General features: G+C 31.2%; 12 protein-coding genes and 2 long non-coding RNA genes across 27 annotated transcripts in view; 6 read left to right on the top strand and 8 right to left on the bottom strand.

The window, feature by feature from the left end:
* Nucleotides 1–2,500, bottom strand: part of LOC106774832 (protein BONZAI 3) — a 7,393-nt gene extending 4,893 nt beyond the window's left edge. Inside the window, exons 1-2 of the mRNA XM_014661861.2 lie at nucleotides 2,355–2,500; nucleotides 263–310 (exon numbers count right to left, since the gene is read on the bottom strand). Of these exons, the coding sequence (XP_014517347.1) occupies nucleotides 263–310; nucleotides 2,355–2,492 (186 nt within the window). The 5' untranslated portion in view covers nucleotides 2,493–2,500. The remainder of the gene's footprint in view (nucleotides 1–262; nucleotides 311–2,354) is intronic.
* An 11,825-nt stretch (nucleotides 2,501–14,325) lies between these two features.
* Nucleotides 14,326–25,984, bottom strand: LOC106775846. Of its 4 annotated transcripts, none has more exons than XM_014663065.2 (2): nucleotides 25,947–25,984; nucleotides 14,326–18,215 (listed from the first exon to the last, which is right to left on the bottom strand). In XM_014663065.2, the coding sequence occupies exon 2, from the start codon at nucleotides 18,074–18,076 to the stop codon at nucleotides 14,918–14,920; it is 3,159 nt and encodes a 1,052-aa protein (XP_014518551.1). In that variant the 5' UTR covers nucleotides 18,077–18,215; nucleotides 25,947–25,984; the 3' UTR covers nucleotides 14,326–14,917. The 4 variants fall into 4 exon arrangements, with proteins under 4 accessions (XP_014518551.1, XP_022642829.1, XP_014518553.1 ...); XM_022787108.1 differs by having other exon boundaries at nucleotides 14,326–18,149; nucleotides 25,947–25,982; XM_014663067.2 differs by lacking the exon at nucleotides 25,947–25,984 and adding an exon at nucleotides 23,580–23,886 and having other exon boundaries at nucleotides 14,326–18,149.
* A 9,164-nt stretch (nucleotides 25,985–35,148) lies between these two features.
* LOC106774461 (bifunctional 3-dehydroquinate dehydratase/shikimate dehydrogenase, chloroplastic) lies at nucleotides 35,149–42,059 on the bottom strand. 4 transcript variants are annotated; one of them, XM_014661460.2, is made up of 10 exons: nucleotides 41,785–42,058; nucleotides 40,917–41,022; nucleotides 40,436–40,660; nucleotides 39,782–40,122; nucleotides 39,519–39,582; nucleotides 38,661–38,769; nucleotides 37,927–38,076; nucleotides 37,196–37,344; nucleotides 36,083–36,245; nucleotides 35,149–35,394 (listed from the first exon to the last, which is right to left on the bottom strand). In XM_014661460.2, the coding sequence occupies exons 1-10, from the start codon at nucleotides 42,000–42,002 to the stop codon at nucleotides 35,351–35,353; spliced, it is 1,569 nt and encodes a 522-aa protein (XP_014516946.1). In that variant the 5' UTR covers nucleotides 42,003–42,058; the 3' UTR covers nucleotides 35,149–35,350. The 4 variants fall into 4 exon arrangements, 3 of the variants coding, with proteins under 3 accessions (XP_014516946.1, XP_014516945.1, XP_022642542.1); XM_014661459.2 differs by having other exon boundaries at nucleotides 39,782–40,131; XM_022786821.1 differs by lacking the exon at nucleotides 37,927–38,076 and having other exon boundaries at nucleotides 39,782–40,131; nucleotides 41,785–42,059.
* A 4,787-nt stretch (nucleotides 42,060–46,846) lies between these two features.
* Nucleotides 46,847–50,650, bottom strand: LOC106774523 (trafficking protein particle complex subunit 6B). Of its 2 annotated transcripts, XR_002669942.1 has the most exons (5): nucleotides 50,345–50,650; nucleotides 49,855–49,972; nucleotides 49,537–49,768; nucleotides 47,343–47,471; nucleotides 46,847–47,002 (listed from the first exon to the last, which is right to left on the bottom strand). XR_002669942.1 is itself a non-coding variant. In XM_014661545.2 (4 exons), the coding sequence occupies exons 1-4, from the start codon at nucleotides 50,494–50,496 to the stop codon at nucleotides 47,443–47,445; spliced, it is 531 nt and encodes a 176-aa protein (XP_014517031.1). In that variant the 5' UTR covers nucleotides 50,497–50,649; the 3' UTR covers nucleotides 47,104–47,442. The 2 variants fall into 2 exon arrangements, 1 of the variants encoding a protein (XP_014517031.1); XM_014661545.2 differs by lacking the exon at nucleotides 46,847–47,002 and having other exon boundaries at nucleotides 47,104–47,471; nucleotides 50,345–50,649.
* A 359-nt stretch (nucleotides 50,651–51,009) lies between these two features.
* On the top strand, nucleotides 51,010–53,340 carry LOC106775985 (acyl carrier protein, chloroplastic). Its single transcript, XM_014663259.2, has 4 exons — nucleotides 51,010–51,164; nucleotides 51,742–51,852; nucleotides 52,706–52,828; nucleotides 52,949–53,340. Exons 1-4 carry the CDS (start codon nucleotides 51,102–51,104, stop codon nucleotides 53,075–53,077), a joined length of 426 nt encoding a protein of 141 aa, XP_014518745.1. The 5' UTR covers nucleotides 51,010–51,101; the 3' UTR covers nucleotides 53,078–53,340.
* A 107-nt stretch (nucleotides 53,341–53,447) lies between these two features.
* On the bottom strand, nucleotides 53,448–56,257 carry LOC106775984 (transmembrane protein adipocyte-associated 1 homolog). Its single transcript, XM_014663258.2, has 6 exons — nucleotides 55,855–56,257; nucleotides 54,499–54,690; nucleotides 54,088–54,250; nucleotides 53,916–54,018; nucleotides 53,754–53,835; nucleotides 53,448–53,665 (listed from the first exon to the last, which is right to left on the bottom strand). Exons 1-6 carry the CDS (start codon nucleotides 56,128–56,130, stop codon nucleotides 53,588–53,590), a joined length of 894 nt encoding a protein of 297 aa, XP_014518744.1. The 5' UTR covers nucleotides 56,131–56,257; the 3' UTR covers nucleotides 53,448–53,587.
* A 1,442-nt stretch (nucleotides 56,258–57,699) lies between these two features.
* LOC106774833 (coiled-coil domain-containing protein SCD2) lies at nucleotides 57,700–69,423 on the top strand. Its single transcript, XM_022786917.1, has 21 exons — nucleotides 57,700–57,972; nucleotides 58,066–58,380; nucleotides 58,484–58,537; nucleotides 58,629–58,682; nucleotides 58,784–58,837; nucleotides 59,591–59,976; nucleotides 60,598–60,676; nucleotides 60,906–60,947; nucleotides 61,284–61,346; nucleotides 62,781–62,830; nucleotides 63,597–63,624; nucleotides 64,093–64,149; nucleotides 64,266–64,337; nucleotides 64,427–64,487; nucleotides 65,180–65,287; nucleotides 65,401–65,516; nucleotides 66,513–66,582; nucleotides 67,535–67,576; nucleotides 67,955–67,995; nucleotides 68,200–68,326; nucleotides 69,207–69,423. Exons 2-21 carry the CDS (start codon nucleotides 58,066–58,068, stop codon nucleotides 69,326–69,328), a joined length of 1,941 nt encoding a protein of 646 aa, XP_022642638.1. The 5' UTR covers nucleotides 57,700–57,972; the 3' UTR covers nucleotides 69,329–69,423.
* A 4,290-nt stretch (nucleotides 69,424–73,713) lies between these two features.
* Nucleotides 73,714–77,043, top strand: LOC106775777 (superoxide dismutase [Cu-Zn]). The gene is made up of 8 exons (XM_014662959.2): nucleotides 73,714–73,826; nucleotides 74,808–74,896; nucleotides 75,131–75,232; nucleotides 75,450–75,545; nucleotides 75,916–75,947; nucleotides 76,056–76,131; nucleotides 76,468–76,521; nucleotides 76,787–77,043. Exons 2-8 carry the CDS (start codon nucleotides 74,821–74,823, stop codon nucleotides 76,807–76,809), a joined length of 459 nt encoding a protein of 152 aa, XP_014518445.1. The 5' UTR covers nucleotides 73,714–73,826; nucleotides 74,808–74,820; the 3' UTR covers nucleotides 76,810–77,043.
* Nucleotides 77,044–77,506: 463 nt separating this feature from the next.
* On the bottom strand, nucleotides 77,507–82,461 carry LOC106775775 (sodium/hydrogen exchanger 2). Its single transcript, XM_014662958.2, has 15 exons — nucleotides 82,005–82,461; nucleotides 81,494–81,861; nucleotides 81,259–81,377; nucleotides 80,689–80,786; nucleotides 80,437–80,499; nucleotides 80,307–80,353; nucleotides 80,020–80,214; nucleotides 79,502–79,548; nucleotides 79,224–79,290; nucleotides 79,014–79,114; nucleotides 78,823–78,924; nucleotides 78,536–78,674; nucleotides 78,392–78,454; nucleotides 78,121–78,204; nucleotides 77,507–77,845 (listed from the first exon to the last, which is right to left on the bottom strand). The coding sequence occupies exons 2-15, from the start codon at nucleotides 81,665–81,667 to the stop codon at nucleotides 77,507–77,509; spliced, it is 1,638 nt and encodes a 545-aa protein (XP_014518444.1). The 5' UTR covers nucleotides 81,668–81,861; nucleotides 82,005–82,461.
* Nucleotides 82,462–84,476: 2,015 nt separating this feature from the next.
* LOC106775954 (translation initiation factor eIF-2B subunit epsilon) lies at nucleotides 84,477–94,752 on the top strand. 3 transcript variants are annotated; one of them, XM_014663212.2, is made up of 16 exons: nucleotides 84,477–84,682; nucleotides 84,749–84,904; nucleotides 84,993–85,223; nucleotides 85,941–86,255; nucleotides 86,638–86,745; nucleotides 87,210–87,399; nucleotides 87,632–87,894; nucleotides 88,660–88,771; nucleotides 89,711–89,790; nucleotides 90,784–91,035; nucleotides 91,113–91,189; nucleotides 92,029–92,120; nucleotides 92,612–92,694; nucleotides 93,430–93,501; nucleotides 93,960–94,085; nucleotides 94,178–94,752. In XM_014663212.2, exons 1-16 carry the CDS (start codon nucleotides 84,587–84,589, stop codon nucleotides 94,220–94,222), a joined length of 2,298 nt encoding a protein of 765 aa, XP_014518698.1. In that variant the 5' UTR covers nucleotides 84,477–84,586; the 3' UTR covers nucleotides 94,223–94,752. The 3 variants fall into 3 exon arrangements, with proteins under 3 accessions (XP_014518698.1, XP_014518699.1, XP_014518700.1); XM_014663213.2 differs by having other exon boundaries at nucleotides 84,524–84,659; nucleotides 84,737–84,904; XM_014663214.2 differs by having other exon boundaries at nucleotides 84,535–84,659.
* An 839-nt stretch (nucleotides 94,753–95,591) lies between these two features.
* On the top strand, nucleotides 95,592–96,449 carry LOC106775576. The gene is made up of 2 exons (XR_001376809.2): nucleotides 95,592–95,980; nucleotides 96,064–96,449. It is a non-coding gene; the product is annotated as an uncharacterized LOC106775576 (long non-coding RNA).
* A 1,750-nt stretch (nucleotides 96,450–98,199) lies between these two features.
* Nucleotides 98,200–101,372, top strand: LOC106774534 (plant-specific TFIIB-related protein PTF2-like). 3 transcript variants are annotated; one of them, XM_014661563.2, is made up of 3 exons: nucleotides 98,200–98,252; nucleotides 99,015–99,083; nucleotides 99,173–101,372. In XM_014661563.2, the coding sequence occupies exon 3, from the start codon at nucleotides 99,232–99,234 to the stop codon at nucleotides 100,825–100,827; it is 1,596 nt and encodes a 531-aa protein (XP_014517049.1). In that variant the 5' UTR covers nucleotides 98,200–98,252; nucleotides 99,015–99,083; nucleotides 99,173–99,231; the 3' UTR covers nucleotides 100,828–101,372. The 3 variants fall into 3 exon arrangements, with proteins under 3 accessions (XP_014517049.1, XP_022642582.1, XP_022642583.1); XM_022786862.1 differs by lacking the exon at nucleotides 98,200–98,252 and adding an exon at nucleotides 98,550–98,687; XM_022786861.1 differs by lacking the exon at nucleotides 98,200–98,252 and adding an exon at nucleotides 98,549–98,912 and having other exon boundaries at nucleotides 99,015–101,372.
* Nucleotides 101,373–106,927: 5,555 nt separating this feature from the next.
* Nucleotides 106,928–107,830, bottom strand: LOC106775613. The gene is made up of 2 exons (XR_001376812.2): nucleotides 107,612–107,830; nucleotides 106,928–107,213 (listed from the first exon to the last, which is right to left on the bottom strand). It is a non-coding gene; the product is annotated as an uncharacterized LOC106775613 (long non-coding RNA).
* Nucleotides 107,831–109,813: 1,983 nt separating this feature from the next.
* Nucleotides 109,814–121,475, bottom strand: LOC106775895 (protein HASTY 1). Of its 3 annotated transcripts, XM_014663133.2 has the most exons (22): nucleotides 121,122–121,472; nucleotides 120,355–120,456; nucleotides 120,118–120,261; nucleotides 119,934–120,014; nucleotides 119,762–119,831; nucleotides 118,720–118,790; nucleotides 118,472–118,635; nucleotides 118,320–118,391; nucleotides 118,000–118,237; nucleotides 116,149–116,211; nucleotides 115,745–116,029; nucleotides 115,020–115,133; nucleotides 114,754–114,880; nucleotides 114,501–114,670; nucleotides 114,308–114,409; nucleotides 112,732–112,835; nucleotides 112,336–112,630; nucleotides 111,987–112,231; nucleotides 111,282–111,779; nucleotides 110,896–111,190; nucleotides 110,574–110,757; nucleotides 109,814–110,303 (listed from the first exon to the last, which is right to left on the bottom strand). In XM_014663133.2, the coding sequence occupies exons 1-22, from the start codon at nucleotides 121,242–121,244 to the stop codon at nucleotides 110,224–110,226; spliced, it is 3,627 nt and encodes a 1,208-aa protein (XP_014518619.1). In that variant the 5' UTR covers nucleotides 121,245–121,472; the 3' UTR covers nucleotides 109,814–110,223. The 3 variants fall into 3 exon arrangements, 2 of the variants coding, with proteins under 2 accessions (XP_014518619.1, XP_022642780.1); XR_001376848.2 differs by lacking the exons at nucleotides 109,814–110,303; nucleotides 110,574–110,757 and having other exon boundaries at nucleotides 111,049–111,190; nucleotides 111,282–111,349; nucleotides 111,421–111,779; nucleotides 121,122–121,475; XM_022787059.1 differs by lacking the exons at nucleotides 120,355–120,456; nucleotides 121,122–121,472 and having other exon boundaries at nucleotides 120,104–120,238.
* Between the last annotated feature and the right edge of the window lie 1,673 nt (nucleotides 121,476–123,148).

Consider the following 123,148-nt stretch of genomic DNA (forward strand, 5'->3'; position numbering starts at 1 on the left):
ATAAGAAAGATTATATTATATTTTCAAGTTTATTTATAGACATGTCCATGAGTTTGTGGGGAAACTGTGACTCTAATAATAAAATTTTGCATTCTATATTCTAGTCTATAGAAAAATAGTACATGCATGCACTTTTTGAAAAATATTACTACAAACATCTAATAATAAAAACTATTTAAGACAAATAGAAAGGTATAGAACATCGAAGAAATTGAAGAAAATGACAACCATCTGGAATCTAGGTATCTAAAACAAAATATACCTTTGATGCAATGTCGCGATCAAGCAAGCTGGATGCTGAAAGAGATAACTGCAGCAAAAAATATTATATGAGCATAAGTATTTGTCAACCTTGTCCAGGTTTAAACAATATATAACAAAATAGTATATTGAAAATGAACAAAAAAAAAAAAGTGAACAGAATAAATTGAAAAACAAACAAGAGGTCATGAAATAAAATACCTAAACATTGTTAATGATATGTTTAGATTTATTTAAAATTATCTAAATGGATCTCTTGATTGCAAAAGAATTTTTTTAATTGTACACTAAATAATAGTAACGACACCAAACAGTGTAGGATAAAAACTCAATTTACACAGTCATAGAAAAAATAAATATGACTTTCATATTTGTAAAATGAATAATGTTTTATTTTGGTCACTATTTGCTTCATCTATCTAAAATTTAAAAAAAAAATGTTATATTTTTCCCTTATGAAATGAATTTTTTAATTCCTTGTAAAAAAAAAAATTAACCACTAATTTTTAGTTCTCAATTAATATTCATTTTTAAATAATTAAGTAATATTTTGTAAATATTAAAAGTGTGTAAAATATCACACATGTTGATATGTTAACATGTAGTATTATAGGTACGTTTGTTTATTTTATTTTTAAGTTCTTAATAAAATAATTATTTAATATGATCTTAACATGTTTTGGAAAACTTCAAAAGGTAAAAGGAGGGAAAAGATTATTTCTTTTTTATAAGTAATTTTATGATTGCTTATCGTAAAAAAAAATACAAGAGCCGTAGAAATAAAGTAATTTAAAAAAAGAAGAAAGACAAACGCATAATAACTTTTGTTTATATAAAAATTTCCTTAGCAATTTCTTTTTTATCACAAACAAATAGATCATGGTATCAATAGCCCTATTTGATATTTAGATAAGTCCAAAAATAAGTTGAATTATATAATATTAAAAAAATTAAGGATTGACTTGGGATCAACATATAATAGGATGAAATAAAAATGTAACATGATAAAAGTATTAATTCTAACTAATGTTTAGATTCTTTTATGATAAGGATAAAAATAAAATGATACAAATCATAACAATGATAACATTGGTAACATCATCATTAATATATTGATGGTGGAAACAATCATGGGTAGAATTACCTACAGTTATTATTTTAATTATAATATTATTAATAATGATAATTGTGATCATAATAAAAGTATTAAGTTGATAATATGGTAATTAATTAATTATAACAATGGAAGCTGTTGTGGTTCGTATGTATAAGTCACCAACAATAACAAACTTGGAAAAAGTAGTAATGACAATTGGGAGAGGAGGATGTGGATGTGGTATAGATGACTCATCCTTATTTTATTAGAAGTAAAAAATTATCTCAGAAGAAATTGTTTTTTATAACATTTTACTATTTTATATAGTGATTAAATAATCTTTTACCAAAAATAAAAATCACATAAAAACACATGATAGTATAAATTTTATTAAAATACACATTTCTTTACTCTAAAGTCAAGTAATTATATAAAAGAATAAAAATTATCAAATTTATATTGGAAATAAATCCAAAAACTAAAGAAAAAGAGAAGGTTTATAAAAGGTGTTTTAGTAATTTGAAACAAAAGTTTTATATATATATATATATATATATATATATATATATATCGTGTAGTTCTATTCTTTTTACTAAGTAAAGAGTCAATTTCTTGCGTTGAAACTCTTCTTCCTTCGTCCCCTATCGTTTATGTTAAGTCTTTTCCGTGCCGTTTCCCTCTCTTCCACGTTTGGTTTGACAATACAATAAAAAGACTGATCTCCTTAACAAGGTTTAAAGCACAACGATAACTAAATATAGTAAAAAAATGGAAGAAGAAGAGAAGTTCATCACAACATTTTCTTCCATTTTTTAAAAAGACAAATTAAACAAATCGAAGTATACCTAGTCAAGTCAACAAAATAAAAAAAGAAAACGATGGCGATAGTAACGAGGTAGGTTGAACAATGGATATCAATGTGACAAGAATTTATGAAAAAATTACGATAATGATTTTATGGAACTGAGAAAATTATGAAGAAAAAAAAAATGAGTACCTCAACTTGTGTGAACATTTGATGAAACCCTTGAGACCTGTAAAAGAAATCTACGGCGTCGTTTTCTGCATTGACGGCTTCACCTAACCCTCCCACAGCTTGTTTCCCTCCTTGCATATCAGAAAAACACCCTCCCATTCTCTTATCCTCCCTCTCTCCCTCTCTGAAATTTTCTAATTTCCAAAATGCCAACGAAACACTGTAAAAGGGATTAGGGTTTTGTTTCCTGATATTATAATTATTATTTATTATTATTTATTTATTCACAAAATAATAATAATAACAATAATAATAACGGTCTGCTAAAAAAATGACTATACGGTAAAACTAACAAACTTTCTGCATTGCCTTCATACCTTGGCTTTTATAGCTAAACATAGCGCGTCTCATATCTTTCTTTTCACGAAACTTTCATGTAATTCCTTCACGGAGTCAAACAAATCCCGCGGACAAAATAATATTCTTAAAAGATGAACAGAAATTCAAATCATTTTCGAAAATAGATATATCAGAAGAAAAGTTCAATCTTACTCATTTTCCACTGTGATTTCCTTGCAATAGGATTGTAGGATACAGGTTCCCTTATTTGTTTTTTTTTTAAATAATCTCATTTATATTATAATAAAGCTAAAGATAGTTAGACACAGAAATATATGTTATGCAAACAATATTTCTTTTACGTGTGTATCGCTGTGATTAGTTTATGTTGGTGTTTATGATTATTATGATTGATTATGAAGTAATTTTAGACTAATTACAAAATAATATGTTCAAATCTTGTCAAAAAAATATTGTCAAAGTATCATTATTCGCATACAAATTATTGTTTGGATTATAATTACATCTTTTTAACATTGCATTACTTTCAAAAATCTATACTTTAATTTTTTAACTTTACTATATATGTACATTTTTTATTATATCTTATATTCTCGTTGTTAATAGGTAACTTTATAACTCATTATTCACTACGCGTACTCGTTTTATTGTAAATTTATGTAGTTAAATAAAACTTTTTAGAACTGTGTTTTATTTTTTAAAGATTTAAAATGAATGAGGGAAATAGGAGAAGATTGACAATAATAATAAAAATATATCATGACATCATCATTTACATAACACTTATGAGATAATAAATTTTTAAATATGTTTTTCATATATTATTTGATTTTATTATATTTTATTTTAATGTGAAATCACACAATTGAATTTAAATGAAAATAAAACATTTCTTAAAATGATTTAATTAGAATATATAGAAATCTCAAAAAATTTCTTACAGTAATTTGATTTACTATTTATATGGTCATACTATTGATTTCATGATTATTTGAAAGTTTAAATCTAAGTTAAGGAATGTTAGTGAGTCTATATAGAGTTAATTTTATTCCATTTAATTTTTTATGAAGCAAGAATTTTGTGATTGATAGGCTATTTAATTCACTCATTTAAAAATATTTTGCTATTCTAATCTACTCTATATACTTATTATAATACAAGGGAATTGACTCGAGTCATTTTTTTTTATAACAATACAATAAATTATTTCATATTAAAATATCAATTTACTTAATTTAATAAAAAAATTAAAGATTTAAATTATTCAAATAATATTTTAAAATATAAAATTATTAACTTTTATAATTAAAAACAATTATATTAATAAACTTATAAAAGAAATTAATAAAGTGTTGTTCACTTTCAACTCAGTTTCAAATCTATTAAGTAAATTGAACTTAAATATTTTTTAAATCTTAAAAGTGTATAATTTAAAATTTTGATAATACGTTTTTTAATATCTTATTTTAGAAAGACTTAGAGTCTACTTCACATGTGCTGACTGTAAAAGAAAGAAATGAAAAATGGTAGTTGAATCATGAAAACATCACTATACTTTACAATTGTCTCTGCAAACACTTGACAACCCTTCCAACGGGCATGTCAGAAACATAATTGACTTCTGAAAATATTTAATTATAATTATTGGTGATTTAAATTTTATTTTTTAGAAATTGGATTTTTCTTTGTGATCATTGTTACCTTAATTTTTTAATAATTACATTATTTTCAATCCATTTTCCATCTTTAAAATCAATATATTCTTCCATATCCCGATAGTTTCAAGAATAATCACGTATCCTATTATCAATTATAATTAGTTAATAGTCTTGTTAATTATATCAATAAACTCATTATAAATAACAACTCAGATACATCTTTTCTAATTAATTTAATATATTAGCACTAACATATAAATAATTATTACAATTGGTTGTGAAAAAACTTGCTCACATATTTTAACAAAATCTTTAATTTTATAACGGATCTAAATCAGGAATATGTTGAAAGTCTCACATCCAATAGAGATTCATAATATATAAATGGGTGCAAACTTCACTTACAAGCCGGTTTTGTAGGATTCAATTAGGCTTAAAGTCTATTCCTAACATGATATGAGAACCATTGTTAAAGTTTGTCCTAACAATATTTGTTATTTGTTGAGCATATTGTTTCAACTACCAAACATGATATATATTTTTTAATTAATTCAATAGATTAAATTTACCTTAATAAAGAATTTAAAAATATCACATAACTAATTTATAAACACTTACATTTTAAAATGATTTTTTTAGGACAATACCATGATTACTAAACTTAAAGACGACAAATATACTTAAAATTGTAATAAAATATATTACAAAACAATAACAGTATAAAAAATACAACAAAACAGTGCATAAATAAAAATAATAATTGACCATATAAAAATCTCATCAATTAAATATTAAAGTCGTATTATATTATATACTATAACATAGGAAAATTAAGTAGAAACTAAGAAATACAAACTAATAACATGGTGGTATCCGTTCATATTTATACTACAATTTCCTTTTTATGTAAATAATAGCAAACAATTGTCTTCTACGCGTAGTTCAAACTAAGAAAGAGTAAACAAAGAATAATAAATAAGACAACGTTTTATCCAAAGACTAATTGGATAAAATAAATATAAATTTGGCTTGCTTCATCAAATGAATTTGTAAAGACGTGGAAGTTTTCAATTTCTTGTTTGATTATATATAATCATAGTTTTTACCAAGCACAGTCTAACAACACTATCTGTAATTTAATTATTTTTATATGTTTCTGACTTATATCAAAGACTATCAATTTGCTAAATAGGTGTAGGTGTTTAATTTCACTAATTAAACATGAATAATATGTTTCTATTAAAAAGTCCACTCTAAGTTTAATGGATAATGATATTTAGATAACATTTTTTTGACAACATTTGAACATTGATTACATGTCAATATGTGATTCGTCAAAAATCATCCTACAATCAATAATAATAATCATAAACATTATTGTGGAGTGATTTTTGACCAATCACAGATTGACACGTAATCAATGTTCAAATGTTGTCAAAAAAATATTGTCTAAATATTATTATCCAAGTTTAATTGATCCTTCTAAGATAAAATTAATTTCTTATACTGTAGTTTAACTTTACCTTTAATTAATATAAGATTTTCAATATATTTTTCATACTAAGGATTGAACATCTTCATTACAATGAAGGATTATTTATTTGTGGGAGATTAATGCATATTCGATCATGAATGATACATAAGCTCAATAACAAAATGTTATTGGAATGGATTCTGATATTATATAAGGGATAAACTTTAAACTTTATTTCATTTCACAAGTAAAATAAAATTTGTTATAGTGTAATTTGATATTATCTTAAATAATAAAAATAACTAAGGGATCCAAAATTATTATGTTAAATATCATCTAGTATCTAAATCAATTAATTAAAAAAATTAATCCGTCATTTAGATATTTGATTTTTCTGAATGAAAATGCATTATAAATATGAATTGTTCACTTATTATACTCGACTTTTACATAATATATATATATATATATATATATATATATATATAGATATAGATATAGATATATACTACAGGTTTTGTTAAAGAAAAACGTAAATACTTTTAAAATATTATAATAATCAATTTATTATACACGTAACCTTTTATTTTAATAGTACAAACATTTTATTATGAATATTCATAATATAAATAATCTCATATATATTATATATCAGTACAATATTATAAAGAAGTACTATAACAACAGTATTCGTATACAATTTTAAGTTATTTTACTATGATTTTATTACAAGATTATATCTAACATGATTTAATATCGTTCAACTACTCATATAATTGACTTTTCAACCACAAGAGTTGTCTCTATCACATGTATCTTTCTCAACTACAATCATCATACACACTCATATTAATTAACAGGTCTATCATCATCACAATTTCATACATCATTATACACATGCATATTCATTAATGGATCCATAAAAAATTCTATAAACAACCATATACCTTCTTTCATTCCAAGACCAAAACAATAAATAAGAAATGTTTTTCACAAAAAAGAAACAAACATAAAAGACTAATTTTCCTAACAAGAGAGCTCAAATCAAAGATTCCACTTGCCAAAGTAACAATTCACGTGTTTAGAATCTTGTTGCCAGAACTTCAATTCTATCCAATAGTTAATGAAGTAGGAATCCCATATTTTCCAAGATGACGTAGATAAAAAAAAATTAGGGTGGCACCCGATGCTACAACACCCCCCTAACCCACTGATTTAAGTGCTTTTGGTGGTCTAAAAGTGGCATCCAATGCCCTGAAGTTATTATCCATCTTCTTAGTACGTCCGATGGTGCTACAATGTTGTCCAATGGTGTATCAATACTCAAAACTCCATCTTTGAGCTTTAATTGAGTAAATTGACTCTTCTTGAGTTAATTCTCACTTAGTAAACTTTCGAACACTTAAAATTTAATGTTTTTAACTCGAGTCGGGCCAGATTACTCAATTAAAGAATCTCACATAGGCTTTACAACTCTCCACAAACCATAAAACTCATTATTTCAACATATCATAATACATACAAAAATACATATCTAAAACATATTAAATCAAAGTTCATATCGTAGTAAATCACGGTTCAACACACATATAACTAGAAAAATAATTTATAAAGAGATGTTATATTTTAAATTAATGAAACTCATTTATAATTCTTTTTATATAAATCCTTTTAATATTAAAATAACTTATTCTCATTAATTTTAAATCATTATCAGTTTTAAAATATCATTTTCTATAATTTAGTTAAATAAAAGACCATAAAAGATATATGTCATTAGTATATTACAGTTAAATTAAATTATTTATTTCAAAAAATGTTTTTTTTTTTGGTAAAATTTGTTAGGTGGATGTTAATTTTAAACTAAGTATTATGGTCCTAGTCTAATTGTTATTGTAGGTATGGATTGAGTGACGTTAAGGACTAGTTAGTTGTGGGTTGTTTCTTGGTGAACAACACTCCTTTCAACTATATAGGGATCATCTCCTAAAATATTGTAAATATAAATGTTAACAAAAACCCTATTTAATTCTTATAATTTAGAATACACTTTTAATTATCAACATTATCATATTAAAACGATTTTCCTTTTTGTAAATGTCACTTTTTTATTTAGTAAACCTTAGTCATAAAATTTATAGTTTTTAATAAAAATGTAATGATAAAAGGCATGTATATTTGTGAGTGTACTGTCTTTGTATTTACTAAGCTAATTGAACTAAATATTGGTTTAAAAATTAAAAATATATTTTCGAGTTTATTATTAAATATATTATTGACTATGAGTATTGAGAGAAAATATCAGGTATTTGTGGGTTGGTTCAATGTTAGCTATATGTCTACTGAATCAGTTGAAAAGAAATATATATATATATATATATATATATATATATATATATATATATATATATATAGATAGATAGATAGATAGATAGATAAAATCATCATATTGAATATGATAATTTTACTAAGAAATTGCCAAGTTGACTCCCTTATGTCTTAGAAATATTGAAGATAGTATTGAATAGTGTCTCTTGTTGGCAGAACAGAACATCAATATCCAAACTCATCCACGAATGATATATATAATAAAGTTATTAGTGAGTTTTACTTTTCAAAGTTAAATTGTAAGATTGAGTTAAATCATAACATGAATATTTGTAAGTAAATTTAGATGAACTTTTATACGTAATTTCTGGTTGAGAAATCTCGATTCTGAATAAAAAAAGAATTTGAACTAGAAACAATTTTGGATAATTTTTTTTGTATGAAATGAAACAAAAAAGTATACAAAAATTTAATGAAAACAACATTAATTTAGAATCAATTTTGCAAACGTGTATATGTAACATGATAAAGATACTTTTATTTTGATATGTTTGTGATTTATTTATATTGATATTTATGATTATTATTATTAATTCTAAAATAATTTTAAACTGATAAATATTAAAATATTATTAAAAATGTTGAGAAATATCATTATTTATATAATATTCAACTGGGACCACCTTAATGGATTAGGGAATACGTAGGTAGTCAACACGTTTGGAATAAAGTATGTCTGAAATTGACCACAGAAATGCAATAGTGACAGATACATTAAAGTACAATGCACAATGAACTATATTCCGCCATAGAAATTGGAACATAAAGCTCAAAACGATGAACTCATCATGCTGAGAGGGCGTAGCATATATATGCAATGTGACGCAATCAATTTTCTAATTTTCTTCAACGAGTATTCAAAATTCAGTCAAACTTGTATTCCTTTTTAATCTGTGTGGAAAAGACAAAAGATACAGATAACTATTGCTCAGAATGAGGATAGAAAGGGTGAGGAAATGGAGGTTTTAAATAGAAAGATTTAACAAATAAATTATAAAGATAAAGTAATTATAAATAATTTTTTTAAATTAAAAAATAAAATATTAAATTAATATAAAAAAATTTATATACATAAAAGTATAATTTATTTTCAAACAATGACCATATATCACCCAAAACCAACAGCTCAATCACTGCGTTCTGCTGATACAGGGTGCAGACCCTAAGGATAAACACATTGTTATCTTTTACTAGTCAAGATTATTAGTATAGTCGATGAGGATTATTCTTAATTTGAAAATTTTCGAACCTGATTATTAAGGTCTGATATAACACCAGTAGATAAAGAGTGTTTAACTTCACACGCGTTTAACGAAAGAAAATTCAAAGTAAAAAATAATCAATAACTCTTTTGTAAATAAAATATCATTATAAAAGTCGATTCCTCAGAGTTACACGTCAAATAAGGTATAGACGTCGGTCTCCCAGATCAGACGTCTATGTTAGTCCCTTCAAATCAGACGTTGACTACCTCAAATCCTCCTTTAGACGTCGGTCCCCCTGTATCAGAAGTCAAAAAGGACCAAAAATATCTCATTTTAAGTGTCAATATTAATTTTTTTTACAACATAGACATTGGCCTCCCAAATCAGACGTCAAATCATCCTTTAGACATCGCCTCCCAAATCAGACGTCAAATAATCCTTTAGACATCACCCCCAGATCAGACATCAAAAAGGTCCGAAAATAAACGATGCCTCCCATATCAGACGTCAAATCCTCTGCCAAAAGCTACAAAGTCAGAATTGAAATGTCACTTTTTCAGACATTAGATGTCGAACATAGAGGGGGTCGACGTCTAATACACATTAGAAGTCGGATCCCCTTTCCCAAACATCAATAAGCTACAAAAATATCCAAAAAGTAGTGCTAAAATGGATTTTTTTAGTAATTAGATGTCAGATGTGGAGGGGGGCCGACGTCCAATGCCCTTTTAAACCTCAAACACTTAGAATGCGAGTTTCACTTTCTTTCGCGTTTTTGTTTGGGTTTTTGCTTCGTTCGCGTTCGTCATTGCTGCTATAAGGTATCTTTGATTAATTTTCTTCCAATTAATTTATTTTGCATCGATTAACTTTAGTTTGCACCGATTAATTTTGGCTTATGATGTAGTTTTGCTCATGAGTTGATGAATCTTGGCAGCGACAATGAGTCTCCAATGTCCATTACTTGAAACTGATAGTATATACAATTTTATGATGTGCTATAATGATTTTCTATATTTCAGGTGTGAATGTTGTAGAAACAAATTAATTTAAAAACACAAAAAACAAAAGAGACTCGATTTAGGAGAGGTCTAAAGTCAAAATTAACGTCCGGGGAAGGGGATGTGACGTGACGTCTCTCAATAAGATATTAGATCTGGATTGGACGTTGAATGTTTAAAATAATAGATGTCAAAAGCCTTTTTACAGTAGTGTAACCTATGTTACCAATCAAGTTATATCAATATATATGTATTTAAAAGATTTTTATGAATTATGGAGTAAAATCACTTACTTAGAGGACTATTAGGGAATTCATCTAGTCTTCAAGATAACTTTGAATAATCTAAGTAAGAGACCTCAATCCTTGTCCAAAACACCTACATTGTCAAGTTATATCAATCTATATGAATTTCAAAAGTGATTTTATCAGTAATAAACTTTAAAATTTGTAAAATTGAAAATAGAAATTCTTACATGTAAAACTAAAATTTAACAAAAAAAAAAAGACATAAACTGAACGTCACAAACAATAATATTTGAGCCTTAAGGATTGTCATAATAAGAATTGAGAAATTTTTTATAAGATCAAATGATTCACAGAATAACTCTAATAAAAAATAGTTTTTTAGTCTCAAATGATAGCTAAAACATTATGTTTGTTCTATCATATGCAAATTATTTATGCCTTTTTACAAAAGAAAAAAAAAACATAACTAATTTTATAAATTTTTATTCACAATATAATGATTGAGCTTCTACTCTCGTTCAAAACAAGCAATACAAATGAGGGTGTTACTTTCTGCAATCCTATTTGTTCTTCTTGCACCGCTAAACTAGGAACTGTCCCTTTGACCCTTATAAATTTATAATAAAATAGGAAAAGTTAATCTCCACTTCACAGAGGAATGAATTTTGTATTTGTTTTCGTATTGTATGTGATGTCTCCGGTTGAGGTGTACGTTAGGATTGATAAATCCGAAATGTGTCGTCAAATGTATCATCAAATCTGAAAAAATGCTTGTTACAATACATTTCTGAACGAGCAAAAATACATTCTTAATTATTTTTATTTGACTCAATATATATTAAAGAGCATAATTAATAAAATTAGTTAAAGTTCTATTATGAAGTAATTACTAGATCATATCTGCATGTTATAATTAAACTCTGATCCATGGTTAAGAATGGATAAGATCATTTAGTGTTCAAAGTTAGGCTTATCATGGGACTAATAAAAGAACATTGAGTCTCCTAGAACTCATAATGAAACATTTGATTCATAGTGTCAATAATGGAACATTCTATCGTTGGAACTTATAATAGAATATTGGGTCCTTTAAGTTCTCCATTAGGGATAACAAAACATTTCCTTTATATTTCAATCGGGGATTTATGTTCCTATCACACATAATAGTTTCACATCGCTTAAAAATTAAGGTCAATTACAATTTAAATACTTCTTCCTCCTTTCATCCTTTGAGATGTCATGATGAAGTTTAGCTTTAACGTAGATAATACTTTGGATATATGATGATTGACCATAACAATGTCACTCAACAAATTTAGGATCAATCCTAATGATGTCACTCAACAAATTTAGGATGTATGGTAATTGACCCTAATGATATCATTCGACAGACTTGGAATTAAAACAGTAATACTCACCATGGCCTAAATTTTGGAATACTGATATGAATATTATTGGATTTTTTATTTTAGATTTTCTTTTATTTCAAAATCTGGTTCTAAAATTTTTCTTATTTTTTTTTTTGTGGATTTTCAGAAATTAGATTTTGAAATCTAATTTATATATCCAAGATTTTGAAATCCTTTATATATTTTCTTAGATTTTTAAATTCTTTGAATTTTTACAAATCAAATTTCAAAATTTGATTATGATTTCTCCAATTCCAAAATCTAATTTTAGATTTTTAAAAGCTCGATTTTGAAATCAAATTTTGAATCTTTAGTTCATCAGAATTCAAAATCCAAATAAATTTAAATTGTTTTTGTTAATCACATTTCGAAATCTTCTTATATTTTGAGTTTTTTTATTTACTTAGAAATCCAAGTTTTAGGAATGCAAATGGGTTTTAAAGTGGTAGAGGTGAAAGATGAGAGGCAATAGGGGTGTCATGGCATGCTGAAGAGTCTCAAATAGGATTTTAAACTCGAATCAATGTCAAAACCTAAAAACTGTTATAATTTATAGATATGAACAAATTTAAGGATGCAGAAAGAAACTAGTAAGATGCAGGAAGAAGCCCCCTTACAATTTATTAAATTGTCCACCCTTCTTAGCAAAATCTTTTGAACCAATTTATCTCTTTCCCTTATCATACGAATCTCTAGAACTTGCGTTGAGCATTGAACTGTTCATGATTTTGAAATATCTTTGCCTTCTCAATGATTCCCATGAGCTAATTTGAAAACCTAAAACAAAATAAAAGGTTAGATTAAACTAAAAATTTGTAATCTAAATTGAATTGGATAATCTTGAACCTGTTGAATTTATTACATAAAAGAACTCCAATTAAATAATTTTAAAATTATGTATTAGTCTGTTTTTTAATGTTAAAGTTATAATTATTAAAAAATAAATTATTTTATTAAAATATGTTATGATTTATATATTAAAATGTTATATTTAAAATTATAATTAATTTTTAATATAACTTAAATTTAAACCAATTATTTTATATTTAGATTCTATTTATTTATTTATTTTAAAGCAAGTCAAAATAATTAATTATCGGATAAAAAGAATAGTCTAATTAAATATGAATTAGATCGAGCTAACGTATTATCTAACCTGCTAGAACAAAACTAGACCAGCCGTTTAAGACTCTAATTTAGATAACTTAAAAATAGAAATATCATTTGTTAAATTATAATATACTTCCTCTTCAAAGAATAACTATATTTGTTTCAATGTAACTCAATTTTTTGTATTATCTCTTTAATTGAGTACCTTATTTTCAATTATTCTAATTCAATATGATTCTTCTTTCGGTCATCTAGTTTGCATAGCATGTTTTAAAATTTAATATTTTTCTTTCTACATTTGTACCATTTTAAAAGATTTAACATTTATCAGACAACCGTTGTTTTCCACTTCAAATCTGAGCCGTTCAAACGCCATTTTTTATTTTATTTTATTTCAATTGCATTATCTGTTTATTAATAGACAATAAACAGATTACATGAATAAATTAAACATTAAATTAGATGTATAAATTATATTCAATCAAAATAAGATATCAGATATATAAATTGGTGTCACTTGTATATTAATATTCTTATCCATTCGTCATCCAAGACCCCAATTTCCAAAATGAATCTTCTGCATGTTATTTGCTCCATATTATGTATAAAATGAAGAAAAAGGCACAACACCACACAAACTGCAAATGGTTATAGAATCTCTTCACTTTTGATTCTCGTTCATCCAAATTACCTAAATCATGATCTGAATTTAGAACTCGAAGATAACATAATTGAATCAACTTATAATTCAAGTATGAGTTTGGTAATAGAAAAGTTCAACAATGCTATTGATTTGTGATAATGAAACCCAGTTAGTTAAGAGAATCCAACAATTAACATCATATGTGATCAATAACAGTGGAATATTCAAGTACTATGATTATCAAGAGGGGAAAAAAAACCATAAATTTATTGTCTTCAGAAAAAAAAATATATTTTCAATTGAATATAATATCATGTTCACTTGTGTGATTAGTTCATAACCCCATTTCCACAAGAATAACCTCAGTTCTTCCTCCGGAAAAATCTGTTTACCAAAATACTCATATTCTTCTAGCTGGTAGTGTTCAATTAATTCATGTCAGATTCCCAGTAAGTGAAAAAAAACATATCAATCGCGTGTGTCAAAGAGAAGGTGATTAGTATAGATTATGATTTTTAAATATGAAAATTTGTCAGGTGAGTGCCAAAAGTCCCCTTGGTGCAATCCAAACTTTACAAGATATTGCAGATCTAACTAACCTGACATGTATTACCTTGGGCCGAATTACCCAAGAAGGTTGACAGTGTCGCTTATATTATACTGGTAAATAGCTGCTCAGAACCCCAATCGCCAAACATCTCGGGTAATAACATAGAAAAAGGTAGAATTATATACTGATACAGTCCACCAGGATCAAAGTGTATTGCCAGCATAGATCCTGCTTCATCCTGTAATGATGTTAAAATGAGGTGAACACAAGACATCATAACAAACGGGACAGTAGACACAGTTAAGGAATGTCGAGTTCCAACCCAAGATAACCCATCCTGCGCACACAGATGAAAACAAAATATAGCCAGAATGCGTTAACAGCTGCTTTAACTAATGTAACTCAAAAAACATGAAACGAGGATCCCTTCAACACAATTCGATACATGGCTGCTTCACAGTATAGCTGGTTAAACAATATATAACAAAACATAGATTCCCTACCACGAACAAAGTGTACAAGAGGGTATAGAAATACTTCAGTTTATTGGTACGAAAGAACCAGGAACTGAAGAAGGATCAAGCTCCCAACACCCTCTGAGATGCACATTGTCCCTGTGCTGAAAAGCAGGAATCTGATGTGAAAATCTGCCAACCTCTTCTCTTAATATTTCAATTACACCAGTTTTAGATCTCTGAATTCTAGGAGCTCTGAAAATTGTCTTGGAGTTGCTATGTGGCGTCAGAACAACAACCTGTATACTCTTCTCACTATCTGCTAATACTTCTACTATATCACATTTACCTTTGCCCTGCTTTGAAGAAGCCAGCTCATAGTTCTGGTCCCCGTACAGAGCCCAAACCTCACCTTTTCTAGGGTAAATTTCATATCTATTATTTACCGAGGGTTCAACTTTTAACTGATGAGAGAATGCAGAGAGAGAGAGAATCTGTAATTTGCCTTTTTTAACTTCGAAGGTGCCACAAGATATTGTTCTTTTAAGATCACCTGACGGTGAGCACGGTTCAAGCATGGAAACCTGCAATCTAAAATTAGGAGTGAATTCAATCTTCTTAATTTGAGCGTAAGTATTGGGCATATAATCCCCATCACAATATATTGCCCATATCTGACCACACTGAAAAGTCTTTTCAGATTTTTCCTTCTTAAAGTCGTAACATGATTCTCCAAACTGAGGAGTGTTGCTACTCTTCAGATTATTGCTGTTTTTTGAATGATTAACAGTCAACTTACATGTCCTTTCAGTTGCATCTCCTAGAACATTTTTCTTGCTTAGATCTTTATGCAACTTATTCAATGTCTCTCCATCATAACTATTTTTCTCGTGTTTCTGAGGTTTCTTGACCTTCCTCTCATTAGTATGGGTCGAAGCAGCGCTTCCTTCTGGGGGACTGTAGTCCCTGTGGTCAATGTTTATGTCATCCTTTCTGACCGTGAATTGAACAGTGCTTGCTTGGCCATTGTCCATATTTTTTTGGCTCGATCTTGGAGACCTTCTGAGAATTTGTGCTGTTCTGTCGGCATCAATAGTCTCTTGCAACTTTGATTTGTGAATACTATCATTAGAAGTTGCCTGTTCAACTTTAGAGTTTGCATATTCCTGGTGGGAACAATTGACTCCATCCGTTTTCGCAACACCAGTATCACCAACTTCAAAAAGACAAGTAGGCAGACCAGCAGGATCAAGTTCAAAAGATCCACTTGGAACACCTTTCCTTTCAGCACCTGTCATCTTGTAAGAAGGAATCCGATGAGAGAACCTGTACATCTCACGAGGTGATACACAAAATAAGCTAATACCATCTAATACAGTATGTTGAAAGAGACTAACAAACCCTGCCACTTTGCCAAGATAAGCAACTTCAATGCCTAAATTTTCATCAAAATCTGATAGAACTTCCACATATTCAAATTCGTACTCAAAATGCTTTTCTGGATTTGAACTCCATCCAAGATCCCAATGTCTGAAAATTGCCCAAATTTCTCCCTTCTTTGGGTATATCAGATAAGTAGTCCTACTTCCTTTTATGCAATGCATCTGATGAGAGAACATAAAACGATCTGTAGTACTCTGAGAATGACCAAGTCTGAACTTACCACAAGCAATAGGCAAACCGGCTTTATGCCAGTCAATCTCACCTTGGTCATCTGAGTCAGCTTCTAGCCAAGTAATCCGCAACGTGAAAGGGGAGTAGACTTTCTTCACAAGAGCATAGAATCGTGGCATACCATCAATATTGTCAAAAATAGCCCATAATTGATTAACAGCAAAACAATCCTCTGCCTTATCTCTCTCAAAATCACTGAAATCTGCATCAGGACAGACAATCTCTGAATTGGGAGATAAATTTGACTTCGATGGAGAACAATAGACAGCTTTAGACTTTCTATCATTGAGATCTGAGTTCAATACCTCCTTTCCTTGCACATTAGTCTGCTCAACTTTGGCTCTATTCCTTATAATTGTTTCTTCATGTAGTGCACCTGCTTTATTTCTTGTCTCCCCATTCTGATCACCATCACCCGTTGCTGACACTTCTTTTTCCTCTACTCTAGGGATGGTAGATGATTCATGATGTTGTGTACTTTTGGATGAGCTTCCAAAATCACCAGCTTTATCAGTTTCTGGGTACAGAACATGCTGTTTTTTCCTTGAAGTTTTCCTAGAAGGATCAACCGTATTTTCTTGATCCTTGGAGTCTTTCATGCCTTTACCATCTCCAGCTTTGTTATTATTATATGATCCTGACTGCCTTGCTCTTTTACAACCAACCTTCATTGAGGCTCGCGATTCCTTGGTTTTCGACGCTTTAACATCAGCCTTTGTCACTCCTGCAGCCACATGGCCATTTCTGCCATTTGCAACTTTAGAATTGGCACCAACTCCCGCAGTGGATTTTGACATGGGCACACCCTCTTCTTCTCTACCACGAGATTTTCCACCATTGCCTTTTGATGCTTCTTTAGACGATGCATGTTTTGCAGACCCTTCGTGATTATTGAAAGGTGACCAATATGTTTGTGCCACATTGGGGTTCCCCATATCATGAGCTGTAAAGGGTTTAGAACACTGTTGACAGCGTATGGTCTGATTTAAAATAGTTTTGTAGTATTGATATCTAGTATTACAATGACAACAACATGTCCAGAATGTCGAACTTTCAAACTGATGATATGGATTCCAAGCATGAGACTGTGAATTAAAAATGTTCTGATAATTCCTTGCATTTCCATTTGGGTGACAAGGGGCGACCTTAGCTGCTGTATTTCCCGCTGAAACTCCAAATTTTGAATCATACAGAGTACGCTTTGATTGATCGGTTAACACTCTGTTAGCTTCACCAACCAACTTGAAAGCAGCCTCTGCACCAGCAGATTTATTTTTATCAGGATGAAGTAGCAATGCAAGCTTTCTATACTGTTTCTTAATGGTTGCTTCATCAGCAGATTGTTGAGTCTGGAGAATTCCATACCAGTCCATGTCAGACCCAGAGGGTTTCTTCTGAGCAGCACAGTGGACCTCACAAACTGCAAGGATCTGAACAATGTTTTGAATATCAGGAAACAGCCTTTGGGCTTTTGTAGCAAATTTCAGCCCCCCTTCATAGTCACCAGCTTGCATCTTATTTTCAGCAATCTGCTTAGCCCTCACAGCTTCATCTTTGTTGCACTCCATCAGTTAGTTGAAATCAAAACCCAATTCACTGCAGTTCTCTGAATTTCGTGACAACACAGAGAGGAAAGAACACCTGCCGATTCAGAAATTCACCACCCAGTCAGTGTGCAACATTTTCACCTGACCAGCGCAAGCCAAACTGCAAATGAACCATTTAATAAGAACTTCATTCATAACTTGAATAAAGTAAATAAAGACACATTTAATATAATAATATGTTTAAGTAACTATCTATCTCAGTAACAGCTAAAAAATAGATATGATGTCTAAACCATTAAATCCAGGATGAATAAATTTTCATTGCACCTCAAATACTACCAATCAGGTAAAGTTCTGCACCATTAACACCCTGTATGGCACAGCTTACAATGCTAAGTTTACACCCTATTTTGCTACCTCAACCCCAAAGCTTTTGCATAATCGTTTGGTCATGTTGAAGACGATAGTTCCTAGTCTTAGAAAACTTCAAGCATTGGAATATGAATCACACCGCCTAAGAAAACATGTTAGGTCACCATTTTCAAAACTAAGTGAAAACAAATGTAACTCAGCTTTCTAAACCATTCATTCAAATATTAGGGGACCAAGGCTTGTCACATCTTTTGAATTTAGATATTTTGTAACCTTAATTCATGAATTCTCCCATTGTACTAGGGTTTATTTAATGAAAGACTTTTAAACTTTTGTCCATATTTATGTCCTTTAATTAAATTAAGAACCAATTTGGAAAAGTAATTAAATTCTCCTCTAGTAACAATGCTAAAGAATATTTTTCCGTTAAACTTACTTCCTTCTTATCCGCATAAGATATTTGACATAGTCTACTTGTCCTCTCACACACAGCTACAAAATGGCATTGTTGAGAGGAAAAATAAACATCTCATTGAAACTGCATACTCTCTAATGTTGAATAAAAATGTTCATCTACATAATTTGGGAGATGAGAACAAGTTTTTTAATAAATAGAATGCCTTCTTCCTCTCTTAAAAATCGAATTCCTCACTCTACCATTTTTCCAAATGATCCCTTATTTCATGTTTCTCCTAAGGTATTTGGTTGTACTAGTTTTGTTCATAATATATCTCCAAGTTCAGACAAACTCTCCACAAAGGCTATTAAATTTGTTTTTATAGGATATTCTTGTCTTCAAAAGGATACAAACGTTATTCTCAAACTATTAGATGATAATATATGTCAATTGGCCACCTTTACTTACATACTGACACAGAACAGAAAGAGTTCCTCCCACTCTTCGAGAAGTCTTTACAAAAAGAGCTCCCTCCCACTCTTCGAGAAGTCTCTCATGATTTAGAACCTCCTCCTCCAGCTTCCCCAACCATGGATCTTTTTTCATCAACTCTTTCACATAACTCTTCAAATTGGCCTATTGCTCTTAAGAAAGGTATTCAGTCTACTTGTAATTCATATCCTATTTATAATTTTTCGAGTTATCATTGTCTATCTCCAACTATTCTTTTATTTATTTTCTGTCTGCCACTATTGTTCCCAAAATTATTCGAGAAACTTGATCATTCTGGTAACAAGTCATGATTGACGAAATGTAGGCTCTTACAAGCCATGGCACATGGAAGCTTGTTCTTCTTCCATCAGGAAAGAAGATTGTCAGTTGTAGATAGGTCTATGTTGCTAAAGTTTGACCAAGTCAAGTGGTGAAGTTGATCTTCTTAAAGATCAATTGTGGCCAAGGGATATACACAAATATATGGACTTGACTCCTGTAATACTGTCTCTCTCATTGCTAAAATTTAAACCATTTGGTTTTTTCTTGCAATTTGCTACTCAACATTGGCCACTTCACTTACTTGACCTTAAAAATGTTTTTCTTCATAGTGATCTTGAAGAGGAAATTTACATAGAGCAACCTCATGGGTTTATCACTTAAGGGGGTAACCTATTCTAGTGTGCCGCTCTCTTTATGGTCAAAAGCATTCATCCCAAGCTCGGTGATAGTTTCCTAGATAGAGGAATCCAAGAACACCACTGCAAAACACCCAAACTCACTGAAAAGATCATGTATTATTGATTTTAGGCACAAAGAACAGCAAGAATGCCTCCAAGGGACAATGTTCCCTTCACACAGGATGCCAATGATCCTGTCAACAATTCTCTAAAACATCCAAAAACATCCCCTGCCTACAAAGAATGAATGGTATAGAAGCAAGATCTGCAGGTGTTATAACATCAGGAAATTCAGGATATGATATTGTAACTGCTCTAGTGGATGCAGCCCTGGACACCAAGGCCTCAACTGGGTCGCTCCCTAACTCCACTGTTTTAACCCCAGGCCTCGACAATTCTGCTCCCTCCTCATCTGGTTTACTACTCTGTGCAGATATATCCTCCTTCTTCTCTTCATCATTAGCCAAGTACTCTCCTTCTTTAGAGAATTTCTTGCCTTTCTTGCTGTTTTGTAGACTATCTTTCTCAGCATCCAATCCCGTTTTTCCCTTTTTCTTTCCTTTCATGAGATTTCTCACTTCCTTTTGAACCCCTTCCATGATTTATGCGTTTCTGCGGCGTGTCTTTCTTTTCTTGGATGATTTCTCTTATTTCTTGCACACTTTTTCTTTCTTTTCTGTCATGGCTCTTCCTTGTTGGCCCCTTTCTCCAAAGTATTTACTCTTTCTTCCATCACCTCCGAATACTTTTCATAAAACCTCTGAACATCTCCTTGAGTTCTTGATCACCCTCTTTTAATTCCTTTATCGCCCTTTCTACTGCCCTAATTCTTCCTTCCACTGTTTTCCCTTTTCTAGATCTGGCAGGTGGGACCAAATTGATAGGTACCTAGATAGAGGATCCAAGAACACCACAGCAAAACACCCAAACTCACTAAAAGAACAGCAATAATGCCTCCAAGGGACAATGTTCCCTTCACATAGGATGCCAATGATCCTATCAACAATTCTCTAAAACATCCAAAAACATCCCCTACCCAAACAAAATACTCAAATTATAGGGCCTTATGATGTAGTTTGAGTTGTCCTATTAATAGAAGATCTACAAGATATTGTCTATTCAATGGGCGAAATATTGTCTACTCAAAGAGCAAGAAACAAAAATGTTGTTTTTTGATCCATAATAAAAGCTAAATGTAGATATATGGTCCTAACTACTTATGAACTTGTGCAGATCAAACAACTCCTTCAAGCAAGGTTGTCAAACTCAAGAGTTTTTGTAAACTCATGAGAGTTCGATAAACTCGACTCGTAGACTCGACTCGTAGACTCGACTCGTAGACTTGTAAGAGTTTACTTTATATGAAAAAAAAATAAAAAATAATATTTTAATTTAAATAAATCCACAAATTTATATAATTTCAAATAAATAAAATCATAAAAATATTGTTCATATAAATATTATAAAACATAAATTAAAATGTTGAGTGTAATCCTTTAATAATGAATTTGATGGCTTTCAAAGCATAATAAAATAAGTTTTTTCTCTACAAAACATAAAAACCAAGCAGCAAAGGACTTTCTTTAGAACTTAAACACACTGCAACATTGTACTTAACATAGACACACAAACAACTAAACAATGCAGAGACCAACTTGAAAACAATGCATAGCTAAACTTAAAAACATAAGAATTTGAGACAATGACCACCACTAATAAGGGTGAAACAGCGGCATGCAAAGGAGGCACGCGACCACCACTGACAGTGAGATGGTGGGCGACGACAAGCAAGGCACTCGCGACGGCAAACGAGTGAGCTCGCGAAGGCTCGAGCTAGGGCACAAATGAAACCGCAAGGAACGAAAAAGATGAATTGAAAGAACAAAAGTAAACCCTCGATGAATCACAAGAGAGGAACGAAGAAGATAAGCTTCGCCACTAATCCTAAATCAGAAAACCTAATCAACCTAATCCGATGAGCCAAAAATGACTTCCTTTTACATTTTAAAATTTTCTTCTCAAACTCGCCAAATCATAAGCAAGCTCGCGATTTCAAGCGAGTCTATCAAGTCCACCAATGAATCTATCGATTTTACACCATTTCCAAGTTTGTTTCCGAGTTAACTCGAAAGCACTGAATGAAGTCGTAAACTCGACTGAGAGTTAACTCGAGAATTTGATAACTATACCTTTAAGTGATGAAATTTTGCAAAGCTAAGAAAATGAAATTGTGTTGTGATAATCAGGTAGCCTTTCATATTGCTTCCAACCCTTTGTTTCATAAAGTACCAAACACAATGATTGATTGTCATTTTATTCTCTCACCAAGTCTTTGAGAAGACCTCAAATTCGATGTTCAAAGCTTAGTGCACACAATTTGTATACTTCAACTTGAATGGGAGTTTTAAAATTATGACAATTATAGTATTGTACAACTTACATTAAGTTTTCTATGAGTACCTAGTTTTAGGTTAGGGAACATAGATCGAACCTTCCTCTTTGAGATGGACTTGTACTCATCCTTATATATATATATATATATATATATATATATATATAGACACACACACACTAGCTAAAAGTATACACTCATTGATTTTTTAAATCACTTCAAGTAGAATTAAGAGCATCACAGAGATGCTTGGAGTGTTTCTTTAAACAGAGAAACACTTTCTAGAAGAAACTTTACTCATGGAGATAGCGTTACCAAGCACCAAGGTTTCTTATTAAAGGCATGATTGCTTATGTGATAGTCCAAGTAATTAAGTTAACAAATCTTAATAGTTGGTTCCATTCAGTAATGATATCTTTGGACATACTTTTTTACATCAACTCCTAAGCAATGTATAGTCTTTTGAACATATGAAACAAGTTTATACAAACTTCTCTAAAAATACTTATAAGAGAAGAGAATAAAAAACAATAAATAAGTTACTTTCTAATCTAAAACTAGTTTTTATATCAATATCAAAAACAATAAAAATAAGACCAAGCATATAATAATTTATTGAAATTTGCAGACAAGTATCTCCTACCCCAACTTATAACTAACTTAAAATCAACTTTTTGGAATGAGAAATTCCACAAACTAGCTCACAAATAAGCGATTTTATCCAAAATCAGTTTACTTATTATTCTTCTTCCTACATAACCTTTATAAATTACCCACATTTAGCTTCTGAAGAACCTAAATGACAGATATTCCAACGTCACCTTATACTTAAACTATTTTGAGTTACCTTAGACAAACTTATTTTATTTTTTTCTCCTTATGTTCTTCTTGGCTGCTGTTCAGATGCCTATATAAATAAAACCTCAGAAAAAGAAAAGAAAAGGAAAAACGCGTTTCCCTAAGCTATAAAGAAAAACATATCCTTGCACAAAATATGAAAAAAAAAAAAAAAACAAAGTTTTACATAGACATGATAACGATAATGATGATAACAACACACTGATAATGTAAATTTTAGACAACACTGAAATTTGCAAAGCTGACAAAAAACATAACCTAAACCCTAACAGAGGAAATGAGTGAACAAAATAAAGAGTAAATAAAGGAGCATAAGAAATCGTTTTGTTTGACCTAAAACACTAAGGCACAGCCAGATCGGTGAGGAAACTCGCTTGCACAGCAACCGCTACGCCATTGAAACGAGTGGGAAAGAGATAAACAGTTAACCTCACTGTATATAGTACGCTAATCACACTCACTCACTCCCAGCCGTAGAGATAAAAGCGGGAAGTGAAAAAGTGAGAATAGAACAAAGGGAAAAATTCTGACCGTTTTTTATTATCAGAAGAAACGGGCCCTTGTAATCTCCTCTAATTTTATATTTCTCCTACTTCTCGGAAACTTCCAGAGAATTATAGGATATCGTCGATAATTTTAACAAGGAGATGATAAATAAATACCTCATTTATAAATATCAACATTATATTAAGTATAGAAACGGATAGGAAAATAAAAATAATGTAATTTAATTCTTATTATTTAATTATATAATTTATTTCAATTTTTACATTTTTACTTTTAATTAATTTTTCTATGTAATATTTTGGTCAATTTTATCGAAAATGTTTAAGTTTTAGAAATCTATTATCTAATTTATTCTTAACTGTTTATACTAAAAGTACTTAATTCAACTCAACAATCAATCTAACATTATATATAAAGAAACTCTTCATCGTATCTCCCATATAACTATGATCTATGAATAGTATTTACTCGTTCTCACATTTGTAATAAAAAAATTTATATTCACTTTATTATTTGTTTAAAATGTTTATATGTATTTTAAAACATGTGAGTATTAAAACAGATATTTTATAAACTTTTAATAAAATTAAAAATACATAAAATATAATATAAATTAAATTAAATGAATTAAAATTTATTTTAATTAAATTTAAAACAATATAATATAAATTAATTTTAAATATAACTTAATATATGGATACTCACATTTAATTTTAGGAAAATGATATTTTGACACTGCACACGTCTTTGTTTCAGTTTTTTTAATTTGAAATCGTCCAACCACGTTTTGACATGTGTGCAGTATCAAAATAATGTCAAAAATTGGTGTCAAAATATTATTTTTCTTAATTTTATATCTAACCCATTTACAAATAAATATTAAAATATTCATTGTTCGAATAATACATACTCACATATACTAATTATTCGTCATTATCATAAATTATTTGTTATAAATTTTATGTGAATATAAGACAAACACAAACATTTACATCTACTATTTAATTTTATTGATCCTATTTAATCCTAGGATAATCTATCAAATACAAAAATAAAGTAAAGAATTATAAATATAATTACTTTTTTCTTTATAAGTAATAAGAAAAATTAGTTTGACATAAATTGCAAACATTTTAGTTATTAATTACTATTGATTTAACAAAAGTTCTCTCCAATTTTTTTCTTTGCAATAAAAGTAAAATGACTGGTATTAAATGAGGATTGGTGATATTAAAATTAATCCTATTATAAGTTTAGTAATATAATTTTAATGTAAGATATTTTATTTATGTAATGTATATTTCAAAGATGCATGATAGTATATTGGTGTAACAAGTCAATGATGACAACTGTTTGAGTGGGTTGGATACACTATGTATCCCATTCACCTAAAAAATTTATTTCGCTTTTCATCTCGTTATTTGTGTGGCATGTGAAAAAGAATATACGGTATTTAATACCTGCAAATATTTTTATATTTTATTTTTTAATTTTAAATATAAAAAAATTATTTAAAATCAAACTTTTAAAATAAAAATATTTTAAAATATTATTCAAATCAAATTATTTACAAAAGTGTTAATATAATATTAATATAAATGAGTTGAGGCCCGTATAAATTTTCACAAATATATCTTTTAAAAATAGCTTAAATTTTATAACCTACATAATAAATAAAATATATAAAGTTCAATTTTAACTCATTCTTCAATAATTATTATTTGTTACTAATAATTTTATTTTGATCATTTAATTTTTAAAAATATATTAAAATAAAACTTAATAGTAATTATTATTAAAAGAATAACTGAGTGAGGAGCATATATCTACGAATATTCGCAAATGAGATATCACTACTCTATTCATTCCTTAGTAAATCTTCATTATCCACGAATATTTATTAAAGATAATTATTTAATATCAGTAACGAATTTTATCAGTAAATATTCATAAATACAAGATTCTTTTTTATCTTTTATGTAATAATAGAATTAATTAGTTGTTTGTAACGAATTGTTTTGTTGTCAATTAATTATGTTTTCTAATAAAAGCAATATCTAATGCATAATAATTGATAAAAAGTAAGTTTTAGCATCATCTAAATTTAAGCACAATGTAAAATAAAAACAAATAGCTTACAAGTAAAAAACAAAACTAAAATGATTATAAAAGAAAAGAAGTTGAAAAACTTACCTTGAATTTGACATGCCAGTCTTCGCTTGCAGTTAGATTCACTTAAATAATTCTAACATTGTTTAGAACAAAGTTTTATATAAAGGAATAGAAAATTTGAAAACTGATATATTCAATGTGGAACTTCAAGATATTCAAAACCACATCCTGACATTATATTGTGTGCAAAAGATGTTATCCAAACCAAATTCAAATGCTAAAAAAAACATATAAGCATAATTTTCCATTGACAACTACTCGGATACATTACGTGTGTACTTTATAAATCCAGTCTGCTATGCAAAAATGTATTTTTAGCATCAATAACGTAAATCTCCACTATTAGCAATGATGGAACGTGGAGTAGAGAGAAAACAGAACTTAAGGAGATAACATCAATCCTCTTCTTTAGTAAATCAAAGCTTTCAATCTTCCAAGCCTTTGTAAAAATGTCAGCTATTTGCTCTTCAGTCTTGTCGTATATTAAGACTGTACTTCCTTTGTTCACTAATTCTCTTAAGAAATGGTACTTAACTTTTATATGTTTTCTTCTGCTATCATTGGGTTCTTGGACAAATTTATGGTAGAAATATTGTATATTCTTAGCTGTAGTGGAAGTTTTTATAGGAACCATCAATTCCTTTAGTAATTCTTCCAGCCACACTCCTTGACAAGCTGCAAAACTCTCTGTAATGTACTCTGCTTCACAACTGAATAAAACAACTACTGGTTGCTTTTTAGAACACCAAGCAATAGGTGCATTATTCAACAAAAATATGTATCCATAAGTGCTCTTCCTTTCCATTGGATGACCACCATGATCCGAATCAGTGTAGCCAACCAATTCTAACTCGGATTTATGTCTTCCAATGGGAGATAGGATTCCATGATCAACTGTGCCTTGAACGTGGCTCTGATACCAATTTGATGGAACGTGGAGTAGCAGAGAGTAGGGTTGGGCATAAATAACTAAAATGTACCAAATTATATCAAATTACAGTTAAGTGTAGTTTTAATAAACTACAAAAAACTGAACTAATATCAGTTAACTAATAACTAAACTTTTTTCACATTATAAGTTTAAGACAATTGCTCCTTGAGACTGTTGCTCATCTGCGAGATCGGAGTGAGAGCATGACCTCATCCAAATGAGATCTGTCCAAATTCAACCAAAGAAATAATTGAAGAGACAAGTCAAGCTGGTTATGAATTGAAGCATGGAATGAAGTGAAAAAATAATACCTTTGAGACGCTCACTCCAAAAAGTGCTTCAACTTTGGTAGACACAAGAGCCTCGGTGATATTTTCACCAAGCCCAAATTGATCGCGTTTGGACTTCTCCCACACCCACACTGAATCGTCATCCCAACGACGGCAGAAGCAACACCAGAAGCAAAAGCAACACACACTTTCACACTCTCTAATCCCTGCACTCTCTCTGGTTCATGCCATGATTCTCTACCAAATACCTTAAAAAACTGCTTCTCAAAATAACCAACAAAACTGGACTCACTTTACTTTACTCTTCTTTACTTTACTTACCTGGAAGATGGGTTGTGCCCGAGTTGGGCCTCGTTGTTTCGGCGACTGGCATTTTTTGTTGCAAGAGTGAGAGAACAGTGAAGGGGAATTTGAAGATTAACAGTTAACTGGTTAACTGCACTGAAAGGTGTAAAGTTCAGTTTCTTTTAACTGAACTATAAAATAGTTTAATTAGTTTGTAGTTAAAATAAGTTTAATTGTTTTAAGTACATTATAGTATGGTTAACTGTAGTTTTAGTACAGTTTATTGAACTATGCCCACCCCTAGCAAAGAGAAAACAAAACTAGAATCTTGACTCCCTTCTTCCTTCTTTGCCTCAATCACTCTGATCGACTGCATTGTATCGTGATTCTGAAGCTTCTTAGGTCCTCACTCAACCGGGCACTGATACCAATTTGATGGAAAGTGGAGTAGCAGAGAGAAAACAGAACCAGAACCATAAAAAAATAGAGATAAAGACAGACTTTTAATATTGAACTAAATGTATAGAATTTCATATTAACTAAAACTGGAACAAGTAAAAAGGTTTTTATAATAGCAATGTACAAGTGTTAAGATAATTTATTTTAATGACAATTGTCTTGGCTTATTATACATTAATAAGTAAAGCATGACATGTGACATAAGAGCTTAAATAAGTTTTATGTAATCATTTTTAATGAGTTCTTGATAAATTATTTTTTTTAAAATTGATTTGCTAATAAATTATAAAAATTTAAAGTCTCTACAAAAATGTATTTATGTTATTTTTAATACTATATTATATTTATTTATAGAATGTAGGAGATTGTTATTATATGATCAAATTATAATATATAACTGAAATCCAAATTTTGTGTGATATGTTAGTTTTTTTAAGTTAAGTTACACTTAAAAATATATTTACAAGACAATACTAAAGTTTACCAAATATATGTTTTAGCGATGTTCGTTGAACTTATTATGGTACTTGTATTGAATCTCATTTATTTTCACATCCAAGATATTTAATCTTTAGTCTAAGGTGTGTATTGAAATTTAACATTGTTTAGAAATATGATCGTATTATGATATATAAGTAAGGGTGTAAATCTTATCTTTGACATTGAGCTAAACTAAAGAATTTCATTTTCGTAATATAGTATAAAAACTTATCCAGATTTCTACTCACAAAATTTGTTTGGCTTTTTATATCATATTGTTGTGTCTCTTTCTATTTTCACTGTGTATGTCCTTAATGTGAATAATTATATGGTGAAATTATAATATATTAGAGTAGGGTACACACCTTGTCAAGAGAGATGTTGTAGAATCCTATATCGGCAAATGATAAAATAACACACACACATTGTGAGATTGAGCTAGACTAATAGTTTCATTTTCATAATATAGTATTAAAACTTATCAATGCTTATACTCACAATATTTGTTTGACTTTTTATATCACAAAATCTTATCTCTCTCTATTTCCACCATGTATGTCCTTAATATGAGTGGTGTGTTACACACCCTACAGAGAATAATGATATAGTGAAATCATAATATATTAGAACATGGTACAAACCTCGTCAAGAGAAATGTTATAGAGTTCCATATCGACAGGTGATCATGTAAAATTAATACACACATATAAATATACATACATACATGTGCGTGTGTAAAATTAATACACACATATAAATATACATACATACATGTGTGTGTGCGTATGTGTATATGTATGTGTGTTTATACGCATACATATGTATATATGTATGTATGTATGCATATGTGTATGTATGTATGTGTGTATGTGTTAGCCTTAGTTTGCTTCTACAATTACCATACACATAAAGAAAGAAAAGTGAGGGAGGTAGTCGTTTGTTTCAAGGGATTTGCATTAATTTGTGAGTGCAGATTTAAGGATGAGTATAAAATACGCACCCTCCCATGGATGAGAAGAAAAGGTGAGAAAGTGATTGAAGTTACAAAATTATCCTTTCATATCTAGTATGCATTTTCAAATGTGATTGAAGTTACAAAATTATCCTTTCATATCTAGTATGCATTTTCAAATTTCACAATGTGATGGTATGCTCCTAATGCAAATATTAATCATAAAACTCCACAACATATTAGAACAGGTTACACACCTTGTCAAGAGAAATGTTGTAGAATCCCATATCGGTGGATGATAATATATATATATATATATATATATATATATATATAGAGAGAGAGAGAGAGATATATATGTATATATATATATATAGATACATATATATATATATATATATATATATATATATACATACATACATACATATATATATACATATATATATATATATATATATACATATATATATATATACATACACACACACACACATATATATATATATACACACACATTGTGAGATTGAGTTAGACTAATATTTTCATTTTCACAATATAATATTAAAACTTATCAATGCTTATACTCACAATATTTGTTTAACTTTTTATATCACAAAATTGTGTTTCTCTCTATTTCCACCGTGTATGTCCTTAATGTGAGTGGTGTGTTACACACCCTACATAGAATAATGATATAATGAAATTATAATATATTAGAACATGGTACAAACATCGTCAAGAGAAATGTTACAGAGTCCCACATCAGCAGGTGATAATGTAAAATTAATATACACATATAAATATACATACATACATACATACATACATACATACATACATATATATATATATATATATATATATATATATATTTGTGTGTGTATGTGTATGTATGTGTGTGTGCGTATTTGTATATGTATATGTATGTGTATGTGTATGTATGTATGTGCGTGTGCGTATGTGTTAGCCTTAGTTTTCTTTTACAATTATCCTATACATAAAGAAAGAAAAGTGAGGGAGGCAGTCGTTTGTTTCAAGGGAATTGCATTGATATGTGAGTGCAGATTTAAGGATGAGTATGAAATACGCACCCTTGCATGGATGAGAAGAAAAAGTGAGAAAGTGATTGAAGTTACAAAATTATCCTTTCATATATAGTATGCATTTTCAAATTTTGCAGTGTACTGACGTGCTCCTAATGCAAATATTAATCATAAAACTCCACAACATATGCTATATGGGAGTGAGAATGTATGCATTACCCAACCACTATAGGTTAATACACTTATAGTCACACTGTAGACGTTTTATTTTCTATTCTCATAGTTGAAATTCCTCTTTAATGTTGAAATCATTTAACACTCTACTACAATAGTTGACTTATTGGGATTACAAATCTAATTTTTATAACAAGTGCACTGGATTCAATTAAAGCATAACAAGGTTGCATCCACATAGATTTGGTTTGTATAAAACAATAACTTATGAACTATTTGAATTCACAACTGGCAAGAAAAAAAAATTGCTTAATGATTGATGTAATTGATGATGATAAGAATATTGGGATTGAAATATTCTTCTACTGCATTATTATTTAATCACTAAGTTATTTTCATTACTTTAGTGTTTTTGAAAGTGCTCTTTATAATAATCCAAAATCTAGTATTTTCATTTAAAACCAAAGGTTATCAAACTCAGTGTGATTCCTCAATCCCTGATTAAATGACCCCTTTCATTAAGAACATGATTATATATTAAGCTAAATTAGTTAAATATATTCCTAGCATCTAGCAATATTAAGATATTTAATGGGATACTTAAACCAATTTCCACTCTATTTAAGTTGATGAAGTAAGATGAGTGATCAAGTAGTAATCAAACAATGAAAATAAAACAAATCACCAACATATAAAGCAAACAAGTAACACATATTAAATAAACAACAATGTAGAGAATTAAAGAAGCTTACATTCAATCCCAATAATATAAAGTCTAGATGCTCATGATAATGAATTCAAGTTCAAGCATTTAGAATTGGTATCCTCTTCCCATGGTTCTTTTAACATTTATTACAAAGAGTGTATGAAAATCAACATAGAAATAACAGAGTAAGACTATGTTTTTATAGAAATTAAAAGGTAGTAATAGCTCCAATAATGGTGGTCAGCCTTTGATGTTTCCTTCCTATGTGCTTTTCTCCTAGCTTGAAACTCTAGTCTGGTTGTCAGTGTGGAAACTTTCTTTCCTAAGAGAGTTTCCTTTTAAGCTTACTTGTCAACTATGGTGCTTGAAGTTTCTTTACAGTGAAGGTTTCTTCTTTGAGGCTTAACGCAATAGGGGCTATATTTGAATCTTTGTTAAATCACCTTTTGGTGCTCAATATCTACAAAATCAAAAACACATTAGTTTTCCCATTTTCTTACTTCTTTACTCCTCGTTATGTAATTCTAGGTAAAAGGGGTATGATTATAATAAAAAAATATATCAATTTCATGCATGATAGTTGTCAAAAGTACATGTGAAATTAAGAAAGCTAGACGATTAATATACTACTAAAAAATATACATTTTACATTCATTATTTATAGTATGTTACATTGGTTAAGTAATTGATGTAAAGGTAAAAGATGAAAAAGGTAAAACACATTTTACATCGATTTTTATGTCTTTACGAATTATATCAATATTGCAACAGTTTCAAATTTCAACTCATGTAAAGGTAGAGTGACAAAGCCAAAATAAATAAATAATTTGAGTATTTATTAAGTTGGTTGTTTTCATTGACCAATGTAATATACCTCATAAAACTATCTTTAAATGTGTATATTACATGGGATGACCTTCTAACCGATATAATATGCATGTTTTTTTTATATGACTACATTTGATTCTTTCACAACCTCTTATTGTCAATAATAAAAAAAGAAAGCAATTGAAAAGAGTGGAAAATTATAGTATGAGAGTGGACATTCTGAAAGATGAGGGTCCATCGTTGTTAATGAGAAGGTTTATGGGATGCCAGAAAAATTAGCAAAATATGAAATTGTTACAATTCAAATTGACAAATTTGGAGGCTAGTTATATATGATGAAGGTGGAAATTTTGAAAAGTGAATTGAATATACCGAAACTTTTAAGGACAAAATGAAATGACAATAGTTTTAAAGACGTTTTCTCTATAACTTATTTTAAAGGGACTCGCCACTCTAACTCATTTATGCCATGATCATTCTTGATAGACACATAATCTTCTTTTTACTACAAATTATAATTGTAGAATTCCTTTTGCAAAAGTGTTTATCATCAACCAAACATCTTCATTCAATGTTTGAAGGCTAAATTCTATTGTCTTTCAATTGATAACCCAATGTAAATAGTAATTTTGTACACCTAAAAATTATTTAGCACATTATCTTTTATAAGATAAAATTGATTACACCAAGGTAGTAGATACATATTGACTTTCGGCATAGATCGACTTGGCTTAACTTTCAGCTAGGGTTAGCCCGAGTCTACTCAACTCGGCTCGACTTTTAACACTTACAAACTTGACTTGACTTTTGGTGTTGGCAGACTTGAGTTGACCTTGAGCCCAAACAGACTCGAATGAACCCATTGTCTTTTTCACTTAGGCTGACTCAACTTGACTCTTGTGTTGACTCAGCTTGATTCTTGGCCTATACCAACTCTACTCGACCCTTGGATCCAAGATGACTTTGTTTGACTAGGTCAAGTCAAGTTAGTCTGAATCCAAGTTGGCTTAAGTTATCTTTTGTCGAGATTGAGTTGAGGTGATCCAAATCTAAGTTGAGTCAAGTGAGCCGAACCTAGGTTGACATAAGTCAATCTAACTTCAGATTGAGCCGAGCTAGTTCGAACCCAAATTGAATTGAGTTAGTCCAAGATAAAAGTCGAGCTGAGTTGGGTTGAACTAAGTTCGTTATTACCTAAAGCAACCTAAATCAGCCTAAATCCATTTGTAATCAAGTCATTTTAGTCCATGTCTATAAATTTAATAGTTAATTTTATTATATTAATTTTTTTAGATTTAATTTAATTGACAAAGCAAATTAATTTATATTTAATCCAATTTAAATTGAATTGAAAAAAAATCCAAATATAGTATGTATTAAAAACATATATAAATTATAAACTTGATGTGTATTATATTTAGATTTGGATCTTTAAAATATATTATTTAATTATAATTATTAGTTAATATTACGGTTGAATAATTGAACCGAGCATCATTGCGTTCATTATTTATAAAATTTTACAAATATTATTTAATCTTCATATTTTTCTTCTTTCTTATTAGTTGACATGAAAAAACACTTTAAAATTCGTTTGGTAAAAATAAAATAAAATAATAAGATAAAAATTAGATAAACATTATTTTTATCTAATAATACGATCACATAATAATATATATCGATGACAATGATAATAATTATAATAATAATAATAGCGATGATAATAATAATAAGACTAATAATAATTATGAATTTACAATAATAGTATAAGATTAACAATAACTTTCACATGTCATTTGTTGAAAATTATATTATACACTACTTTCATAAAGTATAAAAAATGAGTTGTAAGAGAGTTTAATGAAAAAATACGAGTTTAACTTATATAAAGGATTAGTATCACTTCTAAAATAAAATAAAATAAAATAAGACAATGGATTAAAATATAACTTTCACACATTGTTTGTCGATAATGATGTTTTACATTACTTTTATAAAATATAAGAACAATTAGTCTTTAGAGAGGGAGTTTAATGAGGAAATATAACACAAATTGAGTTTAACCCACATATAAGATTGATATCGCTTTCAATCTAAAACCTTAAGATGATTGACTAAAATATAACCTTCACATGTCCTTTATTGAGGATGATGTTTTACATTACTTTCATAAAATATAAGAACAATTTGTCTTTAGATATGGAGTTTTGTGAGAAGATACAACATCGAATGGAGTCTGACTTCTATCTTATATGTTGCTCAATTTTTTCATTTTTAGAGAAAACATCACCAATCAAATCTGACTCTAGACAAATAAGTAATTGACATTACTCTTTATCTAAAACCTTAAAATAATAAATTAATGGGTATTCATGTTTATATACTGTTTCACTTTCTCATTTTTACTCAATGTGGGATTTAGACTTATACTTTAATTCTCAATACTACTTGTATAAGTTTCTCACCAAGATCCATGATTTCTGATATCACTAATTGGTTTATCAAGAAAAAAAATTCATCGTAATAAATAAACATAAATTTTTATAATAATTTAGAAACTAAAATATATTTAACTTTTAAACAAATATTTAAAAATAAAATATTTTTTTTTCTAGCAATTATGATCTCCAACATTCGAAAATAAAATTCATCAAGAGCTTCTCAAATAAGCACCAAATTTAATTTATATTATAATATTTATATTTTTGGTAATATAAAAAACACGATAATATTTCACAAAATAATTCATTTATTAAATTAAATATCCATATCAAATATAATATTTTCATAAAAAAAAAATCAAAACATTTGCTTGTGTGATTCCGTAAGTTGAATAATACTAACTGAGCATAAATAACATTATTCAAGACAACTCAATTCAAGTATTGATAAATTCTTGTTTGTGAATTAGCGTAATTGATTTCATTATACATAAAATTAATAAAAATAGTTAAATTCATTAATAACATAAATAATAATTAATCTCATACTTGAAGATGTTTTTGGGAAAATAAAGCAAGACTTGTGTGAAAGGGGTGTACTGTCCCATATGCTGAAGAAAATCTCAGGCCATCATAAATATTTTACTTCCTTTTTATTAAACTCAGAAAAACGACTAAAAATTAAAATACATTAATTTATCACACCTTTTGTATACTTTTCTTACAAAAAAAAATGTTTTTTTTTTCTTTTATGAAGAAAGAAACAATGCAGGGAATTCTTAGAGAAATGAGAAGCCTCCACCAAGTCGTAGCATTTTATTGAAGAAACATCTTCAAAACTTGGATAAAACAATTTCTCGCATAAATTCTATAGGAGCTGCACACAAAAAAATAAGATCACATAATGAACTTTACACCAGATTCATACATTAAACTCAACTAATACACCAAATTCAATTGCTGCAAGGTAATCAATAATGCTATTTTTTAAGTTAAATATATTTTCCATGTCTAAATTATTATAAAAAATTGTTTTTTAATCTTATACTATATAAAATTTACGCATAATATATTTTTGGGTTAAATATGTTTTGGTCCTTTAACTTGTGAAAATTTGAATTAGTCCATCCTCAAAACTTTGACCTAATTTAGTCCCCCAACTATAGAAATATATGAATTTAGTCCTTTTAACTAAATTTTGTTAGATTTATTTCATGATAGCATTTGGATTCTTGACACTATTCGACACATTTTTGTTTCAATTTAACTAAGAAACGCATTTGAAATATCAAATAAAGTTAATAATTTTGGTTAAAAAGACTAAATTTATACATTTCTAAAATTGGGAGACTACATTATGTCAAAGTTTTGAAAAAAAATTAATTCCAATTTTTACTTAAAGCTAAAGAATCAAAACCATATTTAACCCTATATTTTTAAACAAATAATATGTAAAAGTTATATAGTTTGGTGACGAGAAACTTTAACTTTTTTATAGTTAACAAATAAAAAAAAAAAAGTTTGATGATGCAGATAACTCCTTTAAAAGAAAAAGAATTTTGTACCTTCTAAGCCCGTGAAAAGATTAAACTGACCAATAGCCTGCCTTAGGAACATTTCTACCCCACCCACAGTTTTTGCTCCTGCAGCATCTGCTTCCTTCAATAATCTTGTTCTTCTTGGTGTATATACAGCATCAAACACTAACAAGTAATGTTCCAAAGTTGACTGCAAGAAGAGGGCAGCATCAACAATTTTTAATGACATTAAAATTGAAGTTTCACTTTTTATAAATTGGTTTAAACCTCTTTTTGGTCCCTAAGTTATAAGGGATGTTCAGTTTAGTCCTCGTTTTTAAAAATGTAAATATTTGGTCCCTAAGTTATAAAAAATGTATTAAATGAGTTCTTTTTTGACTCGAAATACTGTTTTTGGTTGTTTCTTAACAACTGTTATATCTTTAGATTACTCTGATTTGTTTCTTAATAATAAGAGCACTTTAGATTGCTCTTTGTAGTTTGACCATGAACATCAAAAAAGGACTCATTTGATACATTTTTTATAACTTACGAATCAAATGTTTACATTTTTAAAAGCGGAGACTAAATTGAACATCCGCTCATAACATAGGGACCAAAAAGAGGTTTAAACCTTATAAATTTGATGAAAACTTTTGTTAAAAGAGATTAATCACATGATGAGTTCTAACCATAGGTTTAATATTATATTAAGAAAGATTTTAAATTTAACTCAATCTCATAAAACTAACTTATAAAATGAGATTTGCATCTTTTTATATATATTTTAAATTGGTTTTGTTTCTTTTGTTGATATGGAACTTTAAAGAAAATTTGTTTTTTTTATGACATCACAAAAACCTATCAAAATAAGATTTACTATGATAGGTAAACGAGTAGTCGTGGTTGTAATTCTAACTTACTATGACAAATTTTTGAAAATTTATATAAATTCAACTTGCTATAACATATTCTTGAAAACATGTTCAACTTACTATAACATATTTTTGAAAACTGAGATAATAAGTTCAGTTTATTATAACACATTACTATGACACATTTTGGATCTCTTCAAATAACGCTTCAATTTTACTAGAAAATAACATTAAAAAATTGTATCTATGTTTTTGTGATAATTTAGTTGAATAAAGAGTGTAGAACCTCTGCCACCGGAATTCTGTCAGTATTTGGATGCATTCCTATAGGTGTTGCATTTGCAAGAATTGCCCCTTTCTCTGGCTCAAAGTTCACCAACTCTTTGTAAGGCTGAGCCTCACCAGATACAGCACAGGCAAGAGATTTTGCTCTGTCTTTTTAAACAAAAATAGAGAATAACAGAACATTTGTCAATGGAAAAATGATAATAACAACGTGCAATAGAAACGCAGACATAAGAGTGAACATACAAACTAACATAGTAAATGCCCTTAACAAAACATAAAGATGTTGGTAAAACTTATTAGAAGTGGATTTTAAGTCTAATTTAATTCTACAAAACTAACGTATATGGTAGGATTAAATCTTGTTAGAAGTCTCACATCGATTAAAGAATAACAAAACATTTGTCAATGCAAAAATGATAATAACAATGTACAATAGAAACACAGACACAAGAGTGAACATACAAACTAACAAACATAGTAAATGCCCTTAACAAAACATAAACTCCAGGGCAGAGGAGATGTTGGTAAAACTTATTAGAAGGTGGATTTTAAGTCTAACTTAATCCTACAAAATTAGTGTATATGATAAGATTTGCACCTCACTTATATATTATAAATTGGACTTATCTCTAGTCGACGTGGGACTTCTAACAAAACTTAAGCTCTAAGATGAGAAAGAATAAAAGGAAAATTAAATTTATTATGGAGAATATATCCTTATTTTTATACCAAAATCAATGTCAAATATTACTAGACGAGCTCCTCTGCTTTTAGCACCAAATGCAAGTGCTTTCCCTGCACCTCCCGCACCAACTACCACAAACAATCGACCAGCAAGGGCTGAACCTAAAGATGCTCCACCATCATTGCAACCATGTTCTGACAAATTTTGATTTAGGGAATCAGTAAAATAGTATTAGTAAAAATTACACAAATTGTAATTTGATATGGCCCATTGGAAGAAGGAATTTAGTTAGATAATAAATTGAAAAAGATTACAAAACTTAGATCAAGATATTTATGTTCTAGTTAAAAAAAATCCTCTAATCAAATGACATGTAAAAAAAACTGTAGGCACCCGACAATTCAAGCTTTTAAGAAAATTAGTCCTTGATGTTGTTTCACAACCTCATTTGTTAAATGATAAAGGGTTTTATTTTTCACCTTTAAGACATTCATGTAGTCTATGTTAGGTTTATAAAAGAAGAGATTCACTCGAGAGATATAATATTAATGAGAATGGAACCTTATCATATAAGATATTGACATCATCCTCTATCCAAAACCTTAAGATTTTGATTTTGGATAGAAAGTAGTGTCAATCTCTTGTATGATTAAAATTCAAATCTTATTGATGAACCTCCTCGATTGTAAACATAACCGCCTCCTTTTAATTTCTTACAATTATATCTTTTGGCAAGGTCAAGGAAACTAAACTAAGCATAACAGTGCGGAAGAATTACCAATGAGTGCATCCTCAATTGCAGTAATTGCAGCCTCACAATCTGTATTGTAACCAACAAGCTTCCCATCTCCTGGTCTTCTTATGATAGTATTAACAGCTCCTATAGACTGGTTGAACATGAAACAAAACAAATTGATTATGCCTTAATAAAAATTAATTATGGAAGAATAGCCGCATCATAGGTCCAGTTTAAAAAGCACCATTAATTTCAACTAATAGCTTACCTTAATTAATTTTCATTGAACTAACGTAGACAGACTAATCTTTCAGAAAAACATCAGTGTCATTTCAAATTATCAGTTTTCAACTCTAAAATAAAAATACATAAAAACGCTCAGCTAATGCATGGAAAGGCATACTTCAATTATATTTATATGCACCACCGAAACATATGGTCATGGAATCAAGTTACTGGAAATAATACATGATTCCATCTACCAAATTTTGTGTTGACATTATAAAACTATCTTAAGTTGTTTAATGAGCTTCTAAGACTACAATCATTGAAAGTCAAATATTTAAGGTTTTGTATTGAAGGTAATGTCGGATATCAAGTAAGACTAGGTATCTGACCGAGCAAATATCAAAACTAAGATAGGTGTTAACATGACTTTGATACCATATTAAAAAAGTTGACTGTAAGTCTAATTCAATTTTATAAAACAGTTTTGTGAGATGATGTTTGCATTCACTTATGTATTGTAGTTTTGTCTTATCTTTAATTGATATAAGATTTCCAACATTTATATCTTAACATAAGGAAGAACTACTATGGAAATACATGTTCAGCCGTGATGTTGGAAAAAGACATCTACTGTGGAACACTTTTATATGTTGAATGGAAGACTAAGCCAACCTGAGCAAGCGGATGGACTTCATCACAAAACCTTAGAACTTCTTCCTTATATGGAATCCCAACACTGCAATACAAAAGTCGATGAGAATTTTCCAAATAAGAAGTGAATACAAACCTTTAAATGGTTGAAGTGATAACAAAACTATCAAACAAATTCATTCATGCTAACTGCAACTTCAAACAGTATCAAGTCAGGATGAGGACCTCAAAGTGAAATATATGATTCCAAATTGTAAGTGGATGAATAGCAACATGTGACATACCTAAAACCTGAAAAATCAGGGCTTGAATAGGTGCTAAAGAACTCTTTAAGATCGTCAACAAACATGGGGACATAGATTCCATTGTAGTTTACATGTCTGAAGGAAGGATTATGCAATATAGGACCTTTGCTGTGGCTAACTGGTTTTGAGATGAGCCCAAAAACTTTAGTATCTTCATTGACACCCTCCAATTTATAGGCTTCCTTGAGACTATCAAGAGAAGGGATACCAGGGATTGGATTTCCTGCCAATGATCCATATACAAAGAACCCACCAAATTTTGGACATAGAAGCTGGCTTATAAGTCCTCTTTCTCCAACAGAGTAAGCAATCAATGGTACCTGCAGATTCTAACCAGAGCAGGCAAACATTATAAAGTAGAAACAAAGATGAGAAAATTAATTTTACTATAACACAAAAATATTGAAAAGATCTGAACAGAAGAGATAACAGCTTGTCAGATTTCCATCCTTTTACATTAGAAGCACCCTTCTTCACAAAAATCATTTTTATTCCACACTGAACAAACCAAGAGAACAAGATTTCTCCTGCTGGCCCTGTCTAGTGCCAAAGTTACTATTGCTTTAGTACAATTTATACTGGAAATACTATCATTCAAGAGATGTAAACTTAAAAAAAGAGAAAAATCCATGCCTGACAATGAGGAAACAAGCTAAATATTCTTGTAAGTTCTGTTATATCAGCTGCATGTGTAACAAGTTTGATGATATCTGATCCAGTTGCTTGCATGCGTGCAACAAGTTGAAGGAGTTCTTCTTGCGGAGGGGTGATGTCATCCACATAACAAGAAACGATTATTTTTCCATGACTGTTATGATTTCTCTTATGTTCCATCAAGGTAGGAAGACAAGAAGCTTCCTGAACAACCATACAGTGTAATGATAAGCACCTAAGTGGAATTTCACTCTCTAAGAGTGCATCATTCAGTTGCTATTTATGATAAGCAAATGCATGTGATAAGCTTATTTCAAAATAACATGATGCAATTGGTGATATATATCTTTTTACAGATGTATGAAAGTTCTTCAAACATATAAATACATAACTGCGATTATAGGGATGAAAATTAGAATTACATTAACGAGATATTGTAAGAAAAATTTATAAGCGGTACCTTCAGCTCAACCTCTATGAAATCAGCTCCCAATTCCAGAGCTAATTGCAATGCTTCCAGTAGCATGCTGTCATCGCCTTTGGATAAACTACCATCCCATTTTTTCCTAAGTAAATAGAACAAACACGTTGAATACAAAGGGAGTAAGATATAATAATAGGAGGATAAGTTTGTTGTGAAGTTAAAAAAGAGGCGATGAAAATAAATGATCTAGCGTGAGACTATTCCCACTTAATCAGTTGTCTCAAGTTTGAATTTTAAACATGAAACTGATACTGTTTCAACTTAATCAGTAATCTAAAATTTAAATTTTGGACTATCACTTTAAACACTGCAAAGGTGAGTTATGTCACCAGTGATAATCCTATCATGCTAAGACAAAAAATTATCAAAAGATGATCGGTTCCTTTAGGGAATTCAAACACTCTCTCTTCCAACTCTGTAGGAAGTACTACATTAGGAAGTACTACATTAGATAAGACCAATTTAGAATATATGAATGTAAATCTCATTGGATTTTATGAAATTAAGTTAAATTTAAAATAAATTCTTTAACACGGTATCAGGACGATGAGTTAGAATGTATCTTAACAACTTTATCCAAATATTTGTTGAATATATTCGGAAAACCGAACAAAAACAACGGCTATAGCTTATGTGAGTTCTAAGAGATGCACCAAGAAGATACAATACTGATAAAACATCACTCAAATACTCAAACTCATATAAAGGATCGATATCATCTCAAAATCAAAATCTTAATAAATTTATAGATTTTCTTCTTTATTTCTACTAAATATGTGAATTAGACTCCTCCTTATTATATTCCCAACAAAACAAACATAACAAGAGAGTTGAGATGAATTACCTGTTAGCAATAAGCACGGGTAGTGGCTTATTTTGAAGGATGATTTTGAGGTGAAGGAGAGGGTGAAAGCTGGTGATGCAGTCCAGCCTAACCTCTACTGTATCAGCACCTTCTGCCTTTGCGTGATTCATGTTATTCACAATCTGCTCAACAGATACAGATTGCTGTTCATTTGTGATTGGAGCACAAATGTTGAACACCTGGTTAGCACTACCCATTGCTTTTGATTTCTCAAACAATTCAAAAACCACACGGCAGATTTATTGTTAAGAGAAGCAAACGTACAGAACAAGATCTCTTATAGTTATCAAAAGCTGACTGGGTTCCCACCTAATTCTTTTAAAACTCAATGCAATTCAACTTTATTACCTTTCGGTTTTATGAAGAGCAAAATGTCTTATTAACAATTTTTTTTACTGTAATTACATGATAATTTATGATTAATCTATTTTAAATATACGAGATAATAAAATAGTACACATAATTATTGTTAAAAAATTACTAACATGTCATAAGACACATTCTTACCTTTTTTTATTTTACATGCATTAATATGTTCTATAAGAATAAAAATATCATAAAAAAAATATATTTTAAAAAAGTTAATATTAAATAAATGTAAAAAAAGTTATGTATGTTAAATTATTATTTTTCTTCGATTTTATACAAATACACATTTTTTAAACCAGAACGTGATTAAATAATATTACTACTTAATCCAGACAAACAAGAGTGGGTTTTATTAGATTCAATATAATAAAATAAAGTAAGATAGTGGGTTATCAAATCTAATTCCAATAATAAAAAATTAGGCACTCAATTAAAAGTTTGACAAACTTTAAATTCTCGTGCAAAAGGTCAAATGTTCTCTTAGAACTTTTTGGGGTCTGTATCATAATCTTCAGATTTGGATCTTATTACATTATCTATTAGAGTAAGCTGATATATAGTATAAAAGAAGGTAAGATATAGTATTTTAAATAAGATTTTAAATCATGTCATTAATATATATATATATATATATATATATATAACTTTTATTTGTGTAAACAATCAAATAAGGTATTGACGATAGTAGGAATCTTACAAAACTCTTGTGCTGGAAGAAAATGATAAAAACAAAAAAAATATTTTTTAATATTTAATTTTTTTATATTTATTTGACAGTATTTTTCTTTTTTTATTTTTTCTTTTTAAAAAAATAAAAAAAATTATAATTTTATTATTATTTTATTTTTATACTTCATATTAAATAAATATAAAAATATGTTACGATATTATTATTGTAAAAAGGAATATCCTAAATGTTATGAGAAATAAAGAAAGCATTAAAAACCAGTTTATAAAATTATATATATATATATATATATATATATATATATATATATTAAGTTGGTTTATACATTATATTTCCATAGTTTGGAATATTAAATTTATTGTAATGTCAATTTACTATTATTTATTACAGATAAAAAAGTTAAATATTATGCACAAAATTCACGAATAGGAAGAAAAAAGTTATGTGAGTATTTTACTTAATGAATGAACTAATTCAATGCAAACCATTTAAATTGAGTTAAAACGTATTAGACTGAATTAGTATAAAATAGACGTGTAAGAGATTATGACATTAATTTGTTTTAAGATACTGTATTTAATTTTTTGTGGTTTAAACGAATAAATATAGGTCTGCGCACTATTGTTGCGCTTGACTGTTTGCTTTAATATCCATCATCACACAAGAGATTTGGACTTATATGTAAAAGAATGACTGATTGATTTTAGAGTTAGCTTTTTTCAAGAGTGTTCTTTTCTGCACCTCATCTCTTTTTTCATGTATCTCTAATTTTACCATTTTATCCTTCATTAAATAAATTCAAAACTTATTTATGGCGTTATTGAAGAAGAGTAAACACTCGCCATGGGTAGCTAGAGGAAGCAGTATGTAAAGAAGAACAATGAATATATCAGAGAAACTGTGGAAGAAACGAAGGAGAGAGTTTCTAAAAAGTTGGGGGTGACTGTGATGGTTCTTGTGGAGAGTGATATTGTTTCTGCAAAGAGGGCAGGTAGAATGGTTGTGGAACCATGGAGCAATACAATGAAGGTGAAAACAGTGGTGGCATCCCGGCAAGGTCCATATCTTCCCTCCATCAAAGATTTGGCACGGAAACACTGCACAACAATCTCCTTCACTTTTCTTCCCTCCATCACCATTGCTATTGCTACGAATTTTCAGAACAAGTGCAAAGGTTGTAACAGTGAACCTTCCTTCATTTTGTTGATATAGCCACTCAAACACCAGCGCCTGCAATCGAATTAGAAGTGCAAAATGGAAAAAAAAAAAAAAAAACGAGACTTAACCGCATTTCGAAGTGCGACAACTCTTAACCGCATTTCGAAGTGCAACACCCCTTAACCGCATTTCGAAATGCGGTTAAGGAGTGCCGTAATGCGTTTTCACTGTACTGCTTATCGACTTTATGTTATTTTTCATTATAACCATGGACGCCGACAGCAAAACCAAACAAGATAGCAGTTGTATTTTCAAAACTTGATCGTGGAGGGGTGGAGAGCAAGAAGGGTAAAGGTAGAATGAAGAAAGGGGGTGTAGGGTTTTTTAAACGTGAGATGCGGCAGAATCATTTATAGAGGTTAGGAGTATGCTGAGAATTAAACTAAAATTGAGAGGTGCGATCCTGGAGGTGCAGGGAGGAACACTCCTTTTTGAATGCATCACGTTTGCTCTGGTCATACTTGTCGATTCCCACGTTTTGAATTTATATCCAATGTTCCCAATATGGCTAACATTATTATTCTACAAGTGGGTATCGGGGTTGATTTTGCATTGAATTAACTCCGATTTAATTAACTATGAATTAGTTAGTTATTTAATGAATCAATCATCTCGTTTATTTATCAGTGAATTAAAAAATTTGATTTTAATCACTTTATTACATATCAGTGAATCAAAAGAGTTACTTTACTTATTCCTTTAATTATAAGTTTTTTTTTTCAATTAAAAAAATAATAAAAATTTTTTATTTAAAATTTAAATAAATAAATAAAATCTTAAAATATATTTATGATTAATCAAATATAAATTTTATTTAAACAAAAATATAACAAAATCTTCTGAACAAAATTTTTAGTAACTTTATAACGATCCAAATTTGTTTTTGTATAAAAATTGAGTTATTAAGTATAAATGTGTCGATTTTTCTTGTATAATTATTTCATACAAAAGTAATTTCATGTAAACATAAATATTTAAACACTTAAACATATTAACTAAGTACATTAATATAAATATGTACAATGTTATGTATGAGGACTTCTAATAATTTGGAAAGTCTATTGAATTTTGTGTTATCTTATTTTATTTTATTGTGTACTCTGTTTGAGTACATATTACTATAAACATTTTTGTTCCAATATTTTATAAAATGACTAATCCAACAAAAAGTATTTATTAAAAGAATTATGTGGATTTGTAAATCAGTCCGATCCATCAGAAGTTTAACCTAAGTGAGTCGAGTTCACTTTTAAACCAAGTTCAAAATTGATCTTCGAAATTTCAAAATTTTTTTCAACTCAATCCAAACCTGTGATGAACTAAGGTAGCTCACCACGTTTTAACAACACTAGTTAACTGTGTATTTAGAGGAGAGTTGCTAAATGTTAGCACAGATGTGAAGAAATGTTAATGACATTCTTTTATTACTAATCCAAATAAGGTATGATTTTTAATAATAAGGTTTGAAACAAATGTTATAAAAATACAATAAGTTGTTTAAAAAAAATTGATACTAAGACTTGTATAAAATATAATATAATAAGACATTATCTCAGTTTTTGTTTTTTCAAAAAGTCCCTGTAAAAAATGTAGATATTTTAGGTAAACAAACTCATTCCTCATTTAACTAGGTATCGTGTTTTGGTGTATAAATTCAACACAACTCATCTATTAATATATTATTAATTTCAATTTATTATATATATGTGGGTCTTATAAAAGATACAATGGAAAAAGACAACATATATACGATGCTTATTCTTCTTGCTTTAATATCTTTGCCTAAACGTTATTTACGTCTTCTTATCTCCACTTTTTTTTCTTCTTCTTTTAATCTAAGTTTTGATTTGATTTATTTAGATGAATTATTTAATAAATATACAAATACAATATAAATATGCTAAACTATATCAAAATGCAAAAGAAAAATAAAAGTAGTTTTTTAAATTTATATTAATTTTTAATTTCTTAGTATGTTATCCAAATCAAACCTAATTTACAATTAATCAAGTGGGTTTAATTTGCATTTGATTAAAAAATGACAGATATCCAACCTAATCTAATTCAAATTATTTTAATTGGTGTAGACAATAATAGGATAGGATAAAAGGTCACATGAAGTGTAACTCAATTCTATCCAGAGTTGTATCTTTAATATGTTTTGGGCATAAATAAATAAAATGAGCAAAAAACTTAACTTTTTTAATCACTCTTTAGATATTTATAACAAAAATATTAACTCTTTTTTTAAAACCCAATTCCACAAATATAGTTTTTTTAGGGAATTCTAGCCAGTTGTTTTAAGTACCAATACACGCGCTTAACATTCTTTGTGTGAAAATTATTATTATATGAAAACTATAAAGAAAATAAAAACTTTTATTAAAATTAAATTATATATATAAACGTAGACGGTATTTCAGTGTATCATTTTTGTCTACGTCAGTGTTGGGAATAAAACGTTGCTATGCTCTCTGTTTAGTATTAACATCCGATAACAATATTTCAAATTAAAATGAACTGAATAAAATATTATTAACTTTTTATTTGTTAAAATTTCCAACCAATTTGATCTATTTCAAAAAGATTCAATCTAATTCAGCTACTAATAACTATTTTAAGGATAATCGATCCAATAAAATGGTATATAAAATTATGAAATATGTATATTTAATTACGAAAAAGTAATTGAATTAATTGTAATCGATTAAGTATTAGGAGAGTCTAGTGAACTTCGGAAAATAATAGATGGAAAATTAATTATCCATAAAATTAAATGGATAAATTTATATTTTTATAATTGGTAGATTTACTCGTGATTGTAGATAAATCGGATGCATAATAGTATGCTTTACCATTTGTCCATCTTCATGTAAGCATTGTAAGAGTTAGATCCAAATTCTTGGAGGTGGGTATAGGATCCTATAGAATATGGCAAAAATTTACATTAAATTCGTCGTAATCAAACATTTATATCGTAATGAATTTAAGATAGACTCATAAAGAAGTCATGTTCAATTAAATTGGCAACAAAAAAAAAGTGATACAAATTTTAAAATTATGAGGTTAACAACCATTCCATACAAGAGTAACAACATTACAATGGTGAAATTCTCCATGTTTTTCCACACAGCACAGTAATTCGATACTATCATACTCTATAGAATTTGCATCTGAAAGAACCAAATCTATCTCAGTAGCCCTTCCTACACAACCACGTCGATAACATTTGATATTGTTCAATTCGGTAAAGAAACATTACCCAGTCGATCATTTCATGACAGAAGCGCTTGCAGACATCAAAGCAACGTCTGAACAGTGTTAATGCTTCCCCTCTCACCAGTAATACAACTATGAACTCATCATGCTTTTATACGGACCACAAACGAACCTGCTCAGTGATGTAGAAAAGGAGATTGATCAGAGCAACTCATGCAGAGAAGACAAATTTTATATAAAAATAATTGTATTTGAGTGTAGAGGTCAATAGGTGATAAAATTAGAGAGAAATAAGAATCAGAACGGGAATGCATCCATATCCTTATTGAAGATAATTGTTACATACAGGTTCTAAATAGACTGATAGTTGAGTGTAACTTCCCAGCGACTATTGCCCATGACTAAATGCATTTTATCTCGTGGTACAAGGATGTACTATTTTCTAAGTACCTTAAGTATCATTATTCCAACCCATTAATGTTAATCGGTTCACAACTTACATTTCAAACAAACAGAAATTATAACTGCATTGTTGACTCAAAATAAAGGAATTTACGCACTGCAATGCTGGTAGTTTTTTTGTTATGTTGAGTGCAATGTTGATAGTTTGACATAATTAAAGGGAGCAAAAGAAGCAGATAAGATAATGAAAGCATCATTTATCCCACATTAAGACTAAGATACGTACACCTGCAACAGTGATATTCAGGGCTTATGAACACACAGCTAGATAATGTTTACATTTTACAAGTACGGGGACAAACAATCATGTTTAAATTGTCCTAAATTAACAAACACTGGTTAAGAAAAATAAAGGTTAACATAATTTTTTCTATAATCAATGCAAAAATTAAACTTCTTAAACTGAGGCAATAATAGCACTATTTCCACTTTATCATCAGCACCATATAGTACTTTTATTCGGTAATATAAAGATCTGAAAAGTACGGATCATAATAATTTGAAAGTAAACAACAAGGTTATCATCAATCAGGCCCTTATTAAACTAAAACGTTAAACAAAGATTCAGGCTTGGTTGGCACACAGCAAAGCTGTAGTCTTGTGCTAAGAGAATAGCAATGTCTAATCAAAGAAGCAAGTTCATGAGCCTTTTAAGTCCCCACTTACGAGGGTAAGACCAAGTACATATAGGGCCCCTTGTTTGAGCTGTTTTGAAGGAAAAAGTTATTCTTTAATTAAAAGATGAATTTAAAAATTTGTAATAACTATGCAAGTTTTTCTACAGCTAATCAGTCAATGATGAAAGGTTTGTATATGACATTGATGTAAAAGCATACAAATTAGGATGTAATAATAAAAAATATACATACACACTTGCACAACTTCACCCAACATGATTTGATCAAGATACTTGAAAAATTAAGGATGCTCTCACACTCCTAAACTTGACTATAGACCATTAAATATCAACTAGACTGGAAACCACTTAAACTTCTCTTTCAAACTGATCAAATTCTTGTCACATTTATTTTGCAACAAATGCTAGATAATCACAGTTACCAATCCCAAATAGCCCATGTAGAATTTCCAACCTCAAAATTGCTATATGGGATGGCAGAATAATGACTACTAAATTAAACTTTTATTTATAAGTCTTTTAATCTATATCAATATGCTACAAATACAAATGTTTAGATATAAAAGTTTACATAACATTAAAAACATATTCATTAATAATAATAAAAAGATCCATAATCATCCAAAAACCCAGTCAACAAAACAACAAAGAAAGAGCAAAGATCTGTCTACACAGAGAACACAGTAGGGACCGGTCAGAAAACAAAGACAGGGTCGGAAAAGGTCTGACTTGGGTGGAAACTATGCAAATAGCAGTGAATGGAATTGATTTTGTCCAAACAGTGGGCAGGGAATCATATTTCCATATTCTGAACATGAAACAAGGATTCAATTTTCAAATCCTTTGCCCGAATGAAAGGGATCAAAATTGTGAGATTTCCCCCTAAGCACACATCAAACGATGCAACAAAATGGCATGGTGAAAAAATATAGAAGCCAGATGCCAGAACACAACACTGAATCGACATGGCATCGTGATTACACACTATTGAGAACTATGGATAACCTTTACCAAACTAAGAAAGATAAATAAGTTGTGCATCCAAAAAACATTCATAATGAAAATGAACTCTTCTCTATCCCTAAAAGTACTTCTCTGATCTGTGTTAGAGAAAAAAAAGAGAAAAAGAAATACACACATGCAGGAAGGTTTGATATATCCGCAGAAACTGCACAAGGAATTCCCAAGTTGGAAAGAGCTCCTCTAATGATCCCGCATGGGAAATAAAGATGCATGCTCATTGCATGTGCCGCCTTGTTTTCAGCTGTAGGTGAATTGTTATCCTCAACCGAACCAGCATTATCAGTGGATGGATCAACTGACATGCGTGCCAGCCAGCGAAATTTATTATCTTGCAATACAAATGTACCCTGCAACAGAACCAAATACATCCATCTCAGTCAAAAACTACATAGTAATAAATAAACATTCCCACAGGATTCAATTCCGAACTCACCCTATGGTTTGTCTTCAAGTTGTCTATCTGCTTCTTAAATAGCTCAGACCAAAAATCCTTGCAGATGAACTTGATTGCTTCCAGATGATCCGTGAACCGAGGCCGCTCCATAGTATACCTACCAACAAATCACATTTTCACAAATTCACTCAAAATTCATAGTAATTCCACCAGAAAACAACAACGAAGAATTATTACATTACATACGAAAACAATACAAAGTTAACCTACCCTAAATTATCACCACCATCCAGTGATGTCAAAGGTTTACCAAGCAGGTATGCAATAAGCCTAGATATTATCTAAGAAACTTAGTTTAATTTGAAATTAGGGATTATTCGTATAATTGCGTAAACTATCTAAAGTCAGTAGCACTATGGTGTTATTCAGCACAGATCTCCACGAACAATACAGAAATTGAAATACAAATGAAGGTACAAAGATCATACATAACAGGAATTTGATGATGTTATCAGGGACTGGAAACAACCTTTCAGAAAGCTGGTGACCGACCTGATATCCAATGGCCTCGATCCTGCGTGCAGCGAGTTCAGGCTTGTTGGCGTAGAATCGATTGCAGTAACACGCCACCATCTCCGTCAATAAGCTATCAACGCAACTCTCTGAAACTTCACGAACCATTTTCTCTCCTTCTCTCTCTCTCTCTCTCTAACACGCACTCGCTAACAATGGAAAACGAAGGAATCAGAATCACTATACACTCTGAATCTGATTAGTCCTACTCGTCGCTTTTGCTCCCTTGCCTCACCCCGATCCACACCAACACATCTGAATTGAAATTACTGCACTTGAATGGGCTTAACTGTGTTACCTACTTTGGGCCTGTGGTCCATGATTAAGTCGATTCCTTTGATAATCGGTACTGGGCTGATTCTTTCTGCACCTCCACAATTTCATCCTAGAACTCATACATTTCAAATAAGAAACTGAAAGAAAGAAGAAGGAATATTAAAATAAAATTAGATGGATAAACTTGTCAATTTAAAAGTTACAACGGTGCAGGTAGAAAACTACGGGGGTGGAAGAAGCAAAAGCGGAATGTAGAAACCCCCAGCCCAAGAAAAGAGGTGTGGGTTCCGAATTCAAAGAGAGGACTCTTTCCTACAGCCAACAATCACGGTATTGCTATATATATCTTCTCCATCACACTCTTCGTGTTCTCCGCCACCTTCTACCTTTTCTCTCCATTTTTCTGCTGCGGCTTTGTACCTTCACGACTCACCACAATGGCCACCAATACACTCGCGGGGACATCACTCTCCATGCGATCTCTCACTCCCCAAACGCAGGTATCGTTTTCCATTTCCTTTTCCTTTTCAATTATAGCTGCTGCTCCGCGCTTTGTTCCCTTCTTGATCTGTTCATTCCTCGTGGGAAAGTCCTCGATGCGATCGTTTACATGCTTATTTTTTTGCTTTATAAGGCACGATTTGCTACCAACACTCCTGAATCTTAATTTTTGTTTATTCCTTTTAATTTTTTCACTTACTGTCACTAATCGCCAGTTCCACTCATTTTTTTTTTCATTTAATTTATGTCTATTTTAACTGCGAAAGACTTTTAGATAAAAAAATGTATATGTGTTTTTTGGGTTTCTCAAGTTTCATGCCAAACAAATGTATAATTTTGTGTTATTTTTTTAAACGGTGCCAGCTTATTAGTGATAGGAGCTGGGCAAAAGTTGAAAATTTTTGGACAATATCATGCCATGCTTTCTGCACATATCAATGGCGGTCATTAAATTTTTTTTCACATGAAAAAGAACCCGGAAAAACTTTAATGTATTGCAATTAGGTTTTGTTGTTTTATTTTTTATTCATTAATTAATTCTTTAATGAACTTTGAACTGGTGAATTTTTTGAACAGGCCTTCACCTCACTTTCTGGCCGGAGATCTGCTCTGATTTCCAGCTTTGGGAGAAAGAACGTTTCTTTCAACTTGCAGCCGCGTCAAATTCGCCTTCAAATTTCTTGTGCTGTAAGTAGCTACTGCAGTGTGTTATTTTTCATATTTTCGTAATTGACTATTTCTTGCGTGGGTATCAAATCCCTGTATTTTAGACTTCTTAAGTCTATTGCGTGTAGGAGTTTTCTTCTTCACGAACTCTCTTTGCTCGAAGCAGGGTGCTTGAGAAATATGATTGAGAATAGATGTTATGTGAAAAGTGAAATAGTATGCTAGTTTATAACATGAGAACAAACATCCTTACTTTGGTTGATCCTTTGGCCTCAATTAACCCTTTTTGTTCCACACAGTGTATTGATATCCATAAATTTCATGTTTGGTAAGAGATGGTTTTAAATGAAGAAACACTGAAAACTACTATTGTGAGCTTTTATGTGGATACTGCTGCAAAGGCCATTAACCGTACTATTATAATCGTAAATTATACACACTGATCTGTTTCTTTGAATCTTGTGTTTCATTAAGTTTGTAAAGGGTTTTACATGCAGGACACTGTATGCCTGTTTATGTGTACCGGTCTTTAATTAGTCTCTATTTAACACCATTTGATCCTCACAAATCACAAGTTGAAAAATGTGATGCTATTAACAAAAGAATAATTTTTCTATCCCGTCTCCACCAATTTAAATTAATCCATTAATGCTTCGCTTTCTTGAGATTTACCAACGGGTGAAGAACATGTGATGAATGTAACAGACTTTGGCTTTCAAAGGGCTTGATGGCATATTTTGTCATATTTGATTGGAATTTAACTAAAACAAGCCATAAATGACCAGGACCTGCCTTCTCCCTTTGTCTGCTTGTATATGTAGATATGTTTATGTATTTATACTTTTTACGTGCTTATGAAATAACCTTTGAGCAGGCTAAAGCAGAGACAGTGGACAAGGTTTGCGAAATAGTAAAGAAGCAGTTGGCCGTGGCTGAGGGTGAAACTGTGACTGCAGCATCAACATTTCAAAAACTTGGAGCTGATTCCCTTGACACGGTAATGAGAAAAACGTCACGGCATAGTACAGTATATTACCAGATGGTACCTGTATCTAGCATCCTATATTACATATGCCATGAATAATTGTGGATTTCATTTAAATATCATACCTTGTAGGTTGAGATCGTGATGGCACTCGAGGAAGAATTCGGTATTTCCATTGAGGAAGAGAGGGCACAGTCCATCGCTACAGTTCAGCAAGCTGCAGATCTTATCGAAGATATCATTCAAAAGAAGAGTTCTTAGAATAAACATGTTCCAGAAGGTTTGAGTAAACATGAACTCAGTCTCCATACCGGTCAACATTTATGGTGTGGGGCAATTTTGAGTCTCGAGTGTTTTAGTTGTGAACTCTGTTGCTTGATAAGATAGTCTGGGAAAACAAGTTAGTCCAGTGGAATTAGTTTTATTAAGTCGTCTTTTTTGCATTAAGTGGTTTAATGTCAGTGATATGTTAGTTTTACCAGAGATAAGATTATTTATGTCAATGACATTTTATGTTAATTTTATTTAGTTCTCAATTCTTGCTGGGGTAATTAAGATGATAATTTGGCTGCTACAAAAATTAGGGGAAGAAATTTAACCTGAACAACACCAAGTGGATGAGAACTCCGTATACGTTAAAAGTCATGTTCATTAAATAACAGAACACTTTGAGGTTCTATTTGTACATGATATTGCAATCTGCTAGAATAGTTATTTCATTTACATAATCCTGATACTGATACAACCTTAATTTAGCTACTGCTGATAACATTATTCCCAATCTGTGTCGAAGAAACCCGCATCTTTCATCTCGGAATAATACACGTTTTCCAAATGAAAATTTTCTTCCTGAAATTTCGAAGCAAAAATCAAGATTACAAGGAAAGCTAGCTGTCTTTAAACAATAGCCAAATGCTTGAAAATAAACGGCACTAACCTGAAAGAAGTCTGTTTGGAATGTTGTGAACAAAAAAGGAAGGTAAAATGCATGATAAAAGACAACCGCGACACGATACAACCTGTGAAAAAAGTAAACAAGGCTTTAATTGCCAAAGAAGAACAGCTCAAAACGGTATTCTCAGTTAAATTAGGATCTGACCAGAAGCCAAATGCAACACCGTTTCCAGTGAGGCCACAAGCAATTGTTGCAATCGCATTAAAAATGAACATGACAGCAACATACTTGTAAAAGGCAATTTTCGCTGCATGAAAGGAAGGAAATTAGGCAGTCAAAAACAGTTAAAAAAACGTCATGTTCAGAGAATACTCACCAGGCAACGTTTCTCTCCACCCGGAATGGTACATAAACATTAGGAAGCCATAAGCAGCAGTGAGCAACAGGTTGTGGACAATCAACAAGTTCCATTTCACATGATTCCTATTTTCATTGCTGTCGACAAATAATGGGATCCCAAAAACAAGAACATATAAAGCCTAACAAGAAAACAAGATGCAATCATTCTTCCATTGCCACAATAAAGCACAGATTCCGATAAGAAAACTGAAATTGCATGCTTTTTCATTGGCTCAGCAGAAATCCATATTTCATTCCACAGTGGCATGAAAAATTAAGTTGATTTGACATGTGAGAGAGCACTAATGTGTTTTTTGTATCTCCATTAAGATAACATGATTTAAACAAGGACACAAACTCTGTATTTTGGTAAAAACCAAAGAAATACCTTCAGCAGTATATCCAAGCCAACAACAAGCGTTGAGATTCCAAAAGTCCGTCTCATTGCTTCTAAACCACCTGCATTATTTCCTTGAAGTAAAAAAGCCACCAAGCTCACTTCCAAAAACAGCATTCCGGAAGTGGTAAACAAGGATAGCAAGTTCCATGACAACTCTCTCCTAGATGTACACTCCCATGCCTGGAGTCACCAAAGATCAAATAAAACATATATTAACCCACCACTCTAGTCTCAAGTGAAGATACAGAAAATCCTAGTAAGCTAGAAATGAGCATCAGATAAGCAAATTCCAATGCATATGGGAATTCTGTCCTATCTGAATAAACTTTTTAGGTTTAATTTCTAATGTGTTTCTTATATTACGCTAAACACATGCACTTTTGATATCATTTTGGTTCTCGATGTCAAGCGTCTAATTTCATTACGTGAAATTGATAAGGTATCTCATAAATTTTCAGACAATATAAAATAACCACAAATATTGTATGTTTTTTTTTAATTTTACAGGAACAATATGTGACGGATTAATAACCGCTGTAATAGTTTTGACAGTTCCGAACCACCAATTTCCATATTTTAACTAAAGAAATTATGTTATAGGCATAAGAACCGAAAACAAGAAATGCCTAAATATACGTATTAACCCAATTCCATAAAATGTCATCATAGCCCCTTGAGAAATAAAAGGAAAATTACCAGTTTTCTCAAAATAATGGAAAGATTCATACTAACATAACTTAAAATTCAACCAACGAATCTAAAAGATTGATAAAGATTGAAAAGAAGATTTTTTATCTTTTTCAGAATTTATCGTAGAATATGACTACTTGTGTTGATCGTAGAAATAATATACTCACTACTACTTTCTATCTAATTTAATTAATAATTAAAATTCGGGAATGAAAAATACAGCAAAATTTGACTCTTTTTTTTAAAATGTAAAGGTCAGGGGAAAAGAAACAATAAATCATTTTTTTAAAGTGAATCTAAGGAAAAATAAATAAATCAAATTAAAATCAAGTAGCTTCTCCAAAAGATGATCTTTAATTTATATTAATTTATTTATTGTAACAATAAATCATGGCTTTCTATCCCTAGTCAAGACAGTAAGTAATTAGTATAGTCAAATCCCAATCCTTAGTTATGACACTCAAATAAAGAAACATTTCTGCCAACAACCATTGCTATATTTATGAACTAATCTTTAAGCTTAATTCACCACTCTGCTACACAAAAATCTGAAGCAAAAGAACACTTCCCATAAAATCATTTTATGGAAAAAGGCATAGAAATTGGTGATTTCCATCTGAGCAGACCAGTCTTTATACATGAATCAGAACAAACCTGGAAAAAGCACCAAGCAAGATTGAGAAGTGTGGCGAGCCAGAGCGAGGCGTTATACGAAAGGATGATGTATGAGCGAGAAAGAGAGAGTTTGAGGAAACTGTGTCTGGCTTGAAGTATCAGGTAAAGGACGAAGAGGAAGGAGGGAATGATGAGAATGGCATTGTGCCAGAACCCGTGACATTCGAATAGCCAATCGTAGAACCCGTGGGTTGAACCATTTGAAATGACGCCACGTGAATCAGAGACTTGCGTTATCACTGTCTGTGGAACCATAGTCTCTGAAAGGGGAATTGCACGGGAGAAGAAAACCCTAATTTCTTGATTTTGGCATATATGGAGCTCGGCTTCAATTTGTTGCGTGACTTACTGGTTCTAACAACATCTTTGACCACAACATGACTTACGTATCATTAATTTATTTATTATTACATAAATCTTCCATAGTTAAATTAAATGTATCTATCATCCAATTATTATGGAACGAATTTTATTATTTTAAAATGGTACATTATGCAATGAATATATCGTCTACAAAAATACAAATAATAACTTTATATTGTAAAATAATTTTATTTCATATTGCCACGTAATTCATTTGGTAAAATATATATAGTAAGTAAATGTTATCATACTTTTCTTAATAAGAAATTCAAGTTAAATTTGGTAAACAAATTTAGTTAATCTTTATAAATAAAAGAAAAATTAATAAACTTATATCATCTACAACTATTACTAAAGATTATTGCTTTTCTAAAACAGTTTGTCATTATTTTTATATTAATATACATATTTTATTATTATATTTTATAATATTTTTATTTAAATTTAATTAATATCACCAATAAAAGAATTATTCATAACTGTAAAATTGAATTATTTTATAATTACTTTTAATTTATAATTATCTTTCTCTTTCTCTTTCTCTCTCTACGTATATAATAACAATTTTAAAAAACATTTAAAAATGTGAGGTGGATGATTTCTTGATAAAAAAATAAATTTTTTAACTCTGTGTAAAATTATAATTATTTACTATATATATTGGTTTACGAAGTAGATTGATAAGTTTTATTTCACAAATTGATTCTAAATTTCAAGTTTAGTTAAGGTTTTATCTATGTCATTCAACCGAGTTGGGTGGCTGAATTACATTTCATAGAGTAATAATCTAGTTTTAAATTAATGTATTGTTAATTTTGTTATTGATATGACCGATCAATTCACCGATTTTTTCTCATCAGATCAAAAAATTATTAACAACTCAATCATTGCTAATCGAGTGACCATACTGTACAATTAATATATATATATATATATATATATATATATATATATATATATATTAATATATTAATAAGCTTTTTTTTGTTAATTATCTTTGTTTTCATAAAACTTAAATAATATATTATTCAAAATTCCATCTTATTCTCCCTTAATCCAATTAGTTATTGATCCAAAAACACGTTTTGCTCACAAAACTTCATTGTTGTCACCTCAATTATCTTCTTTTATAATAATAGTCTCTTGATACATTTTTATATTTATTTAATACAAAATATAAAAATAAAATAATCATTTATATGTGTCAAAAAATTATTTTTCTTCATTTTATCTATACATATAATTTTTTAGAAAAATAACTTTTTACATACTTAAATTATTTATATTTATTTTACACTATTTTTATTTATATTTTACTCTAATTTTTTCTTGAAAAACTATTTTAACTTTATACTGTCTTAAACATGAACGTTAAAAGTGTTTGATGAGATATTATAACTTTTTGCACTGTCAAAATTCTGTAAAAATAAATAGGAAAAGGAAAAGAGGGAAACCGTTACAAGATGTAAGCGTTAATGGCTGCAACCAGGTCACATGCAGCACCTCCAAAGTTTCCAACCTATAACGTGTCTCCCTTTGGGAACAGATCCTCAACTCACTCCACAATAGCAGGATACCACTCCAAGACCCTTCCACTACTCATTTCATTTTCCTCTTTCTCCCTTTTCTTCTTACACCAATGCCTCTCTAATGCAAAATCAATGAATTTGGATACCAAATTTTCCTGATTCTTCCTATTTTGAAATAAATTCCTGTTTCCAGACACAGATCAAAGCAAGTTTTACCATATCTTTATAATACATGTGTGAGAATGTGATAATTTTTTCTGGTATTTATTTATTTCTGTTTACTTTTCTTGGATTCTAGATGGATAGGCGAAGAGTGTACGAAAGGCAGAACAGCTCTTCCGGGACGCCGACGACGCCTTCCTCGCCGGGGAGCACGATAACGCCAGTGAACCGCCACGCGCGTACAGGTTCCACTGGCTCCGCCATGGCTGGTATCCGAAGAGCACAGAACAATGCCACCAAGGCCGCCGCACAGAGACTCGCACAGGTCATGTCGCAAACGGACGACAATGGGGAAGACGACGATGACGTTCCTCTCGACTACTCCTCAATCACCGGCGCCGGAGGCATTGGCCTCGGCGGTGGAAGACCGATGCCAAGTCGCTCTCCCATGGTAACTTAATTAACCACTTTCACCGCTTTGGTTGCATATATTTCCTCCTTTTCTAATAAAACGTGATTCGAATTTGATGTTGTTGTTGCCGCTGTTCTATTAGGCAGTTCGTAGCGTTCAGGACCCAGCAGCGTCTGCAAGGTCCCGGTCACCGATGGTAATTTCGCTTGATGATCTGATCGCAGTGGTTTATTTGAAATTTGTCCCCGGTGTTAGTTTACGTGTTAAAATTGTTCTGTTTCTTTTAGTCAGTTCGCTCTCTTCAAGATAAAAATCCATCTGCGAGATCACGTTCTCCTGCGGTAATTGGATTTTTCGTTGCAATGATGTATATATTCATATTGAAGGCTGCTTAATTGGAATCACACAAGTTGATGAACACTTTTGATTTTGTTTCTCTCAGCCAGTTCGCCCCACGCAAGATCCTACACTATCCGCTAGATCTCGATCCCCAGCGGTAATTAGCTTCTCTGCCTACCATTTTTATGGGAAATACTTTCGACACAGTCTCTACAATTTACTAATTCTTGTTAAAAATTATTTAATTATTTGTTTCACTCTATATGATGAAATTTACTTTAGATTTTACAATATTTTAAGAAATCTTAAGATTATAACAAAACAAAAAAAAGTGTATTAGAAGAGTGTAGATTATATTAGTATCACTCATTAGTTTAATTGGACGCAAGAGTGTGAAAGCTATTTCAATAGGTAAGGTTTTAAAGAGTGTTTAGGTAGTTATTTTTTAATCTACCAAGTTTGGTTGTTAGTCGGAGTTTGAATAAGAAGAAGGGGAAGGCTTTTTCAATGTAAGAACCAGATGACACAGATTTGTATATTTATATATTTTTTTAAATAGTTGTTATCCTTTTTCTACTATTCCTTTGTAATTAAAACATGCATTATTTTTTTTTCTAATACATTCTTAACTAATTAAAATGTTTTAGTAAAAACTTAATAGAAATGTAAAATGAATGAGATATAAAGTTTTTAATCTAATTTGATAGTACAAAGACATACTTATATTTAAAGCAATATTATATTTTTTGAGTAATTTATTGTTTTAAACTGATTTTACTATATAACGTGAATTAGTTAGTTGTTTTTTTTATTAGTTGAATGGAGGGACTACTTTGTTAGTTTAGAAATGAGTAGTAATTTGATAAAGTTGATGAAACTTTGATTTTTTTTTTTTTTTAATTTGCCTTAGTCAGTTCGCGCTGTTCAAGAGCAGCCACAATCTTTGAGAGCCACATCTAACGTTCGATCATCTCCCGTTTTAAATGCTCTTCCTGCTGAGCAGACACCCACAGTACTGAGTAACGCAGAACAACCACCTTCTGCTCGTTCGGCGTCGGGAAACCGATCCTTGGACTTTTCTCCCTCTTCTCGCGCTATGATATCGACACGGTCAACTCAACCCAGTAGCGCGAGCATTGATCAACCTCCCTCTGCTCGCTCAACCGCGGGTCGTCCCAGTGGACTTTCTAAGGTGGTTCCCATGGTGCCTCCCAGTGTACCTATCACCCTTAGACCAGCCTCTTCTGCTGGTGTTCCACCCTCAGAGCCTCTTACTGATGTTAGAAAAGACAGAAGGTATGCCGCTACTTCTGCTCTTTCTTTTACATTTCCTTAACAAGAAAATATCAGACACTGTGAAGTCATAGAAACTGTTGTTTTCCACTACTGAAGCTCCCACATACGACAGAAAGACAAGTGGAATGTGTGGTTTCTCATACTGGAGTTGTCCAGTAGTAAAGAGAATTGTGCTCGGAGTGATATACTTCCTGATAGTATTTCTTGCACTCTCTTTTCACAACTTGGATTTCATTTTCTAAAAATAAAAAAGGTTACTTTTGAAAACATAGAGTAAAGTAATAATCATTAATTAAAAATGATTGAAATTATAATTAATTTCAAATATATAGTTTGTTTTTCCACGATTTTAACCGCTGATTGGAAATTCTAATCAGCGAAAACTTTTCATTTATTAACTTGAGAGGTTTGGTCCAATTGGAATTCGGGTGAAAAGTCATTTCATGATTGTCCACCTAAACTAACAAAAGATTAAATCTGATAATGAATCACAGTTTTACAATCTTAGTTTTTAAAATGCACGTCGTAAACAAAGTCAGGGATGACATTCAGATCCAAAATTTGATCTCCCACGCTAATCATCCATATAATGCTATATGTTTTTTTTTTATGTCCGTGTAGATTGTCTCTTGATCTGGGTAGTATGAAGGTAAGAGAGGCCAATCAGCAGCAACGTCCTACTAATGAGCTTGAAGACGAGGTAGTACATGGATCCATGCGTGATCTAATTATTAGGGTCATATGCATGCTTTTGATGTCCTTTTTTTCATATCAGTGGCACTAATCAAGTTACACGTTCTGTATTTTGCTTATTCTTTCCTCCCTTTTAACTTTACGGCCTTGCATTTCTTAATCTTCAACGGGTTCGGCCATACATGGCTGCTGTCTCTTTTCAGGAATCTACTAATGCGATGTGAATTTTAATGCAGCTTGATATGTTACAAGAAGAAAACGACAATTTGGTTGAAAAGGTGATAAAACGCAATAGTTTGAGCATGTTTTCGGTAAACATTCAAGTTTTGAGATTCTAAATGGATGTTTGTAACATTGTAGAAGAAAGAATCGTGTGTATCTCTTTTTTCTTCATTCCATCTGTTGTTCGGTTTATATTTAGATAAGATACAATAGTTTCTTTTTAGATTCAGATATAATTTGTGCTAGATTATATATAATTCTAGCTTAACATTCTCATGCGAATGTTTATAATTTGGCTGAATGCAGATAACATGGACTTTTTTTCATTATTAAAGCTGATTTTGTTTCTAGACATTCATTAATTGAAAAAATTGTGTATATATCCTCTGCAGGTTCGACTTGCAGAAGAGAAGTTTGAGGAATCTGAATCAAGAGTCAGGCAACTAGAACAACAGGTAATACTTTTGAGGACTGGCTATAGTGTCCATCTCCGGCAATGTTTGTCTCTTTGTTAACAAGCAAACCATTAGGAATGTGCTACTACAATATTTTAGATGTGGCTATAAGTTTACATTAGTAACCTTTTTATCTAAAATGAAAAAAAAAAAGTTTTAATGCAGAATCATACACCTGATGTTCATATCAACCAGGCAAACGAGAGGCACATTTTTTTTTTACAACGGTTATTTGTGCAAGTAAATATGATTTAGAAGTGTGTCATCTCCGGTTAGAAAAATTATAGGGATCAATAAGTTGTTTTTGACATTCACGATTTCATATAACATATAACATGTTTTTGTACAATGGTATTTTAACAATTTTTTTAATAATTTTTTGATAATAAATTTTGTATTATTATTTTATTAATTTTCACAAGTTATGCATGTTAAAAATAAAATAAATTTAATTAATATTTTATTAATATGTTAAAAGTTGTACATGGTACAGACAATATTTAATTATTTTGTTTAAATCGAAGTCATGCATTATGAATATGATTAAGTTGTTTTATTTTTAAACTGAAATCGCATAAATATGACTTCAGTTATTTTATTTAAATATGTTGTATTTGTATATATAACTTCAAATTAAAAAAAAATAACTGAAATCATTCTCATTTTAAATAAAAAGTTGGAAATTGTCATTGTTATATATAAAAATTTTAACAGAAAATTATTCAAATTAAATACATTTTCAACATTTTTATGAAAGAAAACAACCATCATCCTTTTTCTTTTAAAAAAAAAAATTCATGTGTTATATTCTTTAAGGAATTACGACTAAATGGTAAAAATAAAAATCCTCTAATATGCTAATAAATAACTAAGAAAAATCAAATTTGTAATTCGTTGACAGATTTTATGGATAATTATCACTTCTTGGATGTAGAATTGTAATTTAAAAAATATTTTTTGACACATCTAAATTTTTTACATTCATTTGACATTATCTTTACTTACTTTTTACTCTCTTCTTTCTTAAAAAACTACAAAAAATTATATTTTTTAAATTATTTTATCCTTATATTTCGTGTCAAATGAGTGTAAAAGTTTGTCATGATATTATTAGTCTTGTAATTTTATCAGTCTTCCAAACGCACCTACTTCTGCCCGTTTGATCTTTAGATAGATATACTAGTAATATATTATTTTATTCTAATTTAATTGCATTATTAGTGGAATTTTCTATTGACATTTAATACAACTAGTTTTCTTGAGGTAGGCGTCCACAATTTTGAATTGCATGGTGGGATTCATGACCATTAGTAAAGAAAGACTCTTACATTCGCATCATCTCATGTTTCTATGTCTGTATCGCTGTATGGTTCTACTGGTCAGAGAGCATCAAAGACTACTAATTATAATAGTCTTGCACATCCTTTCGTATAGGTTGCTAATCTTGGCGAAGGTGTAACTATGGAGGCTCGCCTTTTGGCCAGGTAAGTGGTATGCTGGCGAAGGTGTACCTAATAAATTCTCTCCTTACAAATTATACACTTGGATACAATTTTAGATCATGAAAGCAGGTACCAAGAAATATGAGTTAGTATAGAAAAAGAGAATTGAGAAACAACTTATGGACCCTACTCAAATAATAACGGATCTCATTTTGGCATCTTCTCCAAATCAAACTAACATGAGAGCATTTTGATAACTTCAACACTGGTGGTTTGCCTTAAATTTAACTCCACTTACCATTTAGATATGATTTAAAATAAGAGCGTTGGTTTCCACTTATAATTTTCCTAAGTTTTTTTTTTCATTAATCATTTTATTTATTCATTAATGATTATTTTTCTACAATAAACTTAACATTCACAATTTATTGAATCCATTTTGAAAGATAGAAGCTTTTTCTTGAACAGTGTAAGTGGATAGAATGCATTAAACAAATTTATAATGAGTCAACTATGTTTTAAGAAGGAGATAATGCACAGAAACACATTCATTGGGATGATGATGTAACTTTTGTTAGTCTATGTATGCATATGTATTCTCTTTGGCTGACTAAAACGAAGAAATTCATATAAATTCAATGTGAGGTGTCCTTCAAGAAAATTACCTACCACAGCTGAAAAAATAGACTAGATTAACAAAAAGATACAGTCAAATCAAGATTTTATTTTTTTTCGTTAAGTTGTACAATATAATCTTAAGTGATCGGGTAAGTTCTCTTTCATCACTATTGTTCGTTTTGTTCTTCAGGAAAGAGGCAGCACTGCAGCAAAGAGAGGTTTATCCTACTTTCCTTCCCTGTCTAAAATTTTACTTTGAACCTTTAGAAATTATTCTTATAATTCTCACAATTCTTAGAACTTATTAAGAGAGAGTTTCTTATTTAAAGACAGCATTTTAATAGTAATAAATTGCTAAAAATTATTCCAATAACGAAGTTGCATAAAAGCAGATTCGTAAGTTTATGAACCTCTTTTTTTATCATTGGAGTAAAGCTTTTATAATTAACTTAAGAGAATAAAATACCACCAACCGTAATTCTTTTTACACATATTTTACTAGGCGATCCGAGCCAATTTCACTGACATGGAAAATCAATACACTGAACATCTTATTGTGTTTAATGTATGTATATATATGGAAACGTGTCGGGAACACGTGCATGCGGAAGTCATGTCATTGTGACCCAAATTTCTCATTAAAGTGAAATTAGGAAGTCGAATGATGAATATCTTCCCATTTTCAGGCCGCTCTGAAAAATGCTTCAAAGAAGCTTGAAGGTTTTCAAGCGTCGGATGCTGAGGTATCCAGCAATTTACCTTGTACGTTTCATATTACTGCTTTCAAATCTGCTATTTGAATGCGTGGGGAATATTTTGTTTATAGAATTCAATTTAAACTTCTCATATTTGGCCTAAGGACGAGGCGACGGTTGCTTTGGAAAAGCTACGGCTTATGACTCAACGAATGATACTCAACGCGGAAGAAATGGTAGGTTTAATGTTAATCGTAATGTGTTTCGTTTTAATTTTAATAGCCTTCTGCGTTGCTATGTAGTGGCTTTCCGTTTTGTTTCGCAGGAAGAGGTTGCTTTAAAGAGGTGTTGGCTAGCTCGGTATTGGGGTTTATGCGTTAAACATGGTATGGTCATCTCACCATTTGTATCATTTACTTTTGTTTAAAGTCAGAATGAACATTTTAAAATTGATGGTTTCTGTGTGTGGTGACTCAAATTTATTCTACATATATAGTTTCACGTTTTTTTTTACCAAAAATAAATAAATAGAAAGAATGAATTCAATTGGGTTGTTTGGTGTGTGTGTGTGTATATATATATATATATATATATATATATATATATATATATATATATATATATATATATATATATATAGACACATATAAAGGTGAAATTTCAAAATAATTAATATCTGTATTTTTTTTAAATTAAAATAATAAATTACATAAATTAAAAATTATTTTAAAAAATTATAGGTGTTGAGGAAGTACTATTCCAAAAACTTCTTAATAGTAAAAAAATCAATAACTAACAAGATTAAAAATTAATCTATTCTAAAATCTAAATATTATACAGTTCCATTTTGAAGCTAGCTTTAACAAAACAAAAATAAATGCAATATAAAAAGAATATAAAACAAAATTATTTTAGTTCAGCCAAAATTGGGCAATTAAATTTGTGGATTTTGTATACAAAATAACATGCAACTTCATCTTAACGAACTTACTTTCTACTTAGGATTAACTATGCTTTTTTATTCAAAGAAAAAATAGGGAGAATAAAAGTACATTGATGGCACTTAAATATATGCCAGGTATTCATGCGGATATTGCTGAAGCAAAATACAAATACTGGTCTATGTTCGCCCCGAATCCCGTTGAAGTTGTATTAGCAGCAGGAGAGAAAGCTAAAGCGGAAGCAGGTAACATTAATTACTTTCGAATTTCTCGTGTTCCCTTTTTAAGTTTTTCCACCGTATCTCTTGAAAATAAATTCGGGTTATTAAATTTCCGTGAGTTTTATTCTACATGGTAGACCTCGATGTAGAGGATACAGAAAATCGACGTGATATAAAGGAACTTTCAGGAGAGGGAAACATTGAGAACATGCTTTTTGTCGAGCAAGGATTGCGACAATTGGCTTCACTAAAGGTTTCTATTGTATCCTTATTGCTTCAAATGTAGTAGATAATGCAATACTGAAATGTTTTTTCGCCTGCATATACAATGTTTTGTATTATTCTGTGAGATGTTAACTCATTAGCAATAATCTACTAATTAAGGTCGTCAGAATAAGGAGTAATTGCTCTAGGTCCGAAATTAAATCTATTTGTTACTATTTTACAATTAAAAATCATACTATTAAAAAAGGTATCTTTAGTGAAATTTTCATTTTATTAACACAGATTTTTTTAATATACATGTGATCTTTTTACTAAATTTAAAATATATTAGTATAATAATAAATAAACAATGAACTGGTAAAAAATTAATCTGTGTCGTGTGAAAATTCTTCTTTCAGTCTAGAACACAGAATGGATCGAATGTATGATAATGTGTAAGCAAGCGCGTGTTTAGTTACTATCATTCCTATCTTCTCTGGAAGAGTGTGCTAACATAAGGTGCTAGAATCAGGTGTCAAAAAGACGTAAAACTAAAGTGTTGTTTGATTACTATTATCAAAGAAATAAAATAAAGTAAGAATGGATAATTTGGACATTGAAAATGTATGAAATTTTTAATTTAATAATAAAATTTAAATTACTAGTCTATACGTAAATTTTTTTTCTAGGTAAATTTTATTTTTACCATCCATCTTGTGCACGGTTTTCGGTAAGTTGGGTCTTTATTGAATAGAAACATATAGGCTTTTAATCGCTTCACCAAGGAATTTAAAATTTAGAAGTACCCTTCTATCCATATTTTTAACTTTTGTCGGAAAGTAATTTTAGAAATACTTTGTTTCTTTTATTGATACTAATTGTGTTATTTAGTGAAAAGACTACTAACAGCCATACTATTTGTAGAGCTAATTTTGCCAACAACATTGCACTTATGACATTTAATTCATTTGTTAACATCTTATTTTGACTGCTAAAAAAATTATTCTATCTATGACCTGATTTATTCTCCATGACTGTTTTGAAGGTAGAGGAAGCATTGGCGTTTGTATTGGCTCAACATAGGCGACCAAATGTGTTAAGATTTGGCTTTTCAGGTGCCCGATTCAATAGTATTCACTCTAATTTTATAATTTGTTTAGTACATTCTCATCATCTTATTTGATATCGTAAACATTAATTTGTCTCCATTATTCATTCAACGTTTATCTCGTTTTACATATGCACATGTCAAAAGCATTTCATAAAAATCGAAGAGAGACATAGGAATGTTATTGCGAAGTTGTTGTCGGAAGAAAAAAAAGACGTTAGCTTTTTCCGCAAATGCTGTTGTCATGTCATTTAGCTTCTGTTATAAATTTTGCTTATGAAATTATGAAAGATGAAGCTTACAGATAACATGCCTTTTTTTTTAATGAAGGATTCAAATTTAGTTTTTAAAGTGAAAATTTAATGGCAGAATATTGTTGTCTGAAATAACTTTAGTTTTTGTGACTATAAATTAGTTTTGGTCCTATAAAATTTTATTTTACAATTCCTACTGTTCATTCTTGAAATGACAATTCATTGAAAACCATCTTTGATATTAAATAAAATTATTTAATATAAATATAAATATCTTTTAATACAATAGGGATATCATAAATTTACAGTTGTGTCAAGGCTAATAACAATAAATATATATGAAGAGACTTAAAACTTATTTAATATATATATATTTGTGTGTACATTTTCTATTTCTCTTTTTATGCTTGTTCTAATTGGTGTAAGTTTTTCTTAGTTAGCAAAAAATTACATTACATTTAAATCCATGTACAAAATATATATAACAAAAGCCTTGCTGAAGGCGTACTCCCTCTCATAGTGTAGAGCATTGTTTGTTCATTGTCCTTAATACTCGTCATAGAAATTTTGTTTGCTAAATAGGAAATAAAAGATGGAAGAGAATCCGTATAATCATATTGTTAAGAGTTATTTAAATCCACATATTCATTTACTCAAAGATTGATATATGAAAGTTCTGACTCTTTCTTATTTTTTTTGGTGTAGATGACCTAAAACTACCAGTTGAAGGGCAGTGTGATGCATTTGGTAAGTTTTTTGGATTTCAGATTCCATTTTCCCCAAAATGACGTGTTAAAAAGCTGAAACTTAATGCTATAGTGGAGTTATAATGTTAGATGGCAGTAGTAACTGAACCCTGATTTGAAACTTTTGAAGTAGAATAACTTTAGGACTTTGATTTAGTTTACTGTATTTTTTTTCTTTTCAAATATGAGATATGGAGTATGTTAAGTGAGAATTATAGAGGTGAGATGCATACATAGTCTTCACCATTCAATCTGATGGTTACATGTTTTGTCTACCTTATACCTTATCATCCTCACCACAACTTGCTCGTCTGTAGCTTTATTATTTATTTTGTTTAATTGGATTGATGTTATTTATGTATAAATATTTTATTTTCAGATTTGAGTAAGGAGGAGGCTGAAGATGTATCTTTTAAACAGGTATTTAGCATTTTCTAAGTAAGTGAATAAAAAAAAAGGAGAGATTTCATATTTTTTTTAAGATTGTTGTAAATTAATAGAAGAATGATAAATTAATATAATATCCTTTTAAAAAATCATACTTTTATAGCATTTATTTTCCTAACTGTTCACTTCATTCTCATTTTGAGTATACATGGAGTCTTATCAATCATGTTTGTTTAGGCTTGGCTTGCTTACATTTGGAGGAGAGCAAAAAATCATGAAATAGAGCCTGACATAGCATACGAGCGTTTGCAGTTTTGGATCAATCATAACTCAAAGATTCCTAATTCACAAGATGCCGTTGACGGTATTGTCCACCCCTTTCCTACTTATCAGTTGTAATTTTTACCTGCAACAACCCTATTAAACTTTTCGTGAAAATTAAGTTTTTGCTATTATAGTTCTGCACAGTACTGTCACTTTTATGGTATATTTTAGCATGTAATAAAAAAAACAGTATTATTATACGAAGATATAACTGTTAGAAATCTTATATCACATGTTAGACATAAAATCATTTTATATATATTATGTTACCCTAATCTTATAAGTCGGTTACGATTAAAATCTACTTTCTAATATGATATCAGAGTCATTATTAAAATTTATTCTAACGATATTTGTTGTTTGTTGGACATATTGTTCTACCCCGTTGAATTAGACTTAAAGTTCACTTTTTAACAATAACCATAAGTTCATTTTTTATATATTTTGCTAACTTTGGTGATTGAAAGGAGTTCATTGAGAAGATATAACACTAATGAAGATCTAAATCTAATCACATATAAACACTAACGAAGATCACATAGGAATTGACTCTACTATTTATCCAAAACATTAAAATAATAAATTAATGAATTTTTTACCTTTATATAATATTCTTCTTTCTTATTTTCATATCATATGAATCTAAGACTTGCATCCCCGACAGATTGCAGCAGCTAAAAGATCCACTGTTATCATTCTATTTTTTGTTAGTATGTATTAAGTGAATTATAATCTGAGTAATGATACTTTCACAGGCAACAAACTTTTACGTTCATTTAATATTATCTTTTTTTTTTATATATATACAAAAAATTGTGTACCTTGTGTGAGAGTATCACTGCTGTGTTATAAACCTTCTCTTGCAAATATATGTCAATGTCCTACTTTATCGATCTTAGTACTTTATTCCTTTTTGGCAGTTGAACGTGGACTTGCCGAAATCAGAAGGTTGGATATTGAAACGCAACTATGGGATGAATCACGCAGAGAGCTGGAGCAAGATGCTGACAACTCCAACGTGCCCGGTCGGTCAGACTTTTAATATATTTAAATTAGGTTACAACATTTACTTTTTCACATTTTTAAATGGGTTTTGTAATTTAGTTAATCAAGAGTTGGAGTAAAATAGGCTTTAATTTTCACTGTATCATATTTTACAAAACAATGTTATCAATTATTATGATAATTTTAAAAAATTATAATAGATTCGATTTATATTAATTTTGAATCCTGAAATACTTTTCGGAAAGGCTATTCCAGAACACAATTTTAAATACATTCTAAAATTTTTAGAAAGGTATTTCCCAGTTTAACGACTTCCAAAAACAGCCTTAAAAGAAAAGTTTTTTTGAAATGATTATTCCGAAAGATAATTTTGAATTTGGAAATACATTTAAGAATAGTTACTCTAGAATATAAAAATAAATAAGTTATGGAATTTACCGTTTTGGAAGTCATTTTCGAATATGGAAATATCTCCCAAACATCCAATTTGAAATGTATTTTCTTACGCATTTCAGATTAAGTGTTTCTGAAATACCTTTCGGAGCACCAAATCCATAAAATATTAAAAATAAAGAGATGTGAGGATTTTTATTTTTATTTGGTTTAAACCATTTAGTTGTCCCTATTTTTGGGAAGTTTTCCCATTTTGATCCCGTCTTATTAGAATCACCAATTGAGTCCCTATAACTGTTAATTTCAATCAATTAAGCCCCTGCCGTTAAATTTAGTTAACGGGGTTAACTCTCTTTTGCACAGCTGGAAGGATGACCGGTTAATTTCTGTAAACGTGGCCTATTTAGAGTTGAAACGTGGCATGAATTAGAGTTGAAATTGATTGAAATTAGCACTTATGGGACTTAATTCATGCCACATTTCAACTCTAAATAGGCCACGTTTATAGAAATTAACAGGTCATCCTCCCAGCTGTACAAAAAAGTTAATCTCGTTAACTAAATTTAACGGCAGGGGCTTAATTGATTGAAATTAGCACTTATAGGGACTCAATTGGAGATTCGAATAAGACAAGGATCAAAATGGGAAAACCTCCCGAAAATAGGGACAACTAAATGGTTTAAACCTTTTTATTTTAATAAGATGTAATTTGGGACTTACAACTTTTGGCAGTGAAGAAAAAAAAGGAAGGTGTAAGCACCCTATGATTCAAACCAAATTTACCCACATTGATGCAACAATATTAATCTCCTTGCGATTTCCCTCAAAATCTCATTCACTGGAGATTTTAGCTTTATTTATGGGTCATGTCGATCTTCTTTTAAAACAATTTCGTTGACATTTTTGTCATACAATTCATTACATCAACACGTCCTTACTATATATCAATATAGTTTTCATCTTGATCCTTCATAATCCAAAAAACAAAAAAATTAGGGTACAAGTAGTCCTCTATGAAAACTTTATCTTGTTGATTTTCTTTCTTTATCCCCATGAATAACATCAATTGTTGAGTTTGGACATTATAGAAACACAAGAACAAAAAAAATGAAATTAAATACTGCAAAATATTTTATACACATAAAAATCACATATCTCATAGCATACTCTAAAAGAGTTTAACATGATTATATGACAACAATTATGAAAACAGAAAAAGAATACGATATAAAAAATAATCATGATGGCAATAGGGTGAAATGAAAACGAGTTTTATTATCTCACACACACATATAAAGGAAATATCAATCCTCCTATTCATAGACATATCTAACGGATATATGTTCGTATCGTTTTTAATACTATTTCAATATCAATTGATTATTTTTTACATAAAAAGAATTACGGCAAAAAAAAAACATAATATTATATTCAATATCAAAATTATGTATTATTATTTTTCTAAAATCAAGCATTTTTAAAAAGTTATAATCATAATTGTATATATCAAATTAAAGTATAAGATAATTGCCTTATGCCTTTATAAATATAAGGTATTAATGATTAATTATTGGGTTTGATTGTCTAAAAATATTTTGCGTTAAAAGTCCCATAAATATATGATCCACGTTTAGGTACAATCATCTTGATCTATCCTAATAAAAATATATACCTCTTTATCAAACATATATAACTTGAACGTGAGTGTCTTCTGTAGGTCAACCACCACTCGGAAAGGATTACTTGAAGAGTTGGACGATCGGAGCATAGCAAGGAAGGACGACCGACCCTAGACAAATGTAATCGAAATAGTCCTCTTTATAGCATCTCGCAATCTTTTAAAGATTTGCGATGATTTATAACGAAAAGTCTTGTACGCCCCTCTACTATTGCTGCTCATTTGAGGAGTTTGCCATGTGCCTCGCCATGCTTTTGCAGCGTAGTGCAGTCTCCCCAGCTGGCGAGATTCTCTGGTTGAAGACATGTGGTTCCGGTGAAGACGAAGACAGGGCATGAGGAAGAAGACGCTTGATGATGACGACACAAGCAGAGACGAAGGTTGAAGCAGATGTATTCGGATCTAGTAAAAAGCATATCCGGATAAGATTTTCCATGAATTTGCGAAGCAAGCGTATCCGGATACATGTTTAGCGTATCTGGATCCACGTTTTCCATTATTTTTCGAAGGAAGGGTATCCGGATACAGGTTTCGCGTATCCGGATCTATGAGACATTTTTCTTCGTATCCGATTCTTTGGATGACAGCTCTGTCTTCTTTTCGGTTATAGTCAACCCTTCGCCATACCTTCATTCCTTACTCCATCGCAACAAGTGGGTTAGCTGAAGTGTGTCAAGCTTCGTGCATGGGTGATGCGGTTATCATCTTCCTCGCGTCGCTGTCAAACGTGTACATCCCCCATGGAAGCTATGGTGACTTCGGGTTGAGGAGAATGACGCAGAGGTGGAAGTGTGTTCTTACGAGCAGCATAGAGACCTAGACCAAATGAACAGTCAAGGAAGGGAGGAGGGAGAAGAGGTACATGTCTACTATGGAGAAGAAGAAGAAGGGTAGAGGAGAGGTTGATGGAGATGAAGGCTTCATTTTAGAACATTATAATTTTTTTTATAATTAAAAATTAATTTTAATAATTATTAATAAATTTGCTCTTTACTTTTATATATACAAAAATGATATTTTGACACGCCAATTTATTTATTTTTGAAATTGAAATGACATGATGGGTCCCCCCTTTTTAAATATTTTTTAAAAGAAAAAGGGTAATTTTGAAAGAAAAAAATAAAGAAAACAGTGTCATTTGAATGTAATTGACATGTGTAATTGTATCAACACTCTTATATAACATTAAAAAATAACATATTTTTTACTTTAATAACTAATTAGGGATATTTTGGTAATTTTCAATTTCTACCAATTAAACTAATTTTTTAAATCTGTCACATCAATCAAATCTTACATTAATTAACAAACTTTACCCTCAAATCCATTCTCAATTATCCACAAATCCAGTCAAAAAACAATAAAAAATTATCCTCAAATTCACTCAAATTATTTTTTCCAAATTATTTCTCCTAAATCTTACAAAAAGAACACAGCTGTAGTGATGATAGAAAGCTATGAATTTTCTTGTTAGAACATTAATATCCAGACCAACTACATTAAATTTTATTCACAACAAATTTGTGGTCATCTACTGAAATTTTAAAGATAATTGGAATTAGATATGTCACAAAAATTTTATGATGTTAAGAGGAAGACATATAATTAAGAAAAAATTAAGATTGTTTTGATAAACAAATTAATTATAAAATATTTATTTTCACTCGTTTATGTAAATATTTAAAATATTTAAAAATATAAAAATTCATATTGATTAATATAAAAGTACACATTGATAAAACTGGGTGAAATATTAGAGTCTAACCTAAGATCTTAATCTTAATGATAGGAATTATAAGAAATTTATATTGAATTTACGATGCGAGTTTTTAAAAAATTAAAAAAAATCAATAATATTATTATTAAAGGAAATTTACACGAGAGTTTAAAAAATAATATAACACCACGTGACACATTTAACATAAAATAACTGATGAAAAATTTTATAAAGTCTTTAAGGCTCTTTAAAAATTATATAAAAATTAAAATAGTCCTAGTGAGCACAATTAAAATGAAATAGATGTACAAATTTTTTAATCAAAATTTTGCAATATATATCTTCTGGAAGCATCTAAAATGTAAAGTTGTTAATTATTAAATTCTAAGAATTAGATTTTGTAAAACATAATGATAGTTAAGAATAATGTTATATTACCATAAATTTTAAAAATAAAAATATTTAATTACAATAATTAAATATTTACAAATTTGTAAAAGTTAAAATATAAATAAAAAATAGAAAAATACGTAATAAAACAAAATCCTCCAAATTTTAGAGAGATAAGGTCAAGAGGTGGATGGTTAGGTGAGTGATATACTGCAACGTGTTACCTGTGTTAAGTCCCAACACGCCTCAATGGCTATAAATAAAACAAAAAGACCTTACTGTTTCTATCATCACTCTCCTTCTGCTACTTCTAGACTCTTCTTCTCTTCCCACACTTCTTCCTTGGGGTGCCCTGAGGTATGCATGCTATTTTCTCTCTCTTTTCTTCATCTCTTTATCAATTTGTGTCCGATTATTGTTCTTCAACATCTCTTCCATGTTCTCTCTCAATATTCTGGATTCCTGATTTTTGTTTCTGGTTATTGTTCTTCGACATTCCTTCAATTTCCTCTTTCAGAATACTCGATTGTTGTTTCTGATTACTTTTCCTCTCAAATCTCTATCTCTCTTTTTTGTATTTACTCTCACTCGTGCACAGATCGATTACGTTATGTTAAACGCTGTTGACCGCATATTTTTTACTTATTTTTTTATTTTTTTAATGTCCTTTGGTTAATTTGGACGAAGGAAGAGTTGAAAAGCGTATCTGTTAATCTCCTGGCTTCGGATTCGATTTTAGAAATGAAATTAGTTTTAGGAATTTTCTATGTTTTTTGTTTGAACTCGTGCTATTACTATGAGATAAGGAAGGATTTGTGTTCGTTGTAGATCTGTCCGTTTTGTTTAGCGTTGGCAGACAGATCTACTGAATAGGTAGCTTGTTTCTGTAATTGGACATTGAGGTTATGTTTTTTTTGTCGTGATACTCTATTTTCTTGTGGTCAACACAATATTTTCTTTCTATGTTTGGAACTAACATAAAAGGCTTCATCAAGTGAATTTAATTGTACTTGGATCGGAAGTTTTGAAGATTTTGAAATGTCTTTTACTGTTTAGTTTGTCGTGTTACACAGCTGACTTTGTTGTGTGGGCACATCAGTCGTGGATTTTTATCTTTTCGATTCTGACCATTTGAATATGATCTACTGGTCTATATTTACTGCTCTTATTTTACCATAATTACTACTAGTTGTAACTCTGGATGAGAGAGATGCCTTCTTATTTTATTTCACCACCATGATAACCAAGACACTGTATGTGCACACGTCACGCATGTTGATTCTATGAGCTTGTACATGTATTGTCTGTTTTATCTGAAATGTCTGCTTCGTTGTTCAGATCACATTGTGCAATGGTGAAGGCTGTGGCAGTTCTTGGCAGCAGTGAGGGTGTCACTGGAACTGTCTACTTCAGTCAGGACGGAAATGGTGAGTCTCAACAGTGAGCATAACCCTCATCGTTAATAAACTTCACAATATGCATTTATTAAGGAGGAAAATAATAAATTAAGATGAATCAAGCCTCTCTATTAGGAAAAATTTAAATTATGACTTTTATTACAAAAGTGCATATTTTGATGGTATATTATGACATGAAACTTTTTTCTTTTTCTGTACTAACCATTGAGCCAAATCAAGTAATATATATTGTCAATTGTGCAGGTCCAACAACTGTAACTGGCACTCTTGCTGGTCTTAAGCCTGGTCACCATGGCTTCCATGTCCATGCCTTGGGGGACACTACCAATGGTTGCCTTTCAACTGGTATAGTCTTTGGACAATAACCCGAATAAATTTTTAATTCTGTTGGACATTAATGAACTGGAACGACACTTGAATTGAAAGCAATGAACATTTATATGCGAGATTCTTCAAAGTTTGAAGCAATAAAATCTATTATAAAGCAGCTGGATTAGATTAAAATCCTGCCACTTAGTAACATATTAGAAGACTTAATTTTTATTTTCCCCCATTTTTACAGGACCACATTTCAATCCTAATAACAAGGAGCATGGTGCCCCCGAGGATGAGAATCGCCATGCTGGTGATCTAGGGAATGTAAATGTTGGTGATGATGGTATGATCGATATGATTTTTTCCTGTCTCATTTATTTGATTTGTGCTGAATCCTATCATTCCAAGATAGATAATAATGCTACTTTTCTGACTCGAATTCTTAAAGTTCTGATTATTTTTATAATACCGATGTTTAATAATAGTAATCTTTTACGCATTACACGGATGTAATTAATAGTTAACAAGCAATCTGGCGGTTTTATCAGAAACTTTTCCATTTTTTGAACAAATGGCTGGTAATCAAGATTACTTTCTTTCTGTTTTGGTGATAGTCTATCTCTGAAAGAACTTCTCATTTTTAATTTTTTATACATACCGCATGCTTGTTTGGTCCTTATTTTGAAATGGATTACTCTCGTTGTCTAACCCAGGTACCGTCACCTTCAGTATTACTGACAGTCAGGTATGTTATTCATCTCCTGATCAAATTCTCTGATTATTTCTTCTATGTTGAGAGTTGATTGACACCATGAGAAGCTTCAGTTTTTAATGAGTTATTGAATGTGCACAGATTCCTCTCACTGGACCAAACTCCATCATTGGGAGAGCTGTTGTTGTCCATGCTGATCCTGATGATCTTGGGAAAGGTATTCACTAATCTTTTTTACACTTTGCCATCTTTGGTATCTGAGGCATCGGTCATCAATCATGACTTGTCACATTCCGTCTTAATTCGGTTGGATTTGTATCCTGTCGTGATTTTGCCATATAAGTAGAAAAGTTATTGTAAGTGTCACCATCATTTGCGGTTGGTTCATCGATTTAAAGTGTCTTCCTCTCGTTCATTTTATTTGCTAACAAACGATGATCTTGGTCATTTCTCCTTCCTTGTATACCAAATCACAGCTATTCATTATTCTGTTAAAAAGCGTTCGTTGTTTTTCGGTTTACTGCATGTTATAGTTCCTCCTCCTTTTGTGTAGGTGGTCATGAGCTTAGCAAGTCTACTGGAAATGCTGGTGGCAGAGTAGCATGTGGTAAGCAGAGACTGTGATGTTAAAAATACCGTATTTCTGATATTCCTTATTACCCATGCAATATCAATGGTAGATGTGGTAAACAGGTTTACATACATCTTTATAGATACTATCATGTATCAACCAATAACATATAATTTGACAGCCTTTGCTAAAATGTCTGCTGTCTCAATCTTTGTTTTCACTGTCTCATGGCTCCTTTCAGTTTCTCCGTTTGCGTATGTTGACTGTACTGATATCCTCTTTTTGCCGTTTGTTGGTATAGGTATCATTGGTTTGCAAGGATAAACTTAGTCACATGAAAACGGGCGTGATCATATGACGAAGCTTTAGAATTGTGGAATAAAGAATCGCCCTTTTAAACCCGTTTGGTTAGGTTTGGTCTGTACTGCTGAATTCTGTGTTTCACTTGTATCGTATGAGAGTCATTTGTAGACACTTGATGCTTATTTCATGGTTTTTGCCTGAAGTGCGTGTTTAGTGGTTTATCCATATTTATCTGATCGGTTTGCCTTTGCAGCATGATATTAGGGTAATGAGAGGTTTTCACGATGAATTAGGATATAAAGAAATAAATAAGTCCGAAAAAGGGAATCAGGAAGCGGAAGTCATGAAATGAAATAGATAATATAATTCATTTTTCATTGTTATCTATTCCCCCATCATTCTTTCCTACCGAATTAAACATTTCTTTGAATAAATCGTTTTTGGCTGAATACAAAGACAATATGGTTGTACTTTTCAATAATCTTAACTTGAAAAAATAAAGAAAATGGGTTAATAAATGAATTCACAATTCTCACACTAGTAGCAATACTATCGCAGGGAATCACCCGTAGTATGGTCAAAATGAAATAGAACCCATGGCACAATGTTCTCACTACCCAAAAGAACTCGACTAAACGTAACGCGGTTTTTATACATGCGTTGCTTCATCCGCACAAAATTTTCGATCTACTATAGTACACGTTTCTGAGCAATCTTCTTAATGCCACTGTTGACTGCCGGTTGGTGAGGTAGTATCGACAGGAACAAATCCCCTACCGCCGAAAACTGGACGCATGATTGAATTATCAAACGTACGCCATAAGTGATGAACATTATGAGTTGAAGAGCTTAGTAAGGCACGAATAGTGTTTGGACGATGATCTTCATTGCCATCAAGTTCGTTTTCAGAATCATGAGAGCCTCCAAGAAAGGGCACAGTGATTGATTTTGGAGGATTATTAGATGATTCCATATTTCCCAAGCTGTTCTTGCGTTTAGGAGGTGGACTAACTGGCAGCAAAAACCTTATGAGTGGCTTGGTCATCAAACCAAACACCTGACAAGTTGTAACTAAATTGTGTCAGCCTCATCTCCAGAATTTTTCTTCCGAAACTGAGGTATCGTGTTTTACAGATCCCAAATCTCCCACAACTGATCAATATTTGATATAGTTTACGTTTAAGCATATTATTGAGGTGGATTTTTCATTTCCTATCATGTTAGCTATCTCAATCATGAAATGGTTGGTAATTATCACCGAAGCAGAAAGCAAAATCTCTTTATGTGAACATTAACATGATATTAAAAATTTACAAAATGTAGGCTTCTTACCACTGTGCTGACAAGCACGACAGTGATGGTACTGGTGATCATGATGGCATTGGTTCGCAGTTCAGTGTGACCTGACAAGGTGAACTGCATTTTACAGGAGTATCATTTTCTTAGATACTTTGAACATAAATAATATCCAAGGTAAATACAACAGCAATTTAAGACTTGATCCTATGTACAGTAACTGTTAATCTCTTTCTTCGCCTTTGTTAACTGACCATTAACACTATATCCAAAAACTGTATCTCCAAATGAGCAACATTGATCTCACCTGATTATAGGCAAGTGCCATTGAAACAGCACCTCTCATAAGACCAGCCCACCAAATGATCACCTAAAACCAGGAATAATGGAAACTCTTTCAACATCCCGATAAATCCTGAAAGATAATATTTTCACAGAAATCTAGCCATACCTGCTCCCTGAAGCTTATTTTTTCACTTTGAGACTTTTTAGTGAGGTTTGATAAGAAGGATAGGGGAAAAACAAATGCTGCTCTTCCGGCAAGTACGAGACCCAATAAAACTGAACTAACAGCAACAGATGTTTTCGGCCTGCAGAAGAAACCGAGTGAGGTACACGAGTAGTTTTCTATCGTAATTAAAAGGAACTTTTGAGGAAAGCATTTTTGAGTAGGAGATACATGATTTAACAATCTTCATAAATAAAAATGGTCAAGGTGTGACAGAATGCAAGACTTACCTATCGCTAACAAACCTCCACTTTTCAATGTCCAACGCATCCATACCAACATAAAGGAAGATAAAGGTTTCAAGAACAAAAGAGAGAGTTGCAAAAGCATGTCTGTAACAGCAAGGCAAAACAAGTTAAGTAGTGTTACAACCGCCGATAGATCCACATATATAGTTTGAAAAATCTGATTGAATATATACTTGGTAGTGATTCTCGAGCTCTCAGTCACATTATGCCAAGTATAATGTGACATAACAATCCCACAGAAGAATACAGTGAGAATGCCACTCAGATACCATAACTGCATTTTATTTAAATACATGAGAACCCCCACTGATTAATGGATAAATATAGAGCCCAGCAAAGGATAAACACTCCACGATGGAGTTTGTGCGTTCTTCAAAACTTACTTCAGCTAGAATATAGGAAAGGTATGCCATTAACATCATAAGAGCAACCTCGCGATCTGTAGAGTGCCTGTAATATTATTGAGTAAGCAATTTGTTGAGCACCTAAACAATTGTTACAATTTTTTATGGTATTCAACTAAGGTAATGAAAGCATTTTCCTTACCGAAAAAAAGAACATCATATTTACTGCCTATAGAGTATAAAACAATGGAACACTATCATAGTAACTGCTGAAAAACAATAATGGTGGTAAAAAAGGAATTCTCTCAACATCATACCTGCCAATATAAAGCGTTTTAATAATGTAAGCGCTGAGTAGACCAGCCTGCAAGGTGATATGGAGATATCAGACCCTATGATGCACACTTGATACAAATATTATAACAATATATAGGAAACGATAAGTACATAAAATTCTAAAATATTTAATTACCACTCTGCAAATTACCAAGAACAAAGTAAAAGTTGCAAACTGTTCTCATCATATTGCTTTCTATTTTCTTAAGATATAGTGTAATCTTCCGTCTCTCACGTGATCATACATAAAAAGGATAATTTATATTTTTTGGTCCATCAAGGGTCAATATGTTTATGTTTCTATAATTTTTCATGCTTTTATGTTTCATACATACATACATATACGTACATATAATATATATATATATATATATATATATATATATATATATATATATATTTATTAAGTATCAGTATGTACTAAGTGCTAACTGATGTTTTAAATCTTGTCATTTTGTGACTTTACACTAGAGAGAGTTAGAGGGAGAAAGACAGTTACCAAAACCCCAAGCATGGTGCTTGCGATAAACAGGTAGAAGAAATTGCCGAAAAAATGCAAACCAATTCTGTGGTCAATTATGTCGAGATCAAAACTTTTGATTGCATTGAAAAGCACAACAGATGTAGCATCGTTAACAACACCCTCGCCAAACACAAGACTATATAGTAAAGGTGTCTCATCCTGGTTTAGCACCTGCAACAACATAATTTGTAAGTTCAGTGCTCAGTATTCACACCTTGATCGTTGCTATAACATTGTGAAAAAAGGCACATTTAGTTCCAAACCTGCAATGTGCACACTGAATCTGTTGCAGCAAATATTGCCCCAATTGCTGAATTATTTTTAAATATGGAGTCAGTTACAAATAGATTGTCAAAGTTGCCAAATAGAAGAGATTGAATAATATTATTGTACCTAGATAATCTCCCATCTCCAGTGATTTTCCGACACCCATTCTCTTAAAAATTTGTATGACACCTGAAACAATGATTCGAAAATTCAAGTCAGGTAAGAATCTAAATACTTCAAATGAAAAAAGTTACTTAGCAAATTTAGATTGGCACTCAGTTACAAATTAACTGTAATCTGAGGTGCCAATTTTTTTGTTGTTATGATAAGTTTTGGAGAGAACAACGTAAGAGATCCATTTAAAGGGAAAAGGTATACCGAAAGTTATGATGCTACAATTTATTAATGTACCAACAGCTCCAAAAAGCATAATGGTCATGAAGTTAACAAAGAACCGTTTCTTTTTCACTTGAAACCTGTAAGAAATATGTAATAACATTACTCATGTATACATTGGTCTAAGTAATAGAACCACAACAAAATCAGGAAAACGCAAAAAAACACCCCACAAGGAATATCAGAAGAGTTGAGCAGAAAGGCATTATCCATTAGGACCTTGGACTAAAAGAGCAGTGTCATGAGCACACCAGCAAATATTCGCTAATAATTTTTACTAGAATTCACCAAATCGTGACATTAAATATGGAATTGGATACACATTATTTAATGATTTTATTAACTTTTAACTAATATCTGTAAGAATATTTTATGGCATTTTCTGCCAGAAGTGAAAAAATTCAGGCCTTTCTACTGCATTCGGATTATCTCATTGGATACATGGTGGTCAATTTTCATTCTAGTTCCAATCAAGTAGACGATGATAAATACAGAGTCACACTTTATCCTCATTACAATTAGAGAGCAAGAATTTGGTGCTAAAAGCTTTACCCTGCATTAAATATGATAGGAGGCAGAAGGTATATAAAGAAAAGATCTTCACTGAAAACTAGAAGATGCGAGCTTTTGCCGCGACTTTGCAACAGAATGACTACACCAGTGCAAACACCCTGCAAATAGCAATTAATTGACAGTGTTATTTATACTACCAAAATTTACATGCGTGTATATGTATAGCAATTTGTTCATAGTATATTAATTAATTTATGGAGTGATGATAACTTACTATAAAAAGGGCAGTGATAGATTCATTCACCCAGCGATTCTCCTCAAGAAGATGGCCAATGACAATGCAAGTACACAGCAGAGCCACAAAAATGTTCATGGACACGACGGAGGCATAATCTGAAGTGGATAGCATATGCAATTTTGAAAGTGCGTAACTTAATTCAGTACCCATTCTCTGAACCCTCAATTGCAAAACCCCTTTGCTTCCAAATTCAGATTGTCTTTGTTGAGATTAAGCAACTTGCAACGTCACTTTTCGAAACAAATCCGAATTTATAATATGCCTTGAAGATGTACACATTTTAACACCCTCCTTAATTATCTTTGGATCCAATGTATTGCAAGAACAAATTAAACTCTCTGCAACTAAATCAAAACATCAACATACATGCTCGTGAATCTATCAGCAGACAAAAATTGGAAAGCACGAAATAAAGAATTTTTTCTTACCATAAGCTCAACATTAATTCACGTAATAGAAAGAACAAGAAATTACGTAAAACTCTCACCGAAACGCTTGGCTGCAAGATGGTGATGAATTTAAGAGTGATTAACGTGGAAACTAAGAGAGGATGTTCTGTAATCAAAGGAACCAAAGTGGTGCTCGAGTTCCCAGCAAATGGAAATGTGAAGCTTTTAGTCCGAAGCTATATGCATGCAATGATGCAAACGAAACGAGGAAGGGAAACAAAGAGAATGATGAATAATGAGTGGAGAAAATGTTGCGGATATTTGTTCGATTGAAGCAGAAGAGAAAAAGTCGGAGAATGATGAGAATCGTTGAGAAAAGAAGAGACAAAGACAAAGAAGCGTGCAATGCGGGGATCACAGACACAAAAAGAGAACACCAATCATAATAAATTTGTGTTAGATTTATAAGTCTCACTCCAAACTTTGCGTTTCAAAAATATTCTATTAATATAAACTCTTTTCACAACTTTTTCACAACTTTTTCTCATCACATACATAACATAACAATTAAGATTAGTTAGTTTCAAATATTTTTTTAAAATAAATTCAAACAAACAAATAAAATGATAACACCTAATCTGTTGTGAAAAATGTTGTCAAAAAAGTTGTTAAAAAGTGTTGTTAAAAATATCATGATCCTAAAATAATATATTGACGATTTTTACGATATTAATGCTAAGAGGTTCGTTTCAAACATATTTTACCATTCTATATTCTGTGTTAAATAAAAGTAAAAGTATGTCATGTTACTATTGTTTTATTTTAAAATGAAAAATGATTTTTGGATATACCTAACTATTTTTTATATTTATTCGACATTATTTTTATTTACTTTTTACTTTTTTTTTCTTAAAAAATATAGGACTATTTTATTCTTATATTTTGTATCAAATAAATGTAAGAGTGTGTCATAATATTATTTATATTTTAAGATGAAGTCTATTAACTTTTTTGAGTATAGAAAATCAATATTAATTATACAGTAAGGAGTTATCTGTCAATAAATTATTTATTGATTATCATTGTTGTAAAAATGTTATGAATGGGATATATTGTCAAACCATTATTTTGCTAAATTTTTTTTTAATTCAGGGACATAAATGATTTCTTATGACAAATTCCACTATCGGGAATATTTTATATAGAAGCAATCTACAGATATTACATTTAAGTAAACTATATAACATTAGTCTAATGCCACTTCTCACGAAATTTGTGAGGAAGAAACACTACAAAATTTGTAGTAATGGATCACAAATTCAAGAAATATGATAATTAAAGAAATATGATAGTACACTTAATTTGCATAATTAGGAAAGAAAAATGCAAGTAAGGCTTTCATCGAAGTTAAAAAACTAGGTTAGCGGTGTGAAGAGCAAAATTAGAGCCCAAAACTACAAAGTACTTTTTTCGACTATAGAAGGTGCTTTTTTTTATGCATTCCACCTTTTTTTTTAAAAAAAAAATCTCTTTAACAATTTTTTTTAACAATGTTTTGATAACTTATACATCACAATTTTTAAATATTTTTTAAAATAAATTTAAACAGACCAATAAAATAGTGACACATATTCTGTTGTGAAAGTTATTAAAATATCATTATTTTTTTTCTTGTACTTTCAAAATTTTCTAAATACCTTGAGTGTTCGTTGACTTTAACTAGAGTAAAACCATGATTTCTCTCTCTCCTTGTATATAATGGCTTACACTTTCACTGTCATGGTAAAACTGAAGAAATTATACTATTAATTGGTTTTGATATTGATGAACAACTTGAGCATGTTGTTGAATAAGAACATGAGAATATTGTTGAATAAAGTTGGTATTCTATGAAAAAAAAGTTAAATAAATTTAAAATATGTTATGTAATTGCTTAGAATTTTACAATGAGCTCTGATTTAATGTATTCTAAACCAGATTTCAAATTTCGAAAAATTATAAAATCAAATTTCAAAATTTAAAAAACTATAAAATCATATTTCAAAATTAAGGAGAAAAAAAAAAACTAAATTTCAAAATTTGTGATATTTCTAAATTGAATTTCGAAACTGGCAGACTTTTAAAATGAATTTTTAGATTTGTTACTTTAAATCAAATTTCCATTTCTACAAACTGGATTTCAAAATCCCATATATGAACAAAAAGAAATAAAAAATAATTATAAAATATGGTCGATTCTCACCAAATGAACAATCGTGTAAATGAAGAAAAACGAAGTGAATACCTAACTCTAAACTTAAAAATAAAACAAATGAAATATGAAATATAAAATCTGTTGAAGAAGAAGAACGATCTTGAGGAAGAAGAACAAGAACACTAAAAAAAAAGAGAAAAACTACGTTTAAGTCTACTTGATGAGAATAACTTGGAAGTGTGGGGAGAAGTGAGTATAGCAGCGACAACATTAAATACAGGTAGATATGCAGCAATTATTATTGCTTAACTAATTATAAATATATATTATTTATATATATAGTAGGATTATAATGGACACAGTTAAATTTGGGGGTGCATGAAGAAGAAAAACGTAGGGTGTAGCCCCTATGAGAAAAAAGAATCTAGTTCTGGCCCGATCAAATTCATGGCGTGAGAAATCATTATTGACTGATAATTAATTTTAATGTCGCAGAAGAGAGGAAGAGAATCGAAGAGGACGAATTGGAACAATAAAGCCATACTCCATTGTAGCCACTGTAAAGTTCTGTTCAGTCTTCAGGTTTTCTCCTCTTCATTCCTACAATTCGTTATATCACTTTTTTCTGAATTGCAGTGCCAATTTTAGGCAAAGCAAAGTCGAAGTAAAATGGGCGCTCAGAAGAAAAGCGGCGCTAGGGTTTCCGAGGACCCCGACGAACTGGTGCGGATTCCGTTGCAGGCCATTCTCTTGGCTGATAGTTTCACCACCAAGTTCAGACCTATAACGCTCGAGCGCCCCAAAGTAATCTTCCTACGCTCTTTAATCTTCCACCGAAACCTGCATTTTCCGTTTTTTTATTGATTATCTTTCGGTTTTCGTGGTTTTGAAGGTGCTTCTTCCGCTCGTGAATGTTCCGATGATAAATTACACGCTGACTTGGCTCGAATCCGCCGGCGTCGAAGAGGTTTTCGTATTCTGTTGTTCTCACTCCAAGCAGGTCATTAACTACCTCGAGAAATCCGAGTGGCTATCTCAACCGAATTTTACGGTGACGACTATAGAATCGCAGAACTCTGTCAGCGCCGGAGATGCTCTCCGCGTAATTTACGAGCGCAATGTGGTACAGCTTCTTTTCGACTCTGGTTTTAATTTTTGCAGGCTCCTGTCTGGATGCAATAGAAAAAGTGTGTTGCAAGTCTTAAAAAAATTGATATTAGAATTGTTGTTAAGCAATGGTTGTTCTTAATCAGGATTGGTTTTCAGCTGTAGTAAATAGTACGTGCACTTGCAGCTTTTACGTTGTGATTTGATCATGAATTGACATGTACGATTAGTTCGTTAAAGTTTAGAATTGTTACCTTGAAATTCATATTTTCCATGATTTTTTTTTACTGACAATGTAACAATATGTTCCCATAGTGCATAAACTCGTTCATAATTTGCATCTTGTACTTTGTAAAACCCTTGACTACTCGTAGTCTACGGCAGATACGGTTATTGTAATTTTACAATTTTGTTCCTTTTTACCACAAACAAGGCATTGGAGTTTTAAAGCATAATAACTATCCATGATTATCCTCGTATTTTTTAATTTAAATTTATTTAAAGAAATATAGCTTAACTATGAAACTTTCTGTATGCCCTTTTTGTAGGGTTTTTATAAGGAAAATTTAAAGCCTTACATGTGAGCCACTGCCAGTCTATAGTAAAATTAATGATTTACTGCATTTTTAAAAAATATTTACTACTCTTTCCATATCGTGCCAATGATTGCTGTCTGAGTTGTGACTTTTGAGTATTGTATGGTAACACTTTTGAGTTATTTGTTATGTTGAAGATACAAGGAGACTTTGTCCTTATCAGTGGAGATACTGTGAGCAACATGTCACTTACTCAGGCACTTCTGGAACATAAAGAAAGGAGGAAGAAAGATAATAATGCAGTAATGACTATGGTCATTAAACGGTCAAAACCTAATCCAGCCATCCATCAATCTCGACTTGGTACCGATGAACTTTTTATGGCTATTGATCCTAATACCAAGCAGCTTGTGTATTACGAGGATAGGGCAGACCAATCAAGAGGGACACTACAGCTTGACAAGTCATTGCTTGTTGATAATCCTTCGCTCTCTCTGCATCATGATAAGCAGGTTGAACTGTTTAGATATTTCTTTTAGTATTCAACTTTACTTCTTGTGAAAAAAGGAATTCCATTGATGGCACTTATTCGTAAAAAAAGCACATTACTAATTCCTGGTCCAAATTGTTATTTTAAATTCATTCTGTGAAAAAGTTACTGTTTAGCAACAATTAATTGATTCCACTAATGTTTATCACTTGACTGGGTGCCCTGGAATAATCTATTCATTCTCAATTGAACATGTTACCTATCTAAGTTGTTTTTCAGTTGGTCAATGAACTATTTACTGTTGTTATTATATCTTTGCTAGTATATTGTGGGCCATATCTCTGGCCTGTGACTACCTTTTTAATTTTTTTCAGTTCAGTAAGTTAGCAATATCTTATCTGCAGGATTGTTACATTGACATTTGCTCGCCAGAAGTACTTAGTCTATTTACAGACAATTTTGACTACCAACATCTACGGCGTCATTTTGTCAAGGGATTGCTTCTTGATGATGTAATTTCTCTTCTATGTGTTAAATTTAGATACTTTTTGTTTTGGTACTACGGATCCTGGAATAAGTTTCTGAAGTTCTTTCTTAAGTCCTTCTTGGAAGGAAAAACTTATCCTTTCAATATTTTTGTTATTCACTTAACAAGCAGAACACAATCAAATTTATCTCCTGACCTTTGATATTCCTTCAGAGGTGTCATGTTGGTGAGTACATATTAAACACAGTGCTTTTTTGTATTGATCATGTGTTTGCATGTGTAGGAGCTTGAATAACATCCTACTTCCAGACTTTTCCAACAAATTTTTTGGACATGCATTGGACGCATGAACAATTAACTAGTCTGATAAACTTACGCATTTCTTGTCTTTGAATCTTTCTGTATCCAAGCTCATCATTATCTTCATCTATAATAATTTTTTTATTATTCTCTGTACTACATGTAAAATTGACCTTATTTTTCTTTCAGATAATGGGGTACAAAATTTTTGTTCATGAAATCCACTCAGACTATGCTGCAAGGATTGATAATTTCCGAAGTTATGATACTGTCAGCAAGGATATAATTCATCGATGGACTTATCCACTGGTGCCTGATGTAATGAATTTTGGCCATACTGTGACTAAACTTGAACGACAAGGAATGTACCGTGCTTTAGGTATGGCTGGAATTTTTTGTCAGTTAGGTGTGCTGGTTAGCTGTGCATAATATTACATGATAATATGATGTATATTTGGTTCAGTTTCAACTTTCAATCAATGATTATGTTTGACTGTGTGCTCAATATTGGTCATTCATTTGCTCTACTTTTTGTTGTGTCAAAACTATTTTTAACAAATTTTATCTACTTTAATACATTGTTCTGTTTTGACAATGTTCTCTCCTTTCAGAAATATCACAATCGCAGTCTGCTGTTATTGGCCCTTTCACTGTCATTGGATCTGGCACCAAAATTGGGAATAACAGTAAAATTTTGAATTCCGTTATTGGTGAAGGATGTAAAATTGGGTCAAATGTTATCATAGAGGGATGCTATATATGGGATAACATCATCATAGAAGATGGCTGTAAACTCCAGCATGCAATTGTATGTGATGGAGTGATTATAAAGTCAGGGGCTGTTCTGGAACCCGGTGTTATTTTGTCTTTTAAGGTTTGTATCCTTCTACTATCTATACCATGCTTGTAGCCATCATTTCTTACTTTCAAAAAGGTTTTTGTATTTTACCACAATAGTTATGTTGTCATTAAATCTGAGCATCATGTACCAAAACTTGGTTTATCAAGGAGCATTGTTTTTTTTGGTTATGTAAGGTCTTGGATTCAAATATTTTTGAATGAAGGAAATAGGCTATTTTACACAGGGAATTTATCTCCCTTAAGTGGGCCCACCAGACTCAGATTACTTGAGCCCAAAGTGGCTTCCAGAAATAGAGGGTTTCAAACCAAAAGAAAAGGCTTGAGAACAATTGAAGTGTTTAGTCTTTAAATTTTTTTCTTAGCCTGTGTAGTGCACAGATAAGTGTTTAGTTATATAATTCAAATTCGAATAAATAAATATCTTTATGTATATACATTATATTTTGGATTTACAATCAACAGTTTAAATTGTGTTATAAGATTTTTTGAACTATTTATGATTTCTTTTTAAAATGCCAGTTGAAATTCAACAGGTAAAGGAGAGTAAATTTGCTATAGGAGGGGGATTTTGGTTATTTTTCCTTGTTCTCTATAGATATGAATCTAACAATTCACTTTCATTTTTTTGATCGAGATTATGGTCTAATGAAAGTTCAGTTAGCTTCTTGTTTATTTATTTCAATTAGTCACTCTGAGATCGAAATATATTGATTTGTCTTTTGTCAATAATGTACTGTGCATACAGCTTTTGATGTAACAACCAATTTTATGCTTCCAGGTTGTAGTTGGGCCAGAGTTTGTTGTTCCTGCATATTCGAAAGTATCTCTTTTTCAGCAGCCAATTGAGGAGGACAGTGACGAGGAGCTTGAATATGCTGATAGTACTAGTGGTATTATTGAATTTTTGTGAAACTTTGAATATGCTGATTCTTTATTCTTCTTATATGAAATTAAATAATTAGAATTGCAAAATGTCATATTGATAGCAAGTTAAATATTGCCTGGAGTTAACAAAACCAAAGTGACAATTTTTAGGTTCTAAAACTAAAATTATTAGCACTGGTAACTTCGCATGCCTTATTTCAAGTTTGTTCCATTTAATGCTTCAAACAGGTATTTTGAGCCTGTTTAGCTGCTAAAGTTTAAGATACGAGTTGATTTATTGATTCTGTTAGTCTTTAAAAGAACATTCTTGTGGTGGAAATTTAATATAAATAATTAGTTTGATTGGAATGTGCTTCTTTGATGTCTGTCTACCTATGAATTTATTTCTTGTAGGGGTGTTTTGTGTGTTTGGATTCAACTGGGATTGATTGTGAGTTAAATCTTTGTTGTTTTTTTTGGTTTGATGAGTCCAATATATTCAGGGAGTACACTTGACTCCGTTGGTCACATGGACAAGTGACACTATTATATTATATTGAAAAATGGAGATATATGCTATATGCATTTTGTTCATATTATTATTTTCATCTATTGAATAATATGATTATGCCTTCTCAACAGTTTATTATTAAAAATACATTTTAATAAAGTTGAGGTCCCTAGTTGGTAAGAATGCGATTTATTTGTACCTTTTTACAAACAATGCCACACTTTGTGTTAGTTTGAGTCATAATAATTTGCTTACTAAAATTCTCATAACTTATTTGTCATAAAACTTTTTGGTCCTGAGAGAATATTGCAATCAACTATCGGATCGTCCACTCTATATGCTATTCTAATTGTAGCTTCTATATATGCCATTTTTTATTTTTCTGCAGTTCTGTGTATTGATTGATAGATAAAAGCATAAGCTAAATCTTTCATTACCTTTTTCATGTATGCAGTCATAGGCAGCCAAGTGGATAAATCAGATGTAGAGATTGCTTCCAAAGTATTGGAGACAAATTTTAGTCCGGCTTCTCAGGTTAGTCCCTGTATGGCTTTTGGATATGAATTTTTCACCATTATCTCAGTTGTTTGCATTAACTTGTTCTTGGTATGTCCTGAAGAATAAGCTTAGATTCATTTTAAAAGATTAACAAATTACTATTATTTAACCTGAGTTAAGACCTCACAAACTAGTTTTATAGAATTGAGTTATGTTGAAATCTAAATTATAGAACTTAAATATTTAATGGCACCGATTTAATCACCTCTAATTCCAAGTCACGAGTATTTCCCATCAACCAATATCCCTTAAGCAAAAAACTACTTCAATTAATTAGACATTCAAGGCAAAATAAATCCACTTAAACGGGGAATGAGTAACTGTCTCATTAACAAAGACTTTACAATAAAGTAAAGGTTTAAAAGAGATTTAACAATTTATATATGGACTATATATGGAGATCCATTTCAGATGTTGTGATTACACGGGGATAATTAGTACTACAAAGATACATGCTCCTACATTATTGTTCCTGGTACTTATCCCCGCCTTATTGTTTTGACCCTATAAGTAAAAATTGTAAGTTTCTCTCCCTGAAGGTGAATGAGCAAATTTAATGCATTTCGGTGCTTAGTTGAGCTAATTTAATGCGACTTGTCCCTGAAGACAACTAACCATGGGGACTAAATTCATTAATTTGCTTGTCTAGGGACTATAAATGTATATTCTTTATGCATAGGGTCAAAACAAGCTAGTAATTTGGGCTGGTGACCTTTCTGTCTCCGCCAATAGTCTTAGATTTAAAATAAGAAGTAAAATTATTTGATTTTCTCTTGTTCTATCTCTTGCTTACCACATTTAATATATCCTTTTACACTAGTTAGTTGCAATAACAAAATAAGTTACTAATATTGATAATAAAAAAAATGCAATATCATACAACTTTTTTAAGAGGGAGTACCAAAATGAGCCCCAAGATTTGGTTATGGAATTTATTGTTTCTCATTACTCCCTATTTTTTTTGATCAGCTAGGTGTGGGTGGGGCAGGTCATGTTTGGTCAACATGTGAAGGTGGCCTCGAAGAAGAGTGGAGGCACTCAGTGGCCCCTATTCCTAAAGATAAAATTCAGGAGGCTATCAAAACTATGGAAGATGATATGGAGTTTGCTCCGGATGACATTTTTCTCCCACCTTCTGGAGAGCTGAAACCTAATTCTAATGATTCAGATGATGATGATCATGAAGATTCTAGAGATGACTCTTATTACTTTGAGAAAGAGGTTCCAATTTTCACCTTTAAACCTGTGTCAGATGCATTGTGTGGATATCTGATTTTAAAACACTCCATCATTTGCAGGTTGAAGCAACCTTTCTTAGAGCTGTGCATGAAAACATACAAGAAAGCCATTTGATCTTAGAAATCAATTCTTTGAAGTAAGTAATACACTTAAATGTATTAGTAAAAGTTGAATCTAGACCCATACCATTTCATCCGATTCTCACAAAAAAAAATAAAAAAAATAAAGGAATGGGTTCTATTATCAAATTTGAAGTCCTTTTTTCTATGTATATTTTTGTAATCATGGTATTGGTAAAGATTATTCACTGTTGGGATCAATGACTAATACCAATGGATACACGCACAATGTGTTTATTCTCTTTCCAACATGCTTTATTCCATATCCACAGTGACCTCACCAGGATGCTAACAAAATTTCACAAGTCTTTGTCACATGTGAAAACTTGTATTTATTTCTCTTTCTTCATGGATGACATCGGTTGTTTTTGGGCAAACTTGTTAATCTCTTATTCAATAAGTTCATGCCATGAGAGATTATATCACATAAAATTCTGAAATATATATGTAGTCTAACCATGAATAGCAATAACTTAGCCATGAAGGTTAATAAGTTGTTTTTGTGCTATTATTGAGTGGGAATTTGGAAATGGAGAAGGCAGACAGTGATTGTAGGGTATAATTTCTTGAATTATTTGTAAAATGCTGGGGGAGGAATCAAATGCACCATTAATTGTTATATGTTTTCCACGGGAAATATTGGAATGTCTTCTCTAGACCATCCGACTTCCAACTGCTCTTGTTTAAATATATGAGAATTGTCACTCTTGTTTTCTCTAGAAGGCATAATATCTTCAGCAGTCGTGTATCAAACAATTTTTATTATGCAAGTTTGATATTTTATTATATGGTTACAGTTTAAAATGCATTCTCTGGGTCTTAAGTTGTAGTAACACTGGCTTTATTTATCTGGTAGGTTGTCATACAATAAAGAGACTTCTGATTGTGCTGGAGCATTATTTTATGCCATGATGAAGTATGCTTTAGACATCCCCCATAGTTCATCTGGTGAGCTTTTCCCTTTTTCAACTCTTACATTATATTTTTAATCTTTTCCATCTGTTTCTTTATATAGTTTTCCTTTCTTATTAAGTTAAATTATAATATCTTGTGGAATTTATTTTAGAATCTGAACATTCTCGGAAAACAAAGAGCATCTTGACCTTATCAGAGAATGCTATTAACAAAATATACAGAATGATTTGGATAAATTAATCAACTGGAGGATTTCTGGAAAATTTAGTCAAATGGAAGTATTGTTTTTAAAAGGGTTAGAGGAAAAATCAATTTACACTAGACTGTTTTCATAGAGTCCATTGGTTGTGATGTGATCCATGTAGCTGACTTCTACTGGAGTTTGTTGCATATCTGATTTTACCTTTTTGTCAATTTGTGCAGGAATTGATTGACATATGCTACTCTTTTATAATTCTGTATTTTTGTTTATTATTTGTTAATGGTTGTTTAATGATTTTATTATTGCTTGGGATATTTTTCAGATGGTTTGCTTCAAAATGTTCAAGGTGTATTTACAAAGTGGAAAAAGGCTCTTACATCCTATCTGAATGGCAACGATGAGCAGGTGAATCTTTCAATTCTCTCCCTTTGTTTACGAGATTCATGTTCACTAGTGTAGCAATTATATTAGAATATTTACTGATAATGTTGTCAAGATTTTTTCTTTATTTTTCACTGCAACATTCTGTAGAATTTATATTTTTATTTTCATGATTTCACCATTCAATTGCCATTTATAAGGCTTCAGGGTATGAATTCTTTTGCAAAATTGTAAAATTAAACATGCAATTCTCTGCTTTTTATTTCTGTATGTAGGCTGAAGTACTCTAGCGTTGCTGTCATATTCTCTTACTAATTAAATATGTACACTGGCATGCATGGTGCATGGCACTTTATGTTCTTCACGTAATTTTTAACTTGTTTTGGACTATACAAACTGTTAGTTTTTGTCTGCTGCTAAAGTTAGGATTTTTCTGGCGGTATCAAATAAAATCTCTTATGGATTTGCTGCTGAGAGATCTTTGAGCTTGGTTATTTCATCTTATACTTGCGTTTTGATGGTCTTTAAAACTATTACTCGTTGGGTAAAGAAGTAGAGAAGGCAAAATGATATTTGATTGTGTGAAACCTGTAGTGTAATCAACTTTGAGTTGTCATAAAGGGTCTTTATCATTATGAATTACTTTCCTGACTTGTCTAATGTTTTTGTGAATGATAGAATTTTACTGAATTTGTACACCGTGTGGTGCCTTACTGGCTAACTAGCCCTCTGTTAATCTGCTTTGAAATTTTACACCAGATTGAAGTAATACTTAAATTTGAAGAAATGTGTTTGGAGTCGGCTAAGGAGTTTGCTCCATTGTTCACAACGGTATGCTTATTTTCTTCTAGTTAGGTTTATTGACGTCTCATTCTGTTTGTGGGAACATCATGCATAGAAGTATAAATGTGGGCCATATATCTTTCATAATTATGAAATTGTTTTTTATATCTTTCATAAATTAGGCTTATTAATTGCGATGTTTTAATTTACATCTGATAGGAAAACTAAAATGGTGAACTCAAATTGAAATAATGTTATATTCTTTTGATCAAATAGAAATTTGTTTAATATCAGTCATAATAACTTTTGCATTGCTGTTCTGTGTAAAAAGTAAATCTATTAACAATGTTAGGAAACGAATTTTTAAGCAGAAGCAAGGTTTAAGAAAGTTCTCTGGCTCTCATTCTTGTGTAGTTTGAATTCAAAGTACTTCTGTGACATTGAGTTTTTGTCATTTTAACTGTGTAGCCTTCTTTTTGATGTTGTGACTTAATTGCTGCTTTCAGATTTTGCACCACTTGTATAATGACGATTTTGTAGAAGAAAATGCTATCTTGAGTTGGGAAGATGAGAAGAAGGAGGCTGATGAGGCAGATAAAGTTTTTGTTAAGCAAGCCCAAAAGTTCATTCAAGTAAGGAACCATTGTTTTGTTCTTTCACACTAACAGAACTAGGTTTTATGCTACCTGCGTTTGGGTAAGCCATTTAGCGTTTCATGTTGTAGTGGCTAAAAGAGGCACCGGAAGAAGACGAAGATGACGAGGAATGAGATAGGATTTTTGAGGGTTCTTTCATCTCAGCAGCTTAAAAGGGACTTCAGTGCATATTCATATAGGCTTTCAAATGGGTAATTATTGACGAGTTTCTGTGCATATTATGTGGAGGAATTAATCTTAAAGAAATATGAAAGCCTCAGAAGATCGTATCCCTCGAGTTTCACTTACCTGTTAATTTTTACTCACTCAAACAGGTTAAGTGATGAAACTTTCGAAAATGATATTTTGATTCCTTGATCATTGCTGTACTCATGCGGTTGAAAAATACGTAGGCGAACTGTAGTAATTATTACGACAAATGTAAAAAAAACTCCTCCAATTTTGGGTCATGTATGAATTTAATAATTATGTATGACTTCACTACATAAGAGAGGTTTAGAAAGAATTAGGTATCATTGTTTACTTCACGAAAATCTACACCTATTCCTTATTTCGCGTTGAGTAATTTTCGGTTTCAAATTGTAATTCTTTGATCAACATTTGGTATCATTATAAAATAATTTTGCACTGTTTAATTACATTATGAACTACTAGTGGAGCACATAGATATTGTCCACTTTTTGTAGACACATCAAAGTAAAAATACAGTCGACGAGGCACTCTTCATGAATAATGTATAACTTAAATTCATTTATACATACGCGTATATTTGATAGTTATGGACTATTTATCAAATTAATGGCTTCAATTGTTACAAAAATTCAAGCAGAAAAGTGCAAACAATCTTTGATAAAAAAAAAGGCTCAGAAAATTATTCTAGTTCTTTATTTTCAGAGTAAAGATTTTTTATAGAGCTAACTATTATATTTATACTTATATGTCAAATATGATTTTATTATATACATCAAATATTGATTCTCAAACAAAATTTGTATCTTTGTATATTGTGCAAATTATACACGATAATTTTGAAAATTTTTATAATAGTTTCACTTACAATAATTTTTTTTGGCTAAATTATTTATTTAGTTGCTATAGGTATATATTCCATCAATTTTATTTTTATATTGTTACAGAACTTAACAAATTCTTTCTATTTTCAAATTAGCGTCAATTGGGTACTATCTATTAATTGGCACAAACAATGTTATGCAATAGGGATTAAATTGATGTTAATTTCAATATCAACAAGTTGTAGAATCTTTTAACAAGAAAAAGATTGAATTGAATATATTATATAAAAATAGGGTTAAATTGAATAAATTATACAAATAAAGACTCCATAAATGATATAATTAAATTTTTATTAAAATATTTGAATTACCTTACGTGGTGAAAATAATATTTTGCGGGTGTAAGTGAATCTCCAAGTTAGTTGTATATTTTTTTAGGTTTAATCATTTAGATTGTCCCTATTTTTGTAGGTTTTTTTCAATTATGTCCCAATATTTTAAAAGGTCTCAATTTAGTCCCTATTTTTGCAACATTGATTCAATTAAGGACATGCCGTTAAGTTTGATGGATGACGTTAAAATTGGGTGTGCGTGGCATCCATGGTCTGCTGAGGTGGCACTGTGTTCTGAGATGAGTTGACTTTAATATATTTTTTAATAAAATTTGATTGCAAATAATTGAAGTGTGGTAATAAAACACAACGTTTTATTAATGAAAGTCTGCAAAATCAAAACGTGCAGTTTAACTTGTAGAAGTTTTCAGAACAAAGTGAGAAATTAGAAATTGGGGATTTTGGGAGAAATTAGAAACTAACCCTAAGTTCGAAGACGAGAATAGGTGTGCCTGAGGAGAGCGAGGTTGGTGTTAGTGGAGCTTGTGGAGGTTGTTTTTGTGCGATGATGTTGAGGACGATTTAAAACCCTAAATTGTTCTTTTGCAGTTTGGTGCAAAACGCGAATTTGTTGGAAAACGATGTGGAAGGACCATTCTTCTTGTTCGTCGAGCTGCAATGTATGGCGGAAGGAGAATCCTAATCTGTGTTCACCCATTTGCCACTATGGAGAGAGATGTGCCTTGAGAACTGCTAAAACTATCAAGAGAGATGGGCTATCAGTGGCTTATAAGTCCTGTGTAGTGTTTGATCATATGTAGACTGTATTTTGTTAGTCAAATTTGGAGTGCAGTGTATTGTTTGATCATATATAAACTATATTTTGTTATTGAATTTTGGACAACTGTATTTTGTAAGAATACTTTTAATGATTAATGAATTTGGAGTGTTGACTATAATTGTATTCTGGTTTGATCATGAGTGATAGAAATCTATTTCCAACACTGAAATTGGTTGGTTTAATACATGTATTTTACTGCATAAACTGCTATAACATGGGTGATATACGAAATTTGCTGTTTCTATGCTTTTGGAAAGCTTGAGCAAGTCGAAATTGGTGATTAAAAGTTGCTCATATTGTTCATTTGGTCAAAAACTAGCCAATATGCAAATTTACATTTTGAACCAACATCTTCTGCATTGAAAAAGGAACTGGACCAGTGATTCTGATTAATAATCTTTTTCTCAGTTGCTTAAGAGTTTAAACATGCTTAATATCATCAAAAAAAGTTGTTTGATCATTCACAGAAGCTGTTGAATCATTGGCACTTGTTTTGGGTTCCAAAACCACTATTTCAGTTCAATTTTTTTACAGTGCAGATTGTTATCACAACCACTGGTTTGGTTTTATGGTGCAGAATTTTTTTTGAAATGTAGCAAGAGCATTCATAACTTGCTCAATTCGAATTATCTGTGCAAGCAACCAGGTCACATGATTGGTCTTAAGTATATGATGATCACCCTCTGTAAGTCGTGAAACCAGCTTGTCCACAAAAACAAAATCAATGCACCCACTTTTAATAAGAAAATAGAATATATCAGAGAAGGCCAACCAATCCTGCCAGCAATTTATCTTAGTTGTCTGCCTTTTAGAGTTAGATAAGCAAATTTTGTTTCCAAGTCATTCCATAATTTAAAATAATTGTTTACGAGTAAAAGCTTTTCTTCCTTCACAACCCCTTGCACGATTAGATTGCAGTTAGTGTCTGTGTTGGAAGAAGTAATGACTAAGAGGCTATCATAAGCCAACTTTAGTTATGCCCTTGTCGTGCATGTCTGGTGCATTTTTATACTTGATCAAATTTTTACCCTCCAACTTCTAAAGAAAATTTACCCACTTTTAATAAGAAAATAGAATATATCAGAGAAGACCAACCAATCCTGCCAGCAATTTATGTCTGCAAGATATTTACTTAATCAGCTTTGGAATATGATAACAAAAGTCTCCCTAAAATCAATCATTTTCTTTTTGGATAAATGAATATTATATTCTTAAAATTTAGAAGAACAGAGAATATACATCAGAGAGTGGAGAAGATCAGTACATAAAAATACTACTCTTAGAATAAGAAAATACTAGCTGCATGTTAATTATTGCTAGTTGTATGTTAGTTATCCAACAAATTTGCGTTATGCACCAAACTACAAAAAAACAATTTAGGGTTTTAAATCGGCTTCAACAACATCGCACAAAAACAACCTCTACAAGCTCCACCAACACCAACCTCGCTCTCCTCAGGCACATCTATTCTCGTCTTCGGGTTTGAAATCCCTTCTCAGTTTCTAATTTCTCCCAAAATCCTCAATTTCTAATTTTTCACTTTGTTCTAAACTGCACGTTTTGATTTTGCAGACTTTCATTAATAAAACGTTGCGTTTTAAAAACGTTGGATATTATTACCACACTTTAATTATTTGCAATTAAATTTTATTAAAAAATATATTAAAGCCAACTCACCTTAGAACACAGTGTCACCTCAGAGACCATGGATGCCACACACACCCAATTTTAACATCATCCACCCAAACTTAACGGCAGACCCTTAATTGAATCACTGTTGCAAAAATTGAGACTAAATTAAGACTTTTTAAAATATTGAGACCTAATTGAGAAAAAACTATAAAATTAGGAAGAATCTAAATAATTAAACTTTTTGTTATTAGGAATATTAAATATTAGGACTCTATCACCATCCTCGTCGTTCAAGGTTCTGAGAACACAAAGAGAAGCACCAAAGGTACGAATTTTGTCCCTTTCAAAAGAGATTGAAAAACCTTGGCACAGTAGCAGTGGAAGAACGAAGGAGAAGAGGGGGAGCAAAACGACGCCGTTGAGGCGGGAGCCGGAGGAGGACGCACCTGAGTTCCAGAAGGAGTCGATGGATTTGCCGGTGGGGGGAGGGGGCGAGGGCGGGAGGCCGTCGCCGAAGAGAGAGTTGTCGAGCAAGGACTGGACGCCGTGGACGGCGAGGGGGGTGTGGTCGAAGGAGAAGTTGGCGGGGGAGTTGTCGGTGACGGAGATGGTTTTGGCGGCGAGGAGGGTAGGGGGGCGGGCGCGGCGGGGGAGGAGGAGGAGGTCGGAGAAGGGGAGGCTCTTTACGTCTCTAAAATTTACCTGACAGAAAAACCTGTTTGTTTTAGGATTTTAGTAACTATCGAACTGATTTCTAATGGTAGGGTAAACTTACCAAGCATTAATCTATAACTTATTTTTGTTTGAAGATTCAAGAAACAGGCTTGCTAGTCCGAGCAATTAAGCTTTGGTGTTTTATGATCAAAATTGCAATATAAGTATTCTATGTTAGATAGCCATTAGATGACTTTAGAGGGTTTTTCCTTCTACGGGCCGTTGGTTCTGCATCCCATAAAATGTTAACAGTTGCAGCTTCTGCATTATAGTTAATTTCTTACCTCTCAATGGATTTCCATACATATTATGGTTTATTGAGCAGGGTTTTTGTGAACATTGGAATTAACAAATTTATTGCATGTTGATGCAGATTAGAATTTGTTTGAGATTGATGCTGCTTGCGGGATTGCCGGATTCATGTATGACTGCTTGCTTTTCGGTATGAATGATGCATTTGGCATTTTTTGAGAAACTGCACTGCTCATTTGAACAAAATATGAGTGGGTATTTTGATCATTCTAATTTGAGGTTGAAGAGGAGGCTGACAGACAGTTAGAGGTTGAAGATGACCGGAGATTAGAGGTTTCATGTCTCCTTCTTCTTGCAGCTATTGTGGCAAAACCTCATTCATCCGCGACGATGAATCTGGCACGTTGATATGTTCTTCTTGCGGTTGCATTCAACAATTCGACCAATTTGAAGCTCAAATCGGCGGCATCGATGGGCCCCAGGGTACTTTCATCCATGTTGGCACCGCTGGTTCCGGCAGCGTATACTCTTATAGAGAGAAGAAACACTTTACCGCAAAAAGCACCATCGAGGAAGTAACCTACAGTCTAGGGTTATCTTCCAAGAACAGCGACGTCAGGAGCATGGTGTACACCATAACCGATGGTGAGTTTGGCGAGGGCGAGTGGTTCCGCGTGCTCATCGGCGCGTGTGCTTATGTTGTCATGCGGAGGGAGGACCGACCCTTGCCCATGGCGGAGGTTGCCTCCACGGTGGGATGCGATGTCTATGAAATCGGTAAGATGATTCAGCGTGTTGTTGATTTTTTGGATCTGAGACCTGATTTTCCGGAGTTTGACATTGTGCATTCGTTGGAAAGAACAATTAAAAATTCGAGTGTTTTTTCCTCTATTGAGAGCGGTGTGATTGAGAAGATGCGGAAACAGGGGGTGTTTTTGATTCAATGTACGGTGAAGTGGTTTTTGAGCACCGGCCGCCGGCCCCTTCCGCTGGTGGTGGCGGTTTTGGTGTTTGTGTCGGAGTTGAACGGGGTCGAGGTGGTGATGGAGGAATTGGCTAAGGAAGTTCATGCTACGGTTTCAACTTTTAGGCTTAGATATAAGGAATTGCTTGAGACGCTCGTGAAGGCTGCGCAGGTGTTGCCTTGGGGTAAGGATGTTACTGTTAAAAACATTATTAAGAATGCGCCTTTGGTGATTCGGTATATGGAGAGGAAGGTTCTGTTGAATCCTGGGAAGACTCAGAAGAAGAGGAAGGGTCTTGATCGAGCCGTGGTGGACTTGGAGGATGTGGTTGCTGAATGCTTGAGACATGACAATGAATTTGAATACGGCGTTGATGGTGTGACTTCGCGTAAGGATTTACAGTATTTTTTGTTGGAGAGTAAAATTGTTGGGGATGCTGACAGGATGCAGATTTCCACTGAATGCTTGTCTCTGATGTATAAGAAGTTTTTAGATCAAAATCGTTGTGCTGAGCTATTGCGAGGGAGTGGGAATTCTCGGAAAAGGATTATTTTTCAATTTGATATTCTGGAGTGTAGGGAGTGGTGGGATGGAAAATCTGAATTGAGCAAGAAGCTTATGCTTAAAGAACTAATGGAGAAGGATATTGGTGTGGATACAATGCCGCCATCGTTTGTCAATGGTCAATTGAAATGTAAAATGAGGAAGGAGAAAATCAATGCTGCTAAGTTGCGCATAAAAGGAATTATGCATCCAGTAGATGCTAATCTAGGTGATGTTTCTGTCCCTTTGGATAGCTCTTGTCCTGTGAGAAGGAGGAAGAGAAAAGGAATGGTAGTGGACGATATTGACTGGGAAGACCTTATTATTGAGACCCTTGTTCTTCATCAAGTAAAAGATGAAGAAATTGAGAAGGGGCATTACAATACCTTACTGGATCTACATGTGTTCAACTCTGGCATTGTATGAGAGGTTTCAGATATAGAGGCATTCTGTGAGAAATTTCAGATATATTGCTGTCGTAATTATTAGTTAACATTTTGTCCAAGACAACCATCTAGAGCATATTTTTTGCTGCTGCAAGTTTTGTACGAACATCTTTTTTTAGATGAATGACGATGACAATTTTGTTTGTTACTTTTCAACAATTCAGGGACCTTAATGTACATACATGATATCAGGATACAATGATGATTCTATATACATCTTATTTTGGTTCTGCTTTTACTATATTGCTGTTCAAATTTTAGTTACAGCTTGTTTTTGGCGATGATAAGGCTCGCCGCTATCGAAGGTTTTGCCACACTCTTTTGTCGCTGTGCTGTTGAAGCCTCTACCACCATCATTGAAGATTCTGAAAACATTTCTCCTCTAGCGACTAGCAAAGGCATATCACTCTAGAACCCAAAGGTAAGAATGTTTTTCCCTTTCCCTTTCAAAAGGGATAAATAAAATTGAAAAGTGATGCACATGAGGAGTATTCATCTGGGATGAATGGGGTAACAATTAATTTTTTTTTGGATTTTGTGGGAGTTTCAATTGTTTAAGAAGATTTGATTTGATTTGTTGTTTTTGGATAAGTGTAGATTCTCTAACCTAGAGTTCTAGATTGATTGATAAAAAGAGAGAGAGGTTGATGACAGATACGTAAGAACTTTGACATGAAAGTGATCTATAAGATATAAAAACTTTTCTGAGCCCACAACAACCTATTTAAGACTTTCAGAAATTATTGGGGATTCAAAGTAATTTTACTTCGTTATATTTATGGCGTTCATGCAAATTAAAAAGGGAAGGATGAGGATCTTTTACAGTCATAACTCATGCAAACAGCTATTATGTTCAAAAGTTTCTATAACTGATCAAAAGTTGTATAATTATGGCCATTAGTTTATCTTTTTATTGGATGATAATTCTGCTTCTTGCTCTTGTACTCATTTTTCACACAACATTGTAGAAGTGTCACTTGGTAAATTTGTTGATGAAAAGAAAACGCAACTATTCAAGGATAAAGGTTTTCCTATTGAAGGTTGTGTTGTTGCTGGTCGTACAGCCAAAGGTGTGACAGGCCTTCAACAAGTCTGTTCTTTCTGTAAGTAAATTCCCTGTTATTAGCCATTCTTTTCCCATGTCCAAGACTTTGTAAACATTAACTGTCACACACTCTCATTTCAGTATGCAAGAACTAAGAAGATAAATCTGAAAGGTATTGAACGATTAATTGCCCAATTTTTAATGAGTAAGACAATGATATATGAACTTGGTTCAATCATGCTTTTATGGTACAATACTTTAATATTGGTGATTTTGAATTTGAAGTTTGCTCACCCTGCTTTTGTGTCCGTGCTGCTGAGGTTAATTGGGATGACCTTTGATTTAGTTTAGTTACCACAAATTACATGTCATGAAATGTGCAAAAGGAGATAAGTTTTCAGAAGCATCGCTGCTTCCTTATGGTAAAACATTGAGATCAACCCTTCTCTCACTCACTATTTTATAATTATAGATTTTTTCTACATTTTTAAAAATAGTACTTCAGATTTAGTTATTTTAGATGATAGTTTTTTTTTTTTTTTTTGTAAGTTAGGTTTAAATGAACTTTTTTCAATGAAAAATGAAATAAATATTGAAATCAATTATGATAAATATTTAGGTTGAAAATCTTTATTTAATAAAAAAATAATATTTTAAATGAAATTGTACAATAAAGTCATTCATGAGATTTTTTCTCACATTGATTTCCTAAATTGTGTTTAAGCTTTTCATTATCATTCTTATTTGGCAATTATCTGATTTGTTGTGGTAAATGATTGGATATTATTTTCTTTTTTTATGCTGTTATCATATTTATTATTGTTATTATTTTGGTCTTGGTCTTTGATATGAACGAGGAATGACTGTCGATGGCATACGGACAGTGATGTAATGGAATCTTCCTGAGATGTGAAATCTTATGAGAATGATTTATAAATTCAAATAAATGAGAAGGTTGAAAATTGTAATAATTTATGTATTATTGTTAATGTTGGTGGTTGCAAATATTGTTGAGGTGTATGGTGAAGAAGAAAACATATATGTAAAATCAATACATTGTAAAAATATTTAAACAAAGTATAATATATTAAACTTATTTCACTATCACTAAAGGATATTTGTAATATGTATCGTATAACATCTTCAAATATTTAATATATTCCAATGACAATTTTCATAAAATTTATTCTCTTGAATAATCCATATCAAAGAAAAATTTCTACAAAACATTATATATTTACAATAATTAATTCCAATTTTTATTTCAGAAACAAAACATAATTTAACCTTAATTAATAAAAAAATCATTAAAAAATTATCTTAAAGAAGGTAGTTACATCTTAAAAATGTAAATACATAAATATTATTTTTTTAAAAGTATAAAAAAAATCGTATAATAATTATAACTTTCAGGAAGTCATAACTTTTATTTTACTGTAACTAAATTCTTCACCCTTATAATAAATAACTTCTCACACTAAAACAGTTAAATAAAAATAAATAAATAAACTTGTCATTTTTGGATCAAAATTTTTTCATAATAAAACATTCCCAAATATATATATATATATATATATATATATATATATATATATATATATATATATATATATATATATGGGGTTTGTTAACTTGTGTACGCCTGTTTTCAGTTGGTACATTTTAGCAATGTGTACCGGGTTTCAGTAGACAAAAATACCCTTGTATATTATGAATTCTAAGTTTTAAGGTTAAGGGTATTTTATTAATTTTCATTCTCAAAATTAAAAAAATAAAAAAAGAAACCCCCAAACCCTTACCCACTTCTCTCATTGCTCTCAACCCTTTCTCTTTCATCTCTTTCACTCCAACCTTTTATCTGTCATCCCTATTATAGCCCCAATTGAAAAAAAAAAAATCAGAAACATTTGCCTTGTTTTAATAATTTTCATTCTCAAAACTAAAAAAAGAAACCTCAAACCCTTACTCACCTCCTTCATTCCTCTCAACCATTTCTCCTTCATCTTTCTCACTCAAACATTTTCTCTGTCATCTTTGCACTAGCCCCAATTAAAAAAACACTCCTTATTAAACAATTTACTTTTGTAAAGAGTTGAGTCATTGACATATTCACCTTCTGAAAAAAGTTCATTCAAAATCTCTTTAATTTCATTATCTTCACTATATATATTACAGCCGACAACTTGCACCAAGATGAGTATCATTCCTTTACATTCAAAGACTATCAACGATAAAATCAAACAATAAAAATTCTAAATCTTGAAATTTTATTTAAAATTATATAAAGAAAAAATTAGGTGCTTTAATTTTTTTTATTTATGTAAGTATATTTTTTTTCTCTAACCATTTTATTTAATAATGAGTGTTTTTTTAGTTGGGGCTAGTGTAGAGATGACAGATAAAATGTTTGAGTGAGAGAGATGAAGGAGAAAGGATTGAGAGGAATAAAGGAGGTGAGTAAGGGTTAGGGGTTTCTTTTTTAGTNTTGAGAATGAAAATTATTAAAATAAGGCAAGTGTTTCTCATTTTTTTAAATTGGGGCTAGAGTTAGAGATGAGAGAGAAAAGGTTTGAGTGAAAGAGATGAAAGAGAAAGGATTGAGAGCAATGAGAGAGGTGGGTAAGGGTTTGGGGAATTTCTTTTTTTTTTTTAATTTTGAGAATGAAAATTATTAAAATATCCTTAACCTTAAAACTTAGAATTCATGATATAAGGGTATTTTTGTCTACTGAAACCCGGTACACATTGCTAAAATGTACCAACTTAAAAACAGGCCTACGCAAGTTAGCAAACCCCTATATATATAGGGGTTTGTTAACACGCGTACGCCTGTTTTTCAGTTGGTACGTTTTAACAATGTGTACCGGATTATAGTAGACAAAAATACCCTCATATATCATGGATTCTAAGTTTTAAGGTCAAGGATATTTAAATAATTTTCATTCTCAAAACTTAAAAAAAGAAACCCCAAACCGTTACTCACCTCCCTCATTCCTCTCAACCCTTTCCCTTTCATCTCTCTCACTCCAACATTTTCTCTGTCATCCCTACTGTTGCCCAAATTGAAAAAAAAAATCAAAAACCCTTTGTCATCAAAGATATTTTCTCTCTCATCTCAACATTTTCTCTGTTATCACTCCAACATTTTTTCTCTCATCTCAACCCAATTAAAGATGGTGGTGGTAATTTGAATCAGAGATATTTTTTAAAAATTGAAAAGTTTACTCTCTTATAATCATTTTATATTTATTAATGTGTAAAATGAATATAAACTTGTCACTTTATGTCACTTTTCAAAATCTCAAAGGTAAAAAATGATTTTACTGTTTTTTATCTTCCACAGTGGTTAAAGTTTATTCTAAACGCCTGTAGTAGTTGATTCAGTGATAAAAAAGGGACGTAAGGAAATTAAAGAAATAGGTACCTAGGAGTACAATTCTTTCAATTCTAGGTTGTAATCTTACATCATGTATCCCATACTAATAAAGAAAGGAAAAAGAGAGGGAAATATCTTGTTCTTTAAAAATATAATGAAATGGGGTGTAGATGTGTAAATAATGTATGAAAAGTTAATTGATTTATGAAAGTTTTATTTACATGATTTAATTTAAAAATGAAATTTAATAATAATAAGAAGGGAAAATATATAACACGTCCTCCAAATGAACGAACAGAGCAAGAGCAACAAATTACGATGTCACATGTTGTTGTGTGTGGCTGAGGGAGAGTATGGAGACAAGAGAGAATCAATTTGGATAAGTGAGGAAGGTAGATTAGGGTTAGGCAAAGGTTTCTGATTTTTTTTTTCAATTGGGGCAACAGTAGGGATGACAGAGAAAATGTTGGAGTGAGAGAGATGAAAGAGAAAGGGTTAAGAGGAATGAGGGAGGTGAGTAAGGGTTTGGTTTTTTTTTTTTAGTTTTGAGAATGAAAATTATTTAAATATCCTTGACCTTAAAACTTAGAGTCCATGATAAATGAGGATATTTTTATCTACTATAATCCGGTACAAATTGTTAAAACGTACCAACTGAAAAACAGGCGTACACGTGTTAACAAACCTATATATATATATATATATATATATATATATATATATATATATATATATATATATATATATATATATATATATATATATATTTTAAAAAGGTATTACACTAAAATTTCAGAATAAAATTGCATTATTTGCCGTTTAATTAGAACATCAATAACCTAGTGGTTTGAAAATTGGTCAAATGGTTAAATAATCGGTTAGCTAATATAGTTTGTCAAAATTTAGTCGTAATGCATAAACGATTTATTTAACTTATTTAAAAAACTTATAGTGGATAATTATAATGAGAAAAATAAAAAATCGATTTGAGACTTCTATAATATATTCTTACTTTGAGAGAAATAACGAATAATATAAGTTTTTTAAACTTAGTATTTGCAGAACGTATTCCCTCTTTGAGAAGGATAATATTTGATGTGAAATTTAAGTCTTGCAATATGTATTATTAAATATTATATAAAAATTCAGCGTGAAACATTAAGATTTAGAATGCATATTATGAAGCTGTGGTTTATATTTTTAACTCTTATATTATATTTATACATGTTCAGCTATGATTTGAATGTTGGTTCAGTTCTATAATTATTGATAAATACATCCATATTTTATTTAATAATATTATGTATCCTTTATTGTTAACTTATGCAGATGTGATTTGAAAGATGATTAAACATAAAAGAATACATTAATTATAAATAAGATCAAAACAAATGAATTAAACTGCCTTTTTCTCAATAAAGAGGTAAGAACAATATTTTTGAGTTCTTATAAATATCTCGATATTAGTATCCAAATTTTATAAAAAAAAAATGAAGAAAAAAAACTGTTGTTCAATTTGCACATCTGATTGGGTTGTTTAACCATGTGATTAATCAATCTCCATTTTTCAATAAAAATGCGTTCTTTATCATTTTTAAAATTTAAATTATATCAGAAAATATACTAATGTATAGATGTATATAAAAATAAAATAAAAAATTACAATAAATAATTCTTCAACCTTCTACCGTTCCAGGAATGTATTATTACATCAAACAGAGATTAGCAGAGTTCTGATTGATAATTAATTACATAACATATAGAACGTCTCACACACACACATGTGTGTATATATATATATATATATATTCAATAATCATGGAAGATAAGCATTGGAACCTATGGCAACTTGGAAACTCATGGAGGCCCAGGTGGGCGGAATGGGCCTCCAGGCGGGCCCCCAAAGCAGTCCTGTAATAACCAGCAGCAGCACAAAAAGCTTAAGCTGCCCCAAGACGAATTGGTATGAAAAGAAAACAAAAAACAAAATTAGCTTTACAAATGGTTCTGATTAAATAGGAAAAATACACACATTTTAAAACCCACAATAATTTCACTAAGCACCAATTTAAAATCGCCCTTTTTTTTTTCATACTAATATCTTTAATTAAATTTACAATTGAAAGAAATTAATTTTTTATCACTTCTTCGAAACTAACTTATAAATGATAGAACATAAAATTTCCTTTACATGCTTTATCTTTGACATTTTTCTCACTTTATATTTCAAAAAGGTAGTATATTAAGCCTTTCATGCATTTATATCATCAGTTAATAGGAACTGAGCAATTGATTGAGTTAATCCTCTGTAATAACATAATTACCGGATCAATATTTACTTACCAAGAGTTAACGATATCGCAAAACCCACCGAAAAAACCCGGCCCCGATGGGCCGGATGGACCCCAACCGGGCGGGCCGCCTGGGCCTGGGCCGCCTGGACCCATTTTAAGCAACGATTTTTTTCTTTTGAGAATATGTGAATTCCTGGAAAGAGAAAAAGGAAAAAGATATATACGAAGTTTGAGTTCCGTGGAAATTTATAGGGCAGCTCATGAAATTAACTTAGCATGGAAGCATATGTGTATATATATTATACATTTGTTCACTTTCTCTCAACTAATCTTCCAATTAATTTTAACCTAACTTTCAAACCATGTTCTACATCACATTCTCGTTGAAAATACTTTTTGTGAAAGGTTGTTACTCAATAACTACATCTTTAGAATTCGGAATCTGATTGGTGAATGATTCATCTTCAATGTTGTTCTTCACATAATCAGTTCATCTTAATTTTAACAACTTCAATTAATTTTCATTTAATGGAAGTTTTTATTGTTTACTCACATATTTAACACAAATACCAAACAAACCTTAACAAATATAGGTTATATACCCAATTTTCCATAATTTTGCACAGCTCAAAATCCAATCTGACACATAAAAGTAATTTCTTTTAAAACAATATGTATAATTTAACTAAATAACTCTCATAATATGTGCTATTAGTATAGTAATAATTTAGGATGTCACTGAGAGTCTGAGTTAACATTTATTTACTAAATAGGCAAGACTTTTTTAAAGATTTAGTTACAAAAAAAAGGCCTGTAGTTTAAAAAGGCCTATGTATATATTTTAAAACTATAATTTTAAAATTTGAGTACAGTAACATATATTTAAAGGGCAAGGAATAAGAAATCAAAGTAAAAGTTTTTATTGAAAAGCATTTAAATTTGCGTATATATTCCCATACCTATTTCTAATTAAAAAAAAAATCATTTTAAGAACTTTGTAAAAAATATTATTGAATTATCACCCTCTTGAATTGTGCTCTTAAAAATAATCAAATTATTTTAATTAATATTTGACATTTTGATAATCATTTATTACAACTGATAATAAATACTAAATTCATTAAAATAATATTAACTACTTTAATTAACAATAATTTGCACAAACTTAAATAAGACAAGATAATAAAAAAATTTAAAAACTAAATATTAGTAGAAGAAACAAAAATAGACGGAAATATATGTTTATTTAAATCTAGAAAATACTAATACTATTGGATTCAGTAAAACTTACTAAATAAAATACATTTTTCTTTATATCCTTATAAATCAGTCATATGTCATTTTGTGAATCAGTATTTTCAACTAGTTCACCTCAAATGTGGTGAAAATAACTTTTTAAGTCTAAAAAGCTAACGCAAGACTGATTTTGAATGCGAAATTAGTTTTGCTTAAACTATTTGAAGTGATGTAGTTCCACATGTTTTTATTCTAAAAACTACTAGTATATTTAATATAATAATTTCATCTTACAGAAAACTAAAATTATGTAACTCAATTCATCAATATGATACTAAATATATGAATAGTCACTTAAAATTCTTAAAGATATTTCAATATAATACAACCAAAAACTCCAACCATTTTCACACATTTTTTTTTCATATTAGTAAATTATAAATAATAGTCCAAATGGTGAAGCGAAAAATTCATCAATCATAAATTTGACATTTTCTATATAATGCACCCATAAACACAATCAGTCACACCACTAGTAACAAATGCGCTCTCTATTAGTTGCTGTATTCGACTATTATACTTCTTAATAAGAGAATATATTTTAAAAGTGGTTAAAATACCTCTCTTATGATCTCATTTATAATGGTAGAAATGTATTACAATAAAAAAATGAAAGACCTATTCAAACCGTATGTATCATTTTCTGTAATGGTTATATCATATTATGTATTATTAAGTAGATGAAAAAAAATACTGATATTTTAATATTTTTTAACAATTTTTTTTGACAACAGACTACAATTTATTGGTTTTATTAGTCTGTTTAAATTTACTTTTAAAAAAATATTTAAAATGGACCAATCACAAACTTTTTTCATAAAAAAAATTAAACCATACGCTTCATTACGTATCAACCTAAAGTTTCAGCCGGAAATTTTTAAACAATTGAGTTAAAATTTTCCAAATCTACTCGAAGCTATAGAAAGAGCAAGACAACTTCCAAACCAAACTAGACTCTCCTCAACAATCCATGTAGTGGATATTAGCCCCACAACAAAACACATTTACATGTGAAGAGTAGAAGTGTGTTTCTAATTCTTCAAATTTATGCTACAAAGTGAGGAATAAGAAAATAATTAATGGCAGCTTTGGATTCTGGCAACAATTAAATACACAAGTCTGAACTGCCAGGTGTGATTCTGCTATGCTGAGAGCTATATATACTACAAATGAAGGACAACGTGGATACAGTAAAGCGATTCAAATGAAGGACATAAAATCTCTGTACTCACCCGATTTCCTTGTTAATTAGGCAGGGCAGGGGAGGAAATGCTTTCGCACCCTTTGTTAGTAAATAATGAAAACCAAAATCTTCTCAATGAGCTCATTCCTGTACACAAAACCTTCCATGAGCTCAAAACAATATCACATGATGGCTGCCAACCCCACAACATCACCATCATCAACTTTGGACTCGGGAGCATTGACTGAGCTGCGCTGTCTCACTGAAAACCATAATTACCGAGGTTAAAATGTTTACAATATTACAAGCAACATTATAATATACAAAAGACATGATAATTGACAGGCACAGCAATGTAGAAAAACTACCCCAATAAAGTCTCCAGTTACCCCAATTACAATTACTATCAAACGTTGAGAAGTTCTACAGTTTATGGCATTACATCGATTTATTAACTAACTGCCCACGCCAAACTATATTTTCCAGAAGTTGGAGAAGTAAAATGCGAAAACAACTAGAAGTCATTGCTTACTTGAAACGTTTGTAATGATATTTACACTTTTCTGTGCAGCAAGTGCTTTCAATTTGTTGCCGGTTGCTAATTGAAGTAAGCTTCTCATATGCTGCTTTTGTTCCTTTGGACTGGATGTTTTCTTTAAAGATTCCTCAAAGGCAACTAAATCGTGAGGAGTGATATTGGGGAGAGACAACAAAACCTAAAAGGAGTAAACAAATACATTATTCAATAACAAAAGTTTTAGCAACCCATTCTTTGCAAATGAACTCCAAATGCCAAATGTAGTCAAAAGGAGAAAAAAAATAGCTAAGTGATGAAAAACAAGAAAAATACTAACCTGCCTGGGTGCTGGGTGTCGATCACAAAGATATACAAATATTTCACGACAAATGGCAACTAGATCAGCACTGGTTATTGCATTTGATTCAAGGGTTAAACCTTGAATAAGGGATGTAAAAAGATCTCTAGAAACATATTCTACGAGTTCTGCATGATTTGTTACTATCGCAAGAACTACCAACACAGAGCAATACGAAGAAATTTTAGTCACAGATTCACCATCCGTCCATGTAAAAGCTTCTAAACATAGCCGTAATGTTGGAATGGCCAGACCTTCATGCTTTAGAAGGAAACTGTCACATAAAACAATTTGACAAATAAAACTCACAAACTAAAGTTACAAAATATGGAAGAACTAAAGTTACAAACAGGTAGAAAGCATACCCAACCATAGAGCAAGATGCAACTGAGTCCAAGCTTTTCAGAGTGTCTAATCGACTAACATGCCCAGACTGTTCCAAAGAAGGAATTCCATTATTAAGGGGAGGAGAAGCAATGACAGAGAGGAGTGAACAAATCTCACGCGTTAGATCCCTCAAAATCGTTTCCTCCATCACTTCCACTTTCAAGTCTGATCCACTAAGAACGCTAAGAACATCTGGAACCTTTGCTCTACCATCTTGTAGAAGACTAGACCATGAACAGCTAAGGGCTTGCTGAGCATGGATAAACAATGGGTGTAGAATCTTCTCCAGCCAAATCTCCCACATATCCAAAGGACAGTTTTTAACCAAAGGAATCAAAGTGGAATGAACAAGCTGTCGAATATGCCTGAACTCCATTGACGGTATATTCTCCATCAGCGCAACAGAAACAGAGTGCACATCCAAATATTTGAAAAATGAATCGCCAATGGTTGTTGACAAGCCCAATACGTTATATCTTCATATAAAGAAAGGATTTAGTAAAAAAGTGGAAATAAAAATGCCAGTCTCATCATAGATACATAATTTTCTGTTCACAAGGAACTTTATTTTCCCTTTTCTACAGATTTTGTGCAAAACCAATATCGAAGGGGAAGATCAATTATATTTGGGACAACAGATAATGAATTATAAATGAAAAATAGAATAAGATTTGCACACATACCCACTGTCTCTAATGCCTTTAAACCAGTTCCGTATATCTGATCCATTTGGTTCAGCATATCCTTCTTTATTAATGTCGACCTTAGATCCATCTGTGACAGTCAAAGAACCCTTTGGCAATTTGGAGTTCCCTTCTCCAAGAAGACCTGCCCTCTCAAAATCAATCATGACCATAGCAGCTCTTACCTCTCCAGGTAAAGCTTGACTTATGGATGGAGACCAAAGGGAATGTATACAACGAAGTAGCTGGAAAACAAGAATGTGCTTTACTTATAAATACAAAGTACTTTTGTTGCAAAGCAATACAGGAAACATAACATGGCCAGCCTCTTAATGGCAGGTATACATACTTTCAAGAGAGGAGACACCATCCATGATATGTGAGAGGCCATTGGATTTAATGGAGTTGAATTTGGTGTTGCGCTGTTTTCTGAATTCCAATTGCCTTTCTTCAACCCACTCCTCTTAAGTGCCCTTTCAAAGAATGTCAAGGTATGAAAAATTGACCACATTACAGGTCCTTCAGAGCACAACTGAACCAAACCTTGTGGACCTGACAGATATTTTTCCTGCCACTCAGATTGTGTCCACTGATGGCTCAAAGGTTCTAGAAGCCATTTTAAAACTTCTTGTTGCTGTTCAATTCTGAGCCAAGTTTAGAGCAATAACAAGAAGTGGTTAATTGCAAACATCAAAAGACTATCAAATAAGAATTAACAGAATTACGTCTCCTGTTGGGTCCTTACCCAGAAGAAGAAGCCATAACAAGAAAAGCTTCGCCTAAAAGATTATGCTCACTCTGTAGCAAACAACCGTCCCTTTGCAAACATGCCATTGTATCAGCAATGCCCTATATATAAAATTCGTAAATTAAATAAAAGCTATCTCGTACCAAACCACATTTTAGGAAGTGGAGAAAAATTTTCTATAGAGCATATATGTGTAAAAGTTGTAATGACTAAACGATTGGGAAACAAGATATTAATGCACTATCGATGTCTCCTGACATAGCAACAGGGTGGGCTTATACTAGCATCTAAATTTTAGTAGCGGAATAGTGCCATAAGCCAAAACTCGGTAAGAATTTTGAACATTATACATTATTTGTATTTTATAGAAATAATGTACAAACCTTTTGTCAGATAAACTTTAACTTCACTCGTGTCTCTCTGCATATGAAACATGTTTAAGCAAATAATTTAACAGCCAAAGTCCCAAACCCATACACAAGTTTATTCCCGAACTTCATAAGCTATTTAAACTTCAATATGTGTAGTTGATATCAGACCACATACATCCCCTTCAATGCTGCAATTAATGCAGCCCAAAGAGGACGCAACTAGGGAAAGTTAGGATAACCCCAATTTAGACAGATTTTTCACATGTGCACAATTATGCAACGCCAAATGTAAATTATGAAATTAATGGACTCTTGGCTTTCAGCTAAATCTTTATTTTTAAAAGTGTGGAACTAGGTCCCACTTATTTAAAAAATTATAGTTATAATTATGTCATACCATAGGAACAAAATTCATAATGGTGCTCGAATAGGCTATTGCAGGCTGGATTTAAGGACCCAACTAAAAATATGTAAAACTATAGAGATCCATTACAAACATTTGGGTCCCTATAGTTTTGAAAGTATAAAGGTTTGTGAATCCAACGTACCATCAGAAATTTTGATCATGTTTAGCATCTTATTGAAACAAAAATAACCACACTGCTTCTGCCAGAGTTAAATTCACTTAGCCACATCCAATTAAACTCCCATTATTAAGTTTGAAAGTTAACTTCAAGTTTTGTAAGAGATTTGGCTAATAATTTGAAATGGCATTATACACCAGTATATTCACGTGTGAGGAAGAGGACCTAAGAATGAAACAAGAAGGTAATGAACAGAAGACAAATATCAGAGCACAAAGCACGAAAACTGATTTCAATACATGATAATAGATGCCAAGTCAAACTAGAAAATCAATATTCAAGATATTCATAAAAAAAATTGTGAAGACTAGAAAAACAAAATTTTAGAATTCATGTTACTGCACAGGTTGCTTTGAAAAATAATCTTATTGGAGGATATCAAAAGATACTGTAGCTAGTTCAGTATGAACCCTAAACTTACATAAGAATAATTTACAAATAGATTAAGGTTACTCTCATTGAATGATTTCTCCTCCATGGCCCCTCCTCTGTAAATTTCATATTTAAGTGCAGTCCTATATACGTATTTCTCTCATTCATGTATACACGAAACGATCCATTTATTTGACAGAACCAGCTAATTATAGTTTTCCATCAATTGATGTTTAAAGAATTCACCTTCATATGAGGTAAAATGCTTTTGTCGGCAGCTTTTGCTATCCGAATAAATGATGTACAGATCTGCAGCCTTGCATGGCGTGCACTATGCACTGATGTATCCTATCAAAAGACATAGCAATAGAAATTAAACATGCCACACAATTTCTCAACGGTTGAAATTAACAATAAAAAAACGGATTGTTGCAGGAACCTTGATTATGGTTGGCAGAGACGTTAGAAGTTCAAATAATTTACTAATAACACTGCCAACTGCATCAGGGAAATATTTCAGAAAGGGGCCCATAGCATCCAAATAGTGAACAAGTACTTCAACAAGTGCAGGCTCCGTCCACTTTAAGGAAATTAAGCGTTGAAGTATACCTACAAGACACAGTAACATAACTATAACAGAGGTCTAAGCAAGAAATTCTAAAAGTTTAATTTGGAAGATTAACCAAAGTAACCTTCAAACGTTCTACATAATGCAAACTGGACTTCAGCATTTGTCTTGGTGAAGTCATTGGATCCATCAAAAACTGCATTTACAACACCCTCTATAGCCAACTGCATGCTTTCCATCACAGCTAAGTCCTACAGTAAGCAAAGCAGAAGCCATAACAGATAATTACATAATAAGATAGAAAAGGTGGGGGGATCACACCTGACACAAAGATTAAAGTATCCACAATATTAAGAGTATGTTTAAAATTGGAACAGAATTTATTTATACCTGAGTCGGTGCTGGAGAGAGCAAGAAACCTTTAATGACTGTATCAATCTTTTCAGATACTTTAGTAGCAGCTATAAGGGGTTTGTAAGAAGAAACAAACCTAATTAACTCCAACTGTTTTAATAAACCATTCATCAGTTAAATACATTTTGAAAGGGTTAATTTGACATAAAGCTTAAAGAAGAATATACGTAGATTTGGAGCAAGAGAAAGATAAACAGTTAAGAATACCAATGCAGAATAGTTGAGTATATTGATACAAGAGCTGCATGTGACTTGCTCATAAGTAAAACATTTCAAGTAACATACTTGCTCTCTGTATTTTTCAACTTTGTCAGCCGTGAAAACTTGGTCCGGGGTTAAAAAGTCAAAATGTTACAATGCACACAGTACTTTCTCTATATCTTTTACAGGTTTAAATGTCCAAAAGTGAAATTATAAAAATATTGAAAAACCATAAGTGTTCCATGATGACTAATGCAGAAGCCATGCTGTATACAAGTTTACTTAAGATTTACTTAAAATCATTTGAAACATTGCAAGCAATTAAACCATTAGCTCCAATTATTATCTTAGAACTTCAAGATGAAAAAAAAGAATCAGTAATATAAATTAATAACATCCATACAACACATTCAATGACATTTTTTTTTCCTGTAAACAGAAGGGAAAGAAATTGCATATATCATGTGATGTATCCAACTTCACATGTGCCTGAGACATACCAATCTAGATCGATAAAGGCTGAATGTTCCCTTGCACTCAAAATCTTCGCTCCACAACTCCAATACCCCTAAAGTAATGGCAGTCTCAGGCAGAATTTTCTCTCTCTTGAGCATGCGAGGGAAAGATGTATCCAAAATTGCACCACAAAAGTCATCACTCACAAAGCTTAGAGTCTTCTTCTTTGCATTTTCAACTTCTCCAGAACCTGTGCTACTAACAGCTGAACTGTCAGCAGCTGAATGTGTGGAATTTTTTGGCTTTGACATCAAATCCCTCATTAGTACCTACATGTAGACATTTGAGGAAAGAAATGAGATATAGCCATTTGATACACAGTATTGACTATTCACTAAAAAACATGGAACACCATCAAACAGTACTATGGTGAAGTATTCCCACATACCAGCCAAAATTGCAGGGATTGAAAATGAATAGCAAACTTGAAATGTTGGAAAAATCCCAGCATCTGGAGAGAAACAAGAGAAATTAAAATGAAAGGATAAAATAAAATACAAGAAAAATACATGCTCCAGTAAAACAGTAGTAAAATAAAAAGGCAAAAAATTGTCTTCGAGCTTAGCAACATACGTGTTATCCTGGATAGTGACATACGTGTTATTCATAACAACATATAAAATTAAACGAGACAGCAAGAAAGGAAAACATAAGGTTACTTGTATGGACACAACAGTTAAAAAAAAAAGGAGAGAAAACAATACTAAAAGTTAACAAGTTAAAAACAGAATCAGAAAACAACAGTTAAAAATGTAATAAAATTTAAGTAGAATCCAAATATGGCAGAGTTTAAAACATAATTAGAAAATAACAACAAAAATCAGAACTACACAATATTTTTAAAAAAATAACAGAAATTTTCAGAAATAAAAACAAAAAATATAAAAATAAATAAAATGAGTAACAGTTGTACAAAAATAAAGAAAATATACCATACATAAAAATAAAAAATAAATGATAAAAAAATCAAGAACGAAACAGGCAGAGTAGAAAAGCCAAAGGTGAATGGTGTAGAAATCCTCGGAACGACCACAGCATGAGAACAAAATATAGAGGCACACTGCAAAATGTAGAGGTCTGCAGAATTTTGCAGTAGCAACGTTATGACTTAAGCAGAAAGGAGACACAGGAATGAATGATTATGACAAATAGGGTCTATGTTAGAATACAAAAAGAGAAATTAGTTAAGATAGTTAGAATATTCATGAGTCAGTTACTTGAGGTGTCAGTTATATATAAATAGGGAAGGAAAGGATAGGATAAAGGAGGTGAATTTTGTAGATTGAGCTTTAGCTCTTTGCGAAGGGAAAGTCCTTGAAGGAGAGAGTGTTCTCCTATTTTTGGTTCACTTCATTCTATTCAACACAAACCTTTCTTTTGTTGCTCTTTTCAATTCTTGGTTTCTGACAAATTGGTCCGACCTGCCATATCTTCTACAGCCAAGGTTCATTACGGAAAGTCGTTTGTTACATTGGAAAGATGGGTCAGTGAACAAGGGAAGGTGGTTGTAGAGTTGAAAGCTGATATGGCTATTATTAAAGAAAGTTTGCCAGACATTAAAGAAATCAAAAAAATGTTACAAGAGATCAAGAAAAACAAAAAATTGTCTGAAGGAGGAAACTCCTTTGTTGATGATGAAGACAAAGGAAGAAAGATATCTACATAGTAGTACATCAAATGAGGAGGCTGAGGCCTTGGATTAAAAGGGTGGAGTTGCCCATGTTTGAAGGGAATGACTCCTCAAGCTTGGTGTCACAAGCAAATCAAACATCAACAGATCAATTGCAAGGATATTTCTTTGCAGGGCTGCAATCTGACATTTAAAATCAGATTCCACCACAGGATCCAAAGGATTAGAGCGCTCGAGATGTGGGAGAAGGTTTAGCAATGAAGAATTCACACTCTCTGTAGTGAAGAAAAAACCACAAAACAAAGTGACATTTGCAAGAGAAACAAATATTATGATGGAGGAAGAAGGGGATGCATCAATAAAGAGAGTGAATAAAGGCTCATCAGCACAAGTGTGAACAACAAAATAACAACAATAACTACATATTTGGCAAACAACTAATGTGGAAAAATTTGCAAGCCAGAGCACCAAGACAAGTTATTCTGTCATCTGTAACTATAATGTTGAATTCAAAACAATATATGACAATTTTTCAAAAGAGAAGCCAAATCATACGTAATGTCATTTTAAGCAAAAGTTCTCCCTTCCCTGAGCTATATTAACTCATACCTGTTCTAGGTAAAGTGGAAGTAAGCTGCTATCACCAGCAATACTTTGCAAGTTAAAAGATCCCAGTGACACCATACTTTCACATATATATTCAGCAAATTCGTATTCACCCTCATCTATAGACCCAGGGCTTGAACCGGATCTATACAAAAATTCTCTAGATACATTCATCAACGTTTGAAAGATGTTATTCATGGCTTGGTCAAATTTAGGGATAGATGTTTCAATAGGCCTCCTCCTACATACACAATTCAGAGTGACCAGTGGTACTATTGATCCATGAATTATGCATAAAACTATTAAAGAACAATAACACATACCTTGGAGAGACAAGTTTGAAGAACTCCGAAGCATGAAGACGAAAATCTGGAGCAGATAGTAGTACACCACAACTGCAGGGAGTTAACAGAAAAACATGAATTATGTACCGAGAATATTGCATGGTGCAAGATAATAGAGGAAATAAATATACCCATGAATAATGCCGTGCTCAGCTAAATCTGACAATGGAGCCCATTCAGCATACGCATTCACTGCATTTAGAGTAGCTGTTACAGTGGCAGCATGCTGTTTGGCAATATCCATCTGATTTCTACCAGCTTCATTCATTGCAGCTGTAAAGTGTCTTTCTAGTAACTGCATCAAATGTTACGAGTCACAACGTCATTAACAATGACAAAAGATTAACATGTAAAAAAGGTGTTTAGAGCTGAGATGTACATTGTATAATAGTGGAAAAATTTCACTCAACGATTGAGTTAGCCCCCGCAAAAGTAGCCTACGCCGATCACCTGAACACATCAACATGACAAGTAAAAATAAATATGCAACATACGACTTAAGGAGAAATCACTCAATATCAAATAGACACAGCATTTATGTGTCAATAGCCAGCCTGTTAGGAGTGTTGGGTTTATGTCTTGTATTTTATTTGTAGGACACTTAGTTTATTTGCAATGTTGTTAAATAGCTGGTATGGCACTATTGTGTTGGTGAATTCCTAGAATCCAGAACCGCAACTTCATTTGTGCTATAACAGCTGCTATAGACGTTGTGGTTACAGCATGCCTCCTGCATCCTTTGTCATCTTTGGTGAGTGTTCACTGATTGAATGAGTAAATATTAAGCCAATTCGTATGAACTTTTATTTTAATTTGCATAGAACTTCTTTTTTTTATACATGTATAATTTATATATATGTGTGTGTGTCTATATATATATATATATATATATATATATATATATATATATATATATATATATATATATATATATATATATATATATATATATACATTCCAACCACTATGTTATTTCTGCTATTTGTCCATAATGCTATTCTTATATGGTATTGCAGATTATTGGTTTTCTGCCATTTTCCTCAACCTGCAATTGGTAGCAATGTCTACTAGTATAATATGCACACATCAATCTTAGGAATCACAACATCCATCCAGCCACACTGACACACTTCATATTTCCTCCCTCCCCATCATGGTTCACACGGACAGTGACGTAATATTCACCAAGATGAAAAGCATTTTTAAGGACAGTACAACAAAGAAGTCATCCAAAAATGTCCCTTCCATTTGTTTATTAACAGAAAAACTTATTATTGTCGTGTCTAAAATTTTCCTAGAGTAATTCATTGATTAAGTCAGCAGATTTGCTCCAGTTGGAGAAATTCAATTCTTTTACACAATTTGCGTACCTGAGTCACACTCACACACATCCACATGAGAAAAGTTAAGTTATTACAAACCTTCTAAATCTTCATTGTGAACAGTAATGTCTTCAGGAAGCCACCGCAGCATCATTGCAACCAACTCAGCCTAATACATAATTGCGAATCATAAAAACAATATCCAGGAACTGGATTGACATTGAATAAAATCGACCCCAAAACGATGTAAGTGGGAAAACTTGAAATTTACTTCTATTGGACCCTTGTTGGATAGAGAGATCAAAGATGGAAGCATTTCTTGCCACAAACTAATATCCTCTCTTCTAACAACCTGTGAAAGAACCACCAAAGAATATGTCTAAGTAAGGCAAATCTGCAATAGTGACAGAGTAAGAAGCAAAAATAATGAAAAGGAAGTGCCTTGCGATGAAAACCTCAGCAACAAGGGCAGCTGTCTGGCTTTTGAGAGCCCAATTTTCGCAAGGATCCGCAATCTCTGACATCAACTCAAGGGAAAGATTTGCAAAATTCTTGTGTTCTGCAGGGCTCAATTCCTCCCAACGTAAGCGCACTAAATGCTGTATATAAATACATTTTCACATAAGGAGCAAGAATAAACACCAAAGCAGACTTATCATTAAAAAACACAACAAAAGCTAATGAACTTAAACCTGCAGCATTTTATAGGCATGTAACCGAATTTCAGACGACCAGTTTTTTTTCACCAAAAGGAATGATGTGTTTGCTAATGCCCGTACATCACCTCTCTTGATCTGAAGAAAATATACATAAATTAATTAGTCTCCGACGCTCGTCAAATACCAAAGCAAAGAAATGAATCACCATAGAGTAGCCATTTCCATGCCTCCATCAATTCACATCGGACACGCGTTAAATATTAAAGTAAAGGAAGACAACTACACAAGCTGCATCCAGAAACAAATAATCGCAACCTTTATATCTATTTATCCATCTGAGTGTAATGATGTCCAGAAACTCCATGGTCAATCCTTCGTTATATTTTAAAATGCATAAAATATATTTAATAACTTATTCAAAATTACAAATGAAACAGCAACTTTCACAAGCACGATTGAGGACAGCACGAAAGAAACCTATGATCAAAGCCGACTAGTTCCTTCAAATTGACACTACACTATCAATCAACAACAAATACTGAGGTAAATACATCTAAAGAATGCAAAGAAACATATATAAATTCACTAATACATGGAAGAGTTGTGTTCTACATGTCGATTAGGGCATGCGCAAAAAACATCGCAGTCATTTCTAAAAACAGGCAAAAATGCAAACAGAGAACAGGAAAAATCACAAAACAAAAAAGCGATGAGATGCATAAGAGGAATGATAAAAGTAAAACTCGTTATCGAGGCACGGAACGGAGAAAACGGAAAGAGGAAGGGAAAGAAAGAGTTACGGAATCGAGAAAAGCGACGGCGTTTAGGCGAGCATCGGGAGTAGAGGCCCAATCAAGCGCGGTGTGTATAGCTTGGGCGACATTGTTGGCAGTCACGCCGTTGTTGCCAACACTGTCCTCCATTCTTAACTTCAACTGCTGCTTTTTTCTTTTCTTTCTCTCCTTTGGTTCTATTCTTCGGACTTCAGAGAAAGAGATTCGCTCTTTCTTTCAAGCCAAAGTCTCGGTTGGGTTTTTGGGTTCACTTCGACACACACCCACACGCAGCCTTTTCCGTATTTATGTGCTGGTGGCGTATGGCGGTGCTTGAGCGTGACTCTTCTCGACTTGTTCTGTTTTCCTTTTTCGCCAAGTTTTCTTTTTTCTGATTTTATTTTCGGGTAAATATTTTCTTCATCATACTAATTGTAGAAGAAAAAAAAAAATAGGTCATGTTTTATTACGTGAGTGTAAAGTCTAAACATATGTAGAATAAATTAATTATTATAATAATTATTGTTCGGTTTAGGGTTTATATTAAACAGCGTAACGGTTTTTTAATATTTTTATTATAGAGCAGTAAAATTTAGAGCGGTCAAAAATAGATTATAATTAATCTGGTTCATCATGGGTTTGGATTAAATTGAGTTTGAAAAATTGTATTTTTTTTATACAAATCAGATTTTAATCCGATTCATTTAAATTTGGTTCATAGAGATTGAACCTGTAGTGGACAGGTTGATCCACTAACTTAGCTGACTAATTTTATTTTATTAAAATTTAATTTTAATTTTATAAAAAAATATTTATTATTTTTTCACTTGAAAAAATTATTTAAGTTATCTATTTTCAAAATTAATTATATATAATGAAATATGAAAGTGAAATTTGTTTAGATTTGATTATAAAAAATTTATAATTTCTTTTGAAAATAATTATAATTAAGTAACTGAGTAAGTTAATCCATTTATCCACCAACTTGTGGTGGATGGATTAGGCCAAATTCAAATTTTTCTGATTTATAATAAATAAATCGAGTTCAATTAACTCACTGATGAATCCGTGCTAGACCAATCAGATCAGTCAAGTAACCTGTTTGGACTGCTCTAGTTAAATCTACAGTCATATTTATTTATTATAACGAAATTTGGGTGTTGTGTTAATTATCATTTATTATTATATTATATTATATTTTTATTATACTGTTATTTTATGATATGCACTTTTGAAGACAATATATGTTTGAGAAGTTACATTAATTATGACGGTGCAGTTCTTACTGTACTAGAAAAATATAAAATTTATTCTAGTATTTTAAAATTTGTTTTAAGCAAATTATAAAATAAAATTTATTATTCTTGAAATTGCTAAACGTAATTTAAAGGGATCCCCAAGTTCAAATTAATGGTTGAAACGCTTCTTCATAAATGATTCTTTAACAATATAATTTGAAAATTACGAGATAAAACAACGTTTTTAAACAATGAAAACTAATATACTTAAAGTTAATAATAATTTAGCTCTAAAATAGATTATAATCTACAAGTTAACTCGGTTTATCACATGTTCGGATCAGATTAGATTGAAAAAAAATACATTTTTTTATGCGAGTCAAATTTTAACTCGACTCATTTATCTCTAGTGAGTTTATTGGTCCATCAACCCACATAATTTTATTTTTATTAATTTATTATCTTATAAAATCCTTAAAAAAAATTATGTGGATTGTATTCTATTTTTTTTTTATTTTGAATTATTTTGAGTTTAACATCTTTTTGGAAATGAAATTAATTTAGATTTAAATTACAAAAAGTTTATAATTTTTTTTTATTTTAAAAAATTTATAATTGAGTGAGTGTGAACCCGTTTAATCCACCAATTTGTGGTGGGTCAAATTAAGTTTGAGTTTTTTTGACTCGCTAATAAATAAGTTAAAGGTTAAAAGCTCTTTTTGGTCCCAATTTTGGTTCAGAAAATTCGTTTTGGTCCCTGAGTTGAAATTGTGTTCAATTTCGTCCCAAAGTTCGATTTTAATGTTCAATTTGGTC

The sequence above is a fragment of the Vigna radiata genome, chromosome 10, assembly GCF_000741045.1.
Source record: "Vigna radiata var. radiata cultivar VC1973A chromosome 10, Vradiata_ver6, whole genome shotgun sequence".
Lineage (NCBI taxonomy): Eukaryota > Viridiplantae > Streptophyta > Magnoliopsida > Fabales > Fabaceae > Vigna > Vigna radiata.

What these genes read in the sequence shown, in the direction of transcription:
- LOC106774833 (XM_022786917.1), top strand. Translation starts at nt 58,066, where the DNA reads ATGGATAGGCGAAGAGTGTACGAAAGGCAGAACAGCTCTTCCGGGACG. An exon ending in GTTAAGATTTGGCTTTTCAG is followed by an intron (nt 66,583 to 67,534) that starts GTGCCCGATTCA and finishes TTTTTGGTGTAG; the next exon opens with ATGACCTAAAACTACCAGTT. An exon ending in TTCACAAGATGCCGTTGACG is followed by an intron (nt 68,327 to 69,206) that starts GTATTGTCCACC and finishes CCTTTTTGGCAG; the next exon opens with TTGAACGTGGACTTGCCGAA.
- LOC106774534 (XM_014661563.2), top strand. Translation starts at nt 99,232, where the DNA reads ATGTCTCCTTCTTCTTGCAGCTATTGTGGCAAAACCTCATTCATCCGC.
- LOC106774523 (XM_014661545.2), bottom strand. Translation starts at nt 50,496, where the DNA reads ATGGTTCGTGAAGTTTCAGAGAGTTGCGTTGATAGCTTATTGACGGAG. An exon ending in GGTCACCAGCTTTCTGAAAG is followed by an intron (nt 49,973 to 50,344) that starts GTTGTTTCCAGT and finishes ATTTGTTGGTAG; the next exon opens with GTATACTATGGAGCGGCCTC. An exon ending in ACTTGAAGACAAACCATAGG is followed by an intron (nt 49,769 to 49,854) that starts GTGAGTTCGGAA and finishes GTTCTGTTGCAG; the next exon opens with GGTACATTTGTATTGCAAGA.
- LOC106775984 (XM_014663258.2), bottom strand. Translation starts at nt 56,130, where the DNA reads ATGGTTCCACAGACAGTGATAACGCAAGTCTCTGATTCACGTGGCGTC. An exon ending in GTGGAGAGAAACGTTGCCTG is followed by an intron (nt 54,019 to 54,087) that starts GTGAGTATTCTC and finishes CCTTTCATGCAG; the next exon opens with CGAAAATTGCCTTTTACAAG. An exon ending in TCCAAACAGACTTCTTTCAG is followed by an intron (nt 53,666 to 53,753) that starts GTTAGTGCCGTT and finishes TCGAAATTTCAG; the next exon opens with GAAGAAAATTTTCATTTGGA.
- LOC106775895 (XM_014663133.2), bottom strand. Translation starts at nt 121,244, where the DNA reads ATGGAGGACAGTGTTGGCAACAACGGCGTGACTGCCAACAATGTCGCC. An exon ending in GCCTTTATCGATCTAGATTG is followed by an intron (nt 115,134 to 115,744) that starts GTATGTCTCAGG and finishes TTATTAAAACAG; the next exon opens with TTGGAGTTAATTAGGTTTGT. An exon ending in CTCTGCCAACCATAATCAAG is followed by an intron (nt 114,410 to 114,500) that starts GTTCCTGCAACA and finishes GTCTTTTGATAG; the next exon opens with GATACATCAGTGCATAGTGC.
- LOC106775985 (XM_014663259.2), top strand. Translation starts at nt 51,102, where the DNA reads ATGGCCACCAATACACTCGCGGGGACATCACTCTCCATGCGATCTCTC. An exon ending in CTCTCACTCCCCAAACGCAG is followed by an intron (nt 51,165 to 51,741) that starts GTATCGTTTTCC and finishes TTTTTTGAACAG; the next exon opens with GCCTTCACCTCACTTTCTGG. An exon ending in GCCTTCAAATTTCTTGTGCT is followed by an intron (nt 51,853 to 52,705) that starts GTAAGTAGCTAC and finishes ACCTTTGAGCAG; the next exon opens with GCTAAAGCAGAGACAGTGGA.
- LOC106775846 (XM_014663065.2), bottom strand. Translation starts at nt 18,076, where the DNA reads ATGGAGTGCAACAAAGATGAAGCTGTGAGGGCTAAGCAGATTGCTGAA.
- LOC106775777 (XM_014662959.2), top strand. Translation starts at nt 74,821, where the DNA reads ATGGTGAAGGCTGTGGCAGTTCTTGGCAGCAGTGAGGGTGTCACTGGA. An exon ending in TGTAAATGTTGGTGATGATG is followed by an intron (nt 75,546 to 75,915) that starts GTATGATCGATA and finishes TGTCTAACCCAG; the next exon opens with GTACCGTCACCTTCAGTATT. An exon ending in TGGTGGCAGAGTAGCATGTG is followed by an intron (nt 76,522 to 76,786) that starts GTAAGCAGAGAC and finishes TTGTTGGTATAG; the next exon opens with GTATCATTGGTTTGCAAGGA.
- LOC106775775 (XM_014662958.2), bottom strand. Translation starts at nt 81,667, where the DNA reads ATGGGTACTGAATTAAGTTACGCACTTTCAAAATTGCATATGCTATCC. An exon ending in GCACCATGCTTGGGGTTTTG is followed by an intron (nt 79,549 to 80,019) that starts GTAACTGTCTTT and finishes ATCACCTTGCAG; the next exon opens with GCTGGTCTACTCAGCGCTTA. An exon ending in TCGTGCTTGTCAGCACAGTG is followed by an intron (nt 77,846 to 78,120) that starts GTAAGAAGCCTA and finishes ACAACTTGTCAG; the next exon opens with GTGTTTGGTTTGATGACCAA.
- LOC106774461 (XM_014661459.2), bottom strand. Translation starts at nt 42,002, where the DNA reads ATGGGTAGTGCTAACCAGGTGTTCAACATTTGTGCTCCAATCACAAAT. An exon ending in AAGTCCATCCGCTTGCTCAG is followed by an intron (nt 38,770 to 39,518) that starts GTTGGCTTAGTC and finishes ATGTTCAACCAG; the next exon opens with TCTATAGGAGCTGTTAATAC. An exon ending in AATATTTGACATTGATTTTG is followed by an intron (nt 37,345 to 37,926) that starts GTATAAAAATAA and finishes TTGTTTAAAAAG; the next exon opens with ACAGAGCAAAATCTCTTGCC.
- LOC106775954 (XM_014663212.2), top strand. Translation starts at nt 84,587, where the DNA reads ATGTCGCAGAAGAGAGGAAGAGAATCGAAGAGGACGAATTGGAACAAT. An exon ending in AAGTTCTGTTCAGTCTTCAG is followed by an intron (nt 84,683 to 84,748) that starts GTTTTCTCCTCT and finishes TGCCAATTTTAG; the next exon opens with GCAAAGCAAAGTCGAAGTAA. An exon ending in TTGCTCCATTGTTCACAACG is followed by an intron (nt 93,502 to 93,959) that starts GTATGCTTATTT and finishes TGCTGCTTTCAG; the next exon opens with ATTTTGCACCACTTGTATAA.